This window comes from Oncorhynchus clarkii, unplaced genomic scaffold (assembly GCF_045791955.1).
Source record: "Oncorhynchus clarkii lewisi isolate Uvic-CL-2024 unplaced genomic scaffold, UVic_Ocla_1.0 unplaced_contig_4357_pilon_pilon, whole genome shotgun sequence".
Taxonomy (NCBI): Eukaryota; Metazoa; Chordata; class Actinopteri; order Salmoniformes; family Salmonidae; genus Oncorhynchus; species Oncorhynchus clarkii.
The window spans coordinates 15,870-160,048 of NW_027257924.1; the positions used below are offsets into that span (position 1 = coordinate 15,870).

Genomic DNA, 144,179 nt, shown 5'->3' on the forward strand with positions numbered 1-144,179 from the left:
ATAACTAACCACCCTGCATCATAACTAACCACCCTGCATTATAAATGACCACCCTGCATTATAAATAACCACCCTGCATCATAACTAACCACCCTGCATCATAACTAACCACCCTGCATCATAACTAACCACCCTGCATCATAACTAACCACCCTGCATTATAACTAACCACCCTGCATTATAACTAACCACCCTGCATTATAAATTACTACCCTGCATTATAAATAACCACCCTGCATCATAACTAACCCCCCTGCATCATAACTAACCCCCCTGCATCATAACTAACCACCCTGCATCATAACTAAACACCCTGCATCATAACTAACCACCCTGCATCATAAATGACCACCCTGCAACATAACTAACCACCCTGCATCATAACTAACCACCCTGCATCATAACTAACCACCCTACATCATAACTAACCACCCTGCATCATAACTAACCACCCTGCATCATAACTAACCACCCTGCATCATAACTAACCACCCTGCATCATAAATAACCACCCTGCATTATAACTAACCACCCTGCATCATAACTGACCACCCTGCATTATAAATGACCACCCTGCATCATAACTAACCACCCTGCATCATAACTAACCACCCTGCATCATAACTAACACCCCTGCATCATAACTAACCACCCTGCATCATAACTAACCACCCTGCATCATAAATGACCACCCTGCAACATAACTAACCACCCTGCATCATAACTAACCACCCTGCATCATAACTAACCACCCTACATCATAACTAACCACCCTACATCATAACTAACCACCCTGCATCATAACTAACCACCCTGCATCATAACTAACCACCCTGCATCATAAATAACCACCCTGCATTATAACTAACCACCCTGCATCATAACTGACCACCCTGCATCATAACTGACCACCCTGCATTATAAATGACCACCCTGCATCATAACTAACCACCCTGCATCATAACTAACCACCCTGCATCATAACTAACACCCCTGCATCATAACTAACCACCCTGCATCATAACAAACACCCCTGCATTATAACTAACCACCCTGCATCATAACTAACCACCCTGCATCATAACTAAACACCCTGCATCATAACTAAACACCCTGCATTATAACTAAACACCCTGCATTATAAATGACCACCTTGCATCATAACTAACCACTCTGCATCATAATGTGCGTGTTACCGTGTGGAAGATAATGTGTGTGTTACCGTGTGGAAGATAATGTGTGTGTTACCGTGTGGAAGATAATGTGTGTGTTACCGTGTGGAAGATAATGTGTGTGTTACCGTGTGGAAGATAATGTGTGTGTTACCGTGTGGAAGATAATGTGTGTGTTCCCGTGTGGAAGATAATGTGTGTGTTACCGTGTGGAAGATAATGTGTGTGTTACCGTGTGGAAGATAATGTGTGTGTTACCGTGTGGAAGATAATGTGTGTGTTACCGTGTGGAGGACAGTGTAGTATGATGCTGCCGTCGCTGTCCTGGGTGAGAGTGACCGAGTTGACAGACTCCAGGGTCACCGAGTCCTCGTCTTCCCCCGTGCTCATACTGAAACACACACACACACACTTCAACTATACTGATAGCATGCGTGTCAAGAAAGATATGCCATTAATTTATAATAGTTGACCACATTTAGATGGGCAGTACAACAAGGAAATAGGACACAAGAAAATAGGACACAAGGAGGCCCCAGATCTGGATCAGTGAATCTCTCTCAACTGAGTCAAATATAACAAACTGTGTGCTTGAATTAGAGGTGAACTGATTAATCGGAATGGCCAATTAATTAGGGCATATTTGAAGTTTTCCTAACCATTTGGAAATCAATATTTTTGGGCGCCGATTTCCGATAATTATATATATATATATATAGATATATATATATATATATATATACACACACACATTTTATTTTTTTGTAGACATTTTATTTAACTAGGCAAGTCAGTTAAGAAGACATTCTTATTTTCAATGACGGCCTACTGTGGGTTAACTGCCTTGTTCAGGGGCAGAACGACAGATTTTCACCTTGTCAGCTCAGGGATCCAATCTTGCAACCGCAGTTAACTAGTCCAACGCTCTAACCATTGCACTCCACGAGTAGCCTGCCTGTTACGCGAATGTAGTAGAAGCCAAGGTAAATTGCTAGCTAGCATTAAACTTATCTTATAAAAAACAATCAATCATAATCACTAGTTATAACTACTGATCCAGTTTAGCAGGCAATATTAACCAGGTGAAATTGTGTCATTTCTCTTGCGTTCATTGCACGCAGAGTCAGGGTATATGCAACAGTTTGGGCTGCCTGGCTCATTGCGAACTAATTTGCCAGAATTTTACGTAATTATGACATAACATTGAAGGTTGTGCAATGTAACAAGAATATTTAGACTTAGGGATGCCACCCGTTAGATAAAATACCGAACGGTTCCGTATTTCACTGAAATAATAAACGTTTTGTTTTCAAAATGATAGTTTCCGGATTCGATCATATTAATGACCAAAGGCTCGTATTTCTGTGTGTTATTATGTTATAATTAAGTCTGATTGGATAGAGCAGTCTGACTGAGCAGCAGCAGGCCCGTAATCATTCATTCAAACAGCACTTTCGTGCGTTTTGCCAGCAGCTCTTTGCAAGCATAGCGCTGTTTATGATTTCAAGTAATGGCTAATGGCTGGTGTAACCAATGTGAAATGGCTAGCTAGTTAGCTGGGTGTGCGCTAATACTGTTTCAAACGTCACTCGCTTTTAGATTTGGAGTAGTTGTTCCCCTTGCGCTGCAAGGGCCGCGGCTTTTGTGGAGCGATGGGTAACAATGCTTCGAGTGTGGCTGTTGTCGATGTGTTGCTGGTTCGAGCCCAGGTAGGGGCGAGGAGGGGGACGGAAGCTATACTGTTACACTGGCAATACTAAAGTGCCTATAAGAACATCCAATAGTCAAAGGTATATGAAATACAAACGGTATAGAGAGAAATAGTCCTATAAATACTATATTAACTACAACCTAAAACCTCTTACCTTGGAATATTGAAGTCTCATGTTAAAAGGAACCACCAACTTTCATATGTTCTCATGTTCTGATCAAGGAACTGAAACATTAGCTTTTTTACATGGCACACATTTTTACATGGCACATATTCCTTTCTTCTCCAACACTTTGTTTTTGCATTATTTAAACCAAATTGAACATGTTTCATTATTTATTTGAGGCTAAATTGATTTTATTTATGTTTTATATTAAGTTAAAATAAGTGTTAATTCAGTATTGTTGTAATTGTCATTATTACAAATAAAAAATTAATCGGTATCGGCTTTTTTGGTCCTCCAATAATCGGTATCGGCGTTGAAACATAATCTGTCAACCTCTACTGTGAATACCATGTAGCTAGCTGAGCCTGTGAATACCGTGTAGCTAGCTGAGCCTGTGAATACCGTTTAGCTAGCTGAGCCTGTGAATACCGTGTAGCTAGCTGAGCCTGTGAATACCGTGTAGCTAGCTGAGCCTGAGAATATTGTGTAGCTAGCTGAGCCTGAGAATATCATGTAGCTAGCTGAGCCTATATATATATCATGTAGCTAGCTGAGCCTGTGCATACCATGTAGCTAGCTGAGCCTGTGCATATCATGTAGCTGAGCCTGTGCATATCATGTAGTTCGCTGAGCCTGTGCATATCATGTAGTTCGCTGAGCCTGTGCATATCATGTAGCTCGCTGAGCCTGTGCATATCATGTAGCTAGCTGAGCCTGTGCATATCATGTAGCTCGCTGAGCCTGTGAATACCGTGTAGCTAGCTGAGCCTGTGAATACCGTGTAGCTAGCAGAGCCTGGGAATATTGTGTAGCTAGCTGAGCCTGTGAATACCGTGTAGCTAGCTGAGCCTGTGAATACCGTGTAGCTAGCTGAGCTTGTGAATATCATGTAGCTAACTGAGCCTATATATATCATGTAGCTAGCTGAGCCTGAGAATATCATGTAGCTAGCTGAGCCTACGCATATCATGTAGCTAGCTGAGCCTGTGAATACCATGTAGCTAGCTGAGCCTGGGAATATCATGTAGCTAGCTGAGCCTATATATATCATGTAGCTAGCTGAGCCTGTGAATACCATGTAGCTAGCTGAGCCTACGCATATCATGTAGCTAGTTGAGCCTGTGAATACCATGTAGCTAGCTAGCTGAGCCTGTGAATACCATGTAGCTAGCAGAGCCTGAGAATATTGTGTAGCTAGCTGAGCCTGTGAATACCGTGTAGCTAGCTGAGCCTGTGAATACCGTGTAACTAGCTGAGCCTGAGAATATTGTGTAGCTAGCTGAGCCTGTGAATACCGTGTAGCTAGCTGAGCCTGTGAATACCGTGTAGCTAGCAGAGCCTGAGAATATTGTGTAGCTAGCTGAGCCTGTGAACACCGTGTAGCTAGCTGAGCCTGTGAATACCGTGTAGCTAGCAGAGCCTGAGAATATTGTGTAGCTAGCTGAGCCTGTGAATACCGTGTAGCTAGCTGAGCCTGTGAATACCGTGTAGCTAGCTGAGCCTACGCATATCATGTAGCTAGCTGAGCCTGTGAATACCATGTAGCTAGCTGAGCCTGGGAATATCATGTAGCTAGCTGAGCCTATATATATCATGTAGCTGGCTGAGCCTGTGAATATCATGTAGCTAGCTGAGCCTACGCATATCATGTAGCTAGCTGAGCCTGTGAATACCATGTAGCTAGCTAGCTGAGCCTGTGAATACCATGTAGCTAGCAGAGCCTGAGAATATTGTGTAGCTAGCTGAGCCTGTGAATACCGTGTAGCTAGCTGAGCCTGTGAATACCGTGTAGCTAGCTGAGCCTGAGAATATTGTGTAGCTAGCTGAGCCTGTGAATACCGTGTAGCTAGCTGAGCCTGTGAATACCGTGTAGCTAGCAGAGCCTGAGAATATTGTGTAGCTAGCTGAGCCTGTGAATACCGTGTAGCTAGCTGAGCCTGTGAATACCGTGTAGCTAGCTGAGCTTGTGAATATCATGTAGCTAGCTGAGCCTGTGAATACCATGTAGCTAGCTAGCTGAGCCTGTGAATACCATGTAGCTAGCTGAGCCTGTGAATACCATGTAGCTAGCTGAGCCTATATATATCATGTAGCTAGCTGAGCCTGTGAATACCATGTAGCTAGCTGAGCCTGTGAATACCATGTAGCTAGCTGAGCCTGTGCATACCATGTAGCTAGCTGAGCCTGTGCATATCATATAGCTCGCTGAGCCTGTGCATATCATATAGCTCGCTGAGCCTGTGGATACCATGTTGGGTAGCTTGTTTAGCCCCAGATCAGTGCATGATAGGAGAAGAGACGAGTGAAGGACACCAACTAACTAATAAGAATGAGATGCACCCAGTCGTTGTCGTGGTACCAGCTAGCTAATGCACTTTGGCTAAAACACGAATTATTTAGCTAGCCTCGTTCGTTCAGTAAGGCTTTTATAGTTACGGCTGTCTTAGTCAAAAACAGAGGCTTTACAATAACGGCTAAATCAAATAAAAATGTATTTGTCACATGCTTCGTAAACAACAGGTGTAGACTAACAGTGACAAAATAATGAGGAATAAATAGACAATGAGTAACGATAACTTGGCCATATTCACAGGGTACCGAGTCAATGAGCAGGGTTATTGAAGTAGATATGTACATACAGGTAGGGGTAACGTTACTAGGCAACAGGATAGATAAAACAGTAGCAGCAACGTATACATGATTACACAACCAGGCCCTGTGCTGGTCGTTAGCCATAGCACATCATGCTAACTAGCTAGCATGCCAGCTAAATGAAAGAAGGCGAAAAGTCTCCGACGCCATGTTAGATCAGAAATTGTAGCTTGTGGTGTCTACGCAGGGTCGACATTTCAGCGTTGTTATTGTGTTGTGTTTATGTTGCAGCCCGTTTCATCATTGGCTCTATCTTTTTTTACCACATCGAGCCCCAAGCACAATCTGAATTATACGTTTGATTTTGTTACTTACTTCCTGTTTTTGGTCCGGGCACTTCGGAGAGACCAGGATGGAGGCAAATGCCAGGATGGAGAACCACTCTGGTGGGGTTTCCGCTAGATAACACAGCCACAAAAGCGAAATCGTAAAAAATAGTGAAAAAAAAGGTCTTCATTTCATGTTAGGGCTAGGTATGAGGTTAGCAGTGTTAGTTTAAAAATCAGAGTTTAAGAAGATATTTTGTCGAAATAGGCGGGGGTTATGACTTTGTGGCTGTGTTAACTAGTGACTACCCTCTGGTAGAGAAGGCATGAGGGTTGCCAGATAAGGTCAGAAAAACAAAGTTTCTTCAGTTGCTTTGGTCAGAGAGGAAGAGGCAAAGTGAGACGTTTTACTTCGCCCGAAATCTGTCCACGATAAATAAGAATACGAATTGAGAAATGTTCATATAGAGGCCAATGAGTGTCAAATTTGGTCAACAAAAAAGGTAATTGCTAATTTGCTATGTGAGACTTATTTGATTCAATATACGTTTCGTAATGGTTGACCTAACGTGTTACGAATGCACTGATATAGGTGGAAGTGTCGCATTTCAGCAACTTTAAAAAATGACATTGCCATTGAGGGATTTTAAATTAGTCAACTGGGTGGGGATTTCTATTAGTTGAAGGCAATCAGCATATGGAGAATAAAATTGACTACTTTAAAATGGAGATGGCCTTAATGGCGATGCCCATGCTGTCACAGATGCTACAATGGCACAGATACAAAGATGAGTCCTCTATCTCTCTGTATGGCCTGTTGTTCACCGGTATTTTCCCTCTCATTGGCTATAATGGTCCTACTGATCTTTCCTCCTCCCATCTGCCTTCAATCTTTTAGGACATGTATTTCCATTGTAAGAGCAGTCAATCGACTATATTGTCAATATAAAAGACAATCTTTGCTTTGGTTCAAATCTAAAGGTGTCCAACAAACTAAAGGTCTCCAAACTGTTAACGGATATCAACAAAATAAAATGGAACATTTGTTTATGATTTTGTAGTGGGACAACCTATACACCTATACATTTGCAAAAAATGTACTTATCTGGCAACCCGGAGCATTCACATTGCTCTATTGTCAGTCATCTGACTATAATCATTTTCGCTATAAACGATTTTTGAAAGAGCTCCAACATGTAGGAGAGAAAGTATATAGAAATCACGTATTTGATCAATAATAAATATTGTATTATGGAGGATTCTGTGTTAAACATTGTATTATGGAGGATTCTGTGTTAACTCATTTGCAGCTGGCAATCAGCTCAGACACACACCTGATCCCATCAAATGCCAAGTGGAATAAGGCATTTGATTGTGATTTATTGGAAGGAAAGCTTGGAGAAAATACATCAAGGGACACAGTATTACAATTCAATAGATTTTATTTGTGTAAATATAATAAGGCTTTAACAGAGGATTTGAAAGGATAGATAAACTGAAATAACTGAAATATGAATATGATTTATTATATTTTCCATGTCTTGTTCTCTCGTGTGCATGTTATAATTAAGGATCCCATTTAGTTCCTGCCAAGGCATCAGCTACACTTCCTGAGGTTTATTATGGATCCTCATTAGTTCCTGCCAAGGCAGCAGCTACTCTTCCTGGGGTTTATTATGGATCCCCATTAGTTCCTGCCACGGCAGCAGCTACTCTTCCTGAGGTCCAGCAACATTAAGGCAGTTATACACTTTAAAGGCGGCCGAAGGAGGAATTGGCTTTGGGGGTGACCAGTGAAATATACCTGCTGGAGCACGTACTACGGGTGGGTGCTGCTATGGTGACCAGTGAGCTGAGATAAGGCAGGGATTTACCTAGCAAAGACTTATAGATGACCTGGAGCCAGTGGGTTTGGCGTCGAATATGAAGCGAGGGCCAACCAACGAGAGCATACAGGCCGCAGTAGTGGGTAGTATATGGGGCTTTGGTGACAAAATGGATGGCACTGTTATAGCAGATTGGATGCAGTCTGAGTAGAGTGTTGGAGGCTATTTTGTAAATGACATCGCCGAAGTCGAGGATCGGTAGAATAGTCAGTTTTACGAGACTATGTTTGGCAGCATGAGTGAAGGATGCTTTGTTGCGAAATAGGAAGCCAATTCTAGATTTAATTTTGGATTGGAGATGTTTGATGTGAGTCTGGAAGGAGAGTTTACAGTCTAACCAGACACCTAAGTTTTGTAGTTGTCCACATATTCTAAGTCAGAACCGTCCAGAGTAGTGATGCTGGACAGGCGGGCAGGTGTGGGCAGCGATCGGTTGAAGAGCATGCATTTAGTTTTACTTGCATTTAAGAGCCGTTGGTGGCCACGGAAGGAGAGTTGTCTGGCATTGAAGCTCGTCTGGAGGTTAGTTAACACAGTGTCCAAAGAAGAGCCATAAGTATACAAAATGGCGTCATCTGCGTAGAGGTGGATCAGAGAATCACCAGCAGCAAGAGCGACATCATTGATATATACAGAGAAAAGAGTCGCCCCGAGGATTGAACCCTGTGGCACCCCAATAGAGACTGCCAGAGATCCGGACAACAGGCCCTCCGATTTGACACACTGAACTCTGTCTGAGAAGTAGTTGGTGAACCAGGCGAGGCAGTCATTTGAGAAACCAAGGCTGTTGAGTCTGCCGATAAGAATGTGGTGATTGACAGAATCGAAAGCCTTGGCCAGGTCGATGAATACAGCTGCACAGTATTGTCTCTCATCGATGGCGGTTATGATATCATTTAGGACCTTGAGGGTGGCTGAGGTGCACCCATGACCAGCTCGGAAACCAGATTGCATAGCGGAGAAGGTACCTGTGGATACCATGTAGCTAGCTGAGCCTGTGAATACCATGTAGCTAGCTCAGCCTGTGAATACCATGTAGGGTAGCAGTGAATATCATGTAGGGTAGCTGTGAATACAATGTAGGGTAGCTGTGAATATCATGTAGCTTGTTGTGAATATCATGTAGGGTAGCTGTGAATACCATGTAGGGTAGCTGTGAATATCATGTAGGGTAGCTGTGAATACCATGTAGGGTAGCAGTGAATATCATGTAGCTTGTTGTGAATATCATGTAGGGTAGCTGTGAATATCATGTAGGGTAGCTGTGAATACCATGTAGGTAGCTGTGAATATCATGTAGGGTAGCTGTGAATATCATGTAGCTTGTTGTGAATATCATGTAGGGTAGCTGTGAATACCATGTAGGGTAGCAGTGAATATCATGTAGCTTGTTGTGAATATCATGTAGGGTAGCTGTGAATATCATGTAGGGTAGCTGTGAATACCATGTAGGTAGATGTGAATATCATGTAGGGTAGCTGTGAATACCATGTAGGTAATTGTGAATACCATGTAGGTTAGCAGTGAATATCATGTAGCTTGTTGTGAATACCATGTAGGGTAGCTGTGAATATCATGTAGGGTAGCTGTGAATACCATGTAGGTAGCTGTGAATATCATGTAGGGTAGCTGTAAATATCATGTAGGGTAGCTGTGAATACCATGTAGGGTAGCAGTGAATATCATGTAGCTTGTTGTGAATATCATGTTGGGTAGCTGTGAATACCATGTAGGGTAGCTGTAAATATCGTGTAGGGTAGCTGTGAATACCATGTAGCTTGTTGTGAATATCATGTAGCTTGTTGTGAATATCATGTGGGGTAGCTGTGAATATCATGTGGGGTATTCTGGGTTGGCGCCCCCCCTTGGGTTGTGCCGTGGCGGAGATCTTTGTGGGCTATACTCGGCCTTGTCTCAGGATGGTAAGTTGGTGGTTGAAGATATCCCTCTAGTGGTGTGGGGGCTGTGCTTTGGCAAAGTGGGTGGGGTTATATCCTTCCTGTTTTCCCTGTCCGGGGGTGTCCTCGGATGGGGCCACAGTGTCTCCTGACCCCTCCTGTCTCAGCCTCCAGTATTTATGCTGCAGTAGTTTATGTGTCGGGGGGCTAGGGTCAGTTTGTTATATCTGGAGTACTTCTCCTGTCCTATTCGGTGACCTGTGTGAATTTAAGTGTGCTCTCTCTAATTCTCTCTTTCTTTCTCTCTCTCGGAGGACCTGAGCCCTAGGACCATGCCCCAGGAATACCTGACATGATGACTCCTTGCTGTCCCCAGTCCACCTGGCCGTGCTGCTGCTCCAGTTTCAACTGTTCTGTCTTATTATTATTTGACCATGCTGGTCATTTCTGAACATTTGAACATCTTAGCCATGTTCTGTTATAATCTCTACCCGGCACAGCCAAAAGAGGACTGGCCACCCCACATAGCCTGGTTCCTCTCTAGGTTTCTTCCTAGGTTTTGGCCTTTCTAGGGAGTTTTTCCTGGCCACCGTGCTTCTACACCTGCATTGCTTGCTGTTTGGGGTTTTAGGCTGGGTTTCTGTACAGCACTTTGAGATATCAGCTGATGTACTGTTAGATTTGCGTCAATTCGAATCTGGTATCAGGATAAATATGACAATGAGTCACCGATTGATTGTATGCTATGTATTTTTTATTAGCTAAGCAACAAGTGGTAAATGCAATTTTCGTATATACGGGCTCTCTGTCCCACCTCGCAGGGCAAAACAGAGAACTGACTTGTTCCTGACAAAGATATTATAATATACCCTGATGACAGTAGTAGTTCCTGCTTCCGAGCCAGAGTAGAGACTGGGCGTGGTTTAGACTCACCCAGCCTATCGTTGATTGTTGTCGTACGAGCTGGTACCAGCCCCCGGGCGCTCCAGTTGATAGATGTAACTTGCCGTGAAGAATATCTATGCGCTCATGCTCGATACCGTTATCTAGCACCTGGCTCCTGTTATCTAACAAAAGACCGTTTGTTCTCGCAACACTACGTTCTGAATGTGGCCCCCCAACTCATTGCACAGTTCCTGTCTTCATGTTATTCTGTATTTTTCCATCATGAGAAAGGCCCATGGCCCTGAAACTGTTAACAATGTTTCAAGTCAGCTATGTTGCAAAACACATAAATACATCCACACAAGCCAACAGCAGATAATATTCAATCACATATATGGTAACGGGCTATAGTGCATAACACAGAATCCTCATAGTACGAAGGGCTATATAAATCAATTTGATTTGAGGTAGCTGTGAATATCATGTGGGTAGCTGTGAATATCATGTAGCTTGTTGTGAATATCATGTGGGGTAGCTGTGAATACCATGTAGCTTGTTGTGAATATCATGTGGGGTAGCTGTGAATATCATGTAGCTTGTTGTGAATATCATGTGGGGTAGCTGTGAATACCATGTAGCTTGTTGTGAATACCATGTTGCTTGTTGTGAACATCATGTGGGGTTGCTAGCTCAGTAAATGCGTTTAGCCCCTGATCAGTGCATGAGAGGAGAAGAGACCAGTGAAGAAAGCCAACTAGCTAACGTTACTAGGAATGAGATGCACCCAGTCATGGTGGTCCTAGCACTAAGTATTCAGGCAGGTTGTTTGTGCTGTTTAACGGCTGTTCTCTGCCACAACGTTACGTTATGACATTACAGACCGACTTTGAGCGGTTTCCGGGGCGCTGTGCGTGTAACTAACGTCAGTCATAGCAGATAATGTTCACTAGCTAGCACGTCAGTTTACTGGCGAGATAAATCAAATACATCTCATTCTTTGCAGGTCAGGGGTGTCCGGATAGCCTTTCCCCTGAATTTGAGATGTTATTTTTGGTCACCTACTTCGTGTTTTGGACAGGGCACCTCCGGGAAAGAGTCAAATTCCAGGATTCAGGAAGGAGAAGAGTATTTGGTCCGGTTATCACTAGTTACCACAGCCACAAAATGCAGTCATGCCTAATTCTACAATGTATCTAATTTAAATCGTAATCCCAACGTTAACCGCATATCTGACTTGAGATTAAGACCAAAAAGGAACAACAAAAAGTATGCATTTTTACGATAGACAATTATAACTTTGTGGCTGTGGTAACCAGTGACGACACTGGTTGCCAGATATGAGAGGCAACAGGGCATCATCATCATTCCCCATCATGTCTTCTCTACTTTTGGTGGCCTTAACTTCATGTTGTTTTGCAATTATAATATTGACAAAGTTCCAGTGAAACTTTCTGCTTTTCATCGGCAGGTTTTCTTGTCATGGTCCTTAATTTATAAACACAATTTTTCTCCACACAGATGTTATATATGGAATAATCGGGATATATTGTATAAAAATACCTCTCTGTTTTTAGAATATTGGTTCCGAAATAATATCCTATTGGTGCCAACTGGTAAATTCAGAGGGTCTTTTACTCAGTTATAAAGAATTCTTATCACTTTACAAGGTCCCTGTAACACCTAAAGATGTTGCCATTGTTTTAGATGCCATTCCCTCGGGTGTTACTCTGTTATTCAGGAACATGTCAAGACCTGACCCTCAGAGCCTACCTTCTATTGACCCTGTTGAATCAGTAGGAAAGATTTGTTTCTCTTTTGGTCCATTCAACAACAGAGCGATACGAACCTTGTTTCAGCAGGATGTTGTACCTTATGTCATGCCTTATTGGAATGGATTTATTGATAATATCTGTTGGAATTTTTTGGGGATGTTGCCACACACATACCTACTTGTTAACAAAATTAAGGAAGTTTCCTTTAAAATTATTCATAAATATTATCCTGCCAACCACTATATGAAGAAGTTTAAGGAAAACATCAACTCAAATTGCTCCTTTTGTAATGACCACCCAGAAACAGTGTTGCATCTTTTTGGCCATTGTATTCATGTAAGAAAACTGTGGCAAGACATCAGTAGGTTTATAATTGAACACATTTATGAAGATTTTACACTATTGTGGAGAGATGTACTGTTTGGATTCTTTACATACGATATAAATAAGCTGAAACATTTTTATGTAATTCATTTCATTATTCTTTTGGCCAAATTTCATATACACAAATGTAAATGTACAAACAGAAAACCACATTTTCGTACCCTACAAAAAGACATTGAACTGTATTTTAAGACAGTTAAATGCTCTACTAACAAAAAAGCTGTTAGAATTGTAAGTATATGCATGTCCCTTAAGGTCCTTGTGTAATTGTAATGTGATATTGTACCCCCTAGCTCGATTGTCTATTGTTTGTAATCTATGTATGCTTGTGTTCCCTCATGTGCTTTATGTATTGATTTGAAATTAATAAAAAAAAAAAATTAAAAAACAGGGCAGTTGTATAGTCGCTTTGGTTCAAAACTGAAGGTGTCCAACTAAAGCATGTCTCCAAAATGCCAAAGGACAACACAAAATGACATTTCTTTATGATTTTGTTGGGTGACAACACTAAATATCTGGCTACCCGGAGGATTGTCCGTCCATCCGAATAGAATCATTTCCGGTATAAAGGATTTTCTTTGTTTAAAAAAAACTCCATCATGTCGAGGGGCAAAGTGCCTATACAAATCACGTATTTGCTCAATAATAACCGTTGTGTTTGCATGGTTCTGTGTTAATTTACTAATAACCAGAATTTGTTTTATGAAGATGGGGAGGTTTATTTTGTCCGCAACAAAGGGGGAGGAATATTGTCGACGCACAGCGTCTCCGGCTGCATGCCCAGAGACTTGAGCGGGCAGACTACGCAACAAGAGTCTACTTTTGCCGTAATGGGGGAGAAACCGTTGAAGATGTAAGTTACAGTTATAATTCATAGTTATTTATTATCTTCCCCTAACTTTTGGTAGTAACGGTCAAAGTTATAACCTAATAAAACGACCTAGCAGTGAGAGTAAACCACAACAAGCCGTGTAGGTAACTAGATGGCTACGATTGTCAAGTTGTCCAGTTTCTTCATGAGAAAGTACACTTGCTGTTTGAATAAATAATGCACATAACTAGCTAGCTACAATTTCAATACTGTTTAATGTATTCCAGCCTCGCATGTGGTGATGTAGAAGGAAGCATTAATGCTGTGTTTAACCGCGTCCGGACCATCCAGAAGAAGAGCGGGCAGTTTGATGTAAGTCCTCACCACACAAACACACTCGCACATCCTATCAGTATGTCATCTCCTATTCTCTCTGCAGCTGCTGCTGTGTGTAGGAAACTTCTTCGGTTCGTCTCCAGGAGCTCAGGCTGAATGGCAGGAGTACAAATCTGGAGCAAAGAAAGGTAACCTATTGTGGGTCTGGAGTTAGGAACGGCATTGTGGGTCTGGAGTTAGGAACTGCATTGTGGGTCTGGAGTTAGGAACGGCATTGTGGGTCTGGAGTTAGGAACGGCATTGTGGGTCTGGAGTTAGGAACGGCATTGTGGGTCTGGAGTTAGGAACGGCATTGTGGGTCTGGAGTTAGGAACTGCATTGTGGGTCTGGAGTTAGGAACGGCATTGTGGGTCTGGAGTTAGGAACGGCATTGTGGGTCTGGAGTTAGGAACGGCATTGTGGGTCTGGAGTTAGGAACGGCATTGTGGGTCTGGAGTTAGGAACGGCATTGTGGGTCTGGAGTTAGGAACGGCATTGTGGGTCTGGAGTTAGGAACTGCATTGTGGGTCTGGAGTTAGGAACGGCATTGTGGGTCTGGAGTTAGGAACTGCATTGTGGGTCTGGAGTTAGGAACGGCATTGTGGGTCTGGAGTTAGGAACTGCATTGTGGGTCTGGAGTTAGGAACGACATTGTGGGTCTGGAGTTAGGAACGGCATTGTGGGTCTGGAGTTAGGAACGGCATTGTGGGTCTGGAGTTAGGAACGACATTGTGGGTCTGGAGTTAGGAACTGCATTGTGGGTCTGGAGTTAGGAACGGCATTGTTTTGACTTTGTTGTTGCAGCTCCCATCCACACCTACATCCTGGGAGCAGCCAGCCAGGAAACCCTCCGCTTCTTCCCCAGTGCTGATGGCTGTGAGCTGGCAGACAACATCACCTACCTGGGTAAGAGTAGACTCTGACCTCTAACCCTGACCCTGAGTAGACTGACAACCCCTACCTGGGTAAGAATAGACTCTGACCCCTAACCCTGAGTAGACTGACATCCCCTACCTGGGTAAGAGTAGACTCTGACCTCTGACCCTGAGTAGACTGACATCACCTACCTGGGTAAGAGTAGACTCTGACCTCTGACCCTGAGTAGACTGACATCACCTACCTGGGTAAGAGTAGACTCTGACCTCTGACCCTGAGTAGACTGACATCACCTACCTGGGTAAGAGTAGACTCTGACCTCTGACCCTGAGTAGACTGACATCACCTACCTGGGTAAGAGTAGACTCTGACCCTGAGTAGACTGACATCACCTACCTGGTTAAGAGTAGACTCTGACCCTGAGTAGACTGACATCACCTACCTGGGTAAGAGTAGACTCTGACCCCTAACCCTGAGTAGACTGACATCCCCTACCTGGGTAAGAGTAGACTCTGACCCCTAACCCTGAGTAGACTGACATCACCTACCTGGGTAAGAGTAGACTCTGACCTCTGACCCTGAGTAGACTGACATCACCTACCTGGGTAAGAGTAGACTCTGACCTCTGACCCTGAGTAGACTGACATCACCTACCTGGGTAAGAGTAGACTCTGACCCTGAGTAGACTGACATCACCTACCTGGGTAAGAGTAGACTCTGACCCTGAGTAGACTGACATCCCCTACCTGGGTAAGAGTAGACTCTGACCCCTAACCCTGAGTAGACTGACATCACCTACCTGGGTAAGAGTAGACTCTGACCCTGAGTAGACTGACATCACCTACCTGGGTAAGAGTAGACTCTGACCTCTAACCCTGAGTAGACTGACATCACCTACCTGGGTAAGAGTAGACTCTGACCCCTGACCCTGAGTAGACTGACATCACCTACCTGGGTAAGAGTAGACTCTGACCTCTGACCCTACCTGGGTAAGAGTAGACTCTGACCTCTAACCCTGAGTAGACTGACATCACCTACCTGGGTAAGAGTAGACCCTGACCTCTAACCCTGAGTAGACTGACATCACCTACCTGGGTAAGAGTAGACTCTGACCTCTAACCCTGAGTAGACTGACATCACCTACCTGGGTAAGAGTAGACTGACCTCTGACCCTGAGTAGACTGACATCACCTACCTGGGTAAGAGTAGACTCTGACCCCTAACCCTGAGTAGACTGACATCCCCTACCTGGGTAAGAGTAGACTCTGACCCCTAACCCTGAGTAGACTGACATCACCTACCTGGGTAAGAGTAGACTTTGACCTCTAACCCTGAGTAGACTGACATCACCTACCTGGGTAAGAGTAGACTCTGACCTCTGACCCTGAGTAGACTGACATCACCTACCTGGGTAAGAGTAGACTCTGACCTCTGACCCTGAGTAGACTGACATCACCTACCTGGGTAAGAGTAGACTCTGACCCCTGACCCTGAGTAGACTGACATCACCTACCTGGGTAAGAGTAGACTCTGACCTCTGACCCTACCTGGGTAAGAGTAGACTCTGACCTCTAACCCTGAGTAGACTGACATCACCTACCTGGGTAAGAGTAGACCCTGACCTCTAACCCTGAGTAGACTGACATCACCTACCTGGGTAAGAGTAGACTCTGACCTCTAACCCTGAGTAGACTGACATCACCTACCTGGGTAAGAGTAGACTGACCTCTGACCCTGAGTAGACTGACATCACCTACCTGGGTAAGAGTAGACTCTGACCCCTAACCCTGAGTAGACTGACATCCCCTACCTGGGTAAGAGTAGACTCTGACCCCTAACCCTGAGTAGACTGACATCACCTACCTGGGTAAGAGTAGACTTTGACCTCTAACCCTGAGTAGACTGACATCACCTACCTGGGTAAGAGTAGACTCTGACCTCTGACCCTGAGTAGACTGACATCACCTACCTGGGTAAGAGTAGACTCTGACCTCTGACCCTGAGTAGACTGACATCACCTACCTGGGTAAGAGTAGACTCTGACCCTGAGTAGACTGACATCACCTACCTGGGTAAGAGTAGACTCTGACCCTGAGTAGACTGACATCCCCTACCTGGGTAAGAGTAGACTCTGACCCCTAACCCTGAGTAGACTGACATCACCTACCTGGGTAAGAGTAGACTCTGACCTTGAGTAGACTGACATCCCCTACCTGGGTAAGAGTAGACTCTGACCCCTAACCCTGAGTAGACTGACATCACCTATCTGGGTAAGAGTAGACTCTGACCTCTAACCCTGAGTAGACTGACGTCACCTACCTGGGTAAGAGTAGACTTTGACCTCTAACCCTGAGTAGACTGACATCACCTACCTGGGTAAGAGTAGACTCTGACCTCTGACCCTGAGTAGACTGACATCACCTACCTGGGTAAGAGTAGACTCTGACCTCTGACCCTGAGTAGACTGACATCACCTACCTGGGTAAGAGTAGACTCTGACCCTGAGTAGACTGACATCACCTACCTGGGTAAGAGTAGACTCTGACCCCTGACCCTGAGTAGACTGACATCACCTACCTGGGTAAGAGTAGACTCTGACCTCTGACCCTACCTGGGTAAGAGTAGACTCTGACCCCTGACCCTGAATAGACTGACATCACCTACCTGGGAAGAGTATACTCTGACCTCTGACCCTACCTGGGTAAGAGTAGACTCTGACCCCTGAGTAGACTGACATCACCTACCTGGGTAAGAGTAGACTCTGACCTCTAACCCTACCTGGGTAAGAGTAGACTCTGACCTCTGACCCTACCTGGGTAATACTGCTCTGTATTTTCACTGCTGTTTCACAGGCTTGACCACAACATATATCTCTCTCAATTTCTCACTTACTCACACACACACACACACTCACACTCTCTCTCTCACTATGTGTGTCAGGTCGTCGTGGTGTTTTCACTGGGGCGTCAGGCCTGCAGATAGCATATGTGAGTGGTCGTGAGGGGCAGCAGGATCCGACTCCAGCTCACTGCTTCTCTCCTAAAGACCTCACTCAGCTGGTGGAGCCACTGATTAGCAACAACCAGTTCAGAGGAGTGGACATCCTGCTGACATCACAGTGGCCCCGCGGAGTCTGGCAGTACGCCAACAGCCCCGTAAGACACTCCAACTACCCTCATCAGCACCTGACTACCCTCATCAGCACCTGACTACCCTCATCAGCACCTGACTACCCGTCCTCCGTCTAACCTAACTACCCGTCCTCCGTCTAACCTAACTACCCGTCCTCCGTCTAACCTAACTACCCGTCCTCCGTCTAACCTAACTACCCGTCCTCCGTCTAACCTAGCTACCCGTCCTCCGTCTAACCTAGCTACCCGTCCTCCGTCTAACCTAGCTACCCGTCCTCCGTCTAACCTAACTACCCGTCCTCCGTCTAACCTAACTACCCGTCCTCCGTCTAACCTAACTACCCGTCCTCCGTCTAACCTAACTACCCGTCCTCCGTCTAACCTAACTACCCGTCCTCCGTCTAACCTAACTACCCGTCCTCCGTCTAACCTAACTACCCGTCCTCCGTCTAACCTAACTACCCGTCCTCCGTCTAACCTAACTACCCGTCCTCCGTCTAACCTAGCTACCCGTCCTCCGTCTAACCTAGCTACCCGTCCTCCGTCTAACCTAGCTACCCGTCCTCCGTCTAACCTAGCTACCCGTCCTCCGTCTAACCTCACTACCCGTCCTCCGTCTAACCTCACTACCCCCCCGTCTAACCTCACTACCCCCCCGTCTAACCTCACTACCCCCCCACCCTCCGTCTAACCTCACTACCCCCCTCCTCACTACCCCCCCCCCCCCTCCGTCTAACCTCACTACCCCCCCTCCGTCTAACCTCACTACCCCCCCTCCGTCTAATCTCACTACCCCCCCTCCGTCTAACCTCACTACCCCCCCTCCGTCTAACCTCACTACCCCCCTCCTCACTACCCCCCCCCCTCCGTCTAACCTCACTACCCCCCCTCCGTCTAATCTCACTACCCCCCCTCCGTCTAACCTCACTACCCCCCCTCCGTCTAACCTCACTACCCCCCCTCCGTCTAACCTCACTACCCCCCCCCCTCCGTCTAACCTCACTACCCTCCCTCCTCACTACCCCCCCCTCCGTCTAACCTCACTACCCCCCCTCCGTCTAACCTCACTATCCCCCCACCCTCCGTCTAACCTCACTACCCCCCTCCTCACTACCCCCCCCCCCCCCCTCCGTCTAACCTCACTACCCCCCCACCCCCTCCGTCTAACCTCACTACCCCCCTCCTCACTACCCCCCCCCCCCCCCCTCCGTCTAACCTCACTACCCCCCCTCCGTCTAATCTCACTACCCCCCCCTCCGTCTAATCTCACTACCCCCCCTCCGTCTAACCTCACTACCCCCCCTCCGTCTAACCTCACTACCCCCCTCCTCACTACCCCCCCCCCCTCCGTCTAACTTCACTACCCCCCCTCCGTCTAATCTCACTACCCCCCCTCCGTCTAACCTCACTACCCCCCCTCCGTCTAACCTCACTACCCCCCCTCCGTCTAACCTCACTACCCCCCCTCCGTCTAACCTCACTACCCCCCCTCCGTCTAACCTCACTACCCCCCCTCCTCTAACCTCACTACCCCCCCTCCGTCTAACCTCACTACCCCCCCCTCCGTCTACCCTCACTACCCCCCCTTCATCTAACCTCACTACCCCCCCCCCCCCTCCGTCTAACCTCACTACCCCTCTAACTAGCCCCACTACCCTCTAACTAGCCCCACTACCCTCTAACAACCCTTTAACTAGCCCCACTACCCTCTAACTAGACCCGCTACCCTCTAACAACCCTTTAACTAGCCCCGCTACCCTCTAACAACCCTCTAACTAGCCCACTACCCTCTAACAACCCCCGCTACCCTCTAACAACCCTCTAACTAGTCCCGCTACCCTCTAACAACCCTCTAACTAGTCCCGCTACCCTCTAACTAGCCCTGCTACCCTCTAACAACCCTTTAACTAGCCCCGCTACCCTCTAACAACCCTTTAACTAGCCCTGCTACCCTCTAACTAGCCCACTACCATCTAACAACTCTCTAACTAGCCCCGCTACCCTCTAACTAGCCCTGCTACCCTCTAACAACCCTTTAACTAGCCCCGCTACCCTCTAACTAGCCCTGCTACCCTCTAACAACCTTTTAACTAGCCCCGCTACCCTCTAACAACCCTTTAATTAGCCCCGCTACCCTATAACAACCCTTTAACTAGCCCCGCTTCCCTCTAACTAGCCCATTACCATCCAACAACCCTCTAACTAGCCCCGCTACCCTCTAACTAGCCCCGCTACCCTCTAACTAGCCCCGCTACCCTCTAACAACCCCCGCTACCCTCTAACAACCCTCTAACAACCCCCGCTACCCTCTAACAACCCTCTAACTAGCCCCGCTACCCTTTAACAACCCTTTAACTAGCCCCGCTACCCTTTAACAACCCTCTAACTAGCCCCGCTACCCTCTAACAAGCCCCGCTACCCTCTAACAACCCCCGCTACCCTCTAACAACCTTCCAACAACCCCCGCTACCCTCTAACAACCCTTTAACTAGCCCCGCTACCCTCTAACTAGCCCCGCTACCCTCTAACTAGCCCCGCTACCCTCTAACTTGCCCCGCTACCCTCTAACTAGCCCCGCTACCCTCTAACTAGCCCCGCTACCCTCTAACTAGCCCCACTACCCTCTAACAACCCTTTAACTAGCCCCGCTACCCTCTAACTAGCCCCGCTACCCTCTAACTAGCCCTGCTACCCTCTAACTAGCCCCGCTACCCTCTAACTAGCCCCGCTACCCTCTAACTAGCCCCACTAACTAGCCCCGCTACCCTCTAACAACCCTCTAACTAGCCCCGCTACCCTCTAACTAGCCCCGCTACACAATAGCTAGCAGCCTCAGATGCTGTGTGTTTGACCCAGCTAAACAGTGTTGTTTATTTTAAACTAAACTTTTCTTTGTTTCAGGAAGTCAACACTAAGTTCTGTGGAACGACCTCCATCTCCCACCTGGCTTACAAGCTGAAGCCTCGCTACCACTTTGCTGCGGTAGAAGGAGTTCACTATGAGAGACTACCTTACAGGTACACACTATCACACACACAACACAACCTTACAGGGTAATTCACACTGTATATAAACTACCATACTACCACTTTGCTGCGGTAGAGGGCGTTAACGTGTGTGTGTGTGTGTGTGTTTTTGTGTAGGAATCATGTTGTTCTTCAGGAGAATACTCAGCACGTCAGCAGATTTATCGCCCTGGCAACCGTCAACAACCCAGAGAAGAGAAAGGTGAGGTCTCACTGTATTGGAGGATGTTATTGACCACTCCCCTCTCTGTAGTGGAGGATATTATTGACCACTCCCCTCTCTGTAGTGGAGGATGTTATTGACCACTCCCCTCTCTGTAGTGGAGGATGTTATTGACCACTCCCCTCTCTGTAGTGGAGGATGTTGTTGACCACTCCCCTCTCTGTAGTGGAGGATGTTATTGACCACTCCCCTCTCTGTAGTGGAGGATGTTATTGACCACTCCCCTCTCTGTAGGGGAGGATGTTGTTGACCACTCCCCTCTCTGTATGGGAGGATGTTGTTGGCCACTCCCCTCTCTGTAGGGGAGGATGTTGTTGACCACTCCCCTGTCTGTAGGGGAGGATGTTATTGACCACTCCCCTCTCTGTAGTGGAGGATGCTGTTGACCACTCCCCTCTCTGTAGGGGAGGATGTTGTTGACCACTCCCCTCTCTGTAGTGGAGGATGTTGTTGACCACTCCCCTCTCTGTAGTGGAGGATGTTGTTGACCACTCCCCTCTCTGTAGTGGAGGATGCTATTGACCACTCCCCTCTCTGTAGTGGAGGATGTTGTTGACCACTCCCCTCTCTGTAGTGGAGGATGTTATTGACCACTCCCCTCTCTGTAGTGGAGGATGTTATTGACCACTCCCCTCTCTGTAGTGGAGGATGCTATTGACCACTCCCCTCTCTGTAGTGGAGGATGTTATTGACCACTCCCCTCTCTGTAGTGGAGGATGTTGTTGACCACTCCCCTCTCTGTAGTGGAGGATGCTGTTGACCACTCCCCTCTCTGTAGTGGAGGATGTTGTTGACCACTCCCCTCTCTGTAGTGGAGGATGTTGTTGACCACTCCCCTCTCTGTAGTGGAGGATGCTGTTGACCACTCCCCTCTCTGTAGTGGAGGATGTTATTGACCACTCCCCTCTCTGTAGGGGAGGATGTTATTGACCACTCCCCTCTCTGTAGTGGAGGATGTTATTGACCACTCCCCTCTCTGTAGTGGAGGATGTTGTTGACCACTCCCCTCTCTGTAGTGGAGGATGCTGTTGACCACTCCCCTCTCTGTAGGGGAGGATGTTGTTGGCCACTCCCCTCTCTGTAGGGGAGGATGTTGTTGACCACTCCCCTGTCTGTAGGGGAGGATGTTATTGACCACTCCCCTCTCTGTAGTGGAGGATGCTGTTGACCACTCCCCTCTCTGTAGTGGAGGATGTTATTGACCACTCCCCTCTCTGTAGTGGAGGATGTTATTGACCACTCCCCTCTCTGTAGTAGAGGATGCTGTTGACCACTCCCCTCTCTGTAGTGGAGGATGCTGTTGACCACTCCCCTCTCTGTAGTGGAGGATGCTGTTGACCACTCCCCTCTCTGTAGTGGAGGATGTTATTGACCACTCCCCTCTCTGTAGTGGAGGATGTTGTTGACCACTCCCCTCTCTGTAGTGGAGGATGTTATTGACCACTCCCCTCTCTGTAGTGGAGGATGTTATTGACCACTCCCCTCTCTGTAGTGGAGGATGTTATTGACCACTCCCCTCTCTGTAGTGGAGGATGCTGTTGACCACTCCCCTCTCTGTAGTGGAGGATGCTGTTGACCACTCCCCTCTCTGTAGTGGAGGATGTTATTGACCACTCCCCTCTCTGTAGTGGAGGATGTTATTGACCACTCCCCTCTCTGTAGTGTAGGATGCTGTTGACCACTCCCCTCTCTGTAGTGGAGGATGCTGTTGACCACTCCCCTCTCTGTAGTGGAGGATGCTATTGACCACTCCCCTCTCTGTAGTGGAGGATGCTGTTGACCACTCCCCTCTCTGTAGTGGAGGATGCTGTTGACCACTCCCCTCTCTGTAGTGGAGGATGCTGTTGACCACTCCCCTCTCTGTAGTGGAGGATGCTGTTGACCACTCCCCTCTCTGTAGTGGAGGATGCTGTTGACCACTCCCCTCTCTGTAGTGGAGGATGCTGTTGACCACTCCCCTCTCTGTAGTGGAGGATGCTGTTGACCACTCCCCTCTCTGTAGTGGAGGATGTTATTGACCACTCCCCTCTCTGTAGTGGAGGATGTTGTTGACCACTCCCCTCTCTGTAGTGGAGGATGTTGTTGACCACTCCCCTCTCTGTTGTGGAGGATGTTGTTGACCACTCCCCTCTCTGTAGTGGAGGATGTTGTTGACCACTCCCCTCTCTGTAGTGGAGGATGTTGTTGACCACTCCCCTCTCTGTAGTGGAGGATGCTGTTGACCACTCCCCTCTCTGTAGTGGAGGATGCTGTTGACCACTCCCCTCTCTGTAGTGGAGGATGCTGTTGACCACTCCCCTCTCTGTAGTGGAGGATGCTGTTGACCACTCCCCTCTCTGTAGTGGAGGATGCTGTTGACCACTCCCCTCTCTGTAGTGGAGGATGCTGTTGACCACTCCCCTCTCTGTAGTGGAGGATGTTATTGACCACTCCCCTCTCTGTAGTGGAGGATGTTGTTGACCACTCCCCTCTCTGTAGTGGAGGATGTTGTTGACCACTCCCCTCTCTGTAGTGGAGGATGTTGTTGACCACTCCCCTCTCTGTAGTGGAGGATGTTGTTGACCACTCCCCTCTCTGTAGTGGAGGATGTTGTTGACCACTCCCCTCTCTGTAGTGGAGGATGTTGTTGACCACTCCCCTCTCTGTAGTGGAGGATGTTGTTGACCACTCCCCTCTCTGTAGTGGAGGATGTTGTTGACCACTCCCCTCTCTGTAGTGGAGGATGCTGTTGACCACTCCCCTCTCTGTAGTGGAGGATGCTGTTGACCACTCCCCTCTCTGTAGTGGAGGATGCTGTTGACCACTCCCCTCTCTGTAGTGGAGGATGTTGTTGACCACTCCCCTCTCTGTAGTGGAGGATGCTGTTGACCACTCCCCTCTCTGTAGTGGAGGATGCTGTTGACCACTCCCCTCTCTGTAGTGGAGGATGTTGTTGACCACTCCCCTCTCTGTAGTGGAGGATGTTGTTGACCACTCCCCTCTCTGTAGTGGAGGATGTTATTGACCACTCCCCTCTCTGTAGTGGAGGATGCTGTTGACCACTCCCCTCTCTGTAGGGGAGGATGCTGTTGACCACTCCCCTCTCTGTAGTGGAGGATGTTGTTGACCACTCCCCTCTCTGTAGTGGAGGATGTTGTTGACCACTCCCCTCTCTGTAGTGGAGGATGTTATTGACCACTCCCCTCTCTGTAGTGGAGGATGCTGTTGACCACTCCCCTCTCTGTAGGGGAGGATGCTGTTGACCACTCCCCTCTCTGTAGTGGAGGATGTTGTTGACCACTCCCCTCTCTGTAGTGGAGGATGTTGTTGACCACTGGCAGCTTCATTAAATGGTACCCCCAAACACCAGAGTTCCTCTGTCCAGTGTCTGTGTTCATTTGCCCATCTTAATCTTTTTTTTTTTTTGGCCAGAAGGCAGCATCCCGGTGTCGCCTCTTCACTGTTGAGGCTGATGTTTTGCGGGTACTATTTAATGAAGCTGCCAGTTGAGGACTTGTGAGGCGTCTGTTTCCCAAACTAGACACTCTAATATTCTTGCTCTGTTGTGCACCGGGGCCTCCCACTCCTCTTTCTATTCTGTTTAGAGCCAGTTTGCGCTGTTCTGTGAAGGGAGTAGAACACAGCATTGTACGAGATCTTCAGTTTCTTGGCAATTTCGCGCATGGAATAGCCTTAATTTCTCAGAACAAGAATAGACCGATGAGTTTCAGTAGAAAGTGCTTTGTTTCTGGCCATTTTGAGCCTGTAATCGAACCCACAAATGCTGTTTCTCCAGATACTCAACTAGTCTAAAGAAGGCCAGTTTTACTGCTTCTTTAATCAGTACAACAGTTTTCAGCTGTGATAACATAATTGCAAAATGGTTTTCTAATGATCAATTAGCCTTTTAAAATGATAAACGTGGATTAGCTAACACAACGTGCCATTGGAACACAGGAGGGATGGTTCCTGATAATGGGCCTCTGTACACCTATGTAGATATTCCATAAAAAAATCAGCAGTTTCCAGCTACAATAGTCATTTACAACATTAACAATGTCTACACTGTATTTCTGATCAATTTGATGTTATTTTAATGGACAAAAATGTTGCTTTTCTTTAAAAAACAAGGACATATTGTATGTAGAACCTCTATGTATCTGTGTATCTCTCTCTAGTACCAGGATGGGTTCAACATAGTGAGGAGCAGAGAGGCATCTGAGCTGGCTTAGGGGTTAATATTGTGTATCTCTCTCTAGTACCAGGATGGGTTCAACATAGTGAGGAGCAGAGAGGCATCTGAGCTGGCTTAGGGGTTAATATTGTGTATCTCTCTCTAGTACCAGGATGGGTTCAACATAGTGAGGAGCAGGGAGGCATCTGAGCTGGCTTAGGGGTTAATATTGTGTCTCTCTCTCTAGTACCAGGATGGGTTCAACATAGTGAGGAGCAGGGAGGCATCTGAGCTGGCTTAGGGGTTAATATTGTCTCTCTCTCTAGTACCAGGATGGGTTCAACATAGTGAGGAGCAGGGAGGCATCTGAGCTGGCTTAGGGGTTAATATTGTCTCTCTCTCTAGTACCAGGATGGGTTCAACATAGTGAGGAGCAGGGAGGCATCTGAGCTGGCTTAGGGGTTAATATTGTCTCTCTCTCTAGTACCAGGATGGGTTCAACATAGTGAGGAGCAGGGAGGCATCTGAGCTGGCTTAGGGGTTAATATTGTCTCTCTCTCTAGTACCAGGATGGGTTCAACATAGTGAGGAGCAGGGAGGCATCTGAGCTGGCTTAGGGGTTAATATTGTCTCTCTCTCTAGTACCAGGATGGGTTCAACATAGTGAGGAGCAGGGAGGCATCTGAGCTGGCTTAGGGGTTAATATTGTCTCTCTCTCTCTCTCTCCAGTACCAGGATGGGTTCAACATAGTGAGGAGCAGGGAGGCATCTGAGCTGGCTTAGGGGTTAATATTGTCTCTCTCTAGTACCAGGATGGGTTCAACATAGTGAGGAGCAGGGAGGCATCTGAGCTGGCTTAGGGGTTAATATTGTCTCTCTCTCTCTCTCCAGTACCAGGATGGGTTCAACATAGTGAGGAGCAGGGAGGCATCTGAGCTGGCTTAGGGGTTAATATTGTCTCTCTCTCTCTCTCCAGTACCTGTATGCCTTCAACATTATCCCGATGAAAAGCATGGAGGCATCAGAACTGGTCAAGCAGCCTCAGGATGTCACTGAGAGCCCTTACAGCAGGATGGTTAGAGAGAACACTCTCTCTGACCCTACTGTCCAGGTACTCACACACACTCTTAGGATCTGAAAACCTCTCAGGGTTTGGATCTTCATGCTAAACAAAGGCCAACAACTAAGACACTGTATCGAGACGAGTATATGTCCACACCCCTTCAAATGAGTGTATTCGTCTATTTCGGCTGTTGCTGACGTGTATTAAATGGAACACACAGCCATGCGATCTCCATAGACTGATATCGGCAGTAGAATGGCCTTACTGAAGAGCTCAGTGACTTTCAACGTGGCACTGTCATAGGATGCCACCTTTCCAACAAGTCAGTTTGTCAAATTTCTGCGCTGCTAGAGCTGCCACCTTCAACTGTAAGTGCTGTTATTGTGAAGTCTAGGAGCAGTAATGGCTCAGCCGTGAAGTGGTGGTCCACACTAGCTCACAGAACGGGACTGCCGAGTGCTGAAACATGTAGCGTGTAAAAACCCTCTGTTCTCGGCTGCAGCACTCACTACCGAGTTCCTAACTGCCTCTGGAAGTAACGTCAGCACAAGAACTGTTCGCCGGGAGCTTCATGAAATGGGTTTCCATGTTTGCTAATTTATAATGAAATAAACAGAAATATCACATTTACATAAGTATTCAGACCATTTACTCAGTACTTTGTTGAAGCCCCTTTGTCAGAGATTACAGCCTTGAGTCTTCTTGGGTCTGACGCTACAAGCTTGGCACACCTGTATTTGGAGAGTTTCTCCCATTCTTCTCTGCAGATCCTCTCCAGCTCGGTCAGGTTGAATGGGGAGCATCGCTGCACAGCTATTTTCAGGTCTCTCCAGAGATGTTTGATTGGGTTAAATTCTCGGGCTCTGCCTGGGCCACTCGACATCCAGAGACTTGTCCCGAAGCCACTCCTGGGTTGTCTTGGCTGTGTGCTTAGGTTCGTTGGTCTGTTAGAAGGTGAACCTTCGCCCCAGTCTGATGTCCTGAGCGCTCTGGAGCAAGTTTTCATCAAGGATCTCTCTGTACTTTACTCTGTTCATCTTTTCCTCAATCCTGACTAGTCTCCCAGTCCCTGCTGCTGAAAAACACCCCCACAGCACAATGCTGCCACCCCCATGTTTCACCGTAGGGATGGTGGTTTCCTCCAGACGTGATGCTTGGTGTTCAGGCCAAATAGTTGAATCTTGGTTTTGTCAAACCACAGGTCTGAGAGTCTTTCGGTGCCTTTTTGGCTAACTCCAAGCAGGCATGTGCCTTTTTATTGAGGAGTGGCTTCCGTCTGTCCACTCTACCATAAAGGCCTGGTTGGTGAAGTGCTACAGAGATGGTTGTCCTTCTGGAAGGTTCTCCCATCTCCAGAGGTACTCTGGAGCTCTGCCAGAGTAACCATCGGGTTCTTGGTCACCTCCCTGACCAAGGCTCTTCTCCCCCTATTGCTCAGTTTGGCCGGGCGGCCAGCTCTAGGAAGAGTCTTGGTGGTTCCAAACTTCTTCCATTTAAGAATGATGGAGGCCACTGTGTTCTTGGGGATCTTCAATACTGCAGACATTTTTTTGATACCCTTCCCCAAATCTGTGTCTCGACACAATCCTGTCTAGGAGCTCTACGGACAATTCCTTTGACCTCATGGCTTGGTTTTTGCTCTGACATGCACTGTCAACTGTGGGACCTTTTTATAGACAGTTGTGAGCCTTTCCAAATGATGTCCAATCAATTGAATTTAAGTTGTAGAAACATCTCAAGGATGATCAATGGAAACAGGATGCACCTGAGCTCAATTTGGAGTCTCATATCAAAGGGTCTGAATACTTATGTAAATAAGGTATTTCTGTTTTTTTGTTTTAATACATTTGCAAAAATGTCTGAACCTGATTTCGCTATGTCATTATGGGGTATTGTGTGTAGATTGCGGAGGTTTGTTTTTATTTTGGAATGAGGCTGTAACATAAGAATTTTGAAAAGGTCAAGGGTTCAGAATACTTTCCGAAGGCACTGTACATTATAGATGATTCGGTGCCTCCAACTTTGTGGCAACAGTTTGGGCAAGGTCCTTTCCTGTTTCAGCATGACCATGCCCCCGAGCACAAAGCGAGGTCCATACAGAAATGTTTTTTTAGAGATCGGTGTGGAAGAACTTGACTGTCCTGGTCAGAGCCCTGACCTCAACCCCATCAAACACCTTTGGGATGAATTGGAATGGCGACTGTGAGCCAGGTCTAATCGCCCAACATCAGTGCCCGACCTCACAAATGCTCTTGTGGCTGAATGGAAGCAAGTCCCCACAGCAATGTTCCAACATCTAGTGGAAAGCCTTCCCAGAAGAGTGGAGGCTGTTATAGCAGCAATGTTCCAACATCTAGTGGAAAGCCTTCCCAGAAGAGTGGAGGCTGTTATAGCAGCAATGTTCCAACATCTAGTGGAAAGCCTTCCCAGAAGAGTGGAGGCTGTTATAGCAGCAAAGGGGGGGACCTACTCCATATTAATGCCCATGATTTCGCAATGAGATTTTGGACGAGCAGGTGTCCACATACTTTTGGTCATGGTAGAGTAGAAGGCCAACAACTATAAAAGGTTTACGGACATGGGAAGACCAACACGTTCTACCTTGAGGTCGGCAGCACATCTCATTCCCCTCCAGAGGAGAGGGCAACTCTAAATCGTCTTCCTGTTTCGTCCTTCCGGTGCCAAAGCATCAAGCCAGACCGTGGGGCTGAATAGACATTTAAAACAAGACTTAAGGACACTCATGATCTAAAGGCCAAATTCCAATAAGGAATAATTATCAGAAAATAGCCTTGAAAACACACACCGCTTTGACAATGCAGACGGTAAATATACACTGGACAAAACATTAAGAACACCTTCCTCATATTGAGTTGCTCCTCCCCTTTAGCCCTCAGAACAGCCTCAATTCGTCGGGTGTGGACTACAAGGTGTTGAAAGCGTTCCACAGAGATGCTGGCCCATGTCGACTCCAATGCTTCCCACTGTTGTGTCACGTCGGATGTGCTTTAGGTGGTGGATGATGGTTGATACACACAGGAAACGGTTGAGCGTGAAAACCCCAGCAACGTTGCAGTTCCTGACCCAAACCGGTGTTCCTGGCACCTACTACCATAACCCGTTCAGACACTTCAACATGTTGTCTTGTCTATTCACCCTCTGAATGGCACACAGACACAATCCATGTCTCCATTGTCTCAAGGCTTAAAAATCCTTCTTCAACCCGTCTCCTCCCCTTCATCTACACTGATTGAAGTGGATTTAACAGGTGACATCAATAAGGGATCATAGCTTTCACCTGGATTCACCTGGTCAGTCTGTCATGGAAAATGTTCTTAAATGTTTTGTATACTGTGTGTATCTCTCTCAGGAGCCGGCATCTCAGTTCTTCTTTGACCTGGGGAAGAAGCAGCGTGGAGGGGGGCGTGGCCAGGGGGGGCGGGGTAGGAAGAGGCCCTCAGACGGAGACGGGCAGAATCAAGGACAGCCGTGGGATTCAGACCGGCAGAGTCAGAGACTGCCCTTTGAGCTAGACAGGCCTAAACAACCCCGCAGGCCCCGTGAGTCTCCCTCCCTCGCTCTCACAGACACACACACACACCCTCCCACACCCTTATACACACACCCTCACCGTCTCCCACCCTCACCGTCTCCCACCCTCACCGTCTCCCACCCTCACCGTCTCCCACCCTCTCATGTATGTCTCTCTCTCTCTCTCTGTGTGTCTGGTTCAGCTCAGCCCAGCGGTCCCTGTTGGTTCTGTCTGGCCAGCCCTCAGGTAGAGAAACACCTGGTCATCAGCATTGGTACACATGTGAGTTTCCACACACACAGTCTGAGTATTACAACGGATAGTAGAAAGTGGTTGTTCTGTTTTAAAGGGCTCTGAAGCCCCCAGTTAACCATTTTGTGTTGATGTATTTTTCCTCAGTGCTACCTGGCCCTTGCTAAGGGCAGTCTAACCCCTCAGCATGTGTTGGTACTGCCCATTGGTCACTACCAGTCAGTAGTGGAACTGAGCTCTGAGGTGGTTAAAGAACTGGACCGATACAAGATGGCTGTCAGGACCTTCTATAAGAGCAAAGGACAGCGCTGTGTTCTGTTTGAGAGGAACTACCACAGCCAACACCTACAGATCCAGGTAGACTAGACTACACTCACCCCTCAGGGCCAGCCTGCCCAGATACAGGTAGACTAGACTACACTCACCCCTCAGGGCCAGCCTGCCCAGATACAGGTAGACTAGACTACACTCACCCCTCAGGGCCAGCCTGCCCAGATACAGGTAGACTAGACTACACTCACCCCTCAGGGCCAGCCTGCCCAGATACAGGTAGACTAGACTACACTCACCCCTCAGGGCCAGCCTGCCCAGATACAGGTAGACTAGACTACACTCACCCCTCAGGGCCAGCCTGCCCAGATACAGGTAGACTAGACTACACTCACCCCTCAGGGCCAGCCTGCCCAGATACAGGTAGACTAGACTACACTCACCCCTCAGGGCCAGCCTGCCCAGATACAGGTAGACTAGACTACACTCACCCCTCAGGGCCAGCCTGCCCAGATACAGGTAGACTAGACTACACTCACCCCTCAGGGCCAGCCTGCCCAGATACAGGTAGACTAGACTACACTCACCCCTCAGGGCCAGCCTGCCCATCAGTTGTCATGATAATCACTCATTTCAACTTGATATATTCATCTCTTTCTGATGAGCTGATCATAGAGAATGAGACAATCATTCTGCATTTCCTGCTGAGTAAACTTAATTGAAAGTGGGCTCAAGTTAACACTGAAGACAGATGGGCAGCTAATAGGCTATTCAGAGCTTAATTAGTCCAGATGACTGGACTGAAGCCTTTGCACCCCCTGTAACAGTCTGTCCCTCCCCAGGGAGGTAGAACAGACCCTGTAACAGTCTGTCCCTCCACAGGGAGGTAGAACAGACCCTGTAACAGTCTGTCCCTCCCCAGGGAGGTAGAACAGAACCTGTAACAGTCTGTCCCTCCCCAGGGAGGTAGAACAGCCCCTGTAACAGTCTGTCCCTCCCCAGGGAGGTACTGAACACCCCCTGTAACAGTCTGTCCCTCCCCAGGGAGGTAGACCCTGTAACACAGACCCTGTAACAGTCTGTCCCTCCCCAGGGTAACAGTCTGTCCCTCCCCAGGGAGGTAGAACACCCCCTGTAACAGTCTGTCCCTCCCCAGGGAGGTAGAACAGCCCCTGTAACAGTCTGTCCAGTCTGTCCCTCCCCAGGGAGGTAGAACACCCCCTGTAACAGTCTGTCCCTCCCCAGGGAGGTGGAACACTCCCTGTAACAGTCTGTCCCTCCCCAGGGAGGTAGAACACCCCCTGTAACAGTCTGTCCCTCCCCAGGGAGGTAGAACAGCCCCTGTAACAGTCTGTCCCTCCCCAGGGAGGTAGAACACCCCCTGTAACAGTCTGTCCCTCCCCAGGGAGGTGGAACACTCCCTGTAATAGTCTGTCCCTCCCCAGGGAGGTGGAACACTCCCTGTAACAGTCTGTCCCTCCCCAGGGAGGTGGAACACTCCCTGTAACAGTCTGTCCCTCCCCAGGGAGGTGGAACACTCCCTGTAACAGTCTGTCCCTCCCCAGGGAGGTGGAACACTCCCTGTAACAGTCTGTCCCTCCCCAGGGAGGTGGAACACTCCCTGTAACAGTCTGTCCCTCCCCAGGTAGGTAGAACAGCCCCTGTAACAGTCTGTCCCTCCCCAGGGAGGTGGAACACTCCCTGTAACAGTCTGTCCCTCCCCAGGGAGGTAGAACAGACCCTGTAACAGTCTGTCCCTCCCCAGGGAGGTAGAACAGCCCCTGTAACAGTCTGTCCATCCCCAGGGAGGTAGAACAGCCCCTGTAACAGTCTGTCCCTCCCCAGGGAGGTAGAACACCCCCTGTAACAGTCTGTCCCTCCCCAGGGAGGTAGAACAGCCCCTGTAACAGTCTGTCCCTCCCCAGGTAGGTAGAACAGCCCCTGTAACAGTCTGTCCCTCCCCAGGGAGGTAGAACAGCCCCTGTAACAGTCTGTCCCTCCCCAGGTAGGTAGAACAGCCCCTGTAACAGTCTGTCCCTCCCCAGGGAGGTAGAACAGCCCCTGTAACAGTCTGTCCCTCCCCAGGGAGGTAGAACAGCCCCTGTAACAGTCTGTCCCTCCCCAGGGAGTTATAACAGCCCCTGTAACAGTCTGTCCCTCCCCAGGGAGGTAGAACAGCCCCTGTAACAGCCTGTCCCTCCCCAGGTATGTAGAACAGCCCCTGTAACAGTCTGTCCCTCCCCAGGTATGTAGAACAGCCCCTGTAACAGCCTGTCCCTCCCCAGGTAGGTAGAACAGCCCCTGTAACAGCCTGTCCCTCCCCAGGGAGGTAGAACAGCCCCTGTAACAGTCTCTCCCTCCCCAGGTATGTAGAACAGCCCCTGTAACAGTCTGTCCCTCCCCAGGGAGGTAGAACAGCCCCTGTAACAGCCTGTCCCTCCCCAGGTAGTACCAGTACCGGAGGATCAGTTTACCACTGAAGATATTAAAGAAGCCTTCCTGCTGCAGGCGCAGGAACAGAACATGGAGCTGATGGAGATACCCCACCACACTGACCTCCAACAGGTACCCCACCACACTGACCTCCAACAGGTACCCCACCACACTGACCTCCAACAGGTACCCCACCACACTGACCTCCAACAGGTACCCCACCACACTGACCTCCAACAGGTACCCCACCACACTGACCTCCAACAGGTACCCCACCACACTGACCTCCAACAGGTACCCCACCACACTGACCTCCAACAGGTACCCCACCACACTGACCTCCAACAGGTACCCCACCACACTGACCTCCAACAGGTACCCCACCACACTGACCTCCAACAGGTACCCCACCACACTGACCTCCAACAGGTACCCCACCACACTGACCTCCAACAGGTACCACACTGACCTCCAACAGGTACTGACCTCCAACAGGTACCCCACCACACTGACCTCCAACAGGTACCCCACCACACTGACCTCCAACAGGTACCCCACCACACTGACCTCCAACAGGTACCCCACCACACTGACCTCCAACAGGTACCCCACCACACTGACCTCCAACAGGTACCCCACCACACTGACCTCCAACAGGTACCCCACCACACTGACCTCCAACAGGTACCCCACCACACTGACCTCCAACAGGTACCCCACCACACTGACCTCCAACAGGTACCCCACCACACTGACCTCCAACAGGTACCCCACCACACTGACCTCCAACAGGTACCCCACCACACTGACCTCCAACAGGTACCCCACCACACTGACCTCCAACAGGTACCCCACCACACTGACCTCCAACAGGTACCCCACCACACTGACCTCCAACAGGTACCCCACCACACTGACCTCCAACAGGTACCCCACCACACTGACCTCCAACAGGTACCCCACCACACTGACCTCCAACAGGTACCCCACCACACTGACCTCCAACAGGTACCCCACCACACTGACCTCCAACAGGTACCCCACCACACTGACCTCCAACAGGTACCCCACCACACTGACCTCCAACAGGTACCCCACCACACTGACCTCCAACAGGTACCCCACCACACTGACCTCCAACAGGTACCCCACCACACTGACCTCCAACAGGTACCCACACTGACCTCCAACAGGTACCCCACCACACTGACCTCCAACAGGTACCCCAACACACTGACCTCAAACAGGTACCCCACCACACTGACCTCCAACAGGTACCCCACCACACTGACCTCAAACAGGTACCCCACCACACTGACCTCAAACAGGTACCCCACCACACTGACCTCAAACAGGTACCCCACCACACTGACCTCAAACAGGTACCCCACCACACTGACCTCCAACAGGTACCCCACCACACTGACCTCCAACAGGTACCCCACCACACTGACCTCCAACAGGTACCCCACCACACTGACCTCCAACAGGTACCCCACCACACTGACCTCCAACAGGTACCCCACCACACTGACCTCCAACAGGTACCCACACTGACCTCCAACAGGTACCCCACCACACTGACCTCCAACAGGTACCCACACTGACCTCAAACAGGTACCCCACCACACTGACCTCCAACAGGTACCCCACCACACTGACCTCCAACAGGTACCCACACTGACCTCAAACAGGTACCCACACTGACCTCCAACAGGTACCCCAACACACTGACCTCCAACAGGTACCCACACTGACCTCCAACAGGTACCCCAACACACTGACCTCCAACAGGTACACACACTGACCTCCAACAGGTACCCCAACACACTGACCTCCAACAGGTACCCCACCACACTGACCTCCAACAGGTACCCCACCACACTGACCTCCAACAGGTACCCACACTGACCTCCAACAGGTACCCCACCACACTGACCTCCAACAGGTACCCACACTGACCTCCAACAGGTACCCCAACACACTGACCTCCAACAGGTACCCCACCACACTGACCTCCAACAGGTACCCCACCACACTGACCTCCAACAGGTACCCCACCACACTGACCTCCAACAGGTACCCCACCACACTGACCTCCAACAGGTACCCCACCACACTGACCTCCAACAGGTACCCCACCACACTGACCTCCAACAGGTACCCCACCACACTGACCTCCAACAGGTACCCCAACACACTGACCTCCAACAGGTACCCACACTGACCTCCAACAGGTACCCCACCACACTGACCTCCAACAGGTACCCCAACACACTGACCTCAAACAGGTACCCCACCACACTGACCTCAAACAGGTACCCCAACACACTGACCTCAAACAGGTACCCCACCACACTGACCTCAAACAGGTACCCACACTGACCTCAAACAGGTACCCCACCACACTGACCTCCAACAGGTACCCCACCACACTGACCTCCAACAGGTACCCCAACACACTGACCTCCAACAGGTACCCCAACACACTGACCTCCAACAGGTACACACACTGACCTCCAACAGGTACCCCACCACACTGACCTCCAACAGGTACACACACTGACCTCCAACAGGTACCCCAACACACTGACCTCCAACAGGTACACACACTGACCACAAACAGGTACACACACTGACCACAAACAGGTACCCCAACACACTGACCTCAAACAGGTACACACACTGACCACAAACAGGTACCCCAACACACTGACCTCAAACAGGTACACACACTGACCACAAACAGGTACCCCAACACACTGACCTCCAACAGGTACACACACTGACCACAAACAGGTACACACACTGACCTCCAACAGGTACCCCAACACACTGACCTCCAACAGGTACCCCAACACACTGACCTCCAACAGGTACACACACTGACCTCCAACAGGTACCCCACCACACTGACCTCCAACAGGTACACACACTGACCTCCAACAGGTACCCCAACACACTGACCTCCAACAGGTACACACACTGACCACAAACAGGTACACACACTGACCACAAACAGGTACCCCAACACACTGACCTCAAACAGGTACACACACTGACCACAAACAGGTACCCCACCACACTGACCTCCAACAGGTACCCACACTGACCTCCAACAGGTACCCCAACACACTGACCTCCAACAGGTACCCCACCACACTGACCTCCAACAGGTACCCCACCACACTGACCTCCAACAGGTACCCCACCACACTGACCTCCAACAGGTACCCCACCACACTGACCTCCAACAGGTACCCCACCACACTGACCTCCAACAGGTACCCCACCACACTGACCTCCAACAGGTACCCCACCACACTGACCTCCAACAGGTACCCACACTGACCTCCAACAGGTACCCCACCACACTGACCTCCAACAGGTACCCACACTGACCTCAAACAGGTACCCCACCACACTGACCTCCAACAGGTACCCCACCACACTGACCTCCAACAGGTACCCACACTGACCTCAAACAGGTACCCACACTGACCTCCAACAGGTACCCCAACACACTGACCTCCAACAGGTACCCACACTGACCTCCAACAGGTACCCCAACACACTGACCTCCAACAGGTACACACACTGACCTCCAACAGGTACCCCAACACACTGACCTCCAACAGGTACCCCACCACACTGACCTCCAACAGGTACCCCACCACACTGACCTCCAACAGGTACCCACACTGACCTCCAACAGGTACCCCACCACACTGACCTCCAACAGGTACCCACACTGACCTCCAACAGGTACCCCAACACACTGACCTCCAACAGGTACCCCACCACACTGACCTCCAACAGGTACCCCACCACACTGACCTCCAACAGGTACCCCACCACACTGACCTCCAACAGGTACCCCACCACACTGACCTCCAACAGGTACCCCACCACACTGACCTCCAACAGGTACCCCACCACACTGACCTCCAACAGGTACCCCACCACACTGACCTCCAACAGGTACCCCAACACACTGACCTCCAACAGGTACCCACACTGACCTCCAACAGGTACCCCACCACACTGACCTCCAACAGGTACCCCAACACACTGACCTCAAACAGGTACCCCACCACACTGACCTCAAACAGGTACCCCAACACACTGACCTCAAACAGGTACCCCACCACACTGACCTCAAACAGGTACCCACACTGACCTCAAACAGGTACCCCACCACACTGACCTCCAACAGGTACCCCACCACACTGACCTCCAACAGGTACCCCAACACACTGACCTCCAACAGGTACCCCAACACACTGACCTCCAACAGGTACACACACTGACCTCCAACAGGTACCCCACCACACTGACCTCCAACAGGTACACACACTGACCTCCAACAGGTACCCCAACACACTGACCTCCAACAGGTACACACACTGACCACAAACAGGTACACACACTGACCACAAACAGGTACCCCAACACACTGACCTCAAACAGGTACACACACTGACCACAAACAGGTACCCCAACACACTGACCTCAAACAGGTACACACACTGACCACAAACAGGTACCCCAACACACTGACCTCCAACAGGTACACACACTGACCACAAACAGGTACACACACTGACCTCCAACAGGTACCCCAACACACTGACCTCCAACAGGTACCCCAACACACTGACCTCCAACAGGTACACACACTGACCTCCAACAGGTACCCCACCACACTGACCTCCAACAGGTACACACACTGACCTCCAACAGGTACCCCAACACACTGACCTCCAACAGGTACACACACTGACCACAAACAGGTACACACACTGACCACAAACAGGTACCCCAACACACTGACCTCAAACAGGTACACACACTGACCACAAACAGGTACCCCACCACACTGACCTCCAACAGGTACCCACACTGACCTCCAACAGGTACCCCAACACACTGACCTCCAACAGGTACCCCACCACACTGACCTCCAACAGGTACCCCACCACACTGACCTCCAACAGGTACCCCACCACACTGACCTCCAACAGGTACCCCACCACACTGACCTCCAACAGGTACCCCACCACACTGACCTCCAACAGGTACCCCACCACACTGACCTCCAACAGGTACCCCACCACACTGACCTCCAACAGGTACCCCAACACACTGACCTCCAACAGGTACCCACACTGACCTCCAACAGGTACCCCACCACACTGACCTCCAACAGGTACCCCAACACACTGACCTCAAACAGGTACCCCACCACACTGACCTCAAACAGGTACCCCAACACACTGACCTCAAACAGGTACCCCACCACACTGACCTCAAACAGGTACCCACACTGACCTCAAACAGGTACCCCACCACACTGACCTCCAACAGGTACCCCACCACACTGACCTCCAACAGGTACCCCAACACACTGACCTCCAACAGGTACCCCAACACACTGACCTCCAACAGGTACACACACTGACCTCCAACAGGTACCCCACCACACTGACCTCCAACAGGTACACACACTGACCTCCAACAGGTACCCCAACACACTGACCTCCAACAGGTACACACACTGACCACAAACAGGTACACACACTGACCACAAACAGGTACCCCAACACACTGACCTCAAACAGGTACACACACTGACCACAAACAGGTACCCCAACACACTGACCTCAAACAGGTACACACACTGACCACAAACAGGTACCCCAACACACTGACCTCCAACAGGTACACACACTGACCACAAACAGGTACACACACTGACCACAAACAGGTACCCCAACACACTGACCTCAAACAGGTACACACACTGACCACAAACAGGTACCCCAACACACTGACCTCAAACAGGTACACACACTGACCACAAACAGGTACCCCAACACACTGACCTCAAACAGGTACCCCAACACACTGACCTCAAACAGGTACACACACTGACCACAAACAGGTACCCCAACACACTGACCTCAAACAGGTACACACACTGACCACAAACAGGTACCCCAACACACTGACCTCAAACAGGTACCCCAACACACTGACCTCAAACAGGTACACACACTGACCTCAAACAGGTACCCCAACACACTGACCTCAAACAGGTACCCCAACACACTGACCTCAAACAGGTACCCCAACACACTGACCTCAAACAGGTACCCCAACACACTGACCTCAAACAGGTACCCCAACACACTGACCTCAAACAGGTACCCCAACACACTGACCTCAAACAGGTACCCCAACACACTGACCTCAAACAGGTACCCACACTGACCTCAAACAGGTACCCACACTGACCTCAAACAGGTACCCACACTGACCTCAAACAGGTACACACACTGACCTCAAACAGGTACACACACTGACCTCAAACAGGTACACACACTGACCTCAAACAGGTACCCACACTGACCTCAAACAGGTACCCACACTGACCTCAAACAGGTACACACACACACTGACCTCCAACAGGTACCCCAACACACTGACCTCAAACAGGTACACACACTGACCTCCAACAGGTACCCACACTGACCTCAAACAGGTACCCCAACACACTGACCTCAAACAGGTACACACACTGACCTCAAACAGGTACACACACACACTGACCTCAAACAGGTACACACACACACTGACCTCAAACAGGTACACACACACACTGACCTCAAACAGGTACACACACACACTGACCTCAAACAGGTACACACACACACTGACCTCAAACAGGTACACACACACACTGACCTCAAACAGGTACACACACTGACCTCAAACAGGTACACACACTGACCTCAAACAGGTACACACACACTGACCTCAAACAGGTACACACACACACTGACCTCAAACAGGTACACACACACACTGACCTCAAACAGGTACACACACACACTGACCTCAAACAGGTACACACACACACTGACCTCAAACAGGTACACACACACACTGACCTCAAACAGGTACACACACTGACCTCAAACAGGTACACACACACACACACACACTGACCTCAAACAGGTACACACACACACACACACACTGACCTCAAACAGGTACACACACACACACACACACACACACACACACACACACAGCCCTCAAACAGGTACACACACACACACACCTCAAACAGGTACACACACACACTGACCTCAAACAGGTACACACACACACTGACCTCAAACAGGTACACACACTGACCTCAAACAGGTACACACACACACTGACCTCAAACAGGTACACACACACACTGACCTCAAACAGGTACACACACACACTGACCTCAAACAGGTACACACACTGACCTCAAACAGGTACACACACACACTGACCTCAAACAGGTACACACACTGACCTCAAACAGGTACACACACACACACACACACACTGACCTCAAACAGGTACACACACACACACACACACTGACCTCAAACAGGTACACACACACACACACACACTGACCTCAAACAGGTACACACACACACACACACACACACAGCCCTCAAACAGGTACACACACACACACACCTCAAACAGGTACACACACACACACACCTCAAACAGGTACTGATACTGGACCGTGTTCTACAACATGTTAAATATCATACAGCTATTAGATCTAGGATACACCCTGTCACAGTCGGTTGTAACACAGCCTGGGTTCGAACCCCAAGCTGTAGGTTTGTGTTATTTATTAGTTAACCTTTATTCATACAGGTTTTTCTCATTGAGATAACATCTCTTTTCCAAGAGAGACCTGGTCCAATAGCAGCAGGGGGAACAACGTTTCAGACAAAAACAACTTACTGACACAACAGTAAACAAAACTATAAACACACATACAGTCCAATTACATATGACGTTAAAAACATAAGTCTTGACTAACATTAGGATTTACAGACAGCACTTGAACGAGTATCTATAGCCACCAGAGTCTTTAACGCCACAGATTTCAGGGGATGTGTAAAGTCCAGAGAAGGGTAAGTACCCAGAGAACAGTCTTGACATGGTTAAGTACCTAGAGAACAGTCCTGACATGGTTAAGTACCTAGAGAACAGTCCTGACATGTCAGAGCAGGAATGGTTAAGTACCCAGAGAACAGTCCTGACATGGTTAAGTACCTAGAGAACAGTCCTGACATGTCAGAGCAGGAATGGTTAAGTACCCAGAGAACAGTCCTGACATGGTTAAGTACCTAGAGAACAGTCCTGACATGGTTAAGTACCTAGAGAACAGTCCTGACATGTCAGAGCAGGAATGGTTAAGTACCCAGAGAACAGTCCTGACATGGTTAAGTACCTAGAGAACAGTCCTGAAATGTCAGAGCAGGAATGGTTAAGTACCTAGAGAACAGTCCTGACATGGTTAATTACCTAGAGGACAGTCCTGACATGTCAGAGCAGGAATGGTTAAGTACCTAGAGGACAGTCCTGACATGTCAGAGCAGGAATGGTTAAGTACCTAGAGAACAGTCCTGACATGTCAGAGCAGGAATGGTTAAGTATCTAGAGGACAGTCCTGACATGGTTAAGTACCTAGAGAACAGTCCTGACATGGTTAAGTACCTAGAGAACAGTCCTGACATGGTTAAGTACCTAGAGAACAGTCCTGACATGTCAGAGCAAGAATGGTTAAGTACCTAGAGAACAGTCCTGACATGGTTAAGTACCTAGAGAACAGTCCTGACATGGTTAAGTACCTAGAGAACAGTCCTGACATGTCAGATCAGGAATGGTTAAGTACCTAGAGAACAGTCCTGACATGGTTAAGTACCTAGAGAACAGTCCTGACATGGTTAAGTACCTAGAGAACAGTCCTGACATGGTTAAGTACCTAGAGAACAGTCCTGACATGTCAGAGCAGGAATGGTTAAGTACCTAGAGAACAGTCCTGATATGTCAGATCAGGAATGGTTAAGTACCTAGAGAACAGTCCTGACATGGTTAAGTACCTAGAGAACAGTCCTGACATGTCAGAGCAGGAATGGTTAAGTACCTAGAGAACAGTCCTGACATGGTTAAGTACCTAGAGAACAGTCCTGACATGTCAGAGCAGGAATGGTTAAGTACCTAGAGAACAATCAAATCAAATCACATTTATTTATATAGCCCTTCGTACATCAGCTGATATCTCAAAGTGCTGTACAGAAACCCAGCCTAAAACCCCAAACAGCAAGCAATGCAGGTGTAAAAGCACGGTGGCTAGGAAAAACTCCCTAGAAAGGCCAAAACCTAGGAAGAAACCTAGAGAGGAACCAGGCTATGTGGGGTGGCCAGTCCTCTTCTGGCTGTGCCAGGTGGAGATTATAACAGAACATGGCCAAGATGTTCAAATGTTCATAAATGACCAGCATGGTCGAATAATAATAAGGCAGAACAGTTGAAACTGGAGCAGCAGCACGGCCAGGTGGACTGGGGACAGCAAGGAGTCATCATGTCAGGTAGTCCTGGGGCATGGTCCTAGGGCTCAGGTCCTCCGAGAAAGAGAGAATTAGAGAAAGCACACTTAAATTCACACAGGACACCGAATAGGACAGGAGAAGTACTCCAGATATAACAAACTGACCCTAGCCCCCCGACATAAACTACTGCGGCATAAATACTGGAGGCTGAGACAGGAGGGGTCAGGAGACACTGTGGCCCCATCTGAGGACACCCCCGGACAGGGCCAAACAGGAAGGATATAACCCCACCCACTTTGCCAAAGCACAGCCCCCATACCACTAGCGGGATATCTTCAACCACCTACTTACCATCCTGAGACAAGGCTGAGTATAGCCCACAAAGATCTCCGCCATGGCACAACCCAAGGGGGGGCGCCAAACCAGACAGGAGGACCACATCAGTGAATCAACACACTAAGGTGACGCACCCCTTCCAGGGACGGCATGAGAGAGCCCCAGTAAGCCAGTGACTCAGCCCCTGTAATAGGGTTAGAGGCAGAGAAAGAGGGGAACCGGCCAGGCAGAGACAGCAAGGGCGGTTCGTTGCTCCAGAGCCTTTCCGTTCACCTTCCCACTCCTGGGCCAGACTACACTCAATCATATGACCCACTGAAGAGATGAGTCTTCAGTAAAGACTTAAAGGTTGAGACCGAGTTTGCGTCTCTGACATGGGTAGGCAGACCGTTCCAAAATAATGGAGCTCTATAGGAGAAAGCCCTGCCTCCAGCTGTTTGCTTAGAAATTCTAGGGACAATTAGGAGGCCTGCGTCTTGTGACCGTAGCGTACGTGTAGGTATGTACGGCAGGACCAAATCAGAGAGATAGGTAGGAGCAAGCCCATGTAATGCTTTGTAGGTTAGCAGTAAAACCTTGAAATCAGCCCTTGCTTTGACAGGAAGCCAGTGTAGGAAGGCTAGCACTGGAGTAATATGATAATTTTTTTTGGTTCTAGTCAGGATTCTAGAAGCCGTATTTAGCACTAACTGAAGTTTATTTAGTGCTTTATCCGGGTAGCCGAAAGTAGAGCATTGCAGTAGTCTAACCTGGAAGTGACAAAAGCATGGATTAATCTTTCTGCATAATTTTTGGACAGAAAGTTTCTGATTTTTGCAATGTTACGTAGATGGAAAAAAGCTGTCCTTGAAATGGTCTTGATATGTTCTTCAAAAGAGAGATCAGGGTCCAGAGTAACGCCGAGGTCCTTCACAGTTTTATTTGAGACGACTGTACAACCATTAAGATTAATTGTCAGATTCAACAGAAGATCTCTTTGTTTCTTGGGACCTAGAACAAGCATCTCTGTTTTGTCCGAATTTAAAAGTAGAAAGTTTGCAGCCATCCACTTCCTTATGTCTGAAACACATGCTTGCTTCTAGCAAGGGCAATTTTGGGGCTTCACCATGTTTCATTGAAATGTACAGCTGTGTGTCATCCGCATAGCAGTGAAAGTTAACATTATGTTTTTGAATGACATCCCCAAAGAGGTAAAATATATAGTGAAAACAATAGTGGTCCTAAAACGGAACCTTGAGGAACACCGAAATTTACAGTTGATTTGTCAGAGGAAAAACCATTCACAGAGACAAACTGATATCTTTCCGACAGATAAGATCTAAACTAGGCCAGAACTTGTCCGTGTAGACCAATTTGGGTTTCCAATCTCTCCAAAATAATGTGGTGATCGATGGTATCAAAAGCAGCACTAAGGTCTAGGAGCAGGAATGGTTAAGTACCTAGAGAACAGTCCTGACATGTCAGAGCAGGAATGGTTAAGTACCTAGAGAACAGTCCTGACATGTCAGAGCAGGAATGGTTAAGTACCTAGAGAACAGTCCTAACATGGTTAAGTACCTAGAGAACAGTCCTGACATGTCAACGCAGGAGTCAGATTTCTCTCATATTGTTTGGGAGAAATGTGCATAGTTCTCACGTGCATTTACGGAGCAAGAGTGTGGTTTCTCCCAAAACTCGAGGGAGAAACAGTCATATACAGTCACACCTGTACCAGACTGGGGGGAGCACCAGTACCAGACTGGGAGAGACTGGGCAGGGGGGGGCACCTGTACCAGACTGGGAGAGACGGGGCGGGGGGGGCACCTGTACCAGACTGGGAGAGACGGGGCCGGAGGGGCACCTGTACCAGACTGGGAGAGACGGGGCGGGGGGGGCACCTGTACCAGACTGGGAGAGACGGGGCCGGGGGGGCACCTGTACCAGACTGGGAGAGACGGGGCAGGGGGGGGCACCAGTACCAGACTGGGAGAGACATGGCAGGTGGGGACACCTGTACCTGACTGGGGGGGGCACCTGTACCAGACTGGGGGGGGCACCTGTACCAGACTGGGAGAGACAGGGCAGGGAGGGGGAGCACCTGTACCAGACTGGGAGAGGCAGACCAGGGTAGGGGGGGGCACCTGTACCAGACTGGGAGAGACAGGGCAGCGGGGGGGGACCTGTACCAGACTGGGAGAGACAAGGCAGGGCAGGGGGAGCACCTGTACCAGACTGGGAGAGACAGGGCAGGGGGAGGGGGGGGGGCACCTGTACCAGACTGGGAGAGACGGGGCCGAGGGGGGCACCTGTACCAGACTGGGAGAGACGGGGCAGGGGGAGGGGCACCAGTCCAGACTGGGAGAGAAGGGGGGGACATCTGTACCAGACTGGGAGAGACAGGGCAGGGAGGGGGAGCACCTGTACCAGACTGGGAGAGACAGGGCAGGGAGGGGGAGCACCTGTACCAGACTGGGAGAGGCAGACCAGGGTAGGGGGGGGCACCTGTACCAGACTGGGAGAGACAGGGCAGCGGGGGGGGCACCTGTACCAGACTGGGAGAGACAAGGCAGGGCAGGGGGAGCACCTGTACCAGACTGGGAGAGACGGGGCAGGGGGAGGGGCACCAGTCCAGACTGGGAGAGAAGGGGGGGACATCTGTACCAGACTGGGAGAGACACGGCAGGGAGGGGGAGCACCTGTACCAGACTGGGAGAGGCAGACCAGGGTAGGGGGGGGCACCTGTACCAGACTGGGAGAGACAGGGCAGCGGGGGGGGCACCTGTACCAGACTGGGAGAGACAAGGCAGGGCAGGGGGAGCACCTGTACCAGACTGGGAGAGACAGGGCGGGGGAGGGGGAGGGGGGGGGCACCTGTACCAGACTGGGAGAGACGGGGCCGAGGGGGGCACCTGTACCAGACTGGGAGAGACGGGGCAGGGGGAGGGGCACCAGTCCAGACTGGGAGAGAAGGGGGGGACACCTGTACCAGACTGGGAGAGACAGGGCAGGGAGGGGGAGCACCTGTACCAGACTGGGAGTGACAGGGCAGGGGGGGGGCACCAGTCCAGACTGGGAGAGACGGGGGGGGACACCTGTACCAGACTGGGAGAGACAGGGCAGCGGGGGGGCACCTGTACCAGACTGGGAGTGACAGGGCAGGGAGGGGGAGCACCTGTACCAGACTGGGAGAGGCAGACCAGGGCAGGGGGGGGGGCACCTGTACCAGACTGGGAGAGACAGGGCAGGGGAGGGAGGCGGGCAGGCCTTCAGAGAGATCAGTTCTGTGGCCAACAGAGCACATGGATCCCACTGTATCGACGTGGAAAGGAACCCGTCCAGTTGGCTGCATTGAAGGTCTATAGTTCAGCTGAGCTGATGAAACTTACACTATAAAATATGACCAGTGGTTTCTTTCCTGATATTTAAGGTTAGAAGATACCATCTGAGTAGGACATTCTGTCAAACTCTTCCCACAGAGGGCTGAGTGTCTGCGGGTTTTCGCTCCACTCTTGTGGATGTTTAAATGTATATGTTGCAACCCTGTGATGCCTTAGACCGCTGTGCCACTCGGAGGACAGTTTATTTATTTTTAATACATTTGAATACATTTCTAAAAACCTTTAGGTGGAAATAAAACTATTTTAATCCATTTTAGGAAACGGCTGTAACAAAATGTGGAAAAAGTCAAATGGTCTGAATACTTTGTGTGTGTGTATATACAGTACTAGGCAAGGTTTGGACACACCTAGTCATTCAAGTTTACATTTTATTTTTATGTTTACTATTTTCTATTTTTTCATTGTAGAATAATAATGAAGACATCAAAACTATGAAATAACACATATGGAATCATGTTGAAACCAAAAAAGTGTTTAAACAAATCAAAATATATTTGAGATTCTTCAAAGTAGCCACCCTTTAAAACACCTTCTCTCCACCAGCTTCACGAGGTAGTCATCTGGAACACCTTCTCTCCACCAGCTTCACGAGGTAGTCACCTGGAACACCTTCTCTCCACCAGCTTCATGAGGTAGTCACTTGGAACACCTTCTCTCCACCAGCTTCATGAGGTAGTCATCTGGAACACCTTCTCTCCACCAGCTTCACGAGGTAGTCATCTGGAACACCTTCTCTCCACCAGCTTCACGAGGTAGTCACCCGGAACACCTTCTCTCCACCAGCTTCACGAGGTAGTCATCTGGAACACCTTCTCTCCACCAGCTTCACGAGGTAGTCACCTGGAACACCTTCTCTCCACCAGCTTCACGAGGTAGTCACCTGGAACACCTTCTCTCCACCAGCTTCACGAGGTAGTCACCTGGAACACCTTCTCTCCACCAGCTTCATGAGGTAGTCACCTGGAACACCTTCTCTCCACCAGCTTCACGAGGTAGTCACCGGGAACACATTCTCTCCACCAGCTTCACGAGGTAGTCACCTGGAACACCTTCTCTCCACCAGCTTCATGAGGTAGTCACCTGGAACACATTCTCTCCACCAGCTTCATGAGGTAGTCATCTGGAACACCTTCTCTCCACCAGCTTCACGAGGTAGTCACCTGGAACACATTCTTTCCACCAGCTTCACGGGGTAGTCATCTGGAACACCTTCTCTCCACCAGCTTCACGAGGTAGTCACCTGGAACACCTTCTCTCCACCAGCTTCACGAGGTAGTCACCTGGAACACATTCTCTCCACCAGCTTCACGAGGTAGTCATCTGGAACACCTTCTCTCCACCAGCTTCACGAGGTAGTCACCTGGAACACATTCTCTCACCAGCTTCACGAGGTAGTCACCTGGAACACATTTAAATTAAAAGGTGTGCCTTGTTAAATGTTCATTTGTGGAATTTATTTCCTCAATGCGTTTGAGCCAATGAATTGTGTTGTGACAAGGTAGGGGTGGTATACAGAACATAGCCCTATTTGGTAAAAGAGTCTATATTTTGGCAAGAACATTTCAAATGAGCAAAGAGAAACGACCGTCATTACTTTAAGACATAAAGGTCAGTTAATTAATCCGGGAAAAGGTCAAGAACTTTGAACATTTTTCAAGTGCAGTCGCAAAAACCATCATGACAGCCACAGGAAAGGAAGACCCAGAGTTACCTCTGCTCAGAGGATCAGTTCATTAGAGTTAACTGTCTCTCATGAGGACCGCCACAGGAAAGGAAGACCCAGAGTTACCTCTGCTCAGAGGATCAGTTCATTAGAGTTAACTGTCTCTCATGAGGACCGCCACAGGAAAGGAAGACCCAGAGTTACCTCTGCTCAGAGGATCAGTTCATTAGAGTTAACTGTCTCTCATGAGGACCGCCACAGGAAAGGAAGACCCAGAGTTACCTCTGCTCAGAGGATCAGTTCATTAGAGTTAACTGTCTCTCATGAGGACCGCCACAGGAAAGGAAGACCCAGAGTTACCTCTGCTCAGAGGATCAGTTCATTAGAGTTAACTGTCTCTCATGAGGACCGCCACAGGAAAGGAAGACCCAGAGTTACCTCTGCTCAGAGGATCAGTTCATTAGAGTTACCTGTCTCTCATGAGGACCGCCACAGGAAAGGAAGACCCAGAGTTACCTCTGCTCAGAGGATCAGTTCATTAGAGTTAACTGTCTCTCATGAGGACCGCCACAGGAAAGGAAGACCCAGAGTTACCTCTGCTCAGAGGATCAGTTCATTAGAGTTAACTGTCTCTCATGAGGACCGCCACAGGAAAGGAAGACCCAGAGTTACCTCTGCTCAGAGGATCAGTTCATTAGAGTTAACTGTCTCTCATGAGGACCGCCACAGGAAAGGAAGACCCAGAGTTACCTCTGCTCAGAGGATCAGTTCATTAGAGTTAACTGTCTCTCATGAGGACCGCCACAGGAAAGGAAGACCCAGAGTTACCTCTGCTCAGAGGATCAGTTCATTAGAGCTAACTGTCTCTCATGAGGACCGCCACAGGAAAGGAAGACCCAGAGTTACCTCTGCTCAGAGGATCAGTTCATTAGAGTTAACTGTCTCTCATGAGGACCGCCACAGGAAAGGAAGACCCAGAGTTACCTCTGCTCAGAGGATCAGTTCATTAGAGTTAACTGTCTCTCATGAGGACCGCCACAGGAAAGGAAGACCCAGAGTTACCTCTGCTCAGAGGATCAGTTCATTAGAGTTAACTGTCTCTCATGAGGACCGCCACAGGAAAGGAAGACCCAGAGTTACCTCTGCTGCAGAGGATCAGTTCATTAGAGTTAACTGTCTCTCATGAGGACCGCCACAGGAAAGGAAGACCCAGAGTTACCTCTGCTCAGAGGATCAGTTCATTAGAGTTAACTGTCTCTCATGAGGACCGCCACAGGAAAGGAAGACCCAGAGTTACCTCTGCTCAGAGGATCAGTTCATTAGAGTTAACTGTCTCTCATGAGGACCGCCACAGGAAAGGAAGACCCAGAGTTACCTCTGCTCAGAGGATAAGTTCATTAGAGTTACCTGTCTCTCATGAGGACCGCCACAGGAAAGGAAGACCCAGAGTTACCTCTGCTCAGAGGATCAGTTCATTAGAGTTAACTGTCTCTCATGAGGACCGCCACAGGAAAGGAAGACCCAGAGTTACCTCTGCTCAGAGGATAAGTTCATTAGAGTTACCTGTCTCTCATGAGGACCGCCACAGGAAAGGAAGACCCAGAGTTACCTCTGCTCAGAGGATAAGGTCATTAGAGTTAACTGTCTCTCATGAGGACCGCCACAGGAAAGGAAGACCCAGAGTTACCTCTGCTGCTGAGGATAAGTTCATTAGAGTTAACTGTCTCTCATGAGGACCGCCACAGGAAAGGAAGACCCAGAGTTACCTCTGCTGCAGAGGATCAGTTCATTAGAGTTAACTGTCTCTCATGAGGACCGCCACAGGAAAGGAAGACCCAGAGTTACCTCTGCTCAGAGTATAAGTTCATTAGAGTCACCAGCCTCAGATTGCAGCCCAAATAAATTCTTCACAGAGTTCAAGTAACCGACACATCTGAACATCAACTGTTCAGAGGAGACTGTGTGAATCAGGCCTTCGTGGTTGAATTGCTGCAAAGAAACCACTACTAAAGGACACCAATAAGAAGAGACTTGCTTGGGCCAAGAAACACGAGCGGTGGACATTAGACCGGAGGAAATCTGTTCTTTTGTCCAAATTTAAGATTTGTGCTTACAACCGCTGTGTCTTTGTGAGACGCAGAGCAGGTGAACGTGTAGCGGTATTTATTAGAGAGGGGTAAAGATAAAGATTTTGTTCGGGCGCCAGGCAGGTATTAACCGAAAGGAAAAGAGTAGAATAGAGAGAGTACCACTACCAGACCCACACACATCAGCAGAAGAGACTTCCTAGAGTGTAGCCTGTTTACCAGATAGCCAGTGTAGAGAAAAGAGAATACACACCCTATAAAACCCACATCACAGCACAGGGGTAACCCCACCAATAATACCTCATACAATAATACTAATAAATGTAATTTAAATGTAATAATAATAATAAATGTATAATGTAATTTTTCAATCACCGATGATTGAGTTAAATACTTTATAAACTACACACACTGAAAATAAACCAAACTTCTGCAGCATACACACAATCAAACTGTCGCGCCACCCAAGAGCTCCTCCCCAAAGAGCTAAAAAAGCTGTCTTTATTTCCTCCTTCCTTACTGCTGATGCTCTCTTAAAGTGGCAGCGCACAGTGAAGGCTCCGTGCAGGATTTCGCCACAAACGGATGATCTCTGCATGTGTGGTTCCCAACGTGAAGCATGGAGGAGGAGGTGTGGGGGTGCTTTGCTTGTGACACTGTGATTTTATTTAGAATTCAAGTCACACTTAACCAGCATGGCTACCACAGCATTCTGCAGCGGTACTCCATCCCATCTGGTTTTTGCTTCGTGGGACTATTATTTGTTTTTCAAGAGGACAACGACCCAAAACACACCTCCAGGCTGTGTAAGAGCTATTTGACCAAGGAGAGTGATGGAGTACTGCATCAGATGACCTGGCCTCCAAAATCACCTGACCTCAACCCAATTGAGATGGACCGCAGAGTGAAGGAAAAGCAGCCAACAAGTGCTCAGCATATGTGGGACCTCTGTCAAGACTGTTGGGAAAGCATTCCAGGTGAAGCTGGTTGAGAGAATGCCAAGTGTGCAAAGCTGTCAAGGCAAAGGGTGGCTATTTGAAGGTAATCAAATATAAAATATATTTAACACTTTTTTTGTTTGTTTTTTTGGTTACTACATGATTCCATATGTGTTTCTTTTTTAATAGTTGTGATGTCTTCTACTACTCTACAATGTAGAAAATAGTCCAAATGAAGAAAAACCCTTGAATGAGGTGTCTAAACGTTTGACTTGTACTGTGTATATATTTTTAAACATCAAATCCATATCAATTCAAATGCCTCAGTATTTATGTGTGGGAACACGTTCCATTGGAGAACCAACATCTAATGAGTGAACATGTTGTAGGAATGTTTCAGATGAACTGAAGTTTAAAAACATGTATTTCATTTTAAGTTGATGGTAACAATGCTAGGAGATGATAATGCTAGGACACGGAAATGCTGGGAGATGATAATGCTAGGACACGGTAATGCTGGGAAATGATAATGTTAGGACATGGTAATGCTGGGAGATGATAATGCTATGACATGGTAATGTTGGGAGATAATGCCAGGACATGGTAATGTTGGGAGATGATAATGCTAGGACACGGTAATGCTGGGAAATGATAATGTTAGGACATGGTAATGCTGGGAGATGATAATGCTAGGACATGGTAATGTTGGGAGATGATAATGTTAGGGCATGGTAATGCTAGGATATGATAATGTTAGGATATGGTAATGCTGGGAGATGATAATGCTAGGACATGGTAATGTTGGGAGATGATAATGCTAGGACATTGCAATGCGGGGAGATGATAATGCCATGAGATGATAATGCTGAGAAAAGGTAATGCTGTGGTCGTCTGTAGGCCATTTGGTAGAGCATGGTGCTTGCAACACCAGGATAGTGGGTTTGATTCCCGGGACCACCCAGACGTTAACTGTAATGACTGTTAAGTTGCTTTTACATATTTTCTGATAATTCTTGGTTATAATAAATTATATATTTTTTCTATCAGATTGCTCCTCCAGGGACACCGTACTTCTACGTAGAGCTGGACTCTGGAGAGAAACTCTTCTACCGCATTCAGAAAAACTTCCCTCTGCAGTTTGGCAGGTATATACACACACACACCATATATGATCTAACCTAAAAACTAGTGATTTGCATCTTTCAAGGATAAAGTGTTACCTGTCTAACAGGGGGTGTTCTTTAAGCCTATCCAACATAATCCAGGTAGAATCAAGAATTCTGCAGGGCAGCTGTCTAGGCCCCTTGTTTCAATATTTACTGACGACATGTCACTGGCTTTGAGTTAAGCCAGAGTGTCTATATATGCGGATGACTCAACACTATACACGTCAGCTACTACAGTGACTGTAATGACTGTAACACTCAACACTATACACTTTAGCTACTACAGAGACTGAAATGACTGCAACACTCAACACTATACACTTTAGCTACTACAGTGACTGAAATGACTGCAACACTCAACACTATACACGTCAGCTACTACAGAGACTGAAATGACTGCAACACTCAACACTATACACGTCAGCTACTACAGAGACTGAAATGACTGCAACACTCAACACTATACACTTTAGCTACTACAGTGACTGAAATGACTGCAACACTCAACACTATACACGTCAGCTACTACAGAGACTGAAATGACTGCAACACTCAACACTATACACTTTAGCTACTACAGTGACTGAAATGACTGCAACACTCAACACTATACACGTCAGCTACTACAGAGACTGAAATGACTGCAACACTCAACACTATACACGTCAGCTACTACAGAGACTGAAATGACTGCAACACTCAACACTATACACTTTAGCTACTACAGTGACTGAAATGACTGCAACACTCAACACTATACACTTTAGCTACTACAGTGACTGAAATGACTGCAACACTCAACACTATACACTTTAGCTACTACAGTGACTGAAATGACTGCAACACTCAACACTATACACGTCAGCTACTACAGTGACTGAAATGACTGCAACACTCAACACTATACACGTCAGCTACTACAGTGACTGAAATGACTGTAACACTCAACAAAGAGCTGCAGTTAGTTTCAGAGTGGGTGGCAAGGAATAAGTTAGCCCTAAATATGTCTAAAACTAAAAGCATTGTATTTGGAACAAAACACTCACTAAACCCTCAACCTCAACTAAATCTCATAATAAATCATGTGGAAATTGACCAAGTTGAGGTGACTAAACCCTGGATTGTAAACTTTCATGGTCAAAACATGTAGCTAAGATGGGGAGAAGTCTGTCCATTCTAAAGTGCTGCTCTACCTTCGTAACAACACTATCAACAAGGCAGGTCCTACAGGCCCTAGTTTCTACCTTCTTAACAACACTATCAACAAGGCAGGTCCTACAGGCCCTAGTTTTGTCTCACCTTGACTACTGTTCAGTCGTGTGGTCAGGTGCCACAAAGAGGGACTTAGGAAAATTGCAGTTGAGTATCTTGAGCATCAACATGTGGGTTTGATTACAGGCTCAAAATGGCCAGAAACAAAGTACTTTCTTCTGAAACTCGTCAGTCTATTCTTGTTCTGAGAAATTAAGGCTATTCCATGCGAGAAATTGTCAAGAATCTGAAGAGCTCGTACAATGCTGTGTACTACTCCCTTCACAGAACAGTGCAAACTGTTTCTAACCAGAATAGAAAGTGGGAGGCCCCGGTGCACAACTGAGCAAGAGTATAAGTACATTAGACTATCTCCGGTGGCAGGGTAGCCTAGTGGTTAGAGTGTTTGGCTAGTAACCACTGGTTGCAAGTTCAAATCCCCAAGCTGACAAGGTTCAAATCGGTCGTACTGCCCCTGAACAGGCAGTTCCTAGGCCGTCATTGAAAATAAGAATTTGTTCTTAACTGACTTGCCTAGTTAAATAAAGGTAAAATAAAATAACAAATCTAGTTTGAGAAACAGGCAGCTTCATTAAATAGTACTCGCAAAACACCAGTCTCAACGTCAACAGTGAAGGGAGACTAGACATCTACCACACTACTACCAATATCAGATTAGAGCCATAAAGGAGACTTGACATCTACAGATTAGGGCCATAAGGGAGAGTTGACATCTACAGATTAGGGCCATAAGGGAGAGTTGACATCTACAGATTAGGGCCATAAGGGAGAGTTGACATCTACAGATTAGGGCCATAAGGGAGAGTTGACATCTACAGATTAGGGCCATAAGGGAGACTTGACATCTACAGATTAGGGCCATAAGGGAGACTTGACATCTACAGATTAGGGCCATAAGGGAGACTTGACATCTACAGATTAGGGCCATAAGGGAGACTTGACATCTACAGATTAGGGCCATAAGGGAGACTTGACATCTACAGATTAGGAGGCAATGCAGTCTGTTTTTTGTCCCCTGACTCTGGTTCTGAAATCACCTTCAAGTGTTTGAGCTAGTAATGTATCAATATTTATCCTTTACAAATTAGTAATGTATCAATAATTATCCTTTACAAATTAGCGATGACATGGCCGATGAATATCAGTTTGGATTTCATCCCCATCTCTAAATGGAATGGTTTTGACTGTTTGGAAGTTTTGACAGAGTGATTTTCTCTTCTTCTCTTGCTTCTGCTGTCCTTGTTATGAAATGATCAACTTTACCCTGTCTATGACCATATACACTGATTGTTTCAGGAAAAACTACCAAACCTATGGTGAACCTGATGGTGAACCTGAGCAATCTAAATCACATCCACTGTAAGCCCGTTCAGCAGGTACAGTCAGGCTACTGATATTGCCTGGAGACTAGACATCTACCACACTACTACCAATATCAGATTAGGGCCAAAAGAGATTCTAGACATCTACCACACCACTACCAATATCAGATTAGGGCCAAAAGAGATTCTAGACATCTACCACACCACTACCAATATCAGATTAGGGCCAAAAGGGATTCTAGACATCTACCACACTACTACGCAGTTCCATGCTTGTAGATCAATGACTGTCAACGCAGTTCCATGCTTGGAGATCAATGACTGTCAACGCAGTTCCATGCTTGGAGATCAATGACTGTCAACGCAGTTCCATGCTTGGAGATCAATGACTGTCAACGCACTTCCATGCTTGGAGATCAATGACTGTCAACGCAGTTCCATGCTTGGAGATCAATGACTGTCAACGCACTTCCATGCTTGGAGATCAATGACTGTCAACGCAGTTGAGATGAGAGATATTTTCAGAAGCTAGAAAGAAAGTAATATCAGCAAACAAAAATTGTGAACCAGCATGACCTTTGAACCTATTTTCTAACTGATGCTACGTTTTGGATCGGTTAGGGGTCCCTGGGCTGATGCTACGTTTTGGATCGGTTAGGGGTCCCTGGGCTGATGCTACGTTTTGGATCGGTTAGGGGTCCCTGGGCTGATGCTACGTTTTGGATCGGTTAGGGGTCCCTGGGCTGATGCTACGTTTTGGATCGGTTAGGGGTCCCTGGACTGATGCTATGTTTTGGATCGGTTAGGGGTCCCTGGACTGATGCTATGTTTTGGATCGGTTAGGGGTCCCTGGGCTGATGCTACGTTTTGGATCGGTTAGGGGTCCCTGGACTGATGCTATGTTTTGGATCGGTTAGGGGTCCCTGGACTGATGCTACGTTTTGGATCGGTTAGGGGTCCCTGGACTAATGCTACGTTTTGGATCGGTTAGGGGTCCCTGGACTGATGCTATGTTTTGGATCGGTTAGGGGTCCCTGGACTGATGCTACGTTTTGGATCGGTTAGGGGTCCCTGGGCTGATGCTATGTTTTGGATCGGTTAGGGGTCCCTGGGCTGATGTTATGTTTTGGATCGGTTAGGGGTCCCTGGGCTGATGTTATGTTTTGGATCGGTTAGGGGTCCCTGGGCTGATGCTATGTTTTGGATCGGTTAGGGGTCCCTGGACTGATGCTACGTTTTGGATCGGTTAGGGGTCCCTGGACTGATGCTCTAGTATCTTCAACATTTGATTCAGGGACGCATATGGGTCATTCCATCCCTACAAAAACAGTTACTAACGTGTCTCTCTGTGTGTCTCTCTGTGTATCTCTCTGTGTGTCTCTCTGTGTGGTGCAGGGAGGTGTTGGCCAGCGAGGCGTTGCTGAACATCCCGGAGAGGGCCGACTGGAGAGCGTGTAAACAGACCCCAGAGGAGGAGGAGGGTCTGAGCAAACAACTACGAAACGACTTCCAACCATACGACTTTGCACTGGAAGACTGAACACCGACACACACTGTACCGTACAGGAGGGGTGTAATGGTACACGTTTTCATACTGAACCGTTGGGTACGGGGACTTCTGGATTAACAACACCAGTCCTATAGTCTGTGCTGTGTTGTAGGCCTATGTCTGCAGTAAATCTGAGCTGAACATTTCAGTCTATTCCGTTGAAACAACTAGAGCCTATGTGCACGTTGTAATCAAAATTTAAATCTTAATTGGCGCATTTCAAAAACCGTCCTTTTGTGAGGCGCAGCCGGGAACTAGTTCTGTACGATGGTGATTGGTGGGGTCAAACCATAACCGGAGGATCCTCCATCGTTCAAATCTCCAGTTTGGGAACATTTTGTCATGAACGTAGATTATAACGGTGATGGACAGAGTTGTGGATAAAGCGTTAACAGTATGTCTCCACGCAGAAGGAGAATAGCTGCTGTAGCACTTCCAACATGTTAACACCCACATCACCCCAGTATAGTGTAGCATGACGGAGCACCTCCAACATGTTGACACCCACATCACCCCAGTATAGTGTAGCATGACGGAGCACCTCCAACATGTTGACACCCACATCACCCCAGTATAGTGTAGCATGACGGAGCACCTCCAACATGTTGACACCCACATCACCCCAGTATAGTGTAGCATGACGGAGCACCTCCAACATGTTGACACCCACATCACCCCAGTATAGTGTAGCATGACGGAGCACCTCCAACATGTTGACACCCACATCACCCCAGTATAGTGTAGCATGACGGAGCACCTCCAACATGTTGACACCCACATCACCCCAGTATAGTGTAGCATGACGGAGCACCTCCAACATGTTGACACCCACATCACCCCAGTATAGTGTAGCATGACGGAAACACAAAGAATTCACACCACCTCCCGTCTGCATTCAGCTGTTTCTGACCGGGCCAAAGTTCAGAGCGATAGGTAGGCAATGTTTATGTTTTTTACAGTCTTGGGTTTATTGCGTGGATATGTGTCCGTTCTCAGGGGTTGAGAATAGGGCCTTTCAGCACCTCGTCAAATTGCTCCACACCCACGTTACCAACTCCCCTCATTTCATAAAACGGGTAGTACCCACGTTATATAAGCAAGCCAAAGTTTTAAATGAATTGGCCAATGTATCCTGTGTTGTGCTTGGTGACATCCTGTCACATGACCCCGGAGTAGGCGATGTCCCATGCTACAGACACGCCCCCTTTACCAAAGTGCTGGAGGCAGTGTCGTGGTGCGTTTGGAACCAACTGGGAAGTTGCCACATACGACTGGGTTAAATCTACTTCAATGTCCCTCCAACTGGTAATTACTAGTGGGAAAACTATCATTGTGAGCTCCCACTTCTCCCACATGCTGACCTCACCTACTAAAGGACATTTTCAGGCAGTTAAATGCAACAAAACATTATTTAAAAATAGCAGTGGTTTTTGAACTATAATTTGTTTAAAAGCATGATAGCTGTACTTTTAGGAGGACGCAGCTTGTTGGCCGTTAGCCAATCGACGATTCTCAACAAGTTCAAATCACATGAATGGTCCCACTGGTATTTATGACGACACAACTGGTAAATGCCCTCATGGTTACAAACTCAGCATCAGGGTGGGAACTTGAGAGGCCTGACATAAGTGTCAATGCTGAACATTGTGAAGGGCGTTTAATTTGGAGGCGCAGGGTGCAGTTGAGATCTTCCCTTATTAATGCACTTCCTGCCTTCTCTGTTTTTACTTCAATCCAATCGTCTGAAAAAGTAGTTTTCACAATGTGGAGATAAATCAGTGTCATCATTTTGTACAAGGTCCCTGATTAAAAGCTTTTTTCTATGTTTGTTTTGAGTCTTGATTTCTTTCCTACTCAAAGCTTTGCCAGCAAGCTGTGTGTTAGTGGAGGATGGAAGTCTCTGCTGCTTCCTGATGACTCAGCCATCTGTAGGGGCTCATCCTGACCAGCAGAGGGCAGCATCTCCTTCAACAGGGGTATGTTACTAACTAAGGACTAGTTCACCAGGGGTATATTACTAACTAAGGACTAGTTCACCAGGCGTATAGTACTAACTAAGGACTAGTTCATAAGGGGTATATTACTAACTAAGGACTAGTTCACCAGGGGTATATTACTAACTAAGGACTAGTTCACCAGGGGTATATTACTAACTAAGGACTAGTTCACCAGGGGTATATTACTAACTAAGGACTAGTTCACCAGGGGTATATTACTAACTAAGGACTAGTTCACCAGGGGTATATTACTAACTAAGGACTAGTTCACCAGGGGTATATTACTAACTAAGGACTAGTTCACCAGGGGTATATTACTAACTAAGGACTAGTTCACCAGGGGTATATTACTAACTAAGGACTAATTCACCAGGGGTATATTACTAACTAAGGACTAATTCACCAGGGGTATATTACTAACTAAGGACTAATTCACCAGGGGTATATTACTAACTAAGGACTAGTTCACCAGGGGTATATTACTAACTAAGGACTAGTTCACCAGGGGTATAGTACTAACTAAGGACTAGTTCACCAGGCGTATAGTACTAACTAAGGACTAGTTCACCAGGGGTATATTTCTAAGGACTAGTTAACCAGGGACTTCGTTGCTGGTTGGCCATTTATTGGGATGAATATTGTCCTGGAGGCAGCTCTACTAGCTGGCTCAGCCACACATCCTGATTTTAATCACACTGCTAACACTATGCGTAATCTTAAACAAGCTCATTTTAGTTTTCATACGTTTTGTTTACAGTTTAGCCGTTTTTTACTTTGCGGCTAGCCCATCTAGCGGAAAGCCCTCCTCCCTTTCTCCAGGACAATCCCAATAAGCATCTTTTGTTCTGAAGTCAATGACCTGACCAGATGTTTGGTATGTTGAGTTGAACATAAACCATTGAAGAGAGTTGTTCTGTTCCCTAGATCTAATCCCCACATCCATCTCCACAGTCACTCACAGTCTAACATCCATATTAATTCATTTTATTTGGCAATTCAAAGAAATACACATCTTTGTACATCAAAATAGTTGCAATAAAAATGTTTATAAAATCTGTACTCGGCCCTAAAGTTGTTACAGTCCATGTAGCTGAACAAACAGGCAATATGAGGAGAAACATAGTCAGGTTTTTAGAGCACATACAACAGATTAAATTCTGGCAGATTTGAAGGCGTTTTGCTTCTACAGTGATGAAACGATACACTGATTACATTGTTACACAGCCAGAAACATCAGCACAGCTCCACACATTCACAGGAGACTGAGTTTCCATCCAGGGTAGAGCCTGACTGACTGGCTGGCTGGTTGGCTGGCTGCTTGGCTGCCAGCCTAAAACTGACAACTAACTCGAATGGCAGTACAAACCTAGTGAGCATTTAACATCTATTGAGGACAGACACGCAGATAAGTTAAGTGCACGGAATGGCAGAGTCTGAGTCTACATGATGTCACGGGACCTCCTGATGGCACAGCACAGCAGCATGCTGAAGATCATCCCAAAGATCTGGACAGAAGAGAAACTACACATCATTAGAGGACAAGAGGAGGGAGAGGACAGAGGAGTGGAGGAGAGGAAGAGGAGAGAGAAGAAGGAGAGATAGAAAAGAGAGGTGTGAAGGAGAGGAGTGGAGGATGGATAGAAAATAAAGGAGTGAATGAGAGAGCGAGACAGGAGAGGAGAGAGTTGATTGGCTGTTCTCACCATGAGGACTCCAATTCCGATGCCCACTCCTCCAATGATATGGAGTTTAGAGTTGAACACCTCGTCAATGGCCGCTGGGCAACTCTGACAGAACAACACACTGAGATTACACACTACTACAACTCTTTTACCCTGTAATATACACTTCTACCCTGTAATATACACTTCTACCCTGTAATATACACTTCTACCCTGTAATATACACTTCTACCCTGTAAAATACACCTCTACCCTATAATATACACCTCTACCCTATAATATACACTTCTACCCTGTAAAATACACCTCTACCCTATAATGTACACCTCAACCCTATAATATACACTTCTACCCTGTAATATACACTTCTACCCTGTAATATACACTTCTACCCGATAATATACACCTCTACCCTATAATATACACCTCTACCCTGTAATATACACCTCTACCCTGTAATATACACTTCTACCCTGTAATATACACTTCTACCCTGTAATATACACTTCTACCCTGTAATATACACCTCTACCCTATAATATACACTTCTACCCTGTAATATACACCTCTACCCTGTAAAATACACCTCTACCCTATAATATACACTTCTACCCTGTAATATTCCTCTTCTACCCTGTAATATACACTTCTACCCTATAATATACACCTCAACCCTATAATATACACTTCTACCCTGTAATATACACTTCTACCCTGTAATATACACTTCTACCCGATAATATACACCTCTACCCTATAATATACACCTCTACCCTATAATATACACCTCTACCCTGTAATATACACTTCTACCCTGTAATATTCCTCTTCTACCCTGTAATATACACTTCTACCCTGTAATATACACCTCTACCCTATAATATACACTTCTACCCTGTAATATACACCTCTACCCTGTAAAATACACCTCTACCCTATAATATACACCTCTACCCTATAATATACACTTCTACCCTGTAAAATACACCTCTACCCTATAATATACACCTCAACCCTATAATATACACTTCTACCCTGTAATATACACTTCTACCCTGTAATATACACTTCTACCCGATAATATACACCTCTACCCTATAATATACACCTCTACCCTATAATATACACTTCTACCCTGTAATATACACCTCTACCCTGTAATATACACCTCTACCCTATAATATACACTTCTACCCTGTAATATACACCTCTACCCTGTAATATACACTTCTACCCTGTAATATACACCTCTACCCTATAATATACACTTCTACCCTGTAATATACACCTCTACCCTGTAATATACACCTCTACCCTGTAATATACACCTCTACCCTATAATATACACCTCTACCCTATAATATACACTTCTACCCTATAATATACACTTCTACCCTATAATATACACTTCTACCCTGTGATATACACTTCTACCCTATAATATACACTTCTACCCTATAATATACACTTCTACCCAGTAATATACACTTCTACTCTGTAATATACACCTCTACCCTGTAATATACACTTCTACCCTATAATATACACCTCTACCCTGTAATATACACTTCTACCCTATAATATACACCTCTACCCTGTAATATATACTTCTACCCTATAATATACACCTCTACCCTGTAATATACACTTCTACCCTATAATATACACCTCAACCCTATAATATACACTTCTACCCTGTAATATACACTTCTACCCTATAATATAATGGCTCGTCACTCAAATAGTTGTTGCGGCAGGGGTTATGTTTGTTACCGTGGTAATCAGAGCCTCCAGTCCTTCCTTCTTTGGGCAGGTCTCCCTGGCGCTGTCAATTATCGTGCCTGTCAGGCCGCAGCAGTTCAGCTGCCCCAGGGAAACACAGGCAACACAATTTTAGTTCCACTGTACACTTGACAGACAGACAGACCCTGGATTGTTATGTTAGAGTTATGTGTGTCTGTACAGACAGACAGACAGACAGACAGAGACAGACAGACAGACAGAGACAGACAGACAGACAGACAGACAGACAGACACACTGGACTGTTATGTTGGAGTTGTGTGTGTACTCACTCCAAAGTGTATGAGGCGTAATGTCTCCTTCAGGGCCTCCTGCTTGGTGTTCATGTAGTTATTGTAAGTCTGCTTGTAGAACTCTGTGATGTCTTCCACCACCTAGACAGAGACAGACGGGGGAGACAAGGGACGTTGGAGGGGAAAGACAGACATGGGGTGGGGAGAGACAGAGAGGGAAGGGGGAGACAGACAGGGGGTGGGGAGAGACAGAGAGGGAAGGGGGAGACAGACAGGGGGTGGGGAGAGACAGACAGGGGGGAAAGAAGAGAGACAGACAGGGGAGGGGGAGACAGACAGAAGGAGAGGAGAGACATGAGAATGGAGAGATGCTAAGGTTTTGTATTGATCTGTAATAGATGGTCTGATGGTCTGTCCACAGTAAGAACAACAAACAGTGAAACAGCCTCTGAGTGTGTTACCGTATCTTTATTGGAGAGCCCCCAGATCCCTGCTGCTACCTCCACCCCAAAGATCAACAACAGGAAGAAGAAGAACTGGAGAGAGGGAGAACGAGAGACAGACAGGGGGTGGGGAGAGAGACAGATAGGGGGCGGGGAGAGAGACAGACAGGGGGCGGGGAGAGAGACAGACAGGGGGGAGAAACCAGGGGGCGGGGAGAGAGACAGACAGGGGGCGGGGAGAGAGACAGACAGGGGGCGGGGAGAGAGACAGACAGGGGGCGGGGAGAGAGACAGACAGGGGAGAGAGACAGACAGGGGGAGAACGAGAGACAGACAGGGTGTGAGGCCTTGCAATGAAAAGTGTGTTATCATTGTATTCTATGATCACCATCATTGATCCTCACCAGTCCGAGCATACAGGGGGATTCCTTAATGGCTCCACAGCAGCCCAGGAACCCAACAACCATCATCAACGCCCCCGCAGCGATCAGAATATACACACCTGTGGACCACACACACCATGCACACACACACACACACACCACACACACCATGCACACACACCATGAATACACACCACGCACACACACCAAACACACACACCATACACACACACCATGAATACACACCACGCACACACACCATACACACACACCATGCACACACACCATGCACACACACACACCATGCACACACACCATGAATACACCCCACGCACACGCACCATACACACACACCATGCACACACACCATACACACACACACACACCATACACACACACACCATACACACACACCATGCACACACACCATACACACACACACCACACACACACACACCATACACACACACACCATGCACACACACCATGCACACACACCATGCACACACACACCATACACACACACACCATGCACACACATCATGCACACACACACACACACACACACACCATACACACACACACACACACCATACACACACACACACACACCATACACACACCATGCGCACACACCATACACACACACACACCATACACACACACACACACCATGCACACACACCATGCACACACACCATACACACACACCATGCACACACACCATACACACACACCATGAATACACACCATGCACACATAGCAGCCCTCTGTAACCCTGCTGACATAGCATCCCTCTGTAACCCTGGTGACATAGCAGCCCTCTGTAACCCTGGTGACATAGCAGCCCTCTCTAACCCTGGTGACATAGCATCCCTCTGTAACCCTGGTGACATAGCATCCCTCTGTAACCCTGGTGATATAGCAGCCCTCTGGAGACATGATGATACACCCTCCACCCTATTAGGTCTCACACACTGGACAGCAGTTATATATAGAAAGAAAGAAAAAATGCAGGAAAGCAAGCAAGAAAGAAGGAACATCTTTCTGTGACAGTTCTTCAGAGAAAACGGGAAACAAAAGGACAGAAACAATGCTGTCCCTGACTCTGTCCCTGACCCCTGACTCTGTCCCTGACCCCTGACTCTGTCCCTGACTCTGTCCCTGACCCCTGACTCTGTCCCTGACCCCTGACTCTGTCCCTGACTCTGTCCCTGACCCCTGACTCTGTCCCTGACTCTGTCCCTGACCCCTGACTCTGTCCCTGACTCTGTCCCTGACCCCTGACTCTGTCCCTGACCCCTGACTCTGTCCCTGACCCCTGACTCTGTCTCTGACCCTGTCCCTGACCCCTGTCCCTGACTCTGTCCCTGACCCCTGACTCTGTCCCTGACCCCTGACTCTGTCTCTGACCCTGTCCCTGACCCCTGTCCCTGACTCTGTCCCTGACCCCTGACTATGTCCCTGACTCTGTCCCTGACCCCTGACTCTGTCCCTGACCCCTTACCCTGTCCCTGACTCTGTCCCTGACTCTGTCCCTGACCCCTGACTCTGTCCCTGACTCTGTCCCTGACCCCTGACTCTGTCCCTGACCCCTGACTCTGTCCCTGACTCTGTCCCTGACCCCTGACTCTGTCCCTGACTCTGTCCCTGACCCCTGACTCTGTCCCTGACTCTGTCCCTGACCCCTGACTCTGTCCCTGACTCTGTCCCTGACCCCTGACTCTGTCCCTGACCCCTGACTCTGTCCCTGACTCTGTCCCTGACCCCTGACTCTGTCCCTGACTCTGTCCCTGACCCCTGACTCTGTCCCTGACCCCTGACTCTGTCCCTGACCCCTGACTCTGTCCCTGACCCCTGTCTCTGACCCTGACCCCTGTCCCTGACTCTGTCCCTGACCCCTGACTCTGTCCCTGACCCCTGACTCTGTCTCTGACCCTGTCCCTGACCCCTGTCCCTGACTCTGTCCCTGACCCCTGACTATGTCCCTGACTCTGTCCCTGACCCCTGACTCTGTCCCTGACCCCTTACCCTGTCCCTGACTCTGTCCCTGACTCTGTCCCTGACCCCTGACTCTGTCCCTGACTCTGTCCTTGACCCCTGACTCTGTCCCTGACCCCTGACTCTGTCCCTGACTCTGTCCCTGACCCCTGACTCTGTCCCTGACTCTGTCCCTGACCCCTGACTCTGTCCCTGACCCCTGACTCTGTCCCTGACTCTGTCCCTGACCCCTGACTCTGTCCCTGACTCTGTCCCTGACCCCTGACTCTGTCCCTGACTCTGTCCCTGACCCCTGACTCTGTCCCTGACCCCTGACTCTGTCCCTGACCCCTGACTCTGTCTCTGACCCTGTCCCTGACCCCTGTCCCTGACTCTGTCCCTGACCCCTGACTCTGTCCCTGACCCCTGACTCTGTCTCTGACCCTGTCCCTGACCCCTGTCCCTGACTCTGTCCCTGACCCCTGACTATGTCCCTGACTCTGTCCCTGACCCCTGACTCTGTCCCTGACCCCTTACCCTGTCCCTGACTCTGTCCCTGACTCTGTCCCTGACCCCTGACTCTGTCCCTGACTCTGTCCCTGACCCCTGACCCCTTACCCTGTCCCTGACTCTGCCCCTGACCCCTGACTCTGTCCCTGTCTCTGTCCCTGACCCCTGACTCCTCCCTGACCCCTTACCCTGTCCCTGACTCTGTCCCTGACCCCTTACCCTGACTCTGTCCCTGACCCCTGACTCTGTCCCCGACCCCTTACCCTGTCCCTGACTCTGTCCCTGACCCCTGACTCTGTCCCTGACCCCTTACCCTGACTCTGTCCCTGACCCCTGACCCTGACTCTGTCCCTGACCCCTGACTCTGTCCCTGACCCCTTACCCTGTCCCTGACTCTGTCCCTGACCCCTGACTCTGTCCCTGACCCCTGACTCTGTCCCTGACCCCTGACTCTGTCCCCTGTCCCTGACTCTGTCCCCTGACCCCTGACTCTGTCCCTGACCCCTGTCCCTGACTCTGTCCCTGACTCTGTCCCTGACCCCTTACCCTGTCCCTGACCCCTGTCCCTGACTCTGTCCCTGACTCCTGACTCTGTCCCTGACCCCTTACCCTGTCCCTGACCCCTGTCCCTGACTCTTCCCTGACCCCTTACCCTGTCCCTGACCCCTTACCCTGCCCCTGACCCCTGTCCCTGACTCTGTCCCTGACCCCTGACTCTGACCCTGACCCCTGACTCTGTCCCTGACCCCTTTTCCTGACCCCTGCCCCTTTGTCCCTGACCTCTGACCCTGTGTAGAGAATTAAGTGTGTGTGTGTGTGTGTTAGAAACCTATTTGTGGACCTTCGAGTTTCTAACAGACATGATGATACCACTAGCTGAGAGGAGATATTTTATGGTGTAGGGGTTAGGGTGTAGGGGTTATGGTTAGGGGTGAGAAGTTGGATTTAAGGTGTAGGGGTTAGGGGTGAGAGCTCAGTCTTACCGGTGAAGAAGACAGAAGGAGAGTCCTCTCCACTGAACAGTCCCTCAGTCCGAGAGTCAAAACGCAGCCACAGCCCTACGGCCAACACTCCTGTTCCTGCCAACTGACACATGCACACCCACACACACATACGTTAGAAACAGTGTAAAGAACAGTTCAGATTTTGGGAATGATACCCAGCAGGCACTTATCTCCCCCCCCCCCCCCCACACTTTCTAGAAAACTGGTTTCAGGCTGCTACATCCGTTATAATATAATGGTAATATAATAATATAATAGTAATATAATAATATAAGACATATAATAATATAACAGTAATATAATAATATAGTAATATAATAATATAGTAATATAATAATATAAAGTAATATAATAATATAGTAATATAATATAATAATATAAAGTAATATAATAATATAGTAATATAATATAATAATATAATATAATAATATAGACATATAATAGTATAGAAATATAATAATATAATAATATGGAAATATAATAATATAACAGTAATATAATAATATAATATTATAAACATATAATAATATAGAAATATAATAATATAATAATAATATAGACATATAATAATATAATAATAATATAGACATATAATAATATAATAGTAATATAGACATATAATAATATAATAGTAATATAGACATATAATAATATAATAGTAATATAATAATACAAAAATAATATTTTAATATGGAAATATAATAATATGGAAAAATAATATAATAGTAATATAATAATATTGAAAAATAATATAATAGTAATATAATAATGTGATACTATAGACATAATAATATAGAAATATAATAATTTACTAATATAGTAATATAATAATACAAAAGTAATATTTTAATATAATAATATAATAGTAATATAATAATATAGACATATGATAAAATAATAGTAATATAGTAATATAATAATATAATAGTAATATAATATAATAATATAGACATATGATAAAATAATAGTAATATAATAATATAATAGTAATATAATAATATATAGGCTAATATATAGGCTCCTACTGGAGCCTTATGGAAGGTTATGGCAGATAAATGGGGATATTCTGGACCCTCTATGGCATAGAGAGGGTGCTTTTAGTGAAACAGTCAAAGCAGTAGGGGCTTCAGGCCTCTCATTCAGAGAGTAGGTAACTATGCCTCTGCCCGTCTCCTTTTTTGAGGAGAAGTGTAATAAAGTGTAATATAACCTGCATTGCTTGCTGTTTGGGGTTTTAGGCTGTGTTTCTGTACAGCACTTTGAGATATCAGCTGATGTACGAAGGGCTTTAATATAAATCAATTTGATTTGATTTGAAGTGTCAACATCAATTTCTCTTCTCTGACCGCTGTCCTGTCAATCTGTTGGGCAGGGACCTCCTGTGTAAACTGGGCATCAACATAACATGTGGCCGAACCGGTTTAACCGTTATTCATGAGGAAGAGGAGGAAGAGGGGAGCAATTGATGTTAATGTCTGAGTTTTGTAACTGGTATTATGCATGGGATGTTGATGATGAGGTGCCCAATATTGCTCATGTTTTCTCAATGGCCAAAACCCATTAGGGCCACGAGCCCTCAGTTTCATGTCTGAAGCAGGGTTACATTGCACCTCCCATTTTTCACCATTGACAAGAGATCTCCATTATGAGAAACAATGGCTGTGTGCTACATCACAGGATGAGTCAGTGCAGTGTGAGGGTTTATACTGTAGCAGTGATTTCTGTGATTTAGGGGTTAATCTAACCCCTGCACAAAAAGACCTCTACCTGTTTGAGGATAATTCACCACGTGTCCCTGTCAAAATCAGATAGAGTAGAATAGCCGGATACTGGAATTTGGATTAAATGCTTGGTTGATACTATAGACTGGGAGATGCGGGGGAGCAATTGAGAGGGGTCCCTTTCTACCAGGCGCCCATTTAGACCCTGATGGGTCAACATATTCACCCAGCACACTGACAAGTTGTTACCCACTCAGTTGGGAAACACCAACTGAGAGGGGTGTGCATGGTGTTGATCAGGTTTATTTTTCTACAAATATCATGTTGGTGAGTGAAGACTCACCCCTCCTGAGAGGGGTCCCTGAATGCCTATGGGCAAGGGACAAATATGATTTTGGTAGAATGAAGGGAGCTGAGCCAATGGTAGTCACTCCTAAAGATACCAGGCATCCATCTAGAGCACAGTATCCACTCAGTAGGGAGGCAATAGCAGGTATTACACCTGTTCATACATCCTTGTTAGCTAATGGTGCTTTAATTCCCTGTCCAGAATCACCCTGTAACACCCCTATCTGGGGCGGCAGGGTAGTCTAGTGGTTAGAGCGTTGGACTAGTAACCAGCAGGTAGCCTAGTGGTTAGAGCGTTGGACTAGTAACCAGCAGGTAGCCTGGTGGTTAGAGCATTGGACTAGTAACCAGCAGGGTAGCCTAGTGGTTAGAGCGTTGGACTAGTAACCAGCAGGTAGCCTAGTGGTTAGAGCGTTGGACTAGTAACCAGCAGGTAGCCTAGTGGTTAGAGCGTTGGACTAGTAACCAGCAGGTATTCTAGTGGTTAGAGTGTTGGACTAGTAACCAGCAGGGTCGCCTAGTGGTTAGAGCGTTGGACTAGTAACCAGCAGGGTAGCCTAGTGGTTAGAGCGTTGGACTAGTAACCAGCAGGGTAGCCTAGTGGTTAGAGTGTTGGACTAGTAACCAGCAGGGTAGCCTAGTGGTTAGAGTGTTGGACTAGTAACCAGCAGGGTTGCCTAGTGGTTAGAGCGTTGGACTAGTAACCAGCAGGGTAGCGTAGTGGTTAGAGCGTTGGACTAGTAACCAGCAGGGTAGCCTAGTGGTTAGAGTGTTGGACTAGTAACCAGCAGGGTAGCCTAGTGGTTAGAGTGTTGGACTAGTAACCAGCAGGGTTGCCTAGTGGTTAGAGCGTTGGACTAGTAACCAGCAGGGTAGCCTAGTGGTTAGAGCGTTGGACTAGTAACCAGCAGGGTAGCCTAGTGGTTAGAGCGTTGGACTAGTAACCAGCAGGTAGCCTAGTGGTTAGAGCGTTGGACTAGTAACCAGCAGGTATTCTAGTGGTTAGAGTGTTGGACTAGTAACCAGCAGGGTCGCCTAGTGGTTAGAGCGTTGGACTAGTAACCAGCAGGGTAGCCTAGTGGTTAGAGCGTTGGACTAGTAACCAGCAGGGTAGCCTAGTGGTTAGAGTGTTGGACTAGTAACCAGCAGGGTAGCCTAGTGGTTAGAGTGTTGGACTAGTAACCAGCAGGGTTGCCTAGTGGTTAGAGCGTTGGACTAGTAACCAGCAGGGTAGCCTAGTGGTTAGAGCGTTGGACTAGTAACCAGCAGGGTAGCCTAGTGGTTAGAGCGTTGGACTAGTAACCAGCAGGTAGCCTAGTGGTTAGAGCGTTGGACTAGTAACCAGCAGGTATTCTAGTGGTTAGAGTGTTGGACTAGTAACCAGCAGGGTCGCCTAGTGGTTAGAGCGTTGGACTAGTAACCAGCAGGGTAGCCTAGTGGTTAGAGAGTTGGACTAGTAACCAGCAGGTAGACTAGTGGTTAGAGCGTTGGACTAGTAACCAGCAGGTAGACTAGTGGTTAGAGCGTTGGACTAGTAAGCGTTGGACTAGCCTTAGTGCAAAATCTGTAGGGTTTTATACCCCCTGAGGACAGCACTCAGATTCAGTATGTGGATGAATCAGCACTCTGATTCAGTATGTGGATGAATCAGCACTCTGATTCAGTATGTGGATGAATCAGCACTCTGATTCAGTATGTGGATGAATCAGCACTCTGATTCAGTATGTGGATGAATCAGCACTCTGATTCAGTATGTGGATGAAGCAGCACTCTGATTCAGTATGTGGATGAATCAGCATTCTGGTTCAGTATGTGGATGATTTGTTGTTGTGCTCCAGCTCAATGGAATCTTGTGAAACTGATACTGCGGCTCTGTTGATATTTCTGTCCACAAAGTTTCAAAGAAGAAGTTACAGTTGGTTTCACAGACAGTGAAGTATCTGGGTCATGACAGCACTCCCAATGGCAGGCAGCTGGGCACAGAGAGGATACAGGCTATTCTCTCCGTCCCACAGCCGGTTACTCAACAACACATGATGTCATTGACTGGTATGGCAGGGTATTGTAGGGCGTGGTTACCTGACTATGCTGAGGTGGTGCAGCCGCTTACTGACCTTATTTATTATGGCCACAAAATGGCTGTGAGGGACAAAATGAAGTGGACACCAGAGGGACTGACTGCTCTGACCAGACTGGAACAACTCATGACTACTTCTCCCTGTGTGGGGCTCCCTGACCAGTCTAAACCTTTTAACTGCTTTGTTTGTGAGAAAAATGTTTTTATGTAATCTGTTTTAACACAGGATCATGGAGGAAAGCAGCGCCCAGTTGGGTATTATTCCAAACAGCTGGACAGTGTGGCCAGAGGTCTGGTTTGTTGTTTGAGAGCTGTGGCTGCAGCTACTGTAGCTGTGATGGCTTGTGCAGACATTGTTGTCATGCGTGAACTCACTGTACACGTGCCTCATGCAGTTCATGCTCTTATTTCACAGGCAAAGACGGCCCATCTAACACCAGCTCCACTACTCCATTATCAGAATGACGGCCCATCAAACACCAGCTCCATTATCAGAATGACGGCCCATCTAATACCAGCTCCACTACTCCATTATCAGAATGACGGCCCATCTAACACTAGCTCCACTGCTACATTATCAGAATGACGGCCCATCTAATACCAGCTCCACTACTCCATTATCAGAATGACGGCCCATCTAACACCAGCCCAATTATCAGAATGACGGCCCATCTAACACCAGCTCCACTCCTCCATTGTCAGAATGACGGCCCATCTAACACCAGCTACATTATCAGAATGATGGCCCATCTAACACCAGCTCCACTACTCCATTATCAGAATGACGGCCCATCTAACACCAGCTCCACTCCTCCATTATCAGAATGACGGCCCATCTAACACCAGCTCCATTATCAGAATGATAGCCCATCTAACACCAGCTCCATTGTCAGAATGACGGCCCATCTAACACCAGCTACATTATCAGAATGATGGCCCATCTAACACCAGCTCCACTCCTCCATTATCAGAATGACGGCCCATCTAACACCAGGTCCACTCCTCCATTATCAGAATGACGGCCCATCTAACACCAGGTCCACTCCTCCATTATCAGAATGACGGCCCATCTAACACCAGCTCCACTCCTCCATGATCAGAATGACGGCCCATCTAACACCAGCTCCACTCCTCCATTATCAGAATGACGGCCCATCTAACACCAGCTCCATTATCAGAATGACGGCCCATCTAACACCAGCTCCACTCCTCCATTATCAGAATGACGGCCCATCTAACACCAGGTCCACTCCTCCATTATCAGAATGACGGCCCATCTAACACCAGGTCCACTCCTCCATGATCAGAATGACGGCCCATCTAACACCAGCTCTACTGCTGTATTATCAGAATGTTCTTCTTACAATGTCTCATGTGACCCTGAATAGGTGCACTGAGGACGATGGAGAGCCGCACGACTGTGCTGCCCTGGTGGAGCTTGTCTCTAAACCAAGGTTGGATTTAACTGATGTCCCTTTGCTAAACACACATGTGGAACTGTTTGTAGATGGCTGAGAAAGGAGAACCATTGGTTGCGTATGCGGTTACTACTGCCTCAACCACACTGGAAAGTGCTAAATTACCCTCCCACCTTTCTGCCCAAGCAGCAGAACTCTTTGCACTCACTAGAGCTGGCATATTAGCTAAAGGCCAGTCTGCTATCATCTATACAGATAGCAGATATGTCTTTGGTTTGGTACATGATTTGGTACTCTGTGGAAACAGCGTTGCTTCCTGACCTCCTCCTCTGGTAAGACAATCTCTCATTCAAAACTTGTTTATACTAGATGCTATTTGGCTCCCTTCTGAAGTTGCTATTTGTAAGTGCATCGCTCATGCTAACTCTTCCGACCCTGTCTCCAAAGGTAACGCTATGGCTGACTTGGCAGCTAAGGCAGCAGCTGTTTCCGTGGAGGCCCCTGTGTTACAGATGGTTTAACTTCCTGATCATAACGGCAGGGTAGCCTAGTGGTTAGAGCGGTTGGACTAGTAACCGGAAAGCTGCAAGTTCAAACCCTGACAAGTTCAAAAGCTGACAAGGTACAAATCTGTCGTTCTGCCCCTGAACAGGCAGTTAACCCACTGTTCCCAGGCCGTCATTGAAAATAAGAATTTGTTCTTAACTGACTTGCCTGGTTAAATAAAGGTAAAATAAAAATAAAAAAAAAATAACCTCTTCTCTCTCACTGATATCTCTGACTTGCAATCATCTGTGGTTCCTGTTGAGTTGAGGAAGTGGAAACGACTATGTACATACTGTATGACCAGGTGCAGAAACTCTGGCTGGGCCCGGCTGGGCTACCAGTCTTACCACGTTCATGTTTCCCCTACTTAGCTAAGTTGTCACATGGAAGGGATCATGTGTCAAAGGGGGGAGTTGTGATTTTGTAAATATATGTTGGTTTGTACCTTGGTTTTCTGTGTTTGCTGAACAATTTTGTGCAAAATATGTGATTTGTATGACTAACAACATGGGAAGAGGAATTCCCATGCCACTGTCGACTCATCTGACCCCTCAAGGACCATTTGAACAAATAATGATGGATTTTATTGAACTCTCTCCTTGTCAGGGTTACAAATATTGTCTGGTGATAGTGGATGCCTTCTCCAAGTGGGTAGAGGCTTTCCCATGTCGACATCCCACTGCTATGGCAGTGGCCAAGAATCATCCCAAGGTGGGGGTTACCATCTAAATTAACCAGCGACAATGGCTCCCACTTTGTAAACCTGGTGATACAGAACTTGTCTGAGATTCTGCAGATAGACCTCAGGACCCATTGTAGCTAGCTATAAGCCGCAATCTGGCAGTTTAAATGAACGCCCTAATTAGACCCTAAAATCTAGACCCTAAGAATGTGAAGCTTATTGCAGAGACAGGGCTTTCCTGGGTCACTGTGATGCCCCTGGCTCTGATGTACATGTGAGGGCTGTTGGGGATTAATCAGAATTAGTTGGGTAACATAGATAAGATGTTTTATTTGCATTATATGCTTGTGAGTTACTTCTCATCAGAATGTATCTTGTTGTACTATAGTGGTGGCCATTTGCAGTTATCTGTTCTCTGTCCTGGGTTCAGTTACTTGGGCCGCAGAGAGGGGAGAGATCAAGCTTGTCGTCATGTGTAAACGTATATTTTAAACCATGTGAAGGGATGATTGATGGGGAACCAATTATCTCTTGGCTCCACAATGTATGTGTGCCAGCCACTCCCTATGTTTCCCATCAGGGAGAGGAGGATGGCAGTGTCTGGAACCATTCTATGTTCCCTCTCTCAACCTAGAGGCTCACTTTCCTCTCCGTGAGCTTGTCCAGAATTGGTTGTATTTGGGATGGGAGTGTCTAAAATGACAATTGATATATATCATTGGGTGGGGGTAATGTCTTGGTACCATTTTGTACCAAGAACGAAATAAGAGCTTTGTTTAGGAGACCAAACTGAACGATAATTTATAGCCAACTCTGTCTGGCTAGGGGATATTCCTCTCTGAAGTAAAGTCTTTCTTTGTGTAAGTTCCTAAGACCTGTGGTTTGTCACGTCGTCTAGGGGGGGTGGATCTTTGCTATAAAAGATCCCAGTTGCCATTATGTTGAGGACTCTCAACTTTTCATTAGAGATACTGAACTGTTGAAAGTCAAAATGCTTTGCAAAAGCTGAATTATTATTAAAGGTGAAGATTAAGCATAACTCTGACTGGTGTGTGATTTGCTCTCTCATCATTTGGTAATTAAGGAAATATCCACGACAGGGCGGCCCCACAGAACCACTGGATTGGCTCCTCATGAGGTTCTGACAGGTAGACCAATGAGGATGATCAATTCCCCCTTCCCACAGAACAAGTTGACACTTATGGGCTGTGACAATGAAGTTATTGTACTGCTCTAAACAATGTTCTGAAGGCAATTTTCCCCAGAGTGAAAGCGGCTCTACCCCAGCCACTGGTGGGGATCCTGCACAAACTGCAACCAGGTGAAAGCGGCTCTACCCCAGCCACTGGTGGGGATCCTGCACAAACTGCAACCAGGTGAAAGCGGCTCTACCCCAGCCACTGGTGGGGATCCTGCACAAACTGCAACCAGGTGACTGGCTGGTGGTGAAAGACATGAGACCAAAGCATTGGAACCAGCAGAGGTGGACTGGACCATACCAGGTGATGCTGATTACTCCCAGTGCTCTTCGTGTAGCTGAGAGGTCTACTTGGATCCACGCCATGACCGTTCAGTCCCATGGCGAGACAACCACTCCAGCTCGAGCCAACGGCAGACTCAGGACAGGAGTCCAGCAAACAATAACCGCTCCAGTACCGGAAGAAGCAGAAGGTCAATGCATCCACTGGATGAGCATCACAGTAGGAATCACGAGGGAAACACTTGGTGGTCACTGCTTAACTATACAGTAAAGACTGAACCGATGTTAGGAAATACCTCCTGTTATGTATGTAGTTTGTTTCCACATTCAGCGATCTCCCCATTCTTACAGTATTCAGTAGAGGTCAGCATTAATGACACTCTATGTGCACTAGAAGGGCTCTTATCCCATGAGAACACAGGGTCAACCCTCACTAGGTAGAACACTGAGGGATAAATGCATTAATGACACTCTATGTGCACTAGAAGGGCTCTTATCCCATGAGAACACAGGGGGTCAACCCTCAGTAGGTAGAACACTGAGGGATAAATGCATTAATGACACTCTATGTGCACTAGAAGGGCTCTTATCCAATGAGAACACAGGGGGTCAACCCTCACTAGGTAGAACACTGAGGGATAAATGCATTAATGACACTCTATGTGCACTAGAAGGGCTCTTATCCCATGAGAACACAGGGGGTCAACCCTCACTAGGTAGAACACTGAGGGATAAATACAAAATAACAAAATATTTACGAGTGGGATTTTATTGTTCACATTGGTGCAGTAGAATCATCTTAGAACCTAGATACCAGAACCTATTCAAATCCAACCCCGGCAAACCTCCATTTCAGATCCTAATGGTCGGTATGTTATTGTGGCTTGTATACTGAATTCGAAACCAATAACCGTGGTCAATTTATACTGTATATAACAAGGCAGCCAGAATTTCAAAGAAGCATTTATGCAAGTACAAGATAGAGGTAAGGGCTTTGGCCTTCCTCACTTCAAACTGTATTATTGGGCTGCTAATCTGAACATTGTCTTTCTGGAGGGAAAGTTTCCCTGGGATCTGTCAGAATTATATGCCTTCATGGCTTTTGATTGAGCAAGCCTCCTGTCAACGTTCCTCACTCCCTGCACTTGTTAATAGTCCAGAATATGTGGAAAAAGACACTTATGACTCTAATCCAGTCATTTGTCATACTCTTATGATCTGGAAACAGGTGAGGTATTTTCTTAACATACCCACTCTTTACATTGACAGCCCAATTTGTCTGAATCGTGCTTTCCACCCTGCATTGGATGATGTGGTGTTTTCACAGTGGAGGGAGAAGGGGCTCACAACAATTGGTAATCTATACATAGATGGCCAGTTAGCTTCATTTCAACAATTACAGGGAAAGTTCAACATGCCAACAACACATTATTTCAGATACCTCCAAATCAGGAATTTCTTAAGGACACAAATCTCACAGTATGGCATGAAGCCAAATAGTCCTACATTAGATAGCTTGATCCTTGTCAAACCCCATTCAAAAGGGTCGGTCTCTAGACTGTATGATGTGCTACAGGCCCTCATAGAGGTATCCACAGACACTATTAAAAGGGTCGGTCTCTAGACTGTATGATGTGCTACAGGCCCACATAGAGGTATCCACAGACACTATTAAAAGGGTTGGTCTCTAGACTGTATGATGTGCTATAGGCCCTCATAGAGGTATCCACAGACACTATTAAAAAGGTCGGTCTCTAGACTGTATGATGTGCTACAGGCCCTCATAGAGGTATCCACAGACACTATTAAAAAGGTCGGTCTCTAGACTGTATGATGTGCTACAGGCCCTCATAGAGGTATCCACAGACACTATTAAAAGGGTTGGTCTCTAGACTGTATGATGTGCTACAGGCCCTCATAGAGGTATCCACAGACACTATTAAAAAGGTCGGTCTCTAGACTGTATGATGTGCTACAGGCCCTCATAGAGGTATCCACAGACACTATTAAAAGGGTTGGTCTCTAGACTGTATGATGTGCTACAGGCCCTCATAGAGGTATCCACAGACACTATTAAAAAGGTCGGTCTCTAGACTGTATGATGTGCTACAGGCCCTCATAGAGGTATCCACAGACACTATTAAAAAGGTCGGTCTCTAGACTGTATGATGTGCTACAGGCCCTCATAGAGGTATCCACAGACACTATTAAAAAGGTCGATCTCTAGACTGTATGATGTGCTACAGGCCCTCATAGAGGTATCCACAGACACTATTAAAAAGGTCGATCTCTAGACTGTATGATGTGCTACAGGCCCTCATAGAGGTATCCACAGACACTATTAAAAAGGTCGGTCTCTAGACTGTATTATGTGCTACAGGCCCACATAGAGGTATCCACAGACACTATTAAAAGGGTCGGTCTCTAGACTGTATGATGTGCTATAGGCCCTCATAGAGGTATCCACAGACACTATTAAAAAGGTCGGTCTCTAGACTATATGATGTGCTACAGGCCCACATAGAGGTATCCACAGACACTATTAAAAAGGTCGGTCTCTAGACTATATGATGTGCTACAGGCCCACATAGAGGTATCCACAGACACTATTAAAAGGGTCGGTCTCTAGACTGTATGATGTGCTACAGGCCCCCATAGAGGTATCCACAGGTATCCCAGATGAGGACTGGGTAGAAGCTCTCAGATGAGGACTGGGTAGAAGCTCTCAGATGAGGACTGGGTAGAAGCTCTCAGATGAGGACTGAGTAGAAGCTCTCAGATGAGGACTGAGTCGAAGCTCTGAGATGAGGACTGGGTAGAAGCTCTCAGATGAGGACCGGATAGAAGCTCTCAGATGAGGACTGGGTAGAAGCTCTCAGATGAGGACTGGGTAGAAGCTCTCAGATGAGGACTGAGTAGAAGCTCTGAGATGAGGACTGGGTAGAAGCTCTCAGATCAGATGAGGACTGGATAGAAGCTCTCAGATGAGGACTGGGTAGAAGCTCTCAGATGAGGACTGGGTAGAAGCTCTCAGATGAGGACTGGGTAGAAGCTCTGAGATGAGGACTGAGTAGAAGCTCTCAGATGAGGACTGGGTAGAAGCTCTCAGATGAGGAATGGGTAGAAGCTCTCAGATGAGGACTGGGTAGAAGCTCTCAGATGAGGACTGGGTAGAAGCTCTCAGATGAGGACTGGGTAGAAGCTCTGAGATGAGGACTGAGTAGAAGCTCTCAGATGAGGACTGGGTAGAAGCTCTCAGATGAGGAATGGGTAGAAGCTCTCAGATGAGGACTGGGTAGAAGCTCTGAGATGAGGACTGAGTAGATGCTCTCAGATGAGGACTGGGTAGAAGCTCTCAGATGAGGACTGGGTAGAAGCTCTCAGATGAGGACTGGGTAGAAGCTCTCAGGAATATAAACCACAGTTCAGTGAATGCCAGACTCAGCCATGTACAGTTTAAGGTGATACACAGGTTACGTTACTCAAAAGTAAAACTGCATGAAATATTCCTGGACACCTCACCACTGTGTGAGAGGTGCAAGCAGGATGAGGGGACGTTGACCCACTTATTTTGGACATGTCCTAAGTTACAGGCTTACTGGGCTCTCATTTTTGATGACTTATCTAAAGCCTTCGATAGGGTTCTAGCCCCAGACCCATTGACCGCTCTGTTTGGTACAGGTGATGGGAATAACCACGAAGGGAAGGCTGTCTTTCTTTGTACTCTATTAGCCAAGAGGCTCATATTGCAATTTTGGAAACTGGAGACTGTACCTACCTTTGAAATGTGGTTATGGGATTTAGGAAATGTAATACATATGGAAAGATACGATACAATACCTCCAATAGAAGTCTGTTTTACAAAATATGTCAGCCGATACTGGATAAATGGTCGAGTCCCGCTTCATAACTGGGTTGACGATCTGCTGCTACTCTGTGCTGTACTCCACTCAATATTTATTTTTGGCTGAACTACACTGCTTGTAATGACTATATGCTGTCTTCCTATACATGTACCACCTAATAGGATTTAGTTTTATTTTGTGTATGTGTGAGTTCAGTTTAGTTCTGTCCTCTAAATTGGCCATCCCATTCAACAGTACAATGAATGTCAATGTTTGTATTGCTGTCTTTCTAAAAAAATATAATAACATAAGACCTGGATGATATATCACACACAGTCAGACAGAGAGTATCTCAGGGATACCTTACCAACCAAGGGAAACAACCAGACACTCGTCCAGTCTGATTTAGCTTCTCAGTGTTAATCATTCTCTTTTCTCACTATGGTCAACAAACAGCTGACCACCAAAATGCTGATAACATTGTAAAAGAGAAGAGAGAATGTGACAACAGAGAGAGGGTCATTTTTTTAACTAGGCAAGGAAGTTGTGACGAAATTCTGATTTACAATGACAGCCTACCGAGGAACAGTGGGTTAACTGCCTTGTTCAGGGGCAGAACAACAGATGGGGATTCGAGCCAGCAACCTTTCAGTTACTGGCTCAATGCTCTAACCAGTAGGCTACCTGCCACTCAGGCTCAGGTAAGAGTGGACTCAGTAGAGAGAATATGAGACAGAAGTTCGATATCTCAGAGCACTTAGACAGAAGTTCGATATCTCAGAGCACTTAGACAGAAGTTTGATATCTCAGAGCACTTAGACAGAAGTTCGATATCTCAGAGCACTTAGACAGAAGTTCGATATCTCAGAGCACTTAGACAGAAGTTCGATATCTCAGAGCACTTAGACAGAAGTTCGATATCTCAGAGCACTTAGACAGAAGTTCGATATCTCAGAGCACTTAGACAGAAGTTCGATATCTCAGAGCACTTAGACAGAAGTTCGATATCTCAGAGCACTTAGACAGAAGTTCGATATCTCAGAGCACTTAGACAGAAGTTCGATATCTCAGAGCACTTAGACAGAAGTTCGATATCTCAGAGCACTTAGACAGAAGTTCGATATCTCAGAGCACTTAGACAGAAGTTCGATATCTCAGAGCACTTAGACAGAAGTTCGATATCTCAGAGCACTTAGACAGAAGTTCGATATCTCAGAGCACTTAGACAGAAGTTCGTTATCTCAGAGCACTTAGACAGAAGTTCGATATCTCAGAGCACTTAGACAGAAGTTCGATATCTCAGAGCACTTAGACAGAAGTTCGATATCTCAGAGCACTTAGACAGAAGTTCGATATCTCAGAGCACTTACCCAGAAGAGGAAGTTGAACATGAACATCAGGTATTTGATGCATTTGATTCCTCCTACGACTCCCATGGTAAAATACAGCACAGGTTTGGTGGTGGAGAGAAATATCCCAGACAAGTCTAGTCGGAGTTAAACCTACGGTTCCCAGAGAAGTCTAGTCAGAGTTAAACCTGCGGTTCCCAGAGAAATCTAGTCAGAGTTAAACCTACAGTTCCCAGAGAAGTCTCGTCAGAGTTAAACCTGCGGTTCCCAGAGAAGTCTAGTCAGAGTTAAACCTGCGGTTCCCAGAGAAATCTAGTCAGAGTTAAACCTACAGTTCCCAGAGAAGTCTCGTCAGAGTTAAACCTGCGGTTCCCAGAGAAGTCGAGTCAGAGTTAAACCTGTGGAAAGAAACCTGTGAATGAACACGAAGGAGAGAGGTCTGTGGAGAATTCCTGAGCCACACCCTCCAACCTCACTTGTTCTTTGTTAGTCAGTCAGTCAAGCAGGAAGGGAGGGGCTCGACTAAAGCTTACAACAAGCTCTACGCAGACGCAAGATTCTGAGTGTTGCAATGTTGTTTTTCCTCGTACCTGCATTCAACATACCTTTCTTACTACCTGAAAATGGAGACATATCATTCCTTCCTCAGCCATGGGGGCAGGATTTCGCTTGGTTCCTTGATCTGATCTATAGACTATACACAGGGCCTTCGGAAAGTATTCAGACCCCTTGACCTTTTCCACATTCTGTTACGTTACAGCCTTATTGTCACAGATCCTTCCAGAACGTTCATCACACACACCTGTCCCCTATTCCCACTGATTATTACTTGTATAAGTGGTGCCCTTTGGTTTCTATTGGGCTGTTGATTATTGTTACTATGTCCGTTGGTGCGTGTGAGTAACTGTGCTGTGTGTTTTGGGCTTTCGTGCTATTGTGGATTGTGCAGATGATTACGGGTCTGGACCCGTGTGTTAATCATTGTGCAGATGATTACGGGTCTGGTCCCGTGTGTTAATCATTGTGCAGATGATTACGGGTCTCGTCCCGTGTGTTAAACATTGGGCGCTTGTGTTATTTATTTGAGGTATTCCTCGCTCTTTTGTTTTGGGTTTCTACCCTGTGTTTTGTTACGTGTTTGTTTGGTCTTCGACTTAATCCATTTTAGAATAAGGCTGTAACGTACCAAAATGTGGAAAAAGTTAAGGAGTCAAAAAGTCAAGGAGTCTGAGTCTGGCTCTAACCAACTGTGCAATTTTTAAGTAATAAAAAGGTATTGGGTGAACAATAGATAAGTAAAGAAATAAAAAGGTATTAGAATCTACCCAAAAAGGTATTTTGTTTAGAAGTAATAACTATTGTGAAATGGTAGAACCGGCTGTAGTCTATTGGACCAGACCATCACATAGAGATGAAGGCCTTGTTTCTATTGGACCAGACCATCACATGGATATGAAGGCCTTGTTTCTATTGGACCAGACCATCACATGTAGATGAAGGCCTTGTTTCTATTGGACCAGACTTTCACATGTAGATGAAGGCCTTGTTTCTATTGGACCAGACCATCACATAGAGATGAAGGCCTTGTTTCTATTGGACCAGGCCATTTATATAGGATCAGATCATCAGACTGTGTAGAGTGTCTCCATCTAGTGGTGGAAATAGAACACTGCAGGTCAGATGTACCAGTTATGGTGATGATGAGGCAGAGGAGGAGCTTGTTGACTCCAATAGTTCTCTGTTCTGCCAGCCACATGATAGTAGAGGTAGCTAAGCCTCCTGGAGATTTACTACTGGATGTGCAGGTTTTTGTTCCAGCCCTGCTCTAGAAAACCTGATTTTAAGTTCATTTGGATTTTTTCATTTCACATCCATTAAGGCTAAAATAATCCTCAACTTGTTTTTATATCTTTCAATATGTTTTTTAAATGTTATTTTCTAAAGCATTGAATGACTGTATTTCATTGTTTTACACAGTTTCCTGTCTCACACCCAGACTTTTGACATTCTGCTACGTATTGCTGTAAGGATCGTCGTCGGGAGAAAGAGAGGAGGACCAAGATGCAGCGTGGTAAGTGTTCATATTAAAACGGGTTTAATGAACACTGAAACAAAACACGACAAACGAACAGTCCTGAACGGTGCAACAAAACACAGAACAGAAAATAAACACCCACAACCAAAATGTGGAAAACAGGCTGCCTAAGTATGATTCTCAATCAGAGACAACGAACGACGCCTGCCTCTGATTGAGAACCATACCAGGCCCAACACATAGAAATATAACAACCTAGAAAAACAAACATAGACTGCCCACCCCAACTCACGCCCTGACCATACTAAAACAAAGACAAAAGAAAGGAACTAAGGTCAGAACGTGACGATTGCACTTACAAAAGTCATCTTAATCAGAAAATATGTAATGCACCTGTTTAAAAAAGAGTCAAATAAATGGAAACCAAATACATATTGGATGTGTATAAGCCATTTGTAACTTTTCTTTTACACAAAATATAGTCGTCTCTAAGTATCGTGTCATTACCACCACAACAAGCAAATTACATGATAATAACCTTTTCAGAAGTTTATGTACTTGGTTACCATGGATATGAATAGAGACAGTGGAGAACATGGTTACCATGGATATGAATAGAGACAGTGGAGAACATGGTTACCATGGATATGAATAGAGACAGTGGAGAACATGGTTACCATGGATATGAATAGAGACAGTGGAGAACATGGTTACCATGGATATGAATAGTAACAGTGGAGAACATGGTTACCATGGATATGAATAGAGACAGTGGAGAACATGGTTACCATGGATATGAATAGTGACAGTGGAGAACATGGTTACCATGGATATGAATAGAGACAGTGGAGAACATGGTTACCATGGATATGAATAGAGACAGTGGAGAACATGGTTACCATGGATATGAATAGTGACAGTGGAGAACATGGACGTCATGGAGGGAAATGAAAATGTTGATGGTTACCATGGAGTGGAGCTGCTGCTGTGTGTCCCACTGACTGTCAGACAAATGGACTGGCTTGGTGCTCACGTGAAACATTGTCGGACAGACACCAATATGCCAGTCCTTTTGAACAGTCAGCGTGTTTGTGCTACTATGTTTAGCAGACTTAGCTAGAACATGTGAAATCAGCTATTTTCTGGATGGGAGAAATATTCAGTGGGAAATATTCAGTGCTTGTGTTGTCATAGTGATTAGCAGGGCTAGTTCAACCATCTGGAAACAGACACTGTGGTGTTGTCATTATGATTAGCAGGGCTAATTTAAACATTGGAAACAGACACTGTGGTGTTGTCATAGTGATTAGCAGGGCTAATTTAAACATTGGAAACAGACACTGTGGTGTTGTCATAGTGATTAGCAGGGCTAGTTTAAACATTGGAAACAGACACTGACTGTGGTGTTGTCACATAGTGATTAGCAGGGCTAGTTTAAACATTGGAAACAGACACTGTGGTGTTGTCATAGTGATTAGCAGGGCTAGTTTAAACATTGGAAACAGACACTGTGGTGTTGTCATAATGATTAGCAGGGCTAGTTTAAACATTGGAAACAGACACTGTGGTGTTGTCATAGTGATTAGCAGGGCTAGTTTAAACATTGGAAACAGACACTGTGGTGTTGTCATAGTGATTAGCAGGGCTAGTTTAAACATTGGAAACAGACACTGTGGTGTTGTCATAGTGATTAGCAGGGCTAGTTTAAACATTGGAAACAGACACTGTGGTGTTGTCATAGTGATTAGCAGGGCTATAACATCACTATTTTCCTCTTGTGATGGTAAACACACATCTAATATGTCTGCAAATGTATTTGTCTGGTTATTTGTACTCTTAGCAGAAAATGTTACTGTTTTGAATCAGTCACTCAGTAAACGTGTACTGCTTTGTACATGAGCTCGGTAGATGAGCTTAATGTCTTGGGGGTCTGTCCTTACAGTCTACAGCTGGACACTCTCCATTGAAGACCTCTCCACAACACCAGGTTAGCAGGAAGGTCTCCATTGAAGACCTCTCCATAACACCAGGTTAGCAGGAAGGTCTCCATTGAAGACCTCTCCATAACAACAGGTTAGCAGGAAGGTCTCCATTGAAGACCTCTCCACAACACCAGGTTAGCAGGAAGGTATCCATTGAAGACCTCTCCATGACACCAGGTTAGCAGGAAGGTCTCCATTGAAGACCTCTCCATAACAACAGGTTAGCAGGAAGGTCTCCATTGAAGACCTCTCCATAACAACAGGTTAGCAGGAAGGTCTCCATTGAAGACCTCTCCATAACAACAGGTTAGCAGGAAGGTCTCCATTGAAGACCTCTCCACAACACCAGGTTAGCAGGAAGGTATCCATTGAAGACCTCTCCATGACACCAGGTTAGCAGGAAGGTCTCCATTGAAGACCTCTCCATAACAACAGGTTAGCAGGAAGGTCTCCATTGAAGACCTCTCCATAACAACAGGTTAGCAGGAAGGTCTCCATTGAAGACCTCTCCATGACACCAGGTTAGCAGGAAGGTCTCCATTGAAGACCTCTCCATGACAACAGGTTAGCAGGAAGGTCTCCATTGAAGACCTCTCCACAACACCAGGTTAGCAGGAAGGTCTCCATTGAAGACCTCTCCATAACACCAGGTTAGCAGGAAGGTCTCCATTGAAGACCTCTCCACAACAACAGGTTAGCAGGAAGGTCTCCATTGAAGACCTCTCCATGACAACAGGTTAGCAGGAAGGTCTCCATTGAAGACCTCTCCATAACAACGGGTTAGCAGGAAGGTCTCCATTGAAGACCTCTCCATAACAACGGGTTAGCAGAAAGGTCTCCATTGAAGGTAAAAGCCTGACATGGAAGATAACAATGATTAGATACGGAAACATCATGGCTGGGTGTTGTTTTCTGTTTGTTCCCCCCTTGGTGGTGACAAGTTTACCAGGGTAGCATCAATAATGACACACACTCACACACACACACACACACACACACACAAACACACACACACACACACACACACACACACACACACACACACACACACACACACACACACACACACACACACACACACACACACACACACACACACACACACACTGTTGACCTCTAGGGGTGTGTGTGTAACTGAAGCTCTGTTCTCCCTCAGGACTCTGGAGAATCAACAACAATGTCTTTGTCTCCCTGTCACCAGCCTCTCTCTCTCTCCTTTTTCTCCAATCTCTCTTGTTTCTATTTGCCTCTCTTTCTCTCTGTTCTCCACCCACAGAAGGAACAGAAGAACAGGAGACGTGAGAAAGTCAGAGGAAGAAATCAATACACTTTCACTTCTTTGTCATAAAGCAGAGTTTCCCAAACTAGGGCTGTTGTTCTTTTCTACCCAGAAGGTCACACAACATGATAGCCTGATGACCTTCCTCTTTTCTTCCCAGAAGATCACACTACATGATAGCCTGATGTCCTTCCTCTTTTCTTCCCAGAAGATCACACTACATGATAGCCTGATGACCTTCTTCAATACACAGAAGATCAGACAACATGACAGCCTGAGTCTTCTGAACTTCCCAATACCTTTCTGATGCATATCAGTCACTTCAAACCTCCTTCAGATTGAAATACTGTCAAAAGGACTGGCAGACTGATGTGTAGTAAATAGAATGTCAAAAGGACTGGCAGACTGATTTGTAGTAAATAGACTGTCAAAAGGACTGGCAGACTGATTGGTAGTATATAGACTGTCAAAGGGACAGGCAGACTGATTTGTATTATATAGACTGTCAAAAGGACTGACAGACTGATTTGTAGTAAATAGACTGTCAAAAGGACTGGCAGACTGATTTGTAGTATATAGACTGTCAAAAGGACTGGCAGACTGATTTGTAGTAAATAGACTGTCAAAAGGACTGGCAGACTGATTTGTAGTATATAGACTGTCAAAAGGACTGGCAGACTGATTTGTAGTAAATAGACTGTCAAAAGGACAGGCAGACTGATTTGTAGTATATAGACTGTCAAAAGGACTGGCAGACTGATTTGTAGTAAATAGACTGTCAAAAGGACAGGCAGACTGATTTGTGTTATATAGACTGTCAAAAGGACTGACAGACATATTTGTAGTAAATAGACTGTCAAAAGGACTGGCAGACTGATTTGTAGTATATAGACTGTCAAAAGGACTGGCAGACTGATTTGTAGTAAATAGACTGTCAAAAGGACTGGCAGACTGATTTGTAGTATATAGACTGTCAAAAGGACTGGCAGACTGATTTGTAGTATATAGACTGTCAAAAGGACTGGCAGACTGATTTGTAGTATATAGACTGTCAAAAGGACTGGCAGACTGATTTGTAGTATATAGACTGTCAAAAGGACTGGCAGACTGATTTGTAGTATATAGACTGTCAAAAGGACTGGCAGACTGATTTGTAGTAAATAGACTGTCAAAAGGACAGGCAGACTGATTTGTAGTATATAGACTGTCAAAAGGACTGGCAGACTGATTTGTAGTAAATAGACTGTCAAAAGGACAGGCAGACTGATTTGTGTTATATAGACTGTCAAAAGGACTGACAGACATATTTGTAGTAAATAGACTGTCAAAAGGACTGGCAGACTGATTTGTAGTATATAGACTGTCAAAAGGACTGGCAGACTGATTTGTAGTAAATAGACTGTCAAAAGGACTGGCAGACTGATTTGTAGTATATAGACTGTCAAAAGGACTGGCAGACTGATTTGTAGTATATAGACTGTCAAAAGGACTGGCAGACTGATTTGTAGTATATAGACTGTCAAAAGGACTGGCAGACTGATTTGTAGTATATAGACTGTCAAAAGGACTGGCAGACTGATTTGTAAATCAAATGTTTGTTCCATTAAAATAACATCAAATTGATCAGAAATACAGTGTAGACATTGTTAATGTTGTAAATGACTATTGTAGCTGGAAACGGCTGATTTTGTATGGAATATCTACATAGGGGTACAGAGGCCCATTATCAGCAACCATCACTCCTGTGTTCCAATGGCACGTTGTGTTAGCTAATCCAAGTCTAATCATTAGAAAACCCTTTTGCAATTATGTTAGAACAGCTGAAAACTGTTGTTCTGATTAAAGAAGCAACAAAACTGGCCTTCTTTAGACTAGTTACTATGTTACTATGGTAGCGTCCTCTCTACTCATGTATAGTCATGTTACTATGGTAACGTCCTCTATACTCATGTAGAGTCATGTTACTATGGTCCTCTCTACTCATGTAGAGTCATGTTACTATGGTCCTCTATACTCATGTATAGTAATGTTACTATGGTCCTCTCTACTCATGTAGAGTCATGTTACTATTGTAACCTCCTCTATACTCATGTAGAGTCATGTTACTATGGTCCTCTATACTCATGTAGAGTCATGTTACTATTGTAACCTCCTCTATACTCATGTAGAGTCATGTTACTATGGTCCTCTATGCTCATGTAAAGTCATGTTACTATGGTCCTCTATACTCATGTAGAGTCATGTTACTATTGTAACCTCCTCTATACTCATGTAGAGTCATGTTACAATGGTCCTCTATACTCATGTAGAGTCATGTTACTACGGTAACGTCCTCTATACTCATGTATAGTCATGTTAGTATTATTCCTTCTTAATGCCACTTTGAAGGGTTTAGCCTGATTAAATCAACAATCATTGCAGTCAGTGGAACACCAACAGCATCCATTCTAGCCCATTTTATAAACAGGACGCGAGGCTAATCTGATTGACCGATGAAGACAGTGAGGTCAGAGCCAGGAGCCCACGACCACATCATGTAGAGTTGAGGCTATAGTTACTTTAGCATCAATCTAAGATAAAGATTAAGAAGAGTTCCCAGGAGCCGACGACCACAGCATGTAGACTTGAGGCTATAGTTACTTTAGCATCAATCCAAGATAAAGATTAAGAAGAGTTCCCAGGAGCCCACGACGACAGCATGTCAGTCAGGAAAGCAAAGGCCAGGAAAGCAAAGGCCAGCTTTTTCAAGCAGAAATTTGCATCCTGTAGCTCTAACTCCAAAAAGTTCTGGGACACTGTAAAGTCCATGGAGAACAAGAGCACCTCCTCCCAGCTGCCGACTGCACTGAGGCTAGGTAACACGGTCACCACCGATAAATCCGTGATAATCGAAAACTTCAACAAGCATTTCTCAACGGCTGGCCATGCCTTCCTCCTGGCTACTCCAACTTCGGCCAACAGCTCCGCCCCCCCCCGCAGCTACTCGACCAAGCCTCCCTAGCTTCTCCTTTACCCAAATCCAGATAGCAGATGTTCTGAAAGAGCTGCAAAACCTGGACCCATACAAATAAGCTGGGCTTGACAATCTGGACCCTCTATTTCTGAAACTGTCCGCCGCCATTGTCGCAACCCCTATTACCAGCCTGTTCAACACAAGGATTGGAAAGCTGCCGCGGTCATCCCCCTCTTCAAAGGGGGAGACACCCTGGACCCAAACTGTTACAGACTTATATCCATCCTGCCCTGCCTATCTAAGGTCTTCGAAAGCCAAGTCAACAAACAGATCACTGATCATCACGAATCCCACCGTACCTTCTCCACTGTGCAATCCAGTTTCCGAGCCGGTCACGGGTGCACCTCAGCCACGCTCAAGGTACTAAACAATATCATAACCGCCATCGATAAAAGACAGTACTGTGCAGCCGTCTTCATTGACCTTGCCAAGGCTTTCGACTCTGTCAATCACCATATTCTTATCTGCAGACTCAGTTGCCTCGGTTTTTCTAATGACTGCCTTGCCTGGTTCACCAACTACTTTGCAGACAGAGTTCAGTGTGTCAAATCGGAGGGCATGTTGTCCAGTCCTCTGGCAGTCTCTATGGGGGTACCACAGGGTTCAATTCTCGGGCCGACTCTTTTCTCTGTATATATCAGTGATGTTGCTCTTGCTATTCCCTGATCCACCTCTACGCAGATGACACCATTCTGTATACTTCTGGCCCCTCTTTGGACACTGTGCTAACTAACCTCCAAATGAGCTTCAATGCCATACAACACTCCTTCCGTGGCCTCCAACTGCTCTTAAACCCTAGTAAAAACCAAATACATGCTTTTCAACCGTTTGCTGCCCGCACCCTCCCGCCTGACTAGCATCACCACCCTGGACGGTTCTGACCTAGAATATGTGGACAACTATAAATACCTAGGTGTCTTGCTAGACTGTAAACTCTCCTTCCAGACTCATATTAAACAGCTCCAAGCCAAAACCAAATCTAGAATTGGCTTTCTATTTCGCAACAAAGCCTCCTTCACTCATGCCGCCAAACTTACCCTAGTAAAACTGACTATCCTACCGATCCTCGTCTTTGGTGATGTCATCTACAAAATAGCTTCCAATACTCTACTCAGCAAACTGGATGCAGTCTATCACAGTGCCATCCGTTTTGTCACCAAAGCCCCATATACCAACCACCACTGTGACCTGTATGCTCTAGTCGGCTGGCCTTCGCTACATATTCATCGCCAGACCTGATGGCTCCAGGTCATCTATAAGTCTATGCTAGGTAAAGCTCCGCCTTATCTCAGCTCACTGGTCACGATAACAACACCCACCCGTAGCACACGTTCCAGCAGGTATATCTCACTGGTCATCCCCAAAGCCAACCCCAAAGCCAACACAGTGCTAATGATCATCTTTATTCTAGTTTGCTGAAATATTCGCTGATCAGAACATTTTGTTAGCATGTTAAACAAGCGTACCTCTGACCTAAAGCCTGTGACTTGTCTGATAATCAATCAATGTGATTTTGTTTGACTGAATCTCTGTCTGTATATTTGGTTACTTGATCTCTGGCTGGACAGGTGGAAGAGGTAACTCATCTATCACTGATTAGAAACATCTAGCATGCTATAATGTAGCCTAAATCACTGATCAGAAACATTTAGCATGGTATAATATAGCCTAAATCACTGATCAGAAACATTAGCATGCTATAATGTTGCCTAAATCACTGATTAGAAACATCTAGCATGCTATAATGTAGCCTAAATCACTGATCAGAAACATTTAGCATGCTATAATGTAGCCTAAATCACTGATCAGAAACATTAGCATGCTATAATGCAGCCTAAATCACTGATCAGAAACATTTAGCATGGTATAATATAGCCTAAATCACTGATCAGAAACATTAGCATGCTATAATGTTGCCTAAATCACTGATTAGAAACATCTAGCATGCTATAATGTAGCCTAAATCACTGATCAGAAACATTTAGCATGCTATAATGTAGCCTAAATCACTGATCAGAAACATTAGCATGCTATAATGTAGCCTAAATCACTGATCAGAAACATCTAGCATGCAATAATGTAGCCTAAATCACTGATCAGAAACATTTAGCATGCTATAATGTAGCCTAAATCACTGATCAGAAACATTTAGCATGGTATAATGTTGCCTAAATCACTGATTAGAAACATCTAGCATGCTATAATGTAGCCTAAATCACTGATCAGAAACATTAGCATGCTATAATGTAGCCTAAATCAAGTGTATTATTTATTGATTGACTCATGTAGTAGCTTTATATAGCCTTATATAGAGGCTATTTTCCTATCATCCCAGTCCCACTGAAACCCACAATTCTGACTCCTGTCTCACTTGAAAATTCCTAACTTTATTCTGTAATCCAAAATGTGCATCATCAAAGCACGTCAAAATACCACTATAACGTTTCCTCTGTGCTGTCTGATACTGCTGCCCATATGAGAGCGTCGGTAGAGAATGTGTGATCAACAAGCGGTATGGCAGTAGGCCTAGATATGGAAATACATTCAAACAGAGTTGGTCCCTGTTAGATACCTTGATATGTAAACAATTTCCTCTCTTCATCTCCACGTTATTCATGAGCTGATCTGCTATCTGTATAATCATCAACTCGATTTTGTCAAATAGGAGATATTCTGTAATTCGTTGGTGGTTATCTAGCAACTTCGGTCATGTGACCTTTGATTCACTATCAGTTACAAAGTTTGTATGATTGGACAACACAATAGCCTAGTCTGGGTGCGCTCTGTGTCGAGAGAGCATAGGCCTACTGCTGAAAGGCACTGAATTCCTTGAGGAACATGATAACGGTTTTAACATGGTCTTTTTTTCCGGTATCAAGCAAACACTATCGGCAGCGTATCTTGCTGCCGACTTGAGCGGACTCCAAGCAGGGGCAGTTCGTTTCACGTCTCAGGCCCTCGGCCTGTGCAGCGAGAGGGCGGATTTAACCGTTTGAGAGAGTAGTGAATGTGCTTCTATAAAAGCAAATCCGGGAGGCATAGCCGGGGGACGCAGGCGAACATAACGAACAAACCAGTGTTCAAGATTCCACTCGTTGGTGAAGAGGCAGGCGCTGATAGAACTGTCAGATCAAGAATATAAGCGTTCTGACCTTTGATCTACGCTAGGAGCAATATTTTGATGTTGAGCCATAATTGATTTTCTTTATTAGAAAATATATATTTTTGTAATTGACTTTTCAAATTAGAATAAATGTCCGAGGTCCGGACCGAGGTGTCCTCATTTTTAGTCAGCCCAACCGCAGTATTCAGTCATAACGAGTTGCATTGAGTGAGACTCACCCAGAAGACGAAGTTGAAGACGAACAACAGATATTTGACGCAAGTCTCTCCTCCCGTCAGTAGCGCCATGGTCCGTCTGTCTGTCTGTCAGATGAAGAGATGTAGACGTCTATAATACTGTTATAAAAGCTGTATAATAATGTTGTTGATTCCGGTCAGTTGGGCGAATGGAAGTTGATGAAGTCTTCAGCCCCCTTTGTCTCTGCTGTCTGTGTGCTGTGCGTGGTGGTGCCTATATAGAGGCGCACAGCACTCCCACCTCAGACACAAATTGTCTGCCACTTTTTTCTTTCTCTCTCTCTCTCTTTCTCTTTCTTTCTCTTTCATTCTTTTTTTCTTTAGGTTTTTTATTGTCAATATACAGAATATGAACAACTAGTCAGATTTGAGTCCTATAGATTTAGTCAGGTTGTTACTCAACACGGTATATGTGTGTGTGAGGCTGAGGTGAATCACTCTGACAAGGCATACTGTTAATTACAGGTCAGATCAGCCTCTCTGTAAATTACAGGTCAGATCAGCCTCTCTCTGGCTCTTTGCTTAGTCTGAGTCCTGACACACACACACCCATACACACATGCACGGATAGAGGGTCAGAGAAGCAGGGACAGAGGGACAGTGTCCAGAACAATGGTTCCTGTTGTGTCCTGTCTGTCTTCCCACTGCACTGTGATACACATACCACACACAGCCAGTCCTTTGTGTGTGTATTACTGTAATCATGGACCAGGTTTAGCCTGCACCATTGACGATGGCTGCCTCGTATCTGTGAGCAGTGCAGGTTGAATGTTGGTGTGTGTGTGTGTAGTGGTGTGTGTATTACTGTAATCATGGACCTGGTTTAGCCTGCACCATTGACGATGATGATTGCGATGGCTGCCTCGTATCTGTGAGCAGTGCAGGTTGAATGTTGGTGTGTGTGTGTGTAGTGGTGTGTGTATTACTGTAATCATGGACCTGGTTTAGCCTGCACCATTGACGATGATGATTGCGATGGCTGCCTCGTATCTGTGAGCAGTGCAGGTTGAATGTTGGTGTGTGTGTAACGGTGTGTGTGTAGGGGTGTGTGTGTAACGGTGTGTGTGTAGCGGTGTGTGTGTTTGTGTATAGGGGTGTGTGTGTGTAGGGGTGTGTGTGTAGCGGTGTGTGTGTTTGTGTATAGGGGTGTGTGTGTAGTGGTGTGTGTGTAGCGGTGTGTAGCGGTGTGTGTGTAGTGGTGTAGGGGTGTGTGTAGTGGTGTGTCTGTTTGTGTATAGGGGTGTTTGTGTATAGGGGTGTGTGTTTGTGTATAGGGGTGTGTGTATGTGTGTGTATGTGTAGTGGTGTGTGTGTGTCGGGGTGTGTGTGCAGCAGTGTGTGTGTAGTGGTGTATGTGTAGTGGTGTGTGTGTGTAGGGGTGTGTGTATGTGTAGTGGTGTGTGTATGTGTAGTGGTGTGTGTGTGTAGGGGTGTGTATGTAGGGGTGTATGTGTAGTGGTGTGAGTGTGTGTATAGGGGTGTGTGTGTATAGGGGTGTATGTGTAGTGGTGTGTGTGTGTGTAGTGGTGTATGTGTAGTGGTGTGTGTGTGTAGTGGTGTGTGTGTTTGTGTATAGGGGTGTGTGTGTAGGGGTGTGTGTGTAGCGGTGTGTGTGTAGTGGTGTATGTGTAGTGGTGTGTGTGTGTGTAGTGGTGTGTGTATGTGTAGTGGTGTGTGTGTGTGTAGTGGTGTGTGTATGTGTAGTGGTGTGTGTATGTGTATGTGTAGTGGTGTGTGTGTGTGTGTAGTGGTGTGTGTATGTGTAGTGGTGTGTGTATGTGTAGTGGTGTATGTGTAGGGGGTTGTGTGTAGTGGTGGTGTGTGTGTAGTGGTGTGTGTAGTGGTGTGTGTAGTGGTCTGTGTGTGTAGGGGTGTGTGTGCAGTGGTGTGTGTGTAGGGGTGTGTGTGTGTAGGTGCGTGTGTAGGGGTGCATGTGTAGCGGTGTGTGTGTGTAGGGGTATGTGTGTAGGTGTGTGTAGTGGTGTGTGTGTAGGGGTGTGTAGTGGTGTGTGTGTGTAGGGGTGTGTGTGTAGGGGTGTGTGTGTAGGGGTGTGTGTAGGTGTGTGTGTATAGTGGTGTGTGTGTAGGGGTGTGTGTTGTGGTGTGTGTGTGTAGGTGCGTGTGTAGGGGTGCATGTGTAGCGGTGTGTGTGTGTAGGGGTATGTGTGTAGGTGTGTGTAGTGGTGTGTGTGTAGGGGTGTGTAGGTGTGTGTGTCGGTGTGTGTGTCGGTGTGTGTCGGTGTGTGTGTATAGTGGTGTGTGTGTAGGTGTGTGTGTAGGGGTGTGTGTGTAGGGGTGTGTGTGTATAGTGGTGTGTGTGTATAGTGGTGTGTGTGTAGGGGTGTGTAGGTGTGTGTAGGGGTGTGTGTCGGTGTGTGTGTATAGTGGTGTGTGTGTAGGGGTGTGTAGGTGTGTGTAGGTGTGTGTAGGGGTGTGTGTCAGTGTGTGTGTATAGTGGTGTGTGTGTAGGGGTATGTGTGTAGGTGTGTGTAGTGGTGTGTGTGTAGGGGTGTGTGTCGGTGTGTGTAGGGGTGTGTGTAGGGGTGTGTGTAGGGGTGTGTGTAGGGGTGTGTGTCGGTGTGTGTGTGTAGGGGTGTGTGTAGGTGTGTGTGTGTAGGGGTGTGTGTGTAGGTGTGTGTAGTGGTGTGTGTGTCAGTGTGTGTGTAGTGGTGTGTGTGTAGGGGTGTGTGTGTAGTGGTGTGTGTAGGTGTGTGTGTAGGGGTGTGTGTGTATAGTGGTGTGTGTGTAGTGGTGTGTGTGTCGGTGTGTGTGTAGGGGTGTGTGTGTAGGGGTATGTGTGTAGTGGTGTGTGTGTAGGGGTGTGTGTCAGTGTGTGTGTCGGTGTGTGTGTATAGTGGTGTGTGTCGGTGTGTGTGTGTAGGGGTGTGTGTCAGTGTGTGTGTATAGTGGTGTGTGTTTCTCTGTTCCTCCCAAAACAACAACAGCCTCCAAAAGCAGCAGTCCAAACAAAGACCTTGTTTAGAGTTGGGCTGTGGTGAGTGTCAGGACTGAAGAGGCTGTGGTGTGATGTGACAGGGGCTAGGAGGAGGGAGGGAGAGAAGGGCTATTCATCACATTCCTGATGCACAATCACATTACTGAAATGTTTCAAATACAATACAAACTACTGTGTTGTAATAACATTGTTACATTATCCAGACTGTGTTGTGATAACAGGGTTACATTATCAAATCACATTTATTTAAATTGCCCTTCTTACATCAGCTGATATCTCAAAGTGCTGTACAGAAACCCAGCCTAAAACCCCAAACAGCAAGCAATGCAGGTGTAGAAGCACGGTGGCTAGGAAAAACTAGGAAGAAAAACCTAGGAAGAAACCTAGAGAGGAACCAGGCTATGAAGGGTGGCCAGTCCTCTTCTGGCTGTGCCGGGTGGAGATTATAACAGAACATGACCAAGATGTTAAAATGTTCAGAAATGACCAGCAGGGTCAAATAATAATAATCACAGTAGTTGTTGAGGGTGCAACAAGTCAGCACCTCAGGAGTAAATGTCAGTTGGCTTTTCATAGCCGATCATTAAGAGTATCTCTACCACTCCTGCTGTCTCTAGAGAGTTGAAAACAGCTGGTCTGGGACAGGTTGCACGTCCGGTGAACAGGTCAGGATTTCATAGCCACAGGCAGAACAGTTGAAACTGGAGCAGCAGCATGGCCAGGTGGACTGGGGACAGCAAGGAGTCATCATGCCAGGTAGTCCTGAGGCATGGTCCTAGGGCTCAGGTCCTCCGAGAGAGAGAAAGAAAGAGAGAATTAGAGAGAGCACACTTAAGTTCACACAGGACACCGGATAAGACAGGAGAAGTACTCCAGATATAACAAACTGACCCTAGCCCCCCGACACATAAACTACTGCAGCATAAATACTGGAGGCTGAGACAGGAGGGGTCAGGAGACACTGTGGCCCCATCCGATGATACCCCCGGACAGGGCCAAACAGGAAGGATATAACCCCACCCACTTTTCCAAAGCACAGCCCCCACACCACTAGAGGGATATCTTCAACCACCAACTTACCATCCTGAGACAAGGCCGAGTATAGCCCACAAAGATCTCCGCCACGGCACAACCCAAGGGGGGGCGCCAACCCAGACAGGAAGATCACGTCAGTGACTCAACCCACTCAAGTGACGCACCCCTCCTAGGGACGGCATGAAAGAGCACCAGTAAGCGTAGTGACTCAGCCCCTGTAATAGGGTTAGAGGCAGAAAATCCCAGTGGAGAGAGGGGAACCGGCCAGGCAGAGACAGCAATGGTGGTTCGTTGCTCCAGAGCCTTTCCGTTCACCTTCACACTCCTGGGCCAGACTAAACTCAATCATATGACCCACTGAAGAGATGAGTCTTCAGTAAAGAATTAAAGGTTGAGACCGAGTCTGCGTCTCTCACATGGGTAGGCAGACCATTCCATAAAAAATGAGCTCTATAGGAGAAAGCCCTGCCTCCAGCTGTTTGCTTAGAAATTCTAAGGACAATTAGGAGGCCTGCATCTTGTGACCGTAGCGTACGTGTAGGTATGTACAGCAGGACCAAATCAGAGAGATAGGTAGGAGCAAGCCCATGTAATGCTTTGTAGGTTAGCAGTAAAACCTTGAAATCAGCCCTTGCCTTAACAAGAAGCCAGTGTAGGGAGGCTAGCACTGGAGTAATATGATACATTTTTGGGGTTCTAGTCAGGATTCTAGCAGCCGTATTTAGCACTAACTGAAGTTTATTTAGTGCTTTATCCGGGTAGCCGGAAAGTAGAGCATTGCAGTAGTCTAACCTAGAAGTAACAAAAGCATGGATTAATTTTTCTGCATCATTTTTGGACAGAAAGTTTCTGATTTTTGCAATGTTACGTAGATGGAAAAAAGCTGTCCTTGAAACGGTCTTGATATGTTTGTCAAAAGATAGATCAGGGTCCAGAGTAACGCAGAGGTCCTTCACAGTTCTATTTGAGACGACTGTACAACCATCAAGATTAATTGTCAGGTTCAACAGAAGATCTCTTTGTTTCTTGGGACCTAGAACAAGCATCTCTGTTTTGTCAGAGTTATAAAGTAGAAAGTTTGCAGCCATCCACTTCCTTATGTCTGAAACACAGGCTTCTAGCGAGGGTAATTTTGGGGCTTCACCATGTTTCATTGAAATGTACAGCTGTGTGTCATCCGCATAGCAGTGAAAGTTAACATTATGTTTTCGAATGACATCCCCAAGAGGTAAAATATACAGTGAAAACAATAGTGGTCCCAAAACTGAACCTTGAGGAACACCGAAATTTACAGTTGATTTGTCAGAGGACAAACCATTCACAGAGACAAACTGATATATTTCCGACAGATAAGTTCTAAACCAGGCCAGAACTTGTTCTTGTAGACAAATTTGGGTTTCCAATCTCTCCAAAGGAATGTGGTGATTGATGGTGTCAAAAGTTTCACTAAGGTCTTGGAGCCCGAGGACAGATGCAGAGCCTCTGTCTGATGCCATTAAAAGGTAATTACCCACCTTCACAAGTGCAGTCTCTATGGTGGGGTCTAAAACCAGACTGAAGCATTTCGTATACATAACATTTTTGAGAGGAATGGAAGATTCGATATAGGCCGATAGTTTTTTACATTTTCTGGGTCAAGGTTTGGCTTTTTCAAGAGAGGCTTTATTACTGCCACTTTTAGTGAGTTTGGTACACATCCGGTGGATAGAGAGACGTTTATTATGTTCAACATAGGAGGGCCAAGCACAGGAAGCAGCTCTTTCAGTAGTTTTGTTGGAATAGGGTCCAGTATGCAGGTTTAGAGGCCATGATTATTTTCATCATTGTGTCAAGAGATATAGTACTAAAACACTTGAGTGTCACACAAGTTGGAAAAATAGGATGATCGAGCAGCAGTGAGGGCTCTTCGATACTGCACGGTACTGTCTTTCCAAGCTATTCGGAAGACTTCCAGTTTGGTGTGGCGCCATTTCCGTTCCAATTTTCTGGAAGCTTGCTTCAGAGCTTGGGTATTTTCTGTATACCAGGGAGCTAGTTTCTTATGACAAATGTTTTTAGGGGTGCAACTGCATCTAGGGTATTGCGCAAGGTTAAATTGAGTTCCTCAGTTAGGTGGTTAACTGATTTTTGTCCTCTGACGTCCTTGGGTAGGCAGAGGGAGTCTGTAAGGGCATCGAGGAATCTGTGTTGTCTGAGAATTTATAGCACGACTTTTGATGCTCCTTGGTTGGGGTCTGAGCAGATTATTTGTTGCGATTGCAAACGTAATAAAATGGTGGTCCGATAGTCCAGGATTATGAGGAAAAACAGTAAGATCCACAACATTTATTCCATGGGACAAAACTAGGTCCAGAGTATGACTGTGACAGTGAGTAGGTCCAGAGACATTTTGGACAAAACCCACTGAGTCGATGATGGCTCCGAAAGCCTTTTGGAGTGGGTCTGTGGACTTTTCCATGTGAATATTAAAATCACCAAAGATTAGAATATTATCTGCTATGACTACAAGGTCCGATAGGAATTCAGGGAACTCAGTGAGGAATGCTGTATATGGCCCAGGAGGCCTGTAAACAGTAGCTATAAAAAGTGATTGAGTAGGCTGCATAGATTTCATGACTAGAAGCTCAAAAGACGAAAACATTTTTTTTTGTAAATTGAAATTTGCTATCGTAAATGTTAGAAACACCTCCGCCTTTACAGGATGCACGGGGGATGTGGTCACTAGTGTAGCCAGGAGGTGAGGCCTCATTTAATTAACACAGTAAATTCATCAGGCTTAAGCCATGTTTCAATCAGGCCAATCACATCAATATTATGATCAGTGATTAGTTCATTGACTATAACTGCCTTGGAAGTGAGGGATCTAACATTAAGTAGCCCTATTTTGAGATGTGAGGTATCACAATCTCTTTCAATAATGGCAGGACTGGAGGAGGTCTTTATCCTAATAAGATTGCTAAGGCGAACACCGCCATGTTTAGTTTTGCCCAACCTAGGTCGAGGCACAGACACTGTCTCAATGGGATAGCTGAGCTGACTACACTGACTGTGCTAGTGGCAGACTCCACTAAGCTGGCAGGCTGGCTAACAGCCTGCTGCCTGGCCTGCACCCTATTTCATTGTGGAGCTAGAGGAGTTAGAGCCCTGTCTATGTTGGTAGATAAGATGAGAGCACCCTTCCAGCTAGGATGGAGTCCGTCACTCCTCAGCAGGCCAGGCTTGGTCCTGTTTGTGGGTGATTCCCAGAAAGAGGGCGAATTATCTACAAATTCTATCTTTTGGGAGAAAACAGTTTTCAACCAGCGATTGAGTTGTGAGACTCTGCTGTAGAGCTCATCCCTCCCCCTAACTGGGAGGGGGCCAGAGACAATTACTCGATGCCGACACATCTTTCTAGCTGATTTACACACTGAGCTATGTTGCGCTTGGTGATCTCTGACTGTTTCATCCTAACATCGTTGGTGCCGACGTTAATAAAAATCTCTGTATACTTGCCAGTTTTAGCTTTAGCCAGCACCATCTTCAGATTAGCCTTAACGTCAGTTGCCCTGCCCCCTGGTAAACAGTGTATGATCGCTGGATGATTCGTTTTAAGTCTAATACTGCGGGTAATGGAGTCGCCAATGACTAGAGTTTTCAGTTTGTCAGAGGTGGGAGGCTAATGGTGGGAGGCTTCGACGTATCAGACCCCGTAACGGGAGGAGTAGAGACCAGAGAAGGCTCGGCCTCAGACCCCGTAACGGGAGGAGTAGAGACCAGAGAAGGCTCGGCCTCAGACCCCGTAACGGGAGGAGTAGAGACCAGAGAAGGCTCGGCCTCAGACCCCGTAACGGGAGGAGTAGAGACCAGAGAAGGCTCGGCCTCAGACCCCGTAACGGGAGGAGTAGAGACCAGAGAAGGCTCGGCCTCAGACCCCGTAACGGGAGGAGTAGAGAAGGCTCGGCCTCAGACCCCGTAACGGGAGGAGTAGAGACCAGATAAGGCTCGGCCTCAGACCCCGTAACGGGAGGAGTAGAGACCAGAGAAGGCTCGGCCTCAGACCCCGTAACGGGAGGAGTAGAGACCAGAGAAGGCTCGGCCTCAGACCCCGTAACGGGAGGAGTAGAGACCAGAGAAGGCTCGGCCTCAGACCCCGTAACGGGAGGAGTAGAGACCAGAGAAGGCTCGGCCTCAGACCCCGTAACGGGAGGAGTAGAGACCAGAGAAGGCTCGGCCTCAGACCCCGTAACGGGAGGAGTAGAGACCAGAGAAGGCTCGGCCTCAGACCCCGTAATGGGAGGAGTAGAGACCAGAGAAGGCTCGGCCTCAGACCCCGACTCGCTGCTTAATGGGGAAAACCAGTTGAATGTTTCAGACTGTGTTGTGATAACAGGGTTACATTATCCAGACTGTGTTGTGATAACAGGGTTACATTATCCAGACTGTGTTGTGATAACAGGGTTACATTATCCAGACTGTGTTGTGATAACAGGGTTACATTATCCAGACTGTGTTGTGATAACAGGGTTACATTATCCAGACTGTGTTGTGATAACAGGGTTACATTATCCAGACTGTGTTGTGATAACAGGGTTACATTATCCAGACTGTGTTGTGATAACAGGGTTACATTATCCAGCCTGTGTTGTGATAACAGGGTTACATTATCCAGACTGTGTTGTGATAACAGAGTTACATTATCCAGACTGTGTTGTGATAACAGGGTTACATTATCCAGACTGTGTTGTGATAACAGGGTTACATTATCCAGACTGTGTTGTGATAACAGGGTTACATTATCCAGACTGTGTTGTGATAACAGGGTTACATTATCCAGACTGTGTTGTGATAACAGGGTTACATTATCCAGACTGTGTTGTGATAGCAGGGTTACATTATCCAGACTGTGTTGTGATAGCAGGGTTACATTATCCAGACTGTGTTGTGATAACAGGGTTACATTATCCAGACTGTGTTGTGATAGCAGGGTTACATTATCCAGACTGTGTTGTGATAGCAGGGTTACATTATCCAGACTGTGTTGTGATAACAGGGTTACATTATCCAGACTGTGTTGTGATAACAGGGTTACATTATCCAGACTGTGTTGTGATAGCAGGGTTACATTATCCAGACTGTGTTGTGATAGCAGGGTTACATTATCCAGACTGTGTTGTGATAACAGGGTTACATTATCCAGACTGTGTTGTGATAACAGGGTTACATTATCCAGACTGTGTTGTGATAGCAGGGTTACATTATCCAGACTGTGTTGTGATAGCAGGGTTACATTATCCAGACTGTGTTGGGATAGCAGGGTTACATTATCCAGACTGTGTTGGGATAGCAGGGTTACATTATCCAGACTGTGTTGTGATAGCAGGGTTACATTATCCAGACTGTGTTGTGATAACAGGGTTACATTATCCAGACTGTGTTGTGATAACAGGGTTACATTATCCAGACTGTGTTGTGATAACAGGGTTACATTATCCAGACTGTGTTGTGATAACAGGGTTACATTATCCAGACTGTGTTGTGATAACAGGGTTACATTATCCAGACTGTGTTGTGATAACAGGGTTACATTATCCAGACTGTGTTGTGATAACAGGGTTACATTATCCAGACTGTGTTGTGATAGCAGGGTTACATTATCCAGACTGTGTTGTGATAACAGGGTTACATTATCCAGACTGTGTTGTGATAACAGGGTTACATTATCCAGACTGTGTTGTGATAACAGGGTTACATTATCCAGACTGTGTTGTGATAACAGGGTTACATTATCCAGACTGTGTTGTGATAACAGGGTTACATTATCCAGACTGTGTTGTGATAACAGGGTTACATTATCCAGACTGTGTTGTGATAGCAGGGTTACATTATCCAGACTGTGTTGTGATAGCAGGGTTACATTATCCAGACTGTGTTGTGATAGCAGGGTTACATTATCCAGACTGTGTTGTGATAACAGGGTTACATTATCCAGACTGTGTTGTGATAACAGGGTTACATTATCCAGACTGTGTTGTGATAACAGGGTTACATTATCCAGACTGTGTTGTGATAACAGGGTTACATTATCCAGACTGTGTTGTGATAACAGGGTTACATTATCCAGACTGTGTTGTGATAACAGGGTTACATTATCCAGACTGTGTTGTGATAACAGGGTTACATTATCCAGACTGTGTTGTGATAACAGGGTTACATTATCCAGACTGTGTTGTGATAACAGGGTTACATTATCCAGACTGTGTTGTGATAACAGGGTTACATTATCCAGACTGTGTTGTGATAACAGGGTTACATTATCCAGACTGTGTTGTGATAACAGGGTTACATTATCCAGACTGTGTTGTGATAACAGGGTTACATTATCCAGACTGTGTTGTGATAGCAGGGTTACATTATCCAGACTGTGTTGTGATAGCAGGGTTACATTATCCAGACTGTGTTGTGATAACAGGGTTACATTATCCAGACTGTGTTGTGATAACAGGGTTACATTATCCAGACTGTGTTGTGATAACAGGGTTACATTATCCAGACTGTGTTGTGATAGCAGGGTTACATTATCCAGACTGTGTTGTGATAACAGGGTTACATTATCCAGACTGTGTTGTGATAACAGGGTTACATTATCCAGACTGTGTTGTGATAACAGGGTTACATTATCCAGACTGTGTTGTGATAACAGGGTTACATTATCCAGACTGTGTTGTGATAGCAGGGTTACATTATCCAGACTGTGTTGTGATAGCAGGGTTACATTATCCAGACTGTGTTGTGATAACAGGGTTACATTATCCAGACTGTGTTGTGATAACAGGGTTACATTATCCAGACTGTGTTGTGATAACAGGGTTACATTATCCAGACTGTGTTGTGATAACAGGGTTACATTATCCAAACTGTGTTGTGATAATATTATTGTTGCATTATCCAAACTTTGTGACCGCTATTTGAATATCATAGTGTAGAGAGATCAGGTGTGTTAGGAGGGTCAGGCTATCCTGCAAACAGAACAACATTTTAGGGTTAGGGTTAGTGTTAGGAGGTTCAGGATGGTCAGGCTACCATCCATAAAGAACAACGTTATACGGTTTAGGGTTAGGGTTAGGAGGTTCAGGATGGTCAGGCTACCGTCCATAAAGAACAACATTATAGGGTTAAGGTTAGTGTTAGGAGGTTCAGGATGGTCAGGCTACCATTGAAAAAGAACAACGTTATACGGTTAAGGTTAGGAGGGTCAGGATGGTCAGGCTACCATCCAAAAAGAACAACGTTATACGGTTTAGAGTTAGGGTTAGGGTTTAGAGGTTCAGGATGGTCAGGCTACCGTCCATAAAGAACAACGTTATAGGGTTAAGGTTAGGAGGTTCAGGATGGTCAGGCTACCGTCCATAAAGAACAACGTTACACGGTTTAGGGTTAGGGTTAGGAGGTTCAGGATGGTCAGGCTACCGTCCATAAAGAACAACGTTATAGGGTTAAGGTTAGGGTTAGGAGTGTCAGGATGGTCAGGCTACCGTCCATAAAGAAGAACGTTATAGGGTTAGGGTTAGGAGGGTCAGGATGATCAGGCTACCGTCCATAAAGAACTCTCATGTTGCTGTATAGAGGAGGCTCCTGTTCCTTCCTTATGGAACATATTTTATAATCTTCAACACCACTTGTGTTGTGAAAAATGCCCGTAGAATAACTAATACTTTTATATTTTCATCAAAAGGTAATCCTTAGAATGATTTGCTGTCTTGTGTGCGTCTTGTTTTAGCTGTAATATCATAGATAACCACAGGAGGGCGATGTGCCACTAAAAGTCCTCCTATCCCTTCTTCCTGGTTGTTGCTAGTTTACCACAGCCATAATGTCAAAATTGTCTATATTGTAAAAATGTATGAAAATATCTATATTAAGGTTAGGGTTAGGAATATGGTTAGCTGTCTGGTTAAGGTTAGGGTTAGGTCAGGGTTAGGGTTAGGAATAAGGTGATCTGTCTGGTTAAGATTAGGGTTAGGTTAGGGTTAGGGTTAGGTCAGGGTTAGGAATAAGGTGAGCTGTCTGGTTAAGGTTAGGGTTAGGTTAGGGTTAGGAATAAGGTGAGCTGTCTGGTTAAGGTTAGGGTTAGGAATAAGGTGAGCTGTCTGGTTAAGGTTAGGGTCAGGTTAGGGTCAGGTTAGGGTTAGGGATAGGAATAAGGTTAGCTGTCTGGTTAAGGTTAGGGTTAGGGTTAGGGTTAGGAATAAGGTGAGCTGTCTGGTTAAGGTTAGGGTTAGGTCAGGGTTAGGGTTAGGAATAAGGTTAGCTCTCTGGTTAAGGTTAGGGTTAGGTTAGGGTTAGGGTTAGGAATAAGGTGAGCTGTCTGGTTAAGGTTAGGGTTAGGAGTAAGGTTAGTTGTCTGGTTAAGGTTAGGGTCAGGTTAGGGTTAGGTCAGGGTTAGGGTTAGGAATAAGGTGAGCTGTCTGGTTAAGGTTAGGGTCAGGTTAGAGTTAGGAATATGGTGAGCTGTCTGGTTAAGGTTAGGGTCAGGTTAGGGTTAGGTCAGGGTTAGGGTTAGGAATAAGGTGAGCTGTGTGGTTAAGGTTAGGGTCAGGTTAGGGTTAGGGTTAGGAATAAGGTGAGCTGTCTGGTTAAGGTTAGGGTTAGGTTAGGGTTAGGGTTAGGAATAAGGTGAGCTGTCTGGTTAGGGTTAGGGTTAGGAATAAGGTGAGCTGTCTGGTTAAGGTTAGGGTTAGGTTAGGGTTAGGGTTAGGAATAAGGTGAGCTGTCTGGTTAGGGTTAGGGTTAGGAATAAGGTGAGCTGTCTGGTTAAGGTTAGGGTTAGGTCAGGGTTAGGTCAGGGTTAGGGTTAGGAATAAGGTGAGCTGTCTGGTTAAGGTTAGGGTTAGGAATAAGGTGAGCTGTCTTGTTAAGGTTAGGGTCAGGTTAGGGTTAGGTCAGGGTTAGGGTTAGGAATAAGGTGAGCTGTCTGGTTAAGGTTAGGGCTAGGTTTAAAATCAGACTTTAGGAAGATAAATTGAAGAAATGGGGGGTTGCAGTCATCACAATCATCTTCATCACAACCTCATCATCCCTTCATCATCATCATAGTTCCCAGTAGTTCAGTCAGGGTTCCTCTCATCATCATCCTCATCATAGTTCCCAGTAGTTCAGTCAGAGCTCTTATATCTGTTGTAGGTGACAGCTGATCTTCATCCCTCTATATTTACCATGCTAATGCTGTCTATGCTGTCTATGAAGCACAGGTGGTGTGTGTTTTTGTGTGTAGTGCTGGAATTTACATTTTAGAGTTCAGGGTTGATTCGCCAAAGCAACGTTATGATGTCATATCCTCTCTATTACCCCATAGCAGGAAACTAACCAGATCAGGAGCAGCTGGCTGTGTGTGTGAGTGTGATGTGTGGGTTGTAACACATTTCAGTTCTTAAGGGATGTGTATTGTTGAGAACAGGTTCAGACCTGCCTGTCTGCCTGCCTGTCTGTCTGCTGTCTGTCTGTCTGTCTGTCTGTCTGTCTGTCTGTCTGTCTGTCTGTCTGCTTGCCTGTCTGCCTGCCTGTCTAACTGTCTGTCTGTCTGTCTGTCTGCTTGCCTGTCTGCCTGCCTGTCTGTCTGTCTGTCTGTCTGTCTGTCTGCTTCCTGTCTGCCTGCCTGTCTAACTGTCTGTCTGTCTGTCTGTCTTTGGTCTGCCTTTCTGCCTGCCTGTCTGCCTGCCTGTCTGCCTGCCTGTCTGCCTGCCTGTCTGCCTGTCCGTCGGTCTGTCTGTCGGTCTGTCTGTCTGTCTGTCTTTGGTCTGCCTTTCTGCCTACCTGTCTGCCTGTCCGTCGGTCTGTCTCTATGAGAAAATGTGACCACAAGAGACTAAACATGGTTCAGGTTGAACATGGAGCATTTACTGGTTTAATACAGCTGTGCATTAATATTTAACAGGATGGCTATATTAGCGTGGGGGGTAGCTGGGGGTAACCGGAGACAGGGGTGAGGTGCTGTGCTGGTGTTATGTGAGAGAGAGAGAGAAGGAGGGAGGGAGTGTAGAGCATTTAGGGTGGTTCAGGAGGGTCAGAGGAGCTTATCAGATACTCTTAATGACAGAGACCTCTCTCTCTCTCTCTAATGGTTGTCAAACAGAGTGGGACCACAGGTGTTTATATGCTAGAGTGAAACACCAGGTCATATTATTGTGTTATGATTGACATCATCTCTGATATACAGTAGTCCTGTGGAGCTCAGTTGGTAGAGCATGGAGCTTGCAGCGACAGAGTTGTAGGTTTGATTCCGACGGGGGAAAAAAAGTATTAAATTGTATGTACTCGATAAAAAATGAATGTGTCTGTTAGTGATGAAACCAGTTTGATGGGTTAGGGGTTAGGGTTAGGGTTAGGGTTAGTGATGAAACCAGTTTGATGGGTTAGGGTTAGGGTTAGGGTTAGTGATGAAACCAGTTTGATGGGTCAGGGGTTAGTGATGAAACCAGTTTGATGGGTTAGGGTTAGGGTTAGGGTTAGGGTTAGTGATGAAACCAGTTTGATGGGTTAGGGTTAGGGTTAGGGTTAGTGATGAAACCAGTTTGATGGGTCAGGGGTTAGTGATGAAACCAGTTTGATGGGTTAGGGTTAGGGGTTAGGGGTTAGGGTTAGGGTTAGTGATGAAACCAGTTTGATGGGTTAGGGTTAGGGTTAGGGTTAGGGTTAGTGATGAAACCAGTTTGATGGGTTAGGGTTAGGGTTAGGGTTAGTGATGAAACCAGTTTGATGGGTTAGGGTTAGGGTTAGGGTTAGGGTTAGTGATGAAACCAGTTTGATGGCACCATTCAACCGTTAGAATGGTTCTATATAGAACATAGTTAGAGACAAATTATGAAGCAGACAATGCAAGTGTTTAGATCCCCTAAATCGCAACAGAACAGTTTCATATAGCCAGTACACCTCTACAGAAAAGAACAGTTCCATATAGCCAGTAAACCTATACAGAACAGTTCCATATAGCCAGTAAATCTCTACAGAACAGAACAGTTCCATATAGCCAGTAAACCTCTACAGAACAGTTCCATATAGCCAGTAAACCTCTACAGAACAGAACAGTCCCATATAGCCAGTAAACCTCTACAGAACAGAACAGTTCCATATAGCCAGTAAACCTCTACAGAACAGTTCCATATAGCCAGTAAACCTCTACAGAACAGTTCCATATAGCCAGTAAACCTCTACAGAACAGAACAGTTCCATATAGCCAGTAAACCTCTACAGAACAGTTCCATATAGCCAGTAAACCTCTACAGAACAGAACAGTCCCATATAGCCAGTAAACCTCTACAGAACAGAACAGTTCCATATAGCCAGTAAACCTCTACAGAACAGTTCCATATAGCCAGTAAACCTCTACAGAACAGAACAGTTCCATATAGCCAGTAAACCTCTACAGAACAGTTCCATATAGCCAGTAAACCTCTACAGAACAGTTCCATATAGCCAGTAAACCTCTACAGAACAGAACAGTCCCATATAGCCAGTAAACCTCTACAGAACAGAACAGTCCCATATAGCCAGTAAACCTCTACAGAACAGTTCCATATAGCCAGTAAACCTCTACAGAACAGTTCCATATAGCCAGTAAATCTCTACAGAACAGAACAGTCCCATATAGCCAGTAAACCTCTACAGAACAGAACAGTCCCATATAGCCAGTAAACCTCTACAGAACAGAACAGTTCCATATAGCCAGTAAACCTCTACAGAACAGAACAGTCCCATATAGCCAGTAAACCTCTACAGAACAGAACAGTTCCATATAGCCAGTAAACCTCTACAGAACAGAACAGTCCCATATAGCCAGTAAACCTCTACAGAACAGTTCCATATAGCCAGTAAACCTCAACAGAACAGTTCCATATAGCCAGTAAACCTCTACAGACCAGTTCCATATAGCCAGTAAACCTCAACAGAACAGTTCCATATAGCCAGTAAACCTCTACAGAACAGAACAGTTCCATATAGCCAGTAAACCTCTACAGAACAGAACAGTTCCATATAGCCAGTAAACCTCAACAGAACAGTTCCATATAGCCAGTAAACCTCAACAGAACAGTTCCATATAGCCAGTAAACCTCTACAGAACAGTTCCATATAGCCAGTAAACCTCTACAGAACAGTTCCATATAGCCAGTAAACCTCTACAGAACAGAACAGTTCCATATAGCCAGTAAACCTCAACAGAACAGTTCCATATAGCCAGTAAACCTCTACAGAACAGAACAGTTCCATATAGCCGGTAAACCTCTACAGAACAGTTCCATATAGCCAGTAAACCTCTACAGAACAGTTCCATATAGCCAGTAAACCTCAACAGAACAGAACAGTTCCATATAGCCAGTACACCTCTACAGAACAGAACAGTTCCATATAGCCAGTAAACCTCTACAGAACAGTTCCATATAGCCAGTAAACCTCTACAGAACAGAACAGTTCCATATAGCCAGTAAACCTCTACAGAACAGTTCCATATAGCCAGTAAACCTCTACAGAACAGTTCCATATAGCCAGTAAACCTCAACAGAACAGTTCCATATAGCCAGTAAACCTCTACAGAACAGAACAGTCCCATATAGCCAGTAAACCTCAACAGAACAGAACAGTGTAACATAGCCAGTAAACCTCTACAGAACAGAACAGTTCCATATAGCCAGTAAACCTCAACAGAACAGAACAGTTCCATATAGCCAGTAAACCTCAACAGAACAGTTCCATATAGCCAGTAAACCTCTACAGAACAGTTCCATATAGCCAGTAAACCTCTACAGAACAGAACAGTTCCATATAGCCAGTAAACCTCAACAGAACAGTTCCATATAGCCAGTAAACCTCTACAGAACAGAACAGTTCCATATAGCCAGTAAACCTCTACAGAACAGTTCCATATAGCCAGTAAACCTCTACAGAACAGTTCCATATAGCCAGTAAACCTCAACAGAACAGAACAGTTCCATATAGCCAGTACACCTCTACAGAACAGAACAGTCCCATATAGCCAGTAAACCTCTACAGAACAGTTCCATATAGCCAGTAAACCTCTACAGAACAGAACAGTTCCATATAGCCAGTAAACCTCTACAGAACAGTTCCATATAGCCAGTAAACCTCAACAGAACAGTTCCATATAGCCAGTAAACCTCAACAGAACAGTTCCATATAGCCAGTAAACCTCTACAGAACAGAACAGTTCCATATAGCCAGTAAACCTCTACAGAACAGAACAGTCCCATATAGCCAGTAAACCTCAACAGAACAGAACAGTTCCACATAGCCAGTAAACCTCTACAGAACAGAACAGTTCCATATAGCCAGTAAACCTCAACAGAACAGAACAGTTCCATATAGCCAGTAAACCTCAACAGAACAGTTCCATATAGCCAGTAAACCTCTACAGAACAGTTCCATATAGCCAGTAAACCTCAACAGAACAGAACAGTTCCATATAGCCAGTAAACCTCAACAGAACAGAACAGTTCCATATAGCCAGTAAACCTCTACAGAACAGAACAGTTCCATATAGCCAGTAAACCTCTACAGAACAGTTCCATATAGCCAGTAAACCTCAACAGAACAGTTCCATATAGCCAGTAAACCTCTACAGAACAGAACAGTTCCATATAGCCAGTAAACCTATACAGAACAGTTCCATATAGCCAGTAAACCTCTACAGATGAGTTCCATATAGCCAGTAAACCTCAACAGAACAGTTCCATATAGCCAGTAAACCTCTACAGAACAGAACAGTTCCATATAGCCAGTAAACCTCTACAGATGAGTTCCATATAGCCAGTAAACCTCAACAGAACAGTTCCATATAGCCAGTAAACCTCAACAGAACAGTTCCATATAGCCAGTAAACCTCTACAGAACAGTTCCATATAGCCAGTAAAACTCTACAGAACAGAACAGTTCCATATAGCCAGTAAACCTCTACAGAACAGTTCCATATAGCCAGTAAACCTCTACAGAACAGTTCCATATAGCCAGTAAACCTCTACAGAACAGTTCCATATAGCCAGTAAACCTCTACAGAACAGTTCCATATAGCCAGTAAACCTCAACAGAACAGTTCCATATAGCCAGTAAACCTGTACAGAACAGTTCCACATAGCCAGTAAACCTCTACAGAACATAACAGTCCCATATAGCCAGTAAACCTCTACAGAACAGAACAGTTCCATATAGCCAGTAAACCTCTACAGATGAGTTCCATATAGCCAGTAAACCTCAACAGAACAGTTCCATATAGCCAGTAAACCTCAACAGAACAGTTCCATATAGCCAGTAAACCTCTACAGAACAGTTCCATATAGCCAGTAAACCTCTACAGAACAGAACAGTTCCATATAGCCAGTAAACCTCTACAGAACAGTTCCATATAGCCAGTAAACCTCTACAGAACAGTTCCATATAGCCAGTAAACCTCTACAGAACAGTTCCATATAGCCAGTAAACCTCTACAGAACAGTTCCATATAGCCAGTAAACCTCTACAGAACAGTTCCATATAGCCAGTAAACCTCAACAGAACAGTTCCATATAGCCAGTAAACCTCTACAGAACAGTTCCATATAGCCAGTAAACCTCTACAGAACAGTTCCATATAGCCAGTAAACCTCAACAGAACAGTTCCATATAGCCAGTAAACCTCTACAGAACAGAACAGTTCCATATAGCCAGTAAACCTCAACAGAACAGTTCCATATAGCCAGTAAACCTCTACAGAACAGAACAGTTCCATATAGCCAGTAAACCTCTACAGAACAGTTCCATATAGCCAGTAAACCTCTCCAGAACAGAACAGTTCCATATAACCAGTAAACCTCTACAGAACAGAACAGTTCCATATAGCCAGTAAACCTCAACAGAACAGTTCCATATAGCCAGTAAACCTCTACAGAACAGTTCCATATAGCCAGTAAACCTCTACAGAACAGTTCCATATAGCCAGTAAACCTCAACAGAACAGTTCCATATAGCCAGTAAACCTCTACAGAACAGTTCCATATAGCCAGTAAACCTCTACAGAACAGTTCCATATAGCCAGTAAACCTCTACAGAACAGAACAGTTCCATATAGCCAGTAAACCTCAACAGAACAGTTCCATATAGCCAGTAAACCTCTACAGAACAGAACAGTTCCATATAGCCAGTAAACCTCTACAGAACAGAACAGTTCCATATTGCCAGTAAACCTCTACAGAACAGAACAGTTCCATATAGCCAGTAAACCTCTACAGAACAGTTCCATATAGCCAGTAAACCTCTACAGAACAGAACAGTTCCATATAGCCAGTAAACCTCTACAGAACAGTTCCATATAGCCAGTAAACCTCTACAGAACAGTTCCATATAGCCAGTAAACCTCAACAGAAGAGGACAGAAGGACAGTCATTAGAGCAGGGTTTCTCCTCCCTTAATCTCCCATTAGGGAATTAACCCCAGACCACAACCTAACACACTCTAACCCTAACTGCTGCTAGTTACAGCACTAAGCCTGGACACATTGAGAATATCCTCTGAACTCAACACACAGGACGCTCTGTCTGTCTGTCTCACCATGGCAACTGGAAGGCCCCCCTCCTGTACAGGTAAGAACCAGTGTCCAGTCCTTTCAGTGTGTGTGTGAGCCACATGGTTGTTAATGAGAGAACTCAGCGCATGCAGACTACTGTTGTTCTCAGGATCAGTTTATTATGGTTAGATGTTAAATATATCACATGGTTCTGTACTGACCATGTGACTGTCTGCTGTTACTGACCTGATGGGAACTCTCTACAAGGTTCCGTACTGACCTGATGGGAACTCTCTACATGGTTCTGTACTGACCTGATGGGAACTGACCTGATGGGAACTCTCTACATGGTTCTATACTGACCTGATGGGAACTCTCTACATGGTTCTATACTGACCTGATGGGAACTCTCTACATGGTTCTGTACTGACCTGATGGGAACTCTCTACATGGTTCTATACTGACCAGATGGGAACTCTTTACATGGTTCTGTACTGACCTGATGGGAACTGACCTGATGGGAACTCTCTACATGGTTCTATACTGACCTGATGGGAACTCTCTACATGGTTCTGTACTGACCTGATGGGAACTCTCTACATGGTTCTGTACTGACCTGATGGGAACTCTCTACATGGTTCTATACTGACCTGATGGGAACTCTCTACATGGTTCTGTACTGACCTGATGGGAACTCTCTACATGGTTCTATACTGACCTGATGGGAACTCTCTACATGGTTCTGTACTGACCTGATGGGAACTCTCTACATGGTTCTGTACTGACCAGATGGGAACTCTTTACATGGTTCTGTACTGACCTGATGGGAACTGACCTGATGGGAACTCTCTACATGGTTCTGTACTGACCTGATGGGAACTGACCTGATGGGAACTCTCTACATGGTTCTGTACTGACCTGATGGGAACTGACCTGATGGGAACTCTCTACATGGTTCTGTACTGACCAGATGGGAACTCTCTACATGGTTCTGTACTGACCTGATGGGAACTCTCTACATGGTTCTGTACTGACCTGACGGGAACTGACCCGATGGGAACTCTCTACATGGTTCTGTACTGACCTGATGGGAACTGACCCGATGGGAACTCTCTACATGGTTCTGTACTGACCTGATGGGAACTGACCCGATGGGAACTCTCTACATGGTTCTGTACTGACCTGATGGGAACTGACCTGATGGGAACTCTCTACATTGTTCTGTACTGACCTGATGGGAACTCTCTACATGGTTCTGTACTGACCTGATGGGAACTCTCTACATGGTTCTGTACTGACCTGATGGGAACTCTCTACATGGTTCTATACTGACCTGATGGGAACTCTCTACATGGTTCTATACTGACCTGATGGGAACTGACCTGATGGGAACTCTCTACATTGTTCTGTACTGACCTGATGGGAACTCTCTACATGGTTCTGTACTGACCTGATGGGAACTCTCTACATGGTTCTGTACTGACCTGATGGGAACTCTCTACATGGTTCTGTACTGACCTGATGGGAACTCTCTACATGGTTCTATACTGACCTGATGGGAACTCTCTACTCTACCTTCCTTTATCAACAGGATAGATAAAGTACATGTTGTGCTGTAGAATTTGTGAATGATGTCTCTTGTATAATACATTCTATACATTGACCCCTGAGACATACCGAAAATCTATCTTCTCACGTCTGTAGTGCTTTAATCCACAAACCATTATGACCACTCTATGGAAAGGGGAGACTGTCACGAACGTGATGGTGTTCTCCATAAGTGTCACAGGGGAGGGGGGGTTATATTTATCATTAAAATAGGGTTCCTTCAACGTTGCTCTGATGTCCAAAAGCTTTCAGGTCGAGGTGGGGGTGGGGTGGGGGGTAGGCAGTTCTATGTATTACTAGTCACAGCAGGAACTCCATTAGAAACCATTAGATATTTATAACACTGGGGAGTCTGACTATAGTTCTGAATCCAGCACATCGTGTCACTATGGCGACGCTCTCTAAATAATCACAACGCTTTTAGACATCATACACCCCTCCTGGCTGATCCTGCTGTGTGTCTGTTCCATAATGTGGTAGGATATATGACCTGTCTGTGTGTCTGTTCCATAATGTGGTAGGATATATGACCTGTCTGTGTGTCTGTTCCATAATGTGGTAGGATATATGACCTGTCTGTGTCTGTTCCATAATGTGGTAGGATATATGACCCTGCTGTGTGTCTGTTCCATAATGTGGTAGGATATATGACCTGTCTGTGTGTCTGTTCCATAATGTGGTAGGATATATGACCTGTCTGTGTGTCTGTTCCATAATGTGGTAGGATATATGACCCTGCTGTGTGTCTGTTCCATAATGTGGTAGGATATATGACCTGTCTGTGTTTTCCATAATGTGGTAGGATATATGACCTGTCTGTGTCTATTCCATAATGTGGTAGGATATATGAACTGTCTGTGTGTCTGTTCCATAATGTGGTAGGATATATGACCTGTCTGTGTGTCTGTTCCATAATGTGGTAGGATATATGACCTGTCTGTGTTTTCCATAATGTGGTAGGATATATGACCTGTCTGTGTCTATTCCATAATGTGGTAGGATATATGAACTGTCTGTGTGTCTGTTCCATAATGTGGTAGGATATATGACCTGTCTGTGTGTCTGTTCCATAATGTGGTAGGATATATGACCTGTCTGTGTGTCTGTTCCATAATGTGGTAGGATATATGACCCTGCTGTGCGTCTGTGTGTTCCATAATGTGGTAGGACATATGAACTGTCTGTGTGTCTGTTCAATAATGTCGTAGGATATATGACCTGTCTGTGTGTCTGTTCCATAATATGGTAGGATAGATGACCCTGCTGTGTGTCTGTTCCATAATGTGGTAGGATATATGACATGTCTGTGTTTTCCGTAATGTGGTAAGATATATGGCCATGCTGTGGGTCTGTTCTATACTGTGGTAGGATATATGACCTGTCTGTGTGTTCCATAAAGTGGTAGGATATTTCACCATGCTATGTGTCTGTTCTATAATGTGGTAGGATATATGACCTGTCTGTGTGTCTGTTCCATAATGTGGTATGATATATGACCCCTCTGTGTGTCTGTTCCATAATGTGGTAGGATATATGACCTGTGTGTGTCTGTTCCATAATGTGTTAGGATATATGAACTGTGTGTCTGTTCCATAATGTGGTAGGATATATGACCCTACTGTGTGCCTGTGTGTTCCATAATGTGGTAGGATATATGACCCCACTGTGTGTCTGTCCCATAATGTAGTAGGATATATGAACTGTGTGTCTGTTCCATAATGTGGTAGGATATATGACCTGTCTGTGTGTCTGTTCCATAATGTGGTAGGATAAATGACCCCACTGTGTGTCTGTGTGTTCCATAATGTGGTAGGATGTTTGACCCTGCTGTGTGTCTGTGTGTTCCATAATGTGGCAGGATGTATGACCCTGCTGTGTGTCTGTGAGTTCAATAATGTGGTAGGATATATGAACTGTCTGTGGGTTCCATAATGTGGTAGGATATGTGACCTGTCTGTGGGTTCCATAATGTGGTTGGATATATGACCCTGCTGTGTGTCTGTTCCATAATGTGGTAGGATATATGACCTGTCTGTGTTTTCCATAATGTGGTAGGATATATGACCTGTCTGTGTGTCTGTTCCATAATGTGGTAGGATACATGAACTGTCTGTGTGTCTGTTGCATAATGTGGTAGGATATATGACCCTGCTGCTGTTTCTGTGTGTTCCATAATGTGGTAGGATATATGAACTGTCTGTGTGTCTGTGTGTTCCATAATGTGGTAGGATATATGACCCTGCTGTGTTTCTGTTCCATAATGTGGTAGGATATATGACCCTGCTGCTGTTTCTGTGTGTTCCATAATGTGGTAGGATATATGAACTCTCTGTGTGTCTGTTCCATAATGTGGTAGGATATATGACCTGTCTGTGTGTCTGTTCCATAATGTGGTAGAATATATGACCCTGCTGTGTGTCTGTTCCATAATGTGGTAGGATAGATGAACTGTCTGTGTGTCTGTGGGTTCCATAATGTGGTAGGATATATGACCTGTCTGTGTGTCTGTTCCATAATGTGGTAGGATATATGACCCTGCTGTGTGTCTGTTCCATAATGTGGTAGGATATATGACCCTGCTGTGTGTCTGTTCCATAATGTGGTAGGATATATGACCTGTCTGTGTGTCTGTTCCATAATGTGGTAGGATACATGAACTGTCTGTGTGTCTGTTCCATAATGTGGTAGGATATATGACCCTGCTGTGTGTCTGTTCCATAATGTGGTAGGATATATGAACTGTCTGTGTGTCTGTTCCACAATGTGGTAGGATATATGACCTGTCTGTGTGTCTGGTCCATAATGTGGTAGGATATATGACCTGTCTGTGTGTCTGTTCCATAATGTGGTAGGATATATGACCTGTCTGTGTGTCTGTTCCATAATATGGTAGGATCGATGACCCTGCTGTGTGTCTGTTCCATAATGTGGTAGGATATATGGCCATGCTGTGTGTCTGTTCCATACTGTGGTAGGATATATGACCTGTCTGTGTGTTCCATAATGTGGTAGGATATATGACCATGCTGTGTGTCTGTTCCATAATGTGGTAGGATATATGACCCTGCTGTGTGTCTGTGTGTTCCATAATGTGGTAGTATATATGACCCTGCTGTGTGTCTGTTCCATAATGTGGTATGATATATGACCCCTCTGTGTGTCTGTTCCATAATGTGGTAGGATATATGAACTGTCTGTGGGTTCAATAATGTGGTAGGATATATGACCCTGCTGTGTGTCTGTTCCATAATGTGGTAGGATATATGACCCTACCGTGTGTCTGTGTGTTCCATAATGTGGTAGGATATATGACCCCACTGTGTGTCTGTCCCATAATGTAGTAGGATATGAACTGTGTGTCTGTTCCATAATGTGGTAGGATAAATGAGCTGTCTGTGTTTCTGTTCCATAATGTGGTAGGATATATGACCCCACTGTGTGTCTGTGTGTTTCATAATGTGGTAGGATGTATGACCCTGCTGTGTGTCTGTGTGTTCCATAATGTGGTAGGATGTATGAGCCTGCTGTGTGTCTGTGGGTTCAATAATGTGGTAGGATATATGAACTGTCTGTGGGTTCCATAATGTGGTAGGATATATGACCTGTCTGTGGGTTCCATAATTTAAAAAAACATTTATTTCACCTTTATTTAACCAGGTAGGCAAGTTGAGAACAAGTTCTCATTTACAATTGCGACCTGGCCAAGATAAAGCAAAGCAGTTCGACACATACAACGACACAGAGTTACACATGGAGTAAAACAAACATACAGTCAATAATACAGTATAAACAAGTCTATATACGATGTGAGCAAATGAGGTGAGATAAGGGAGGTAAAGGCAAAAAGGCCATGGTGGCAAAGTAAATACAATATAGCAAGTAAAACACTGGAATGGTAGATTTGCAATGGGAGAATGTGCAAAGTAGAAATAAAAATAATGGGGTGCAAAAGGAGCAAAATAAATAAATAAACTAAATACAGTAGGGAAAGAGGTAGTTGTTAGGGCTAAATTATAGGTGGACTATGTACAGGTGCAGTAATCTGTGAGCTGCTCTGACAGTTGGTGCTTAAAGCTAGTGAGGGAGATTTCCAGTTTCAGAGATTTTTGTAGTTCGTTCCAGTCATTGGCAGCAGAGAACTGGAAGGAGAGGCGGCCAAAGAAATAATTGGTTTTGGGGGTGACTAGAGAGATATACCTGCTGGAGCGTGTGCTACAGGTGGGAGATGCAATGGTGACCAGCGAGCTGAGATAAGGGGGCACTTTACCTAGCAGGGTCTTGTAGATGACATGGAGCCAGTGGGTTTGGCGACGAGTATGAAGCGAGGGCCAGCCAACGAGAGCGTACAGGTCGCAATGGTGGGTAGTATATGGGGCTTTGGTGACAAAACAGATTGCACTGTGATAGACTGCATCCAATTTGTTGAGTAGGGTATTGGAGGCTATTTTGTAAATGACATCGCCAAAGTCGAGGATTGGTAGGATGGTCAGTTTTACAAGGGTATGTTTGGCAGCATGAGTGAAGGATGCTTTGTTGCGAAATAGGAAGCCAATTCTAGATTTAACTTTGGATTGGAGATGTTTGATATGGGTCTGGAAGGAGAGTTTACAGTCTAACCAGACACCTAAGTATTTGTAGTTGTCCACGTATTCTAAGTCAGAGCCGTCCAGAGTAGTAATGTTGGACAGGCGGGTAGGTACAGGTAGCGATCGGTTGAAGAGCATGCATTTAGTTTTACTTGTATTTAAGAGCAATTGGAGGCCACGGAAGGAGAGTTGTATGGCATTGAAGCTTGCCTGGAGGGTTGTTAACACAGTGTCCAAAGAAGGGCCAGAAGTATACAGAATGGTGTCGTCTGCATAGAGGTGGATCAGAGACTCACCAGCAGCAAAAGCGACCTCATTGATGTATACAGAGAAGAGAGTCGGTCCAAGAATTGAACCCTGTGGCACCCCCATAGAGACTGCCAGAGGTCCGGACAACAGACCCTCCGATTTGACACACTGAACTCTATCAGAGAAGTAGTTGGTGAACCAGGCGAGGCAATCATTTGAGAAACCAAGGCTGTCGAGTCTGCCGATGAGGATGTGGTGATTGACAGAGTCGAAAGCCTTGGCCAGATCAATGAATACGGCTGCACAGTAATGTTTCTTATCGATGGCGGTTAAGATATAATTTAGGACCTTGAGCGTGTCTGAGGTGCACCCATGACCAGCTCTGAAACCAGATTGCATAGCAGAGAAGGTATGGTGAGATTCGAAATGGTCGGTAATCTGTTTGTTGACTTGGCTTTCGAAGACCTTAGAAAGGCATGGTAGGATAGATATAGGTCTGTAGCAGTTTGCGTCAAGAGTGTCACCCCCTTTGAAGAGGGGGATGACCGCAGCTGCTTTCCAATCTTTGGGAATCTCAGACGACACGAAAGAGAGGTTGAACAGGCTAGTAATAGGGGTGGCAACACTTTTGGCAGATACTTTTAGAAAGAAAGGGTCCAGATTGTCTAGCCCGGCTGATTTGTAGGGGTCCAGATTTTGCAGCTCATTCAGAACATCAGCTGAGCAGATTTGGGAGAAGGAGAAATGGGGAAGGCTTGGGCGAGTTGTTGTGGGGGGTGCAGTGCTGTTGACCGGGGTAGGAGTAGCCAGGTGGAAAGCATGGCCAGCCGTAGAAAAATGCTTATTGAAATTCTCAATTATGGTGGATTTATCAGTGGTGACAGTGTTTCCTATCTTCAGTGCAGTGGGCAGCTGGGAGGAGGTGTTCTTATTCTCCATGGACTTTACAGTGTCCCAGAACTTTTTTGAGTTAGTGTTGCAGGAAGCAAATTTCTGCTTGAAAAAGCTAGCCTTGGCTTTTCTAATGTGGTAGGATAGATTCACTGTCTGTGGGTTCCATAATGTGGTAGGATATATGACCCTGCTGTGTGTCTGTTCTATAATGTGGTAGGATATATGACCCTGCTGTGTGTCTGTTCCATAATGTTGTAGGATATATGACCCTGCTGTGTGTCTATTCCATACTGTGGTAGGATATATGACCCTGCTGTGTGTGTGTTCCATAATGTGGTAGGATATATGAACTGTCTGTGTGTCTGTGGGTTCCATAATGTGGTAGGATATATGACCCTGCTGTGTGTCTGTGTGTTCCATAATGTGGTAGGATATATGAACTGTCTGTGGGTTCCATAATGTGGTAGGATATATGACCCTGCTGTGTGTCTGTTCCATAATGTGGTAGGATATATGAACTGTGTGTGGGTTCCATAATGTGGTAGGATATATGACCCTGCTGTGTGTCTGTGGGTTCAATAATGTGGTAGGATTTATGAACTGTCTGTGTGCCTGTTCCATAATGTGGTAGGATGTATGACCGTGCTGTGTGTTCCATAATGTGGTAGGATATATGACCCTGCTGCGTGTCTGTTCCATAATGTGGTAGGATATATGACCCTGCTGTGTGCCTGTTCCATAATGTGGTAGGATATATAACCCTGCTGTGTGTCTGGTCCATAATGTGTTAGGATATATGAACTGTCTGTGGGTTCAATAATGTGGTAGGATATATGACCCTGCTGTGTGTCTGTGTGTTCCATAATGTGGTAGGATATATGACCTCTCTGTGTGTCTGTTCCATAATGTGGTAGGATATATGACCCTACTGTGTGTCTGTGTGTTCCATAATGTGGTAGGATGTATGACCCTGCTGTGTGTCTGTGGGTTCAATAATGTGTTAGGATATATGACCTGTCTGTGGGTTCCATAATGTGGTAGGATATATGACCCTGCTGTGTGTCTGTTCCATAATGTGGTAGGATATATGACCCTGCTGTGTGTGTGTTCCATAATGTGGTAGGATATATGAACTGTCTGTGTGTCTGTGGGTTCCATAATGTGGTAGGATATATGACCCTGCTGTGTGTTCCATAATGTGGTAGGATATATGATCCTGCTGTGTGTCTGTGTGTTCCATAATGTGGTAGGATATATGACCCTGCTGTGTGTCTGTGTGTTCCATAATGTGGTAGGATATATGACCCTGCTGTGTGTCTGTTCCATAATGTGGTAGGATAAATGAACTGTCTATGGGTTCCATAATGTGGTAGGATATATGACCCTGCTGTGTGTCTGGTCCATAATGTGGTAGGATAAATGAACTGTCTGTGGGTTCCATAATGTGGTAGGATATATGACCCTGCTGTGTGTCTGTGGGTTCAATAATGTGGTAGGATTTATGAACTATGTGTGCCTGTTCCATAATGTGGTAGGATGTATGACCCTGCTGTGTGTCTGTTCCATAATGTGGTAGGATATATGACCCTGCTGTGTGTCTGTGGGTTCAATAATGTGGTAGGATTTATGAACTGTCTGTGTGCCTGTTCCATAATGTGGTAGGATGTATGACCCTGCTGTGTGTCTGTTCCATAATGTGGTAGGATATATGAACTGTCTGTCTGTTCCATAATCTGGTAGGATATATGACCCTGCTGTGTGTCTGTTCCATAATGTGGTAGGATATATGACCCTGCTGTGTGCATGTTCCATAATGTGGTAGGATATATGACCCTGCTGTGTGTCTGGTCCATAATGTGGTAGGATATATGACCCCACTGGGTGTCTGTTCCATAATGTGGTAGGATTTCTGACCTGTCTGTGTGTCTGTTCCATAATGTGGTAGGATATATGACCCTGCTGTGTGTCTGTTCCATAATGTGGTAGGATATATGACCTGTCTGTGTGTCTGTTCCATAATGTGGTAGGATATATGACCTGTCTGTGTGTCTGTTCCATAATGTGGTAGGATATATGAACTGTCTGTGTGTCTGTTCCATAATATGGTAGGATATATGACCTGTCTGTGTGTCTGTTCCATAATGTGGTAGGATATATTAACTGTCTTTGTGTTCCATAATGTGGTAGGATATATGATCCTGCTGTGTGTCTGTTCCATAATATGGTAGGATATATGACCTGTTTGTGTGTCTGTTCCATAATGTGGTAGGATATATGACCCTGCTGTGTGTCTGTTCCATAATATGGTAGGATATATGTCCTGTCTGTGTGTCTGTTCCATAATGTGGCAGGATAGATGAACTGTCTGTCTGTTCCATAATCTGGTAGGATATATGACCCTGCTGTGTGTCTGTTCCATAATGTGGTAGGATATATGACCCTGCTGTGTGCATGTTCCATAATGTGGTAGGATATATGACCCTGCTGTGTGTCTGGTCCATAATGTGGTAGGATATATGACCCCACTGGGTGTCTGTTCCATAATGTGGTAGGATTTCTGACCTGTCTGTGTGTCTGTTCCATAATGTGGTAGGATATATGACCCTGCTGTGTGTCTGTTCCATAATGTGGTAGGATATATGACCTGTCTGTGTGTCTGTTCCATAATGTGGTAGGATATATGACCTGTCTGTGTGTCTGTTCCATAATGTGGTAGGATATATGAACTGTCTGTGTGTCTGTTCCATAATATGGTAGGATATATGACCTGTCTGTGTGTCTGTTCCATAATGTGGTAGGATATATTAACTGTCTTTGTGTTCCATAATGTGGTAGGATATATGATCCTGCTGTGTGTCTGTTCCATAATATGGTAGGATATATGACCTGTTTGTGTGTCTGTTCCATAATGTGGTAGGATATATGACCCTGCTGTGTGTCTGTTCCATAATATGGTAGGATATATGTCCTGTCTGTGTGTCTGTTCCATAATGTGGCAGGATAGATGACCCTGCTGTGTTTGACTGAGTGTGTGTTTTGGATAATGTGATATTAGATGTTGTGTGTAACTGAGTATTTGTATAGCACAATATGGTGTGTATATTGGATAATGTGATGTGTATACTAGGTGTCTATGATGTGTGTGTATTGGATAATGATATGTGTATACTAGGTGTCTATGATGTGTTTGTCTGCAGGAACATGGAGTGGCTGCAGGGTGCCCACAGCTGTCAGCGAGTCGTCGTCCATACACAGTGATGCCCTGTTCGACCCGGGGCCTGGTACTCCTGATCTGGGTCTGGACCGGAACATGTCTCTGGGCTCTACAGGTCTGGGTCGGAAAATCTCCCTGGGCTCTACAGGTCCTGGTCTGGGTCAGAACATCTCTCTGGGCTCTACAGGTCCTGGTCTGGGTCGGAACATCTCTCTGGGCTCTACAGGTCCTGGTCTGGGTCAGAACATCTCTCTGGGCTCTACAGGTCCTGGTCGGAACATCTCTCTGGGCTCTACAGGTCCTGGTCTGGGTCAGAACATCTCTCTGGGCTCTACAGGTCCTGGTCGGAACATCTCTCTGGGCTCTACAGGTCCTGGTCTGGACCGGAACACCTCTCTGGGCTTTACGGGTCCTGGTCTGGACATCTCTCTGGGCTCTACAGGTCCTGGTCTAGGTCGGAACATCTATCTGGGCTCTACAGGTCCTGGTCTGGGTCGGAACATCTCCCTGGGCTCTACAGGTCCTGGTCTAGGTCGGAACATCTATCTGGGCTCTACAGGTCCTGGTCTGGGTCGGGACATCTCCCTGGGCTCTACAGGTCCTGGTCTGGGTCGGAACATCTCCCTGGGCTCTACAGGTCCTGGTCTGGGTCGGGACATAGACTCCCTAAAGGAGCTGACACATACAGTATGGACATGATTTAGGAGCAGTGCTTGACTTGGACAGAAAAAAAGTTGTCAGATGTGTGTGTGTTTTAAATCAACAATATCGATGTTTGTCCAATCAGATGATTTCAGTGGAACAGTTTGAACGGTCTTATTATGCTGAATACCTTTCTGACTACCGTGTTGGAGAAACATTAAAACGAAATAGCTCAACTATAAAGCGTTTTCATTTGACAGTGTTAAAGGCGTTCGAGCCTGTCAGGTGTGTTGATACTTGGAACGTTTCTACGGTTACGCGCTCAGGGAAGGAACATGGCAAGCGCTGTCATGTATGAAAAATGAACACGTACAAGAGGCGTGGATACATACTTTTAATGAAGAATAAACACCAACAAGAGGCGTGGATACCTACTGCTCATTATTTAAAGGTCGTAGTATTTTTCGGTCTCATTGTAATGTAAAACAACAATTATTAATATGCGTTCTTCGTGCATGACAGTGCTTTCCACTTTAATTCCCTGAGCGCGTCGCCGTAGAAACCATCAGTATCACCTCACCTGTGAGCCCGGTTGTTCCCACTGGTTCCTCGTTACCGTAATTTATCAGGGAGCATCGACCAATCAACCCACCTGGGTGAACATGAGTTGAGCGTGTGCCAAACTTCCGAGGACGCGCGCAGTCAGAATCAACAGACGGATGAATCGACGGAACCTGTAGCTCAGACTCATAGCCCAATTAATTCACGGGGAGCTCCAGGTAGACTATAGTTTGATAGGTATCTAGATGAAACATGTGTGTAGGCCATAGCCTACTAATCTTGAGTCCCCTGCCAAGTGAGAGGCGCGTCGCTTTGCTCCCCCAAATTGACGGATTATCGAGATGCGCGTGCTGATAATGATGAGTTCTGCGCGTACAGCTGCTGCTACTATTCCGTTATTATTCTCCTCCCGGTCTAACGACACCGTTCCTTTATTCTCCTGTCTGTGTTTGTAGCGCTACAGAATGCATCAATACGCCAGCCAAGACAAGATTCCTGTAAGTAACTCCGCAAACGGTTGACTTCCTGCTAACTGTTGATTCTGCTCCTGCGTTTGTTTGTTATGACATGCCAAATCCTTTCCCAGTACGTACGTATGTGAACTGAAAACATGTTTTTGTTATAGAGTATTCTATGTCGCCTGGCTGGTTATTACTGTAGAGATTGTCCTCCATTTATGCTGTCAAGGAGAACCTCTCACCTAAAAGGTCTTGCTGAATTATTTAACCCTACATTACCAGACTTGATATAACCTCATCAGTGGTCTCCAACCCTGGTCCTGTGGAGATACAGGGTGGTCATCAGTGGTCTCCCACCCTGGTCCTGTGGAGATACAGGGTGGTCAACAGTGGTCTCCAACCCTGGTCCTGTATAGTTACAGGGTGGTCAACAGTGGTCTCCAACCCTGGTCCTGGGTATAGATACAGTGTGGTCTCGAACCCTGGTCCTGAATAGATACAGGGTGGTCATCAGTGGTCTCCAACCCTGGTCCTGTGGAGATACAGTGTGGTCTCCAACCCAGGTCCTGTGGAGATACAGGGTGGTCATCAGTGGTCTCCAACCCTGGTCCTGTATAGATACAGGGCGGTCTCCAACCCTGGTCCTGTATAGATACAGGGTGGTCATCAGTGGTCTCCAACCCTGGTCCTGTATAGTTACAGGGTGGTCATCAGTGGTCTCCAACCTTGGTCCTGTATAGTTACAGGGTGGTCATCAGTGGTCTCCAACCCTGGTCCTGTATAGTTACAGGGTGGTCTCCAACCCTGGTCCTGTATAGATACATGGTGGTCTCCAACCCTGGTCCTGTATAGATACAGGGTGGTCTCCAACCCTGGTCCTGTATAGATACAGGGTGGTCTCCAACCCTGGTCCTATATAGATACAGGGTGGTCTCCAACCCTGGTCCTGTATAGATACAGGGCGGTCTCCAACCCAGGTCCTGTATAGTTACAGGGTAGTCATCAGTGGTCTCCAACCTTGGTCCTGTGGAGATACAGGGTGGTCTCCAACCCAGGTCCTGTGGAGATACAGGGTGGTCATCAGTGGTCTCCAACCCTGGTCCTGTATAGATACAGGGTGGTCTCCAACCCTAGTCCTGTATAGATACAGGGTGGTCTCCAACCCTGGTCCTGTGGAGATACAGGGTGGTCATCAGTGGTCTCCAACCATGGTCCTGTATAGATACAGCGTGGTCATCAGTGGTCTCCAACCCTGGTCCTGTATAGATACAGGGTGGTCATCAGTGGCCTCCAACCCTGGTCCTGTATAGTTACAGGGTGGTCTCCAACCCTGGTCCTGTATAGATACAGGGTGGTCTCCAATCATGGTCCTGTATAGATGCAGGGTGGTCTCCAACCCTGGTCCTGTATAGATACAGGGTGGTCTCCAACCCTGGTCCTGTATAGATACAGGGTGGTCGCCAACCCTGGTCCTGTATAGATACAGGGTGGTCATCAGTGGTCGCCAACCCTGGTCCTGTATAGTCACAGAGTGGTCATCAGTGGTCTCCAACCCTGGTCCTGTATAGATACAGGGTGGTCTCCAACCCTGGTCCTGTATAGATACAGGGTGGTCATCAGTGTTCTCCAACCCTGGTCCTGTATAGATAAGGGTGGTCTCCAACCCTGGTCCTGTATATATACAGGGTGGTCTTCAACCCTGGTCCTGTGGAGATACAGGGTGGTATAGATACAGGGTGGTCTCCAACCCTGGTCCTGTGGAGATACAGGGTGGTCATCAGTGGTCTCCAACCATGGTCCTGTATAGATACAGGGTGGTCATCAGTGGTCTCCAACCCTGGTCCTGTATAGATAAGGGTGGTCTCCAACCCTGGTCCTGTATATATACAGGGTGGTCTTCAACCCTGGTCCTGTGGAGATACAGGGTGGTATAGATACAGGGTGGTCTCCAACCCTGGTCCTGTGGAGATACAGGGTGGTCATCAGTGGTCTCCAACCCTGGTCCTGTATATATACAGGGTGGTCTTCAACCCTGGTCCTGTGGAGATACAGGGTGGTATAGATACAGGGTGGTCTCCAACCCTGGTCCTGTGGAGATACAGGGTGGTCATCAGTGGTCTCCAACCATGGTCCTGTATAGATACAGGGTGGTCATCAGTGGTCTCCAACCATGGTCCTGTATAGGTACAGGGTGGTCATCAGTGTTCTCCAACCCTGGTCCTGTATAGATAAGGGTGGTCTCCAACCCTGGTCCTGTATATATATAGGGTGGTCTTCAACCCTGGTCCTGTGGAGATACAGGGTGGTATAGATACAGGGTGGTCTCCAACCCTGGTCCTGTGGAGATACAGGGTGGTCATCAGTGGTCTCCAACCCTGGTCCTGTATAGATACAGGGTGGTCATCAGTGGCCTCCAACTCTGGTCCTGTATAGATACAGGGTGGTCTCCAACCCTGGTCCTGTATAGATACAGGGTGGTCTCCAACCCTGGTCCTGTATAGTTACAGGGTGGTCTCCAACCCTGGTCCTGTATAGATGCAGGGTGGTCATCAGTGGTCTCCAACCCTGGTCCTGTGGAGATACAGGGTGGTCCTCAGTGGTCTCCAACCCTGGTCCTGTATAGCTACAGGGTGGTCTCCAACCCTGGTCCTGTGCAGGGGGTGCAGGCTTTAGTTCCAGCCCAGCACTAACACCTGATTGCACAAGTCAAGGTGATGATGAGTTGATTTGTTGAATCATGTGTGTGTGTGTATTCAGATAGAAATAGATTATGTAGAATAAGGTGTCAGGTGTATGTACAGTACCAGTCAGAAGTTTGGACACACCTCCTCATTCCAGGGTTTTTCTTTATTTTTTTAAACGTTTTTCTACATTGTAGATTAACAGTGAAGACAAAAACCATGAAATAACACACATGGAATCATGTAGTAGCCAAACGAGTGTTAAACAATTCAACATATATTTGAGATTCTTCGAAGTAGCCACCCTTTGCCGTGATGACAGCTTTGCACACTCTTGGCATTCTCTCAACCAGCTTCATGGGGTAGTCACCTGGAATGCATTTCAATTAACAGGTGTGCCTTCTTAAAAGTTAAGGTGTTTGAGCCAGTCAGTTGTGTTGTGACAAGGTAGAGGTGGTATACAGAAGATAGCCCTATTTGGTTAAATACCAAGTCCATATTATGGCATGAACAGCTCAAATAAGCAAAGTGAAATGACAGTCCATCATTACTTTAAGGCATGAAGGTCAGTTAATCCGGAACATTTCAGGAACATTGAACTTTTCTTCAAGTGCAGTGGCAAAATCCATCAAGCGCTATGATGAAACTGCCTCTCATGAGGACCGCCACAGGAAAGGAAGACCCAGAGTTACCTCTGCTGCAAAGGTTAAGTTCATTAGAGTTAACTGCACTCAGATTGCAGTTCAGAGGAGACTGTGAGACTGATACTTATTTCACCTTTATTTAACCAGGTAGGCTAGTTGAGAACAAGTTCTCATTTACAACTGCGACCTCATTTCCAACATGGCTACCACAGCTTTCTGCAGGGATACGCCATCCCATCTGATTTGGGCTTAGTCCCACTATCATTTGTTTTCCACAGGACGATGACCCAAAACACACCTCCAGGCTGTGGAAGGGCTATTTGATCGAAAAGCAGAGGTGTGAGTGCTGCATCAGATGACCTGGCCTCCACAATCACCTGACCTCAACCCAATTCAGATGGTTTGGGATGAGTTGGACCGCAGAGTGAAGGAAAAGCAGCCAACAAGTGCTCAGCGTATGTGGGAACTCCTTCAAGACTGTTGGAAAAGCATTCCAGGTGAAGCTGGTTGAGAGAAGGCCTAGAATGTGCATGGCAAAGGGTGGCTACTTTGAAGAATTAGGTGGCTACTTTGAAGAATTAAAATATTTAGTTTTGAACACTTGTTTTGGTTACTACATGATTCCAGATGTGTTATTTCATAGTTTCGATGTCTTTACCATTATTCTACAATGTAGAAAATATAAAACATAAAGAAATCCTCTTGAATGAGTAGGTGTCAACATTTGACTGGTACTGTACAACTTCTGCATGTTTCAATAAAGTTGACCTGCTATTCACCCTCCTCAGAACCAGGTGTGTTCATCTCTGTTTTATATTTGTGTTGTTGTTGTTGTTGAATTGAGCTACTTCTGCCCTACTGAACAGTGACTGACCAGTCCCCTGTCTGCCTCCTCTCCTCCAGGGAGGGGGTGTTAGTTACTGACCAGTCCCCTCTCCTCTCCTCCAGGGAGGGGGTGTTAGTTACTGACCAGTCCCCTCTCCTCTCCTCCAGGGAGGGGGTGTTAGTTACTGACCAGTCCCCTCTCCTCTCCTCCAGGGAGGGGGTGTTAGTTACTGACCAGTCCCCTCTCCTCTCCTCCAGGTTAGGGTGTTAGTTACTGACCAGTCTCCTCTCCTCCAGGGAGGGGGTTTTAGTTACTGACCAGTCCCCTGTCTGTCTCCTCTCCTCCAGGGAGGGGGTGTTGGACTAGCAGGTTAGGGTGTTAGTTACTGACCAGTCCCCTCTCCTCTCCTCCAGGGAGGGGGTGTTAGTTACTGACCAGTCCCCTCTCCTCTCCTCCAGGGAGGGGGTGTTAGTTACTGACCAGTCCCCTGTCTGTCTCCTCTCCTCCAGGGAGGGGGTGTTGGACTAGCAGGTTAGGGTGTTAGTTACTGACCAGTCCCCTCTCCTCTCCTCCAGGGAGGGGGTTTTAGTTACTGACCAGTCCCCTCTCCTCCAGGGAGGGGGCGTTGGACTAGCAGGTTAGGGTGTTAGTTACTGACCAGTCCCCTCTCCTCTCCTCCAGGGAGGGGGTGTTAGTTACTGACCAGTCCCCTCTCCTCTCCTCCAGGGAGGGGGTGTTGGACTAGCAGGTTAGGGTGTTAGTTACTGACCAGTCCCCTCTCCTCTCCTCCAGGGAGGGGGTGTTAGTTACTAACCAGTCCCCTCTCCTCTCCTCCAGGTTAGGGTGTTAGTTACTGACCAGTCCCCTCTCCTCCAGGGAGGGGGTGTTAGTTACTGACCAGTCCCCTCTCCTCCAGGGAGGGGGTGTTAGTTACTGACCAGTCCCCTCTCCTCCAGGGAGGGGGTGTTAGTTACTGACCAGTCCCCTGTCTGTCTCCTCTCCTCCAGGGAGGGGGTGTTAGTTACTGACCAGTCCCCTCTCCTCTCCTCCAGGGAGGGGGTGTTAGTTACTGACCAGTCCCCTCTCCACCAGGGAGGGGGTGTTAGTTACTGACCAGTCCCCTCTCCTCCAGGGAGGGGGTGTTAGTTACTGACCAGTCCCCTCTCCTCTCTTCCAGGGTGGGGGTGTTGGGCTAGCGGCCCCCCAGGATGGCCAAAGTTCTTGTCAGTTCTTCTCAGATGGTCGGAGGAAGGTGGACTATGTTCTGGTGTTCTACCAACGCAAACAGATCTCTGTGAGGGGTGGCGACCGGCTGCACCGTCTCTCCGCCCCTCCACACCCTCCTCATCGCCTCTCTGTCATCTCCAATGGTAGCTCCCCCCTCTCCGGCCCTGTGGGGGGTGTAGGGCAGGGGGGTTTGGGATGTGCAGCCGGGCAGCGGAGTGCGGGGGACGGGGAGGTGTGTGTGGACCTGGCGGTGGAGGTGGAATTAGAGGCGGACCCAGCTGAAGGAGAGATGGTGCTGATCAGGGAGGAGTTTGAGGCCAGGCTACTGGAGGCGGGGCTTGAGATGGAGAGAGACACCGAGGTGAGAGACCAACCGGTCTGTGTGTGTGTGTGTGCGCTCTGTGGTTGCTGGTCTGGTGTTATTTCTGGTGAAATGTATCATTATCGCTGCAGTTTAAAAAATAACAAAGTAATTAACAAACCAATTTGTAATATTTAACATTGCTCACCTAATGAAAAGTAAGGGGAATTTGACCCTAAATATATTTTCACTTGTATTTCTAGTCCATCCACCATGCATGCGGTCTGGAAATATCGTCATTTAGTGTACGTTTGCATCATAGTTAAAGAAACACCCGTCTTTCAAAAAGTTGCATTGCCGTCACCATATGAGACTCTGCTCTTCCGCCCTGCTCTTCTAGCCCAGTGATTCTCAGAAAGCAGCAGACGTTAACTGACTCTACCTCTCGTGTTGTTCAACCAAGCAGCAGACGTTAACTGACTCTACCTCTCGTGTTGTTCAACCAAGCAGCAGACGTTAACTGACTCTACCTCTCGTGTTGTTCAACCAAGCAGCAGACGTTAACTGACTACCTCTCGGGTTGTTCAACCAAGCAGCAGACGTTAACTGACTCTACCTCTCGCGTTGTTCAACCAAGCAGCAGACGTTTTAACTGACTCTAGCTCTCGGGCTGTTCAACCAAGCAGCAGACGTTAACTGACTCTACCTCTCGCGTTGTTCAACCAAGCAGCAGACGTTAACTGACTCTACCTCTCGCGCTGTTCAACCAAGCAGCAGACGTTAACTGACTCTACCTCTCGCGTTGTTCAACCAAGCAGCAGACGTTAACTGACTCTACCTCTCGCGTTGTTCAACCAAGCAGCAGACGTTAACTGACTCTACCTCTCGCGTTGTTCAACCAAGCAGCAGACGTTTTAACTGACTACCTCTCGGGTTGTTCAACCAAGCAGCAGACGTTAACTGACTCTACCTCTCGTGTTGTTCAACCAAGCAGCAGACGTTAACTGACTACCTCTCGTGTTGTTCAACCAAGCAGCAGACGTTAACTGACTCTACCTCTCGTGTTGTTCAACCAAGCAGCAGACGTTAACTGACTCTACCTCTCGCGCTGTTCAACCAAGCAGCAGACGTTAACTGACTCTACCTCTCGCGTTGTTCAACCAAGCAGCAGACGTTAACTGACTCTACCTCTCGCGTTGTTCAACCAAGCAGCAGACGTTAACTGACTCTACCTCTCGCGTTGTTCAACCAAGCAGCAGACGTTAACTGACTCTACCTCTCGCGTTGTTCAACCAAGCAGCAGACGTTAACTGACTCTACCTCTCGGGCTGTTCAACCAAGCAGCAGACGTTAACTGACTCTACCTCTCGTGTTGTTCAACCAAGCAGCAGACGTTAACTGACTCTACCTCTCGTGTTGTTCAACCAAGCAGCAGACGTTAACTGACTACCTCTTGTGTTGTTCAACCAAGCAGCAGATGTTAACTGACTCTACCTCTCGTGTTGTTCAACCAAGCAGCAGACGTTAACTGACTCTACCTCTCGCGCTGTTCAACCAAGCAGCAGACGTTAACTGACTCTACCTCTCGCGTTGTTCAACCAAGCAGCAGACGTTTTAACTGACTCTACCTCTCGCGTTGTTCAACCCAAAGGTGGGCGTGTAGTCCCAATAATCTTCTGTGACCAATGTTTACTAGAGCCCTGCACGGGCATGTATTTTAACCCTGATGCCTACCCATACCCGCAACTTTCAGACCCCACCCTACCCAGGCCCAGTTGCGCTGCCTGAAACCCAAAATTAGAAATTACTTATTCCCTTAGTAAAGCCATTAGTTGCTCCACTCTGTGTGTCACCCTCACTCTGCATGCGCTCTGCTCATGGTGGCTCTGTGGGGCTCACAGCATTGTACGAGAACTTCAGTTGCTTGGCAATTTCTCGCATGGAATAGCCTTCATTTCTCAGAACAAGAATAGACCAACGAGTTTCAGAAGAAAGTTCTTTGTTTCTGGACATTTTGAGCCTGTAATCGAACCCACAAATGCTGATGCTCCAAATACTAGTCTAAAGAAGGCCAGCTTTATTGCTTCTTTAATCAGAACAACAGTTTTCAGCTGTGATAACATAATTGCAAAAGGGTTTTCTAATGATCAATTAGCCTTTTTTAAAATGATACACTTGGATGAGCTAACACAACGTGCCATTGGAACACAGGAGTGATGGTTGCTGATAATGGGCCTCTGTAGATATTCCATATATCTACATAGGCGTCCATTTTGCTTTGTCATTGTGGTGTATTCTGTGTAGATCGCTGAGAAAAGGATACATCTATTTTTCTATTCAGCTGTAGGAGCTGGGTTCTACAGTATGAACCCCTGCTGTCTCTGGCTCCACACCCACCCGGCCATCTAGATGTGTGAAAGTTAGTGTATAAGCTAATGATCCATCTATGACATTCCTTGTGTAAACTCAAATAGTGTATTACCATACCATTTTTTGTATGTTCTCTATAGTTACTGGTATGTACTTGAAAATGTATCAATTGACCAATATTGTCCAGTATTTGTTTTATTATTTGACCTTTAGTTAATTAGGCAAGTCAGTTAAGAACAAATTCTTATTTTCAATGATGGCCTGGGAACAGTGGGTTAACTGCTTTGTTCAGGGGCAGAACGACAGGTTTTTACCTTGTCGGCTCGGGGATTCGATCTTGCAACCTTTCAGTTACTAGGCCAACGCTCTAACCACTGGGCTATCTGCCACCCTGTCCAGCATTGCGATACTTCACTGGATCAATCTGGAACTTTGCACACAGACTGCTATATTATATTATGGCCTTTCTCTTGCATTAAATAATAATAATAATAATAATAATAATAATTTGAAAACACTTTAAAATGATATTTTACCAGATCTAATGTGCTATATTCTCCTACATTAATTTCACATTTCCACAAACTTCAAAGTGTTTCCTTTCAAATGGTGTCAAGAGTATGCCTGTCCTTGCTTGAGGGCCTGAGCTACAGGCAGTTAGATTTGGGTATGTCATTTTAGGTGAAAACAAAGGGTTCGATCCTTGAGGATTTATGACATGAAGGGTCAGTCAATCCGGATAATTTCAAGAACTTTGAACATTCCTTCAAGTGCAGTCGCAAAAACCATCAAGCGCTATGATGAAACTGGCTCTCATGAGGAGCACCACAGGAAAGGAAGACCGTGATTTACCTCCGCTACAGAGGATAAGTTCATTAGAGATACCAGCCTTAGAATTTGCAGCCCAAATAAATACTTCAGAGAGTTCAAGTAACAGACACATCTCAACATCAACTGTTCAGAGGAGACTGTGTGAATCAGGCCCTCATGGTCGAATTACTGCAAAGAAACCACTACTAAAGGACACCAATAAGAAGAAGAAACCACTACTAAAGGACACCAATAAGAAGAAGAAACCACTACTAAAGGACACCAATAAGAAGAAGAAACCACTACTAAAGGACACCAATAAGAAGAAGAAACCACTACTAAAGGACACCAATAAGAAGAAGAAACCACTACTAAAGGACACCAATAAGAAGAAGAAACCACTACTAAAGGACACCAATAAGAAGAAGAAACCACTACTAAAGGACACCAATAAGAAGAAGAAACCACTACTAAAGGACACCAATAAGAAGAAGAAACCACTACTAAAGGACACCAATAAGAAGAAGAAACCACTACTAAAGGACACCAATAAGAAGAAGAAGAAACCACTACTAAAGGACACCAATAAGAAGAAGAAACCACTACTAAAGGACACCAATAATAAGAAGAGACCACTACTAAAGGACACCAATAAGAAGAAGAGACCACTACTAAAGGACACCAATAAGAAGAAGAAACCACTACTAAAGGACACCAATAAGAAGAAGAAACCACTACTAAAGGACACCAATAATAAGAAGAAACCACTACTAAAGGACACCAATAAGAAGAAGAGACCACTACTAAAGGACACCAATAAGAAGAAGAAACCACTACTAAAGGACACCAATAAGAAGAAGAAACCACTACTAAAGGACACCAATAAGAAGAAGAGACTTTGGCCAAGAAACATGAAATCTGTCCTTTTTTGTCCGAGTCCAAATTTGAGATTTTTGGTTACAACCGCCGTGTCTTTGTGAGACGAAGAGTAGGTGAACGGAGGATCTCCACATGTGTGGTTCCTACCGTGACGCATGGAGGAGGTGTGGGGGTGCTTTGCTGGTGACACTGTGATTTTATTTTTTTGAATTCAAGACACACTTAACCAGCATGGCTACCACAGCATTCTGCAGCGATACGTCATCCCATGGGTTTGCGCTTAGTCCGACTATCATTTGTTTTTCAACAGTACAACGACCCCAAACACACCTCCAGGCTGTGGAAGGGCTATTTGACCAAGGAGAGTGATGGAGTGCTGCATCAGATGACCTGGCTCCCACAATCACCCGACCTCAACCCAATTGAGATGGTTTGGGATGAGTTGGACCGCAGAGTGAAAAACAGCCAACAAATGCTTAGCATATGTGGGAACTCCTTCTATACATTCCAGGTGACGATCTCATGAAGCTGGTTGAGAGAAGGCCAATAGTGTGCAACGCTGTCAAGGCAGGGTGGCTAATTAGAACCTAAAATATATTTCGATTTGTTTATCAATGTGTTATTTCATAGTTTTTATGTGTTCACTATTATTTTATAATGTAGAAATAGTAAACTAAAGAAAAACCCTGGAATGAGTAGGTGTGTCCAAACTGTTGACTGGTATTGTGTGTATATATTTAATACAGAATGGCTAAAAAATAAGTGAGACTTGAAAAATTCTCCAATGGATTTTGATAATTTGCTGTTAAAGTGGAGGACCGTTTCCTATTTCCTAGTTGCTCCAAAGCTCAGGTGGCCAAGTGTCGGCAATGGAGACGAGCTGTTGGTTCAGCCAAAGATGATCTATTATACTGCTCAGTCGCCACTCGCAAAGAGGAACAACTGTGTTTGTGATGAATTAACAACACCATACTGGAGAGTGGTAACATTGAAATAAAACCAGAAAAGGAATTTAGACTGAAGTATTAGCACGTCATCTCATAGAGAAAACACACGGCATTTAAAATATCAGAAGTTTACAACTTCAACCACAAATATAGAATACTTTGACTAAAATGACGACTTGACTTAAATCATTGTGCAATATTATGGGTAAGCTATGGATATCGTCTTTCCGCTGAAAATAAGTGGATTTCCACTCTAGCGGGCGTTTTAAGTCAATTTAAATGGGGATTATACAACCTGTATTTCTTGACAAACCTACTTTATCAAATAATTGATGGGGCAGGGTTGGGAGGTGGTGGGAGGGTTTGCAATCCTACCTGACTGTTGGTTCCCACCACCTGTCCTCCTCCTGGTATTAAACTATGGTTCCTACCTGTTGGTTACTGTCCTCTCCCCCAGGTCAGGGTCTACGGGCCCAGCTTCACGAGACTCCATGTCCCCTGGCAGGTCCTGAGCAGAGAGGCAGAGTTCCTCAAGATCAAAGTCCCCACTAAGAAGGTGAGACCTCCACCACTTTACAGCCGTGTGTGTGTGTGTGTGTGTGTGTGTGTAATCCTATGGATGGCTCCTCCCCTAACATAAACAGGGGGTTAATCTCGGTGTTGCCCTGCACCTTTTTTAAATGTATTTTTTAACTCATCCGTTGTTGTTGCCTTGTTTATAGAAGTTTAACAGTCTTTAATGTTGCATCAGATTGCCCAGCTACAGTAGAGTCACATGAAGACACGGTGGGATTGTTCTCCTACTTGGATTACATTTGCTGGTACCTGAAACATTATGTGAATCAAACACACTACAGCAGAGACTTGTCTTTTACAATGTAACAACTCACATTGGGGAAAATGGACCAAAGGGGACATACTTCATTGGAACGCCGACTGCGAGCCAGGTCTAATCGCCCAACATCAGTGCCCGACCTCACTAATACTGTTGTGGCTGAATGGAAGCAAGTCCCCGCAGCAATGTTCCAACATCTAGTGGAAAGCCTTCCCAGAAGAGTGGAGGCTGTTATAGCAGCAAAGAGGGGACCTACTCCATATTAAATCCCATGATTTTGCAATGAGATTTTGGATGAGATCACCATGCGCAATGCTAAGCTTTGGCTGGAGTGCCATTTTGGAATGAGCTGTACAACGAGCAGGTGTCCACATACACTACTTGACCAAAAGTATGTGGACACCTGCTCGTTGTACAGCTCATTCCAAAATGGCACTCCAGCCAAAGCTTAGCATTGCGCATGGTGATCTTAGACTTGTGTGCGGCTGCTCAGCCATGGAAACCCATTTCATGAAGATCCCGACTGACAGAAATTAAATGCATTCAATTGTCTTTTTCCCCATCAATCTACATACGATACCCCATAATGACAAAACAAAAACAGGTTTTTAGAATTTTTTTGCACATAAAAAAAAAAGCTGAAATAACACACTTACATACAGTTTCAGACCCTATAGTTAGTACTTTGTTGAAGCACCTTTGGCAGCGATTACAGCCTGTAGTCTTCTTGGGTACAAGCTTGACTCTCCTGTATTTGGGGAGTTTCTCCCATTCCTCTCTTCAGAGCAATCAAATATATTTACATAGCTCTTCTTACATCAGCTGATGTCACAAAGTGCTGCACAGAAACCCAGCATAAATCCCCAAAAGGCAAGCAATGCAGGCTGTGCCGGGTTGAGATTATAACTGAACACGGCCAAGATGTTCAAATGTTCATAGATGACCAGCAGGGTCAAATAATAATAATCACAGTGGTTGTAGGTCAGCACTTCAGGAGAAAATGTCAGTTGGCTTTTTATAGCCGATCATTCAGAGTATCTCTACCGCTCCTACTGTCTCGAGAGAGTTGAAAACACCAGGTCTGGGACAGGTTCTCTCCAGCTCTGTCAGGCTGGATGGGGAGCGTCGCTGCACAGCTATATTCAGGTCTCTTCAGAGATGTTCGATCGGGTTCAAAACCGGTCTCAGGCTGGGCCACTCAAGGACAGTCGGAGACTCGTCCCGAAGCCACTCCTGAGTTGTCTTGGCTGTGTGCTTAGGGTCATTGTCCTGTTGGAAGGTGAACCTTCGCCCCAGTCAGGTCCTGAGCGCTCTGGTTTTCATCAAGGATCTCTGTACTTTGCTCCATTCATCTTTGCCTTGATCATGACTAGTCTCCCAATCCCTGCTGCCAAAAAATATCCCCTCAGCCTGATACTGCCACCACCATGCTTCACCGTAGGGATGGTGTCAGGTTTCCTCCAGACGTAACGCTTGGCATTCAGGCCAAGGAGTTAAATCTTGGTTTCATCAGACCAGGGAATCTTGTTTCTCATGGTCTGAGAGTCTTTCTTTAGTTCCCTTTTGGCAAACTCCAAGGGGGTGTCATGTGCCTTTTACTGAGGAGTGGCTTCCGTTTGCCCACTCTACCATAAAGTCCTGATTGGTGGAGTGTTGCAGAGATGGTTGTCCTTCTGGAAGGTTCTCCCATCTCCACAGAGGACCTGTCACTGACGATTGATATTTTGGTCACCTCGCTGACCAAGGTCCTTCTTCCACGATTGCTCAGTTTGGCTGGCCGGCCAGCCCTAGGAAGATTCTTGACATTATGGGGTATTCTGTGTAGATTGCGGAGTTACATTTATTTATTTAATCCATTTTGGAAAAAGGCTGTAACGTAACAAAATGTAGGAAAGTCAAGGGGTCTGAACTTTCTGAAGAAACTGTATATAGAGGTACTATCACTGCTCCCGTTCCACCTCCCTGATGTGGAGGTACTGTCACTGCTCCCGTTCCACCTCCCCTGATGTGGAGGTACTGTCACTGCTCCCGTTCCACCTCCCCTGATGTGGAGGTACTGTCACTGCTCCCGTTCCACCTCCCCTGATGTGGAGGTACTGTCACTGCTCCCGTTCCACCTCCCCTGATGTGGAGGTACCGTCACTGCTCCCGTTCCACCTCCCCTGATGTGGAGGTACCGTCACTGCTCCCGTTCCACCTCCCCTGATGCGGAGGTCACTGCTCCCGTTCCACCTCCCCTGATGCGGAGGTCACTGCTCCCGTTCCACCTCCCCTGATGCGGAACGGGAGCATACTGATTGAACGCATTCTGTCCAGTGGAGGCTGCTGAGGGGAGGATGGCTCATAATAATGGATGGATGAGCTTAATGCCTTTTTATGCTCGCTTTGAGGCAAGCCACACTGAAATATGCACAAGAGCACCAGCTGTTCTGGTTGACTGTTATAACGCTCTTGGTATCCAATGTGAGTAAGACCTTTTAAACAGGTCATCATTCACAAAGCCGCGGGGCCAGACGGATTACCAGGACGTTGATTTAAAGCATATGCTGACCAACTGGTAAGTGTCTTCACTGACATTTTCAACCTCTCCCTGACCGAGTCTGTAATACCTACATGTTGCAAGCAGACCACCATAGTCCATGTGCCCAAGGAAGCGAAGGTAACCTGCCTAATTGATTACCGCCCCGTAGTCCAGCAGGTGGTAAGATTAGGCAACAACACTGTCACACTGATCCTCAACACTGATCCTCAACACTGAGGCCCCTCAGGGTGTGTCCTTAGTCCCCTCCACGACTGCGTGGCCAAACACGACTCCAACACCATCATTTAGTTTGCTGACGACACAACAGTGGTAGGTCTGATCACGGACAACGATGAGACAGCCTATAGGGAGGAGGTCAGAGACCTGGTAGTGTGGTGCCAGGACAACAACCTCTCCCTCAATATGACCAGGACAAAGGAGCTGATCATGGACTACAGGAAAAGGCGGGCCAAACAGTCGGGCCGAACAGGCCCCCATTAACATCGACGGGGCTGTAGTGGAGTGGGTCGAGATTTTCAAGTTCATTGGTGTCCACATCACCAAGGTAGTCGTGAAGAGGGCACGACACATCCTTTTTCCCCTCAGGAGACTGAAAAGATTTGGCATGGGTCCCCAGATACTCAAAAGGTTCTACAGCTGCACCATCGAGAGCATCCTGACCGGTTGCATCACCACCTGGTATGGCAACTGCTCGGCATCTGACTGTAAGGCGCTACAGAGGGTAGTGCGTACAGCCCAGTACATCACTGGGGCCAAGCTTCCTGCCATCCAGGACCTATATACTAGGCGGTGCCAGAGGAAGGCCCAAAAAATTGCCAAAGACTCTAGCCACCCTATTCATAGGCCGTTCTCTCTGCTACTGCACCGCAAGTGGTACCGGAGCACCAAGTCTAGGACCAAAAGGCTCCTTAACAGCTTCTACCTCCAAGCCATCAGACTGCTGAACAGCTTCTACCTCCAAGCCATCAGGCTGCTGAACAGCTTCTACCTCCAAGCCATTAGGCTGCTGAACAGCTTCTACCTCCAAGCCATCAGACTGCTGAACAGCTTCTACCTCCAAGCCATCAGGCTGCTTAACAGCTTCTACCTCCAAGCCATCAGACTGCTGAACAGCTTCTACCCCCAGGCCATCAGGCTAACTGAACAGCTTCTACCTCCAAGCCATCAGACTGCTGAACAGCTTCTACCTCCAAGCCATCAGACTGCTGAACAGCTTCTACCTCCAAGCCATTAGTCTGCTGAACAGCTTCTACCTCCAAGCCATCAGGCTGCTGAACACCTTCTACCTCCAAGCCATCAGGCTGCTGAACACCTTCTAACTCCAAGCCATCAGGCTGCTGAACAGCTTCTACCCCCAAGCCATCAGACTGCTGAACAGCTTCTACCCCCAAGCCATCAGACTGCTGAACAGCTTCTACCTCCAAGCCATTAGTCTGCTGAACAGCTTCTACCTCCAAGCCATCAGGCTGCTGAACACCTTCTACCTCCAAGCCATCAGGCTGCTGAACACCTTCTACCTCCAAGCCATCAGGCTGCTGAACAGCTTCTACCCCCAAGCCATCAGACTGCTGAACAGCTTCTACCCCCAAGCCATCAGACTGCTGAACAGCTTCTACCTCCAAGCCATCAGACTGCTGAACAGCTTCTACCCCCAAGCCATCAGGCTGCTGAACAATTAATCAAATGGCCACTGGACTATTTACATTTACCCCCATCCATTTGTTTTTACACTGCTGCTACTCGCTGTTTATTATCACTTTACCCCTACCTACAAATTACCTCAACTAACCTGTACCCCTGCACACTGACTCGGTACCGGTACCCCCTGTATATAGCCTCGCTATTGTCATTTTATTGTGTTACTTTTTATTATTGTTTACATTAGTTTTATTTGGAAATATATTCTTAACACTTCTTGAACTGCACTGTTGGTTAATCAAATGTATTTATAAAGCCCTTTTTACATCAGCCGATGTCACAAAGTGCTGTACAGAAACCCAGCCTAAAACCCTGATGTTAATGGGGGCCTGTAAGGGCTTGTCAGTAAGCTTTTCACGGTGAGGTCTACGCTTGTTGTATTCGGCGCATGTGACAAAGTCTGATTTGGAACAGAGTGAATGGAAACACATGGAAGCCATGTCTGATGTATTTAATCCCATTCTGCTTCAGCCATTACCATGAGCCCGTCCTCCCTAATTAAGGTGGCACCAACCTGCTGTGATTCTGTCCTACTTCTTGACCTGCTGGTTAGGGAAAAACAAGGTCAAACAGAAAAATAGGTTGGGCAAGATAGTCAGAACTTGTGGAGAAATCATGTCATCCCTCTACCTGGGCAGAGACCTCCATCCCTCTACCTGGGCAGAGACCTCCATCCCTCTACCAGGGCAGAGCCCTCCATCCCTCTACCTGGGCAGAGCCCTCCATCCCTCTACCTGGGCAGAGCCCTCCATCCCTCTACCTGGGCAGAGCCCTCCATCCCTCTACCTGGGCAGAGCCCTCTATCCCTCTACCTGGGCAGAGCCCTCCATCCCTCTACCTGGGCAGAGACCTCCATCCCTCTACCTGGACAGAGCCCTCTATCCCTCTACCTGGGCAGAGCCCTCTATCCCTCTACCTGGGCAGAGCCCTCCATCCCTCTACCTGGGCAGAGCCCTCTATCCCTCTACCTGGGCAGAGCCCTCCATCCCTCTACCTGGGCAGAGCCCTCCATCCCTCTACCTGGGCAGAGCCCTTTATCCCTCTACCTGGGCAGAGCCCTCTATCCCTCTACCTGGGCAGAGCCCTCTATCCCTCTACCTGGGCAGAGCCCTCTATCCCTCTACCTGGGCAGAGCCCTCTATCCCTCTACCTGGGCAGAGCCCTCCATCCCTCTACCTGGGCAGAGACCTCCATCCCTCTACCTGGGCAGAGACCTCCATCCCTCTACCTGGGCAGAGCCCTCTATCCCTCTACCTGGGCAGAGCCCTCTATCCCTCTACCTGGGCAGAGCCCTCCATCCCTCTACCTGGGCAGAGCCCTCTATCCCTCTACCTGGGCAGAGCCCTCTATCCCTCTACCTGGGCAGAGCCCTCTATCCCTCTACCTGGGCAGAGCCCTCCATCCCTCTACCTGGGCAGAGCCCTCCATCCCTCTACCTGGGCAGAGCCCTCTATCCCTCTACCTGGGCAGAGCCCTCTATCCCTCTACCTGGGCAGAGCCCTCTATCCCTCTACCTGGGCAGAGCCCTCTATCCCTCTACCTGGGCAGAGCCCTCTATCCCTCTACCTGGGCAGAGCCCTCTATCCCTCTACCTGGGCAGAGCCCTCTATCCCTCTACCTGGGCAGAGCCCTCCATCCCTCTACCTGGGCAGAGCCCTCTATCCCTCTACCTGGGCAGAGCCCTCTATCCCTCTACTTGGGCAGAGCCCTCTATCCCTCTACCTGGGCAGAGCCCTCTATCCCTCCACCTGGGCAGAGCCCTCCATCCCTCTACCAGGGCAGAGCCCTCTATCCCTCTACCTGGGCAGAGCCCTCTATCCCTCTACCTGGGCAGAGCCCTCTATCCCTCTACCTGGGCAGAGCCCTCCATCCCTCTACCTGGGCAGAGCCCTCCAGAAGGCCAACACAATAGAGGTTGACTCTTCCCATCCACTCCACCCTGAATTACAGCCCCTGCCTCTGGCTGCAGGTACAGACTGACCTGAAGTCTTAAAGAATTCGGGCCAAGTTCTCTTTTATTGCAATTCTGCAACTTACTAAAATGTTGGCCTGATTGCACATTTACATGGAGTCTGTTTTGACTTTACATGGAGTCTGTTTAGACTTTTACATGGAGTCTGTTTGGACTTTTACATGGAGTCTGTTTGGACTTTTACATGGAGTCTGTTTGGACTTTTACATGGAGTCTGTTTGGACTTTTACATGGAGTCTGTTTTGACTTTTACATGGAGTCTGTTTAGACTTTTACATGGAGTCTGTTTTGACTTTTACATGGAGTCTGTTTTGACTTTTACATGGAGTCTGTTTGGACTTTTTCTAAATATCCTTTGCTATTTGCTGTTTTTATTTTGTTTTTATGACTACTGCACCATGAGTGGCCTCTGAGGACATTACATTTTTCTGAATCCCCAGCCCCTGCTGCAGTGGGAGGGAGACCCTGTGTATGAGCCACAGCAGGTGCCTCTATTAATCTGTCTGTGTTGGTCTGTCTAGAGCTATGATCTGAAGCAGGAGAATGGGTTCAGTGCCAGCCTCAGTGAGTTCTGGAGGAAGGTGAACCAGCCGTTCCAACCCAACATCCCCCAGCTAGGCCACAGTACCACTAAGCAGCTCTCACACTGCTTCTCCAGGGACAAACTACACTTGTAAGATGCACCCACGCCACACCACGCCCCACACCAAGCCCCACGCCACGCCCCACACCACGCCCTACGTCACGCCCCACACCACGCCCTACGTCACGCCCCACACCACGCACCACGCACCACGCCACGCCCCACACCACGCCCCACACCACGCCCTACGTCACGCCACGCCCACACACCAAGCCCCACACCACGCCCCACACCACGCCCCACACCACGCCCCACACCACGCCCCACACCACGCCCCACACCAAGCCCCACGCCACGCCCCACACCACGCCCCACACCACGCCCCACACCACGCCCTACGTCACGCCACGCCCCACGCTATGCCCCACGCCCCACACCACGCCCTACGTCACGCCACGCCCCACACCAAGCCCCACACCACGCCCCACGCCACGCCCCACGCCCCACACCACGCCCCACACCACGCCCCACACCACGCCCCACACCACGCCCCACACCACGCCCCACACCACGCCCCACACCACGCCCTACGTCACACCACGCCCCACACCACGCCCCACGCCACACCACGCCCCACGCACCACACCAAGCCCCACGCCACGCCCCACACCACGCCCTACGTCACGCCACGCCCCACGCTATGCCCCAAGCCCCACACCAAGCCCCACACACGTCCTCACACACACTCTGACAACAGCTGGTCTGTATATGGAGTCACCATCAGTTTCCCTGAGTTGACACCTGTTCTTTGTTCTCTACAGATTTAACATCACCTCTAAAGACACGTTCTTTGACAACGCAACACGCAGTCGAATAGTGAGTCTGTCATTCAGGATGTTTCTCTGTTTTATATGAATGTCAAGAATCAATGGGAATATGGTTTCAGCTCTCTGTTTCTCTCTGACACAGTATTCTGTGTGACCTAACCCCCTCAGGTGTACGAGATCCTGAGACGCACCGCCTGCACACGCACCAGCCAATCCATGGGTGAGTGACCTCTAACCTCTGATTTGCCCAAAGTTGCCTACTTTTTGAGGTCATTGACCTTCTCCATGGTTCCTTAGTACAGGTCCATACAGGGGTACAGTGAGTGATTGGTCTTCTCCATGGTTCCTCAGTACAGGTCCAGACAGGGTTACAGTGAGTGATTGGTGTTCTCCATGGTTCCTTCTCCATGGTTCCTCAGTACAGGTCCAGACAGGGGTACAGTGAGTGATTGGTGTTCTCCATGGTTCCTTAGTACAGGTCCATACAGGGGTACAGTGAGTGATTGGTGTTCTCCATAGTTCCTCAGTACAGGTCAATACAGGGTTACAGTGAGTGATTGGTGGAAGGTCTGCATTAGAGGTGGATACGGGATTGAAATAAATTCTGGTCCTGTCTAGTTCTGTCATGATTAGTTCATTATTGGAGTCCGGTGTGTTAGTTGGGGCTGGGGAAAAAGTGTGAAATTTGCCCATCCCTGGTGTAGTGTATAGGGGGTAGTGTTGTAGGGGGTAGTGTTGTAGGGGGTAGTGTGTAGGGAGTAGTGTGTAGTGTTGTAGGGGGTAGTGGTGTAGGGGGTCGTGTTTGGTGTCACATTTAGAAATAAATACACTGATCAGCTCGGGGGGGGGGGGGGGGGGGATCACAGTTAGAAATAAATACAATGATCAGATAGGGGGAAATCACATTTAGAAATAAATACAATGATCAGATAGGGGGGGGGATCACAGTTAGAAATAAATACAATGATCAGATAGGGGGGGGATCACAGTTAGAAATAAATACAATGATCAGATAGGGGGGAAATCACAATTAGAAATAAATACAATGATCAGATAGGGGGAAATCACAGTTAGAAATAAATACACTGATCAGATAGGGGGGGGAAATCACAGTTAGAAATAAATACACTGATCAGATAAGGGGGGGGGGGGGAATCACATTTAGAAATAAATACAATGATCAGATAGGGGGGAAATCACAGTTAGAAATAAATACAATGATCAGATAGGGGGGAAATCACATTTAGAAATAAATACAATGATCAGATAGGGTAGGGATCACAGTTATAAATAAATACAATGATCAGATGGGGGGAAATCACATTTAGAAATAAATACAATGATCAGATAGGGGGAAATCACATTTAGAAATAAATACAATGATCAGATAGGGGGAAATCACATTTAGAAATAAATACAATGATCAGATAGGGGGAAATCACATTTAGAAATAAATACAATGATCAGATAGGGGGAAATCACATTTAGAAATAAATACAATGATCAGATAGGGGGGAAATCACATTTAGAAATAAATACAATGATCAGATAGGGGGAAATCACATTTAGAAATAAATACAATGATCAGATAGGGGGGAAATCACATTTAGAAATAAATACAATGATCAGATAGGGGGAAATCACATTTAGAAATAAATACAATGTATGTAGCTTCTCCACCTACAGGTTTCTGTGCCAATGTGCCACACAACTTATAAACAAAGCATAGTGACTTCGGGCCCTTCATGGTTTGTGTTTTCAACACCACAATAGACTATGAATCTGGACAAACAGAAAACACATCCCACCCTGCCTTGCAGTCCTACCCAGGTTTAAAGGCTTGACAATCTCCGAATGTCATTCAACTTTTGGGTGTTTTGTAACAGATGTCTCTTTCCGTTCATCAATTGGCCGCTGCACAGTTTGGATTGATTGATTGATTGATTTGTCAGTTAAAAGAAATAAATATATTCACACAGTACAAAGATGTTTTAAAGGATTTGCACAATAAAGCCAGGGACTCATTTCCATTATAGTCCCTATTTTTAACATGACACTGCTGAGGAACCATGATGTATACAACAGCGATG

General features: G+C 46.5%; 4 protein-coding genes across 5 annotated transcripts in view; 2 read left to right on the top strand and 2 right to left on the bottom strand.

Annotated features, from left to right (window-relative positions):
* LOC139393658 (cyclin-D-binding Myb-like transcription factor 1) overlaps positions 1-6,232 on the bottom strand; it is a gene marked incomplete at its 3' end in the record, with an annotated part of 20,029 nt that extends 13,797 nt beyond the window's left edge. Inside the window, 2 exon segments of the mRNA XM_071141999.1 lie at positions 1,457-1,563; positions 6,017-6,232. Coding sequence (XP_070998100.1) covers positions 1,457-1,562 — 106 coding nt within the window.
* A 7,228-nt stretch (positions 6,233-13,460) lies between these two features.
* On the top strand, positions 13,461-56,248 carry LOC139393659 (CWF19-like protein 1). The gene is made up of 14 exons (XM_071142000.1): positions 13,461-13,645; positions 13,891-13,975; positions 14,043-14,127; positions 14,783-14,884; positions 17,795-18,009; positions 20,887-21,002; positions 21,129-21,213; positions 26,364-26,498; positions 29,821-30,010; positions 30,185-30,264; positions 30,382-30,591; positions 32,950-33,069; positions 51,790-51,887; positions 55,898-56,248. Exons 1-14 carry the CDS (start codon positions 13,569-13,571, stop codon positions 56,040-56,042), a joined length of 1,743 nt encoding a protein of 580 aa, XP_070998101.1. The 5' UTR covers positions 13,461-13,568; the 3' UTR covers positions 56,043-56,248.
* A 2,763-nt stretch (positions 56,249-59,011) lies between these two features.
* LOC139393660 (CD9 antigen-like) lies at positions 59,012-91,639 on the bottom strand. 2 transcript variants are annotated; one of them, XM_071142001.1, is made up of 8 exons: positions 91,202-91,639; positions 66,064-66,166; positions 62,612-62,709; positions 62,226-62,300; positions 61,804-61,905; positions 61,504-61,593; positions 59,752-59,835; positions 59,012-59,553 (listed from the first exon to the last, which is right to left on the bottom strand). In XM_071142001.1, the coding sequence occupies exons 1-8, from the start codon at positions 91,268-91,270 to the stop codon at positions 59,488-59,490; spliced, it is 687 nt and encodes a 228-aa protein (XP_070998102.1). In that variant the 5' UTR covers positions 91,271-91,639; the 3' UTR covers positions 59,012-59,487. The 2 variants fall into 2 exon arrangements, with proteins under 2 accessions (XP_070998102.1, XP_070998103.1); XM_071142002.1 differs by lacking the exon at positions 91,202-91,639 and adding an exon at positions 79,572-79,798 and having other exon boundaries at positions 59,256-59,553.
* A 31,268-nt stretch (positions 91,640-122,907) lies between these two features.
* The window catches only part of LOC139393656 (anoctamin-1-like), a 113,481-nt gene continuing 92,209 nt past the window's right edge, over positions 122,908-144,179 (top strand). The window contains exons 1-6 of the mRNA XM_071141996.1: positions 122,908-122,986; positions 128,276-128,686; positions 134,090-134,188; positions 141,201-141,352; positions 142,084-142,138; positions 142,258-142,309. Of these exons, the coding sequence (XP_070998097.1) occupies positions 122,954-122,986; positions 128,276-128,686; positions 134,090-134,188; positions 141,201-141,352; positions 142,084-142,138; positions 142,258-142,309 (802 nt within the window). The 5' untranslated portion in view covers positions 122,908-122,953. The remainder of the gene's footprint in view (positions 122,987-128,275; positions 128,687-134,089; positions 134,189-141,200; positions 141,353-142,083; positions 142,139-142,257; positions 142,310-144,179) is intronic.

What these genes read in the sequence shown, in the direction of transcription:
- LOC139393659 (XM_071142000.1), top strand. Translation starts at nt 13,569, where the DNA reads ATGCCCAGAGACTTGAGCGGGCAGACTACGCAACAAGAGTCTACTTTT. An exon ending in CAAATCTGGAGCAAAGAAAG is followed by an intron (nt 14,128 to 14,782) that starts GTAACCTATTGT and finishes TTGTTGTTGCAG; the next exon opens with CTCCCATCCACACCTACATC. An exon ending in TATGAGAGACTACCTTACAG is followed by an intron (nt 21,003 to 21,128) that starts GTACACACTATC and finishes GTTTTTGTGTAG; the next exon opens with GAATCATGTTGTTCTTCAGG.
- LOC139393660 (XM_071142001.1), bottom strand. Translation starts at nt 91,270, where the DNA reads ATGGCGCTACTGACGGGAGGAGAGACTTGCGTCAAATATCTGTTGTTC. An exon ending in TGGAGGCTCTGATTACCACG is followed by an intron (nt 59,836 to 61,503) that starts GTAACAAACATA and finishes TTGTTCTGTCAG; the next exon opens with AGTTGCCCAGCGGCCATTGA. An exon ending in TCGGAATTGGAGTCCTCATG is followed by an intron (nt 59,554 to 59,751) that starts GTGAGAACAGCC and finishes TCTTCTGTCCAG; the next exon opens with ATCTTTGGGATGATCTTCAG.